At 36.0% G+C, this 144,179-nt stretch overlaps 1 pseudogene; it reads right to left on the reverse strand.

Annotated features, from left to right (window-relative positions):
• Nucleotides 1–130,637: 130,637 nt before the first annotated feature.
• On the reverse strand, nucleotides 130,638–134,084 carry LOC125410337 (small ubiquitin-related modifier 2 pseudogene; annotated as a pseudogene).
• Nucleotides 134,085–144,179: the final 10,095 nt, after the last annotated feature.

The following is a 144,179-nucleotide window of genomic DNA, read 5'->3' on the forward strand; positions in this document are numbered from 1 at the left end:
TTTATATCAATATATAAGAATTTATACCAATGTTAATTGCCTAGAAATAGTAGCCACAAGTATTCACTTCATTACTCACTATTATTATTAGTGTGAGCTCTAATTTTTTTCAGAGATCCCTGATCATACATAATTTTCCCCAACCCTAAACAAATTATAATAGACACCAAAATGATGTCCCTAACCCTGAGAAAAAACTTTGTTGGGAGAGGGGACATTGTCTTCTAGAATTACTTCTAGCTGTTGTGGGGGTGATGTACTTTCTAAGGGATCCTGTAAAAGTAAAATCATGGTTAAGTTCAAAGATTTCTGTCTGGTATAATTGCAAATAGTCTCTGAGTATTTGGTATGGTTTTTCTGAGGTTCCTATTTGGAGCTCTGGCAAGAACGTTGTAAAAAAGTGCATCATTTCTGCTAACCAAATTGAAACCATCTTGAGCATCTGATACCCAAAACAGGTCTGATAGTAGTGCTATCAGCTATAAGCATCATGAAGTCATACCGAACAGGTGGAATTCTTGTTGTGGGGCCCCATCTTATCTTCTGCCTGGAAACTTCAAAGATTACTACAGAAAAATTCATTGTTTATTGTGGAAACCTTAAACATTTTTTCTATAGACATACACACACACACACACACACACACTCTTACACACACACACACACACAGATATATATATATATATATATATACACACACATATACATATATAGTCAATGAAAGGTATGATAGAGACAAAAATGGGTATGAAGAAAAGTAAACTTTTTTCTAAATTCTTCTTTCTGTCCCATATCAGATGGCTCTTGACATGATATAGAAACTTATAAAAAATGCTTTGATTTAGAGAGGATATATATATATATATATATATATATATATATATATATATATATATATATATCCTCTCTCTATATATATATACACATATATATACACACAGGATATATGTGTATATATCCTCTCTCTCTATATATACACATATATATACACATGTATATGTTTTGACCACTTGTCCTTACAAATCATATTCCTTTTTCTTGATGATCCTTATTGGATAGTTACTTTAATTCTGTCAGCATCCAAATATCGTGGGTCTGTAGAATTTATGAAGATGAGTATTTTTTCTGTAAAGACAAACAGAACCCTGCCCCAATCCTGCATGATTTCCTTACCACCTGTAGGGTTGTCACCTTTGTGAATGAGCTGTTATTTATCTTTCTCAACAGATTTCTCTTTTTCAAAGCAAATCTTTATTAATTTTGATGATATCCATAGTTTTTCTTCTACTGTGAAAACAAGAACAAAACCTTGTCCCCAGCTTAGCACATCTCCTGGCTTCCATTGTGAGGTGAATACATCATTGAAATATACCAGCTAACTGAATTCAGAAGACTTTTCTATTATCCAATGTCTCTCTGCTGCTGTTGTTCCTTTCTCATTAGCGTTAAGAAAATTTAAGGTCAATAAAGCATTATATAATTTATTTCTGGGGGTATCTTCCATTCCTTTCTGTTTGTTTAATACATCCTTTATAGTTTGATTTGATCTTTCTATAACTGTCTGACTTGTAGTTGTGTGGTATACCTCTAATATGTTTTATATTATAATAAGCAAAACACTGTTTTATTTTCCTACAGATATATGATGGACCATTATATGTCTTTATTTGTGGAGGTATACCCATGATGCCCATAATTTCTAATAAATGTGCATCAGCCTTTAATGAGTTTAAAGCAGTTGCCCACTGAAGATCTGATAAGTATCAATATGAGTGATGTGCATTGTTGCCATGCAATAGAAAACTTTCTTTAAACCTTTGTTATTGACATGATGTTTCTTATGAAATTCTGAGGCCTTCAACATACTTCTAATCAGTAATGGATCAATTTCTGCATTACCTTGTGCTGGAGGACCTGGCAGACCCATATATGATTGGATATGTGTTATGTATATGGGACAAAGGCTATTCCTGATTATATCTTGAACCTGTATCTTTAGGGATAATTGCTATTAGTTTCTCCAAAAAAAAATAACACAAGCTCTTTGTCATGGTTCATTGTCTTCCCATAACATTTTTATTTCATCAGTAGTGAAAGGCACTATAATCTCTGCTTCCTCTATACCTGCTACTGACAAACTCTCAATTTAACTTTTATAATTAATTCAGAGAATTTTTATACATAAATTTTTAATTTGTTACTTGCTTTATGTAGTAAAAAGATTCATCCTAAGATATTATTGTCCCTGTGCATTAAAATTCCTATAGGAGAAATTCTGGAAGGCAATATCACTAGAATATTTGGATTCACCCTATCCACGTGTGCCTCCTGTAATTTCTCCTCAACAATCATCAGTTCCTTTTCTGCTTAAACTGGTAATTCTCTGGATTATTCAGTGTTTATCACCATCTAAGGTTTTGTTTAAATGAATTATTAGATCAGGTATTATCCCAACAGCCTGGTCATAAACTGGAAATATCTCCTAATAATCTTTGAATGTCATTAAGAGTCCACAACTAGTCTCTCCTAATTTGTGACTTTTGTGGTCTAATTTTCTTTAAACATATTTTATAACCCAGGTAATTGACAGACTCTCCTCTCTGTAAATTTAGGAGCAGTTTGTAATCCCCATTTTTGCAAATACTTTCTTTATTCTTCAAACATTATTTCTAAAGTATCTATGTTAGAATAAAATAGCAAAATGTCATCCATGTAATGGTAAATTATAGATTTAGGAAACTTTTTACATATCATTTCCAATAGCTGACTTACAAAGTATTGGCATAGGATGGGGCTATTAAGCATTCCCTGTGGAATTATGGTCTAATGTTATCTCCTAGTAGGCTGGGAATTATTATAAGTAGACACTGTGAAGGCAAATTTTTCTGTCCTTTCTTGTAAAGGTATAGTGAAGAAACATTCTTTTTAAATCAATAACTATAAAAGGCCATCTTTTTGGTAATAGAGAAGGCAGAGGAATTCCAGATTGCAGAGTCCCCATAAGTTGAATTATGTTTTTGACAGCTCTTAGATCTTTCACTATTCTACATTTATCAGATATATTTTGAACAACATATACAGGGGAATTCCAAGGACTGGTTGATTCTTCCATATGGTGAGCATCTAGTTGCTCCTGTACCAGATGTTCTAAAACCTGCAGTTTGTCTTCTGTTAATGACCATTGTTTAACCCAAATTGGTTTCTCAGTTAATCATTTTAAAGGTATGGCTGTTGGCAACTCTAAAGTTTTGATAGTTGCTTTGTGTTCTTGTACAGCCTGAACAGCTTGTGTCCTTTGTGTATAGTATTTTATAATATCCTTCCCAGAATTATGAGTTTCTTGGACTGCAGGAATATTAATCTGGGTATTCCATTGCTGCAGCAGGTCATAACCCATTAAATTCACTGTAATACTAGCCACAAATGGAGTCAGTTTTTCTTTCTTTCCTTCTGGCCCTATGTATTCAACCCATCTCATGATTTGTTTCACTTGAGATAGGGTTTCAATTCCTAGTAATTGAACATCTGCCTCTTGAAGAGGCCAATTTGGATGCCAGGATTCTGGAGTAATGATACTCAGGTCTGCAACCTCATCTATCAAACCCACAATTCTAATGCCATTTATATGTACTCTATGATTTGGTCTTTGACCATTATAGAAATCTGCCAGAATATACATTTCCTATTGCATATTTGAATTTTTGATTTATCCTTCATGTTTATTCCATCATGTAGAACAGTATGGTTTTTCTTTTTACAGAAGACTCTAGGTTTTTTAATTTTCCTGTTGAGACATGTACTTCTCAGTGACTGGGAATGACAGGGCCACTTTTTACTTGGGGTTCTGTAAGAGGCCCCTCTAAGGAGTTTCCCAATGCAGGTTGCCTTGTCTGTCTTTTGTTGATCTGCATTCATTGGTTCAATGTCAGTCTTTGCCTAAACTTCTACATATACCTGAAGTCTGAGTCCTCCTATTCTTTCCATTCCCAAAAGAGATATTATTCCTAGGAATTCCCTGTCTACAATCCCTTCTCAGATGTCCTATTCTACCATAATTAAAACATTTGGCATTTTGAGGTCTCCTCAATCCTTTGGACTTTACTTATCCTACCCAAGATTCAGTATTATAGTGAAATTCTCCATGTTCATTGTATGCAGGATCCATTAATCAATTGGTGCTTATTTAACCTTTAAAGACCCATGTATTTTTTGCATTCTAAGTTGGCAATTTAAAAAGTCAGAGATTCAATAAGTACTCATCTAGCATCTGGGTCTGTTACTCCCATTTGTCCAGCCTTAGTTAGTCTTTGTAAAAAGTTACCAAAGGTTGCTCTCTGGTTCTGGTTAACCCTGGTATATGATTCAATTCTTTTTCCTAGTTCTTGAATTCTGTCCCAAGCATTTAAAGCTGCTTTGCGGCATAGGGACAAAATTTGTTCATAGTAAAGAGCTTGAGCCTGTGGGTCAGTATAAGTGCCTGTTGTCTGAATTTTCTGTTCTGCCCGGTTCCTGCAGTCATTAAGTCCCAAAGAAATCACACAGAGGTCTATATTAATCATAAACTTATTGGTCCATTAGCTCAGACTTCTTATTAACCCTTATAACTTACATTAGTGCATTATTTTTATCTGTGTTAGCCACATGGCTCAGTACCTTTTTCAGTTGTGTAATCACATCTTGCTTCTTCTGTGTCTGGACAGGACTGCAGAGGGAGCTTCCCTCTTCCCAGAGTTCTCCTGTTCTCACTGACCCACCTCTACTTCCTGTCTTGTTGTCCCATCTATACTTCCTGCCTGACTATTGGTCAATGAGCATTTATTTAAAACCTAATTGACAGAATAGAGACAATTATCCCACACCACTTCCTCCTCTTAAACAAAAAAACAAGAACATACATAGTCCATTATTTTTGAATGTGGGTATAATTTTCCAGGCTACTTCCTGCTGGTTAGGGGGTGCTGGTAATCTTATGGGGACCTAAAGCGAATTTAGAATTATGATCAAATCCTGACTGGAGTATCCTGTGAGGCTTGATTATCTCAGACAGCAGTCTTGAATCTGTTCTGGATGTAGAACTCAGACATTGAGGCCATCTGTTCCTATTGGAGATTTCTCAGGTGGTCTTCCTTGATCATACCTGAGTTTTCTTAACTCAGAATGAATCCACAACTTCTCATTTCCTGTGGAAACAAAAGTAAAATCTCTTCTCCATAGTAACATACCTTTTGACTTCAATTTTGAAGCCAATGTATTTTCAAAATATCTATGTTGGGGTAATTCAGCAGCATCTATAAGCAAATATCTTTTAGCAGCTGTTGTTCCTTCCTCAGCATTCAAACAATTCAAAGAAAGCATAATAACATACAGTATCAAGATTCTCTGTGTATTTTCCATCTTTATGTGGCTTTATTTTAACTTCTATTTCTTTTATTTTTATTTGTACTTTTTGAGACAGTTTCTTTGTATATCTTTGGCTGTCCTGGAACTCGCTCTGTAGACCAGGGTGTCATTGAATGCACAGAGATCTGCCTGCCTCTGCTAGGAAGTGCTGGGATTAAAGGTGTGTGTTACCATATCTTGAACTCACAGATATCTGTCTACCTCTGCCTCCCAGGCATTGGGATTAAAGGTGTGTGCTACCACACCCAACTGCTCTCTTTTTTTAAAAGACTTTTTAACCTCTTTCTTTCCTCTCCCAAGCCTACATATATTTTTATCACACTATAAAACATTTAAAGGGTTTTTTTTCATCTTTGAATTTCTTTTTTACTGTATATCTCTTTTTCTGAACATGAGTCTTTAATTTGTTAGGCAATATGGAGAAGATTAAAGCCACAGATTTGATGGCTAGATCCAGCCCATTTCTTAGCTTTCTGAGATTCCAAACTTATGATTGAGGTACTGGTTGTAGCCATGTCTGTTTTTTCTGTCTGGTTGTCCTGCTTAATTGGCCAATCAGTGTTTATTTAAAACCTATTTGACTGAATATAGATAATTGTCCCGCACCAAAATGCCCTCACCAAGAATTTGATCTGGAAAGTCTCAAGTCATTTTGCTTTTCCCTGTTGTTCTAAATCTTTAGCATCTTCTCTGAAATAGCATTTAAACATCAGTTGAGGCCTGTTATCCAGGACAGCTGAAACTAACTGAAGCTGGTCATGTGGTATGGCTTTAATGCTAGAAGCCCATGTCTTTACAATCTCCCTAACAAATGCAGAATTCAAGCTGTACATTACAATTGCTTGCTTAATTTCTTTTACATCATTCATTCCTATAGGTCCATCTATCTTCTTTGGATCCTTTTGGGTCATTAGAACTTGATGGTTTGTCAGAGTAGATAACAGGGTAGGAAGCTAAAACCCTGGATAAGTCATCTCTGCCAGCTACTGGTGATATTGAATTCTGTCCTTGTGCCTTCTTTCCCTGTTCAACATCTCCAATAATTTCCTCACTCATTTCAAATCTTTTTACTATTGTCTTTTATAAAGCCTGAATCTACTGGCCTGTATATATTTCTAATAATTTTATTGAGGCACCTACTCTCTGGTCCATATTCTGCACATGTGAATCCAAGGTATGAAGTTTTTTCTTTAAAGATAACACCTCATCCTTGCAAATTATTTGGATAGCATGCATATTGCCATCCTGGGGAGATAATCTATCTGCTAACCTATTATAACTTTTCAACAAATTTTGGTGCTGAATTCAACAGTATGTACTCTTTCAAATAATTTGTCAGTATCCTTTGACATGGATTCATTTTTTTCTGTCAGATTATTAATCTTTTCCATACTATTAATTTTTACAGGTAACTTTTGATTTTTGATGGTATTAATCCAATCAGTTAACTGCTCATTATTAGTGTGTAAAGACTGTATCATTTCTAAAAGTGCTTCATTCTTGACTCTATTTTCAAACCACTTTCTTAAGGCTATAACATGAAGAAAAAAATTGAGTCCCAATATCCAATAAATATTGAATGTATCACAATAACCATATAAACCTTATAGAATATAATCCATAGTACTAGAACTCAAGATCCAGGAGTACAAATTGTAACTTGCATAAGCCATGCTGTGGCAGGGAACTTGGCAGGGAACATGGTAGTGAAGGGCAGTGGGTATGTGTGTGCTTGGGAAATTTCCAAGTCACCACACAAAGCTCTGCTGTGGTTGGGATTAAAAAAACACTGCTTGGTAGGTAAAAGCAACTCAAGCCTGTGGAAGTGAAAGTCTTTCTGGGCTGTAGACTGGTTAGACCATTAAACTGGTCTACCTGGTTTGTGTGGAGTCCATATCCACCTGGGGGTCAGATGAAGAAGGACACCTAAAAGAAATCCCACACTAGCTCAGAATTGAGTATAATAGAGGGTTACTTATTTAGGAGTAGACCCACAGATCACAATCCTCTGCTGGAACAGGGAACAGCAAACCGAATCCTGCAGCCAGAAAAGAGACCCAACTCATGCTTTACATCAGCATATATAGTATCCAAGGCTGCACCCAAGTGGGCAGGTAACTTAAAGGCTAGTGGTGGTAGGAATTCCTACAGCATATTTTTATTTCTATATCATTTCCCAGAAATAGTTGATTTCAGCTGTGTGATTTTTAATTCTAGGGACCTCCATTGCAGTGATTTATATGTCTGTTATTTTCTGCCAAAACAATTCTGGTTTTGATATTATTGGTCAAAATCAAATATCATGGTACTTGTATTCATGTTTTCAGGATTGCTTTGTTATTTGAATTGCTTAACTCAAAGTTTTATTATTGTTTTCTATTTCTGGGAAATATGTCACTGATTCTGTGATAGGGATCTCATTGAACCTATAGCTCTCTTTTGACAAAGGGATTGCTTTTATAATTGTACTTATAAAATCATAATATGAGTATGGGAATTCTTTCTATATTCTCATGGCATCAGATTACTTTGCTGTTTTAAAGATTTTCCTGTAGAAGCTTTTCACTTTGTTTTTTTGGGATTATTTTTAAATAATCCTAAATTTATTTTTGGCCAATTGCATTCAAACATAGTCTAGTTGATGTTTTCACCAGACTTTTATAACTAACTGCAGCAAAATGCCAATTCAATTCCAATGAAAATAAATTATAATTTTAAAACTATTAAAATTTCAGTCATGATTATCATTTTATATTTTCATATTTTCTACTATGTTCTGAATTTCACCGTATTATATTTTGGAAATGCAAGTGAAAATACTGATTATATAAGACTGAATTTTAGACAGTACTCCAAAAAGAGACACAAATATGGCAATCATCTTAATCTATATGACATGTAAATCAGGAACTAGATGAAATCATATAAAATATAAATTCAGATGTAAGTTTTAATAGGTTCAAATATTACAACTTCTGTGATGCAATGAGGCTATCTTGTAACTCTGACTTATCAAGGCAATGTTTTCACAGACTGACTTAGTTCACCCATTTCGTTCTTTCCACAACTCATATGTTTCTCAGTTCTATCATTAGTGTTTCAAAGAAGAATGCTTTTTCTTACTATCAGTCATACTCATGTAGTTATTGAAGAGGCACTTAGCCCTAGGTTCACAGTTTTCTGTAAAGTTCATAATATATTTGAGAGCTAAAAATAAGTCATAGCAAGACATAACTGCAGAAGAGATCTATATTAAAAGATATTGGTGACTTTAAAGCAGCAAATCTAGAAGACAAGAAGAGAATAGAAAATAACATGTGGAATCAGGAGTTCTCAACTCTTCACCACTCATCAATTTCCCCCATTTGGGCAATACTAGAGTACAGTTTTGAGGGAGTGGTTAGTGGTGTTGAAAAAAGTTTATCAGAGCAATTATTTTTCTTTCAATATAATGCAATGTTCAAAGCAAGAGTTTTAAAATTCTGCTTTATTCCACAAGAAATTCAAAATAGATTTAAAGAATAACATCCTCTGAGGTGGTATTTAAATCTGTTGTTGCTGCCTACATTTTATTTTACAGAATCTGAATGGCATTTCAGAAATGCAACTGGATCTAGAAAGCAGAAGATCGAGAAACAGGTTAGCAACAGCTAAAGTTCATTTTTTTTTCTAAAAATAGCTACTTGTATTTTTTTGAAATATACAAAAGGTGATTTAAGAGTTTTTTTTTTAAATAGTGAAAGATATGTCAAGCCCACATTGTAAACCAGGTTTAAACTCAGTGAAGTGATCTTTCATACATTATACAGTGGCAATTACCATGTAAATAGATTTTAAATAAAGCGATGTATCATTTAAAATCTCTGTGTTATATTAAGCAAGCATGAGGAAATGTTTGATACCTGTTTTATTTTAAATAAGTAACCCCTATCCACACAGAATGGATGGAGATAGAGACAGAGACCCACACTGGAGCACTGCACTGAGCTTCCAAGTTCCAGATGAAGAGCAGAAGAAGGGAAAACATGAGCAAGGAAGTCAGGACCACAAGGGTTGCGTCCACTCACAGAGATGGTGGGACTGATCTAATGGGAGCTCACCAAGGCCAGCAGGACTGGGAGTGAATGAGCATGTGATCAAAACGGACTCTCTGAATGTGGCTGACAATGAGGGCTGACTGAGAAGCCAATGATAATGGCACTGTGATTTGTCTCTACTGCAAGTACTGGCTTCTTGGGAGCCTGGTCTTTTTGGATGCACACTTTCCTAGATCTGGATGGAGGGGGGAGGTCCTTGGACTTCCCATATGGCAGGGCACCCTGACTTCTTTTAAGACTGGAGAGGGAGGGGGAGGTGTTATGTGGGGAGTGGGAGGAAAATGGGAGGAGGGGAGGCAGTGAAAATTTTTAGTAATAAAAATAAATTAGTAGCCCCTTTCCACACAGAATGACAATGATTGTGCTATATAATTTTAATTATATTTCTCATAATAAAGTATAGTAGGCTATATGATTATGCATTTCTCAACATTTTTAAGAAGCAATAATCCCTATTATAATCATAAGTATTATGTTTCTAATTTGAAAGAATTTTCCCTGCCAAAAATTGTAAATGAGAACCCACAGAGAATACATTTAATTCACTCTGTGATAAATGACCTACAATAATAAAAATTTGGATGAATGAGAATCAGATTTGTCTCCAAATGAGAGAAGTTTCTGAAACCATCATTGCCACAGCAGATTCAAAAGGAAAAGAGAAAGATTTAAAGAGGATTTTAAATTCCCCCACAAGAGATACTGGACTTAAGGCCTCTGAAGAATGGCTTAGCTATTTAAAGTGGTTGCTACCGATCCTGATAACTTCATAACTAACTTTGATCCCTATGCCCAGTACCTACAAGGTAAAAGTAGAGAACTAGATTCCCTCAAGTGGTCCTCTAACTTTCAAGTACCATGTCACATTAGCCCCCCACAATTAAATACATAAAATAAGTGTTTTAAAAGACGTTCAGTTTATAAACTAAAGCAGAGTCAGACACAGAGTCAGACTCTGAAGACTACAAAACCATGTGCCAAATGGATATCTGGAGACCAGATAAGAGCTGAGTAATTGATAGCCTATTATTCTGACCATCATTCAGGAAATTCTCGTTTCTACTTGAGTACACACGACTCTTGATCAATACTTCCATAAGTGGAAGGAAGTCCAGACAGGAAATAAATAGGTTTCTGAGAGCCCTGTGAGTTAATGATATTATAGAAGAGAGGATTCCCACATGTGCCCTGAAGATAACCAACTTGAGATTTACCGCTTTCATGCAATGCTCCTAATAGAGTATCAAACACAAGAATAACATATTAAAAGTATTCTATAGCACGTATTTCCCAAACTCAATGATTTATGACTAGTAAAGTAAAAGAAAGGAAGTCTATTATTTAAAAACCAAAGCACAATTCTCTTTAAGAGGTATTCAGCTATTTTATAATGTTGTCACTGTTGCATCCACCTTATCAATTTCTTCTGCTGTTCATTATATAAATTTCTAGTTGCATTCCTTTGTTTTCAGTGGTACTCTCTTACTCACCTTATGTAAGATCACTTTAATATAGACCTTTCAGCAAATATCATTTATTTAGCAAAATTTCTTAGTTCCTAATGGATACATCTTGCCATGAAAATCATGAAGTATTTCTCTGGTCTCATTGATTCTAATAATTTAATCTTTTCCCACAATTTCTCATTCTTCATTTAATTTATACAATTTATATATATATATATATATATATGTGTGTGTGTGTGTGTGTGTGTGTGTGTGTGTGTGTGTATTTCACAAATTTACAGACTCACAGAGATCCACTGGTCTTTGCCACACAAGTACTGGGATTCAAGGCATGTGCAAACACTGTCTGGCTTAATTTTCTTCATTAACAATTATCCTTCATGTACCAATTCACTTAAAATATGCATTGTCAATAAATTCAACATTCTAAATAGAGAATCATGGGTTACTTGTGAGGTATTCCTATCACTGCTGCATCCTTAGGGCTCTTGTGCTCTCCTGGTTTCCATGGTTTGTGGCTGTCATAGCTGGGTATGACAGTAGCTGCTTTCCTTCTTCCTCTAGATGTTGCCATGGTACTTTCTGATACTATGAAAGAGAGACCTAAGATAGCAGACTTTCAAGTTAGATCTAGTTCAGGGATCTCGGGGTCATGTTTCTTAAAGTGCATATTGTCCCAGCAATAAGGACTTGTCATCTACACTTGAGAGGCAATCGAGGATAATAGCAAAAGTCTATCATGCCTAGGGCTGAAAATCTAGGCAACTTCCCATAGCTAGTGAAGTCATGAATCTTGGAAGAAAATCTAAAACTTCCACTTTACTATACTGGTGTAATCCCTAATTATGTTCTAAATATTTGTTCTTATAGCAGAGTTAAGTATAGGCCTTACCCTTTATCAATAAAACTTCCATTTGCAATAGACAAAGATCATTCAAAAAAGCATAATCAATCAAGGAGCAGAATTGTGTAGACCAGGCCCAGCTGATCTTTCTGCAGCATAATCCCCACACCAAAGGCACATTCCATAAGGAACCATTCCATAAGGGGGAAAGGAAAAATTATAATAGCCAGAGGAATTTAGGAGTTTGCTAGGACATTTTGTCTCCTAAAATTGTCAGAAACTGCCATCATAAAGTCTCAACAACATAATTGTCTAAACAGGTACTGAACAAGAATGATACCAAGACACATGCAAACATGGACCAGGGAGAGCTCATGAGGTATCAACACTTCACAATTAACTGCAAGCAATTAAGTATATAGACTGAGCAGGTTGTAATTATGTATGTATATAATGAGTCTTTTCTTGGAAAACCAGCTCCTGAATGATGACACGGAGATGTTTAATTAAATATAAAAGCTTAGCCTCAGCTTAGACTTGCTCCCACCTAGCTCTTGAAACTTAAATTAACCTGTTTATATTAATCTACATTCTACCACAGACATGACTCATTACCTTTATTCAGTACTGTGCATCTTACTTCTTTTGGGACTGACTGGCAAATCTCCACCACCTCAGATTCTTTCCCAGAGTTCCCATCTCTGCCCAGAAGTCCCTCATATCCTCTTCTGCCTAGCTATTGGCCTTTCAGCTCTTTATTAATCTAATCTGGAGGTGCCTTAGGAAGTTAAAGAAGAATAGAGGCACATCTTCACACATTATACAAAAAGATTATCCCAAGATATTTAGGGATATATATGGTTATACATATACACATGTGGGGTACTGCTCACCTCCCCCACATGGCTCCCCGACAGTGCCTTAAAAATGGCACTGGCTCTTGGCCTCTCTAACAGCCACCTTGGAGTGGGCAACTCCTTGTTTGGCATCGGACCACAGCTCCTCTGTGGAATGACTCTGCGTCATACTCTGACGAGTGTCTGCAGTTGCCAGGGAGTCTATGAGCTATGCCCACATGACTTACAATCATTGGAGAACAGAGGCTTATAAGCTGCTGACACGGAGGGCTGGGGAAGAAGACGTTATTTTGTAATGGAGATTCTGCAATAAAGCTGCTTGCTGGAAGACTCTTGGTGTTGCGTCAGTCCTTGCTGGTCGAGGTCGGGAGTGACATTTGGTGCCGAAACCTGGGAACCTTCTCTTCTTCCCTGAGAGCCAGAACCAGCAGCGGGCAGGGAGTGATCACTGGTAAGTCCCAGGTAAGAAAGGGGACACTTTGCCTTGAGCGAAGATTATAATTTGCTCCTACCTGTAGGTAAAGGAGGAGCAGGATAAGTGCTGCGACTACAGCAGCAGGGAAAGCACTGTGATTATAGTGGCGGGTTATGGAACGCGAGCCTAGGAAATAAAAGTGAAACTAAGTCATCGGCTACTGCTCTGTATGGAGAGTGGATACTTGTTAGCCATTTGGGTGATTGTTTCATTTCTGTTTGTTTTGATCCTAGCACTTGTCTGTTATAGAGCCTGCATAGGGCAGAGCAACCAGAACATTAACATGGGAAATTCACCATCCCACCCCGTGTATACCTCTCTCAATGAGTTGTTGAGATCCAAAAATTTAAAACTTAAACAGAGCACGCTTGCTCAATTTTTTTCTGAAGTAGACGTTGCAGCCCCATGGTTCGCTATGTCCGGAGCCCTTACTGTCCCATCCTGGGACAAATTGGGTCATGATCTGGATTTTGCCTTTGAACAAGGCACCTTAAAAGGGGGAGTCCATCCTGTTTGGAAGTTGGTTAAAGAATGCTTAACAGATCAAAGATGCCGTTTGGCATTAGAGACCGGTAAAGTGGCCTTAGAAATCCTTCAAGGAGAGAGGTCTGAGGCAAATTTAGTCAGACAGACATCCGGGAGGGAAGGATATACCTCCGAGGAGGAGGAAGAGGATGATAAAGATAAGATATTGGATGAGAAATTCAAGCTTCAGTCAATGTATCCTTCCTTGCCTGAGATGGGGCAACTTCCCTCTGTCACTGCAGAGGGAGAGGCAGAGAGAGCCCTCTTGGCAGCCACTGCAGCCTTGAGACACCTTAAGTTAAAAGACAAAAAAAAAAGTTTTCCAATCCTTCCCCCAGTGACTCCTATTGCACCAGTGACTCCTACTGCACCACCTCCTTATGAGGGCGCGAATCCCGAGGGAAGAACCATGCCTCTCCCAAATAATTCTTTACAACATTCAGTTTGGAGGCAGGTTCGTGCAGAATTGATATCTTCAGGAACGGGCCCTAAGGTCCTTATGTTCTTTCCTGTATTCTTAGATCAGGCAGGAAATCAATTTCATGAGCCTCTAGATTTTAAAACTGTCAAGCAGATTGCTGATTCAGTCCGCACATATGGCGTTGCAGCAGCGTTTACTCTCACACAAGTAGAGAGCCTGACTCGCCATGCTATGACTCCCTGGGACTGACCCAATTTGGTCGGGGCTTGCATGGCACCAGGGAAATTTTTAGAGTGGAATGCCTATTTTACTGAATATGCCAATGTGCAGGAAATGCTTAATAAAATGAGGCCACCACCTCAGAATGCCTGGGGTCAACCATCCATATTTAAGACTGATAATGGCCCTGCCTATGTAGGAAATAAATTTACATCCTTTTGTCTAAAAATGGATGTTCAGCTAATTCATGGCCTCCCCTATAATCCTCAAGGTCAGGGCATAGTGGAACGGGCCCACCGATCTCTTAAAGAAATGCTTTTGAAACAGAAAGGGGAATTGCCATGTCACAACCGCCACGCAATAGGATTGCTATGGCGTTGTTTACTCTGAATTTTTTAAATGTGGACAAATCCACATGCTCACCTGCGGAAAGACATTCACATTTGGACTGGCCCATCTCAAGGCTCAGTCCTATGGAAAGATATATTGACTGGGGTGTGGAATGGCCCTGATCCTGTGCTAGCATGGGCACGGGGTGCAGTTTGTGTTTTTCCACAGACTCATCAAGATCCCATCTGGGTCCCAGAGTGATTGGTACGCAAGATCAATCAGCCTCCAAAAGACAATGACATTAATACTTATGATGAGCCTCCTGATGATACCCATGGTGATGATGGTGCCCCGATGCGGAATAATGTCTGCCTTTCCTAAACCCCTACCGGTATCCTTTTCATCCATTGTCTTTCCCTGTCTATTTACCACATCCACAATGGCAGAAATGCCTTATTTGCCTTTAGATAATGATGTGGTGCTTATAGAAGAGAATGGCAATTAGCTCAATTGGGATGCGAATGGAAGCTCCCAGGCTTATGCATTACCAGCATTCAATATCATAATTTTACTCATGCGGCTAATCTTTCCCGAGAATTGTCTTCTTATCTTCTAGGCAATGGGACTGAAGATTTTGAAAGAACATTGGAAAAGCTTCGAGAAGCTGTTGTTGTCATCAATTATACTTGAGTCGATTCCACCCTAGCGGAGAGCCTGTCTTCCTGGATTACCTCTGCCATTGGCTGCTTAAAAGAATGGGCTGGGGTGAGAGCAGCACTCTGTCTCCTTTTAGTAGTTTCCTTTGTTTGTCTGTGGTGCATATGCAATATTAGGTCCTCACAGCAACACAACACCGCCATTATGGTCAAATATTTGGGAAGCATAGTTTGCTGGCTTTTTTTGAAAATGCAAATTTTGTGTAAGTCTAATGACAACTTCAAACTAATTTCAAATACTGGTCCTCAAATAATTGCAATATTAATATATAAAATTCCTGTAGAAAATTCACCACACATTATAAATAAAATATTTTGAATGTATTACCAAAGAGCATGATGATATAATAAGTATTAAAGCACTAATTTTACTCTAGGACAGTGGGCATTTTCTCAATTGAGGCACAACTGAAATATAATAATCTCAAAAGTGAAATAAGTTAGGTCTCTTTAGAAAAAGATAACTGGTTCATTGTGCTTAAATTTTGATGTCTCTACCAGTATGTTCCTTGTATATATTGTGGTGCCATTCCTGTGCATTCCTGTAACAATGTATTTCTACTTATTTCTTTCTTAACTGATATCACACACAATGAACTGTATTTTCCATAAAGGCTATCAGTTGATAAGGAAAATGGTCAAAATATCCTTTTCACTTTTTTGTTTGAGTAGACAGCATGCAATTAATAAACAGATCTTGCCTTTACTTGATGTGCTTATGGGACATATAAAATAGGAACCTAATGAATACAGTAAAGAATACTAAAAACAACACTATTCAACTTTGAAATGATTCAAAAATCTAATTAGAATACATTTTTTCTATTTTATTCTTACTTAATTATTTATGGTTTGGGATTTCTTTCTATTTGAAAAACAGAAACCTGCATAAGTAATTCAGTTACACACTAAAATATGCTTCTTGCCTATTGCAGCATGCATAAGCAGTATTATCTCTTGAGTTTTTTAATGGACCACATAATGCTAAAATCTCTCTAGTGCTCTGATGAAAAGCCTTGTGAGAATTACACTTACTATATTAGTAAAATTATGACCTGTCATGCTTCTAGTTCTGTGTGCCATAATGCCTGTTAAAAACCTTGTTTTGTATGGTTGCAAGTAAATGTATGATAATTATCTATACAGGGCTTTTAAAAGTTTAGTTATCACTGAAAAAGGCATTACTATACCACTAAAAATAAATGTAATGTAAATAGGATTTTTCAGTTATTTTTCAGTAAGCCTGATAGATTTTAGATAACATATCTCTTTGCTTGGCTTAAACCTAAAATTCATAGAAAATATATGCTGTATAATTCATTTATTTCCAAGTCTCCATGTGTATACATTTATTTAGATGCAAATATACTCACAGAAACCGATTATCTTCCTAATTAGAGTGTGTGGTGAAGCCCAAGATCCATAACAAATAAAGATAACCCCTAATTCAATCTTTTCTCAGATCTAACTAGAAAATAAATTTTCCACATTCCACAGACCAATGTTATCATAAAAATCCAGTGACACAAGGAAATACAATATTTGGACATATGAGTTATTCAATTATTTTTGCTTCTTAATTCTTCATAAGGAACTCTCTTCTTCCAAATAAAATTAAAATCTATCTTCCATAGACAAAGGTAAATTTAAAAATTTCAAGTCAATTATTTTTTCCATTTTTTAATGTGAAGAAAAATTAAAAATGTGGGAAGCACCATTCCATGAGCTGTGAGGTGAGCAGTATAAAATGAAGTACAAGATTGTTATCACTACTGCTTCCACTTCCATACTTTCCCTGCCTTGAATGATTATATACCCTTGAAATGTAAGTGAAAATAAATACTTCTCTTCATTAACATTGTTCGTTATCAGGAAATTTGTAGCACCATTAAAAAACTGATATATAAAGTTAGTACCCAAAGTACAGTTGTTGATGTTATATGTGTTTCTTATATTTTTGAACATGTTCTTAAGAATGTGAAATACTTTTGAGCACTGGGATATAAACACCCTTAAGTACTTTAAGAAGAGTTTAATGGGTCATTCTGGTAGGAAGACAAGACTAATGAGAGAAAATGAACATTTAAGTCCAAGCTCATGAAGTTTCAGGCAAGACCAAATAACACTTGCACGAATGGGGTAAGGAACCATTTACACGACATTCTGGCAATGGATCTCACTGCTTTCCATCCATCTCCTAATAATTTGAAAAGGCTGAATTTAAAGGCATAAAAAGGAATCTGTTGGCATAAGAAATTTCAAGACCTGTTAGTATTCAGTGTGTTGCAGTTACCAGTGTCTATTCTCATCCTTATGTACAGTTGTAAGATAGAACAGGAAGTAAAAAGAAACATAAGGAGCACATACTTGGCAAATAAACTCAAACACAGGCAGGGAAGAAGAAAAGCTTTGAGTGGCATTTAAAAAAGATTTTCATGTGTATAATGATTGGAAATAGTTTTCTAGAGAATCTGGAGTTGGGTTAAGTAGAAGGAGGATATCCTTATGCTGTAAGAGGGAACAGAAATTATGAAAACTGGTAACTACTGACCAAACCTAATCATTTAGAAGAAATTACTAAAGAGGTTGTGGTGCGGGACAATTGTCTATATTGTATCCCATTTAGTGTCTTGAATGGGTTGCTATAGCAATTGCCAAATATTCATTTTATATATAATCTAGTCATTTTTCCATGAGATGTTGTTGCAGGATATTCAATCAAACTGTGAAACCCTGAATTTGCATTTGCTTTAATTAAATAAAATCAACCTTAGTTCAGGCACTGGAGACAATTAGTTGACTAAAATTAGCCACAGAGAATCTTGAGGAGCCAGGAATACCATAGAGAGATACACTTGAAGGAGAAGAATGGAATTAGGAGTTCTGCAATTCATTTTATTTTTTATTTTTGGTTTAGTTTTTCTGGTCTTTCATCAGAAAGGAAGGGCAGCTGGTTGCTTCTCAGCCTCTCTGATCTAGCAGGTTTTCACCCCATATCTGACTTCTGAGTCTTTGTTGGTATAGAGAAGATAGAGACTTAGTTTAAGCCTGCATATCGTGGCCATGGCAGAGTCAGGGCATGCAAGGTCATTCTCTCCAGGCCACAGACTGAGTGGCTAGTGGGGTGCAGACTATAGGGCTGTGGGACTTCAGACAATAATTAAATTATTTGTAGATTCAAGTACAGCCACTGAGCCAATAGAAAAAGAGCAGGATATTCAGTCTCTTGTCCATTAATCCATGGTATTATAAACAAACTCAGAGTTGAGTAAAAGATATGCTGTGATAATTTTATGATATGATTTCTTTTTTTCATTCAGAAATTCAACAGTTATAAATCTCTATTGTGTGAAAAGCAACATCTAAACAGTGACTAAAGCTACTTCATATGTAATGAGTTGCCATCATTATGAAAAATTGCTTCATAATAGCTTATTGAAACAAATAAACTCATGACAATGATAATTTCTCCACTTATTCAAAGATAATTTTATGAAGAAAAGAACAAGTCCTTAAGCTTGCTATGAGTTTTCTTCAACATTTATAAATATGTTATTACTCATTCTGTCATTATGTTATAATATATTGATATCTTCAGTTATTTTCCAGTAAAACAGATTAAGTTTCTAAAATGGAATAAATAAATAATTCTCAGCAAAGAAACTGTATTTCAAAAGGTAAAGTAAATTCTTATGAGCAGTGTATTTCTGAGGCCATTGGAAAAGGAATACCTGGTGTGCCCTTGCAACAGATACCAGTGTTGTAATTTACCTTCCAGGTGAATTTAGTTCCATGTTTTTCTTTCTTTTTTATCCACCTTCTGTATAATTGTTAAGCTGAATGCCATTGACCAAGTGTACAAAACTTTAAGCATGAAATATAAAGAAAGAAAGCTATAACAACATATTTATTGAAGTATGCAAGTAAATGTCAATGAAATCATACACAAGATGACTTTACCTTTCTCCTCTTCCAAAACCAGCCCAAATACTTACAATCAGGGAGAGAAGTCAAATATATTAAGAACAACTATCAACCTCTACATTGTGATGATCAAAACATTAAACTTGCCAAGATGTGCCACTGTCTTGATTCCCTAATTAGGACACGATACTATATATGTAGTATTGCTACCAAAAAATGGCAGCTTAATTACAAGAACAAGAACTCTAAAAACACAAAATTGAAAGAATTTTTACATATGTCAACATTAAGAAAGATGAAACTCTCAGAAACTGTTCAAATTATAACAGGAGCTGTAAGTGAACAATCACTGGAAGGAAGGGGAAAAGAGATAAAAAGAGAGAGTGAAGGTCTTGGAGTTGGCTCACTAGATAAAGTGCTTGTTATTCACATATAAGGACCTAAGTTGAGATCCTCAGAACTTATTTTAAAGGCAAGAAGTAGTGACATATGCGTGTAGTCCTAGCACTACTGGTAGAAACAGGTCAGTAGGAAAAGTCAGATCAGTGAATGTGACTGGTGATAGATATATTCTATTATTTTCCTGAGGTGCAAGTTCAGTGATAAACTCTGTCTCCAAAACCAAAGTGGAAAATGAAGATTATAACCACTGCTGACCTCTGACCACATACACATAATGTTAAAACATTCAACAATGTAATAATGATATAAAATACATCTTACTTAACCTAGCATTTACAAGTTACTTTCTCTCCTCTTTTTTAATTGAATATTGATTCTTCTCTCATATAATACATCCCAAGACAGTTTCTTCTACCTCTACTCTTCCAAATCCCCTGTCATTTACCTCTCCCCCAGATCTACTCCCCCCCAGTTTCCTCTTCAGAAAAGAGTAAGTATCCAAGAGACAACAACAAAAACAACAAAATAAGATATAATGAGATAAGGAAAATCCTCTCATATGCAGGCTGGACAAGGAAACCCAATTGGAGGAAGAGTCCTAAGATTAAGCAAGAGAGTCAGAGACCCATCTGATCCCACTGTTAGGAGTCTGACAAAAACACTAAGTTATCAGCCATAACACATATTCAGAAGACCTGCTGAAGACCTGTGCAAGCCCCATGATTGTCACTATAGTCTATGTGAGTTCATATAAAGCCTGCTTAATTGATCCAGTGGGCCATGTTCTCCAGTTCTTCATTCCCTCTGACTCCTAAAATCTTTCCTCCCTCTTTTCTCTGGGATTCCTCAAGCTCCTCGCAGAGAGATCCAATGAAGATCTACAATTTAAACTCTCCCTCTGCATGGTGTCTAGCTATGGGGCTCTGCACCCACTCCCATCTGCTGTGGGATAAGCTTTTCCAGTCAGTGCTAGACAAGGCCATTTATCAGTATAGCAGAATATCACTTCATTGATATTTTTTCTAGTCATTTTTCATTATACCCTGGGTCTCTAGAATATTCAGTCTCCAGTTCCTGGTCATCAAGGCAGTGTAGGGCAGGGGCTTTCTTTCTTGTAATGGGCCTTAAATTAAACCAGATATTGTTTGGCCACTCATACAAGTTCTAGACCACCATTGCCTCAGCACATCTTTTGGACAGAACAGATTGTACGTCAAGGGTTTGGGGGCTTTATTGGTGTTCCGGTTTTTCTTTCCTACTGAGTACCTTTCTGTACCAAAGTGACTAGAAAGTAGGGATGAAGGCTCCATTCAGGCACCAGGTTGACCTCCCTATGTTCAATGAGGTGTGTGATGTTACCCTCGACATTGGGACACACTGTTCATTCTTGAAGAGCAACCTTCTGTCTTAGTATCTGCCTGGATTATTATCTTTGTTGCAAGATTTGAAATATAAATTTTCTATGGAGTTTGAAGTAGTAAATATTTTAGAGTATGCTGGCCATACAAATTTTTCTTGCACCAGCTCATCTACAGTAACTTTGTAGTATAAAAGCTATTAAATACATAAACAAAAGAGTTTAGAAACAAATTTTATTTTGAAAACAGACATTCTATCACAATTTGCACAATGCTGTATGAAAATATTATACTTATACTCAAATTTTAGTGATGATCTATAATAGACTGAGCTTTACCGCAAAGTCTTCCTACATGACTGTCAATATTCCCAAACTCATCCAGTTAATCTTGTTTGTCCCTTTGTGACTCCCTATTCATGAATATGTCATGTCTCCTACATAAAATATAATTTATAGGATATTTTGGATTAGTAATAAAACTAAATACTATTAAACAATCAATCTCTTTACTTTTGTCTACACCAAGCAAAACTAGTATTTTTATACAGTACATACTGATTAAATTCTCTCTTTTATAATGATAGTGAAATTGATTGGTTTTAAATGTAAAAAATACATTTAAGTGTACTTTGTTCATTGACAACCACCAGTGTATTTTACTAAATAATTAAGATGTTGTAATCATGTAATGCTTGACAGATTCCCAAGTTTTCTCACATACAAGTTAGTGTGCTAGACATTGAAGGCAACATTGTTCAAAAAATATTTTGAAGTTGAAGCTCTAAGAAATTCAGAAATCTGCCCAAATCTCTAAATTATTAACTTGTCCTGTTGTTTGTTCTTTCTGCTGCAATATTGAATTCTATAGAATTCATTCTAGGGATTAAACATGACTAAATAGAATTTCAAAAGTTTATAATCTCTTAGAACTTGATAAAATCAGAAGTTAAACAAGAAAATGTTAAAGACCAAGAGGTTGAAATTGTTTAAGACCCAAAATATAGTTCTTCCTACACATTTGAAAAAACAAAACCAACAACAAAACGGCAAAATGCATAAAATTTACTCTCATGAAATCATGGTGTTCACTCTTGTGTTTTAATCATGATAAATTTCCGAATATAAAATAAATATTTCATTGTGTAAAAGAAAAGTATTTATTCTTTCTCTTGAAAGCAATACATTAATATACAAAACTGAATAAAAACTAGTGAAGAAAAAAAGATGCCCTGTTTTGGCAATAATAATTGAGATGTTGCTAAGAATATAAAGATAGCATGGAAATATTTTGTTTATGCTTTAACAAATAAAGCTTGCTGAAGATCACAGTGTAGAGCTAGCCACACAAATTGGCCATAGAGTCCAGGCCGAGGTGGCACACACCTTTAATCTAGCTCTGGCAAGACAGAGACAGATTGATCTCTGTGAGTTCAAGGCCACCCTGGGGTACACAAGATTGAATCAGTCTAAAAGAGAAATAGAGCCAAGCAGTAGTGGCTCACACCTTTAATCCCAGCAGTAGGGAAGTGGAGACAGGAAGTGATATAGCTGGGCAGAGAGAGATAAACCCAGAAGAGACAGGAGCTCAGGATTCAGTCAGGTTTCATACAGAAATCATTCAGTCTGAGAATTTCGTAGGGGTAAGAACTCGTGGCTGACTGCTCTGCTTGTCTGATCTTTTAGCATTAAACACTATATCTGACTCCAGATTTTTATTATTATTAAGATCAATTAGAATTCATGCATGCTATATTAACATAAGAACATAATTCTTTTTTGCTGGACAAAAGTATTATGGAAAGTAATACGATTTTTGATTGGGTTCAATAATGTACTTTTGTTTTCTGAATGTTATAATGATTTAACTCTCTTTAAAAAGATTACCACAAAGCAAATAAATAAATATATATCTCATGTTTCCCATAAGCTAATGTAATTCATTCCAATAAAGTGCATACTTAAAATTCATTAGGAAAAATCTCACATTTTGCATGGATAGTACTACTTAAGGAAATTGATCTATCTTTATTAAAATATTATCCCTAAAATTATTTATTTTACAGTTCTATATTTTAAATAATCATCATTCTTTTATCCTGAAAGTAGTGTTATTGTTATAAGAGTATCCTTTTTTACTGCTCATATTATTTAATTAGCCAACTGTTTATCTTGTGAAATAATCAAAAGTAGAAACTATTGATTAGAAGATATTTCAATAAACTGAAGTATTGATTCATTCTAATAATAAATCAGACAACTCCCTGTTTCCTTTTTTTCAACTTTCCTGCCAAGGTCTTTTTATAAACTTCAATATATTTCATTGTGTTCCTTTTCTGGTGATGTTGATTATTTTTGGCTCATTAGTAAGATACTGTGATTATTTTGCTAAAAATGCTTATTGGTTTGTGTAATTATTTATTGTATGTTCAAGTGTGTGTGCAGGTATTTTCAGAGGCCAAGATAGGGCATCAGATACTGTGGAAATGGAATTGCAGGCAGTTGTGAAAGGGTCTAATGTGGGCACTTAGAATAAAATTTGAGACAAATATAAGATGAGAATATGTTTTTAACTTCTGAGCTGTATCTCAACTCCCAATATATTATTTTTTGATTTGATGATTTTCTTAGGTCTCAGATGTGGGGTTTCCAGGTAAGTATGTTTATATAGTCACTTTTCCCCACATTTTTTGGGGATTAAGACTACTAGAGAAAGATATGTCCCAAGAAATATAACTAGGAAGTCAGAAAGTTTAGTTGGGTCCCTTGTTGGCTTCTTAGAAGTACATAGTTATTAAACAAAGGAAAAACAGACAAGGCTATTACTACATAAAGTGTGTTTTAACTGTTTTAAAAGTTGTTTTACAAAGTGGATATTTATTCAATGCCTTCCTGTAAAATACATAATGACTGTTTTACTTAAATGTTCTAGTATAACCAATGGTTTACAAAATATTTCTTTTGTATTTATTTACCTCTTGCAATGATAATCTATTGCTACTATATTTTATTTTCGTTTTCTTCTTTAGATTTACTTATTTTATGTTATGTCTATTAGTGTTTTGCTTATATGCATGTATGTGCACCAAATATGACCAGTATCAATGAAAGTAAACCTGTTTCAGATATCCTGGAAATAGTGTTATGAATTACGATTGTGAACCACAATATGTTGAAAAGAAAACAAATCTGGGTCTTCTACAAGATCAGCAAGTGCTTGTAACCACTGTGGCATCTGTCAAATTTCTGTTATGTTTCTTTATTAAATTCTGATTGAGTACAATGTATTAAATTCTTAAATAACTAATGAAAACATTATGCTAATGACAAAACTGGATCAAAACTGTGGATATGGGCCACAAGAACTACAGGTAGGCCACATGCCCAAACCTTAACAACTCCCTTAGTAACCCCTAGCTTTTTCAAATACCTCCCTCCTCCTCATGGCCATATACCAATGTCCAACTATGGCAGAGACCCCCTTCACAACCATAAGGCACTCCAGTTGTCAAAGGTCAAGTCCTCAAATCGATAGGAGACTGTCTACTGAAACAGAGGCCACATCAACCAGAAGACAAGAGAAGAAACAGAATCAAAATAATAAAAAAAGACTGAATTTAACAAAGACAAACTCATAAATCAAACCTAATCCTATAATCAACCCAAATGCAGATGCCTAGATGGCATCTTAAAAACTCAATCAAGAAAAGCCAAAGCAATACATAAATACCAGAGCCCAGTTATTCCACTATAGCAAATTTTGAATAGATCAACACAGCTGGAAAAGACCTCAAAGTCAACTTTATGAACATGCTAGATGTACAAAAAGAGGAAATGAATAAATGCTTTAAAGGAATTTAGGAAATGACACACAATAACCTGGAGGAAACGAATAAATTCCTTAAAGTAAAGAAAAAACAACAGTTATCATATCCACTTTTGCTACACTGTTTCTTTTTATAGGTGAATTGAGTCCATTGATATTAAGAAATATTAATGACCAGTGATTGTTAAATCTTATTATCTTTTCGATGGTAGTATTTGTTTGTTTCTCTTCTTTGTTTTTTTTTTTTTTGGTGTAAAGTTATCTGTTGCATGTGTTTTCAAGAGTGCAGCTATGCTCCTTGGGTTGGAGTTTTCCTTCTAGTACTTTCTGCAAGGCTGAGTTTATGGATAGACAGCGTTTAAATCTGGTTTGCCATGGAATATGCTTTTGTGGGTATAGTAGTCTGTTGCATTCATAATCTCTTAGTGTCTGGAGCACATCTGCTCATGACCTACTTGCTTCTAGGATTTCCACTGAGAAGTCGGGTGTAATTCTAGTAGATATGCCTTGCCTTTTGCCTTTGTAACTCTTAATATTCTTTATTTACTCTATAAGTTCCATGTTTTGATTATTACGTGGTGAAGGAATTTTTTTTTAGTCCAGTCTACTTGGTGTCCAGTAAGTGTCTTGCATCTTCATATGCATATCCTTCTTTAGGTTGGAAAAGTTTTCTTCTATATTTTGCTGAATATATTTTCTGTTACTTTGACCTGGAGTTCTTCTCCTTCTATCCCTATTATTCTTAGGATTGGTCTTTTCATGGTACCCCAGAGTTCCTAGATGTTTTGTGCAAAGAATTTGTTGGATTTAACATTGTTGTTCAGTGATGAATCTATTTACTCTATCACATCTCCAAAACCTTAATAATAAAAGTGTAATTAGTTATTTATTGTATCCACATGTGTGTGTCTGAGTATGACACTTAATGAGCAGCTCAACATCCTTAACCATCAGAAAAATATAAATGAAAAAAAATAACCCTGAGATACCATCTTATACCATTCTGAATGACTAAGATCAAAACCACTGATGGTAGCTTATGCTGGAGATGGTGCAAAGTAAAGGGAACATTCCTACATTGCTACTAGGGGTTGAAACTTGTGTAGCCACTTTGGAAATAAGTATGGTAGTTTCTCAAAATATTGGAAATCAATCTACCTCAAGACCTAGCAGTAACACCCTTGGGCATATATACCCAAAGACACTCAATCAAGGACATTGGCTCAACTATGTTTGTAGCAGAATTATTTGTATTAGCCAGGATGTTGAAAAAACCTAGACACCCCTCAACCAAAGAATGGATAATTCTGTGTAAATGTGGTACATTTACACAGCAGACTACTACTCAGTGATAAAAATTAATGACATTTTGAAACTTTCATGCAAATGGATGGAACTAGAAAAAACATCCTGAGTGAGGTAGCCCAGACCCAGAAAGACAAATATGCTATGTACTTACTCATAAGTGCATATTAGTTGTAAAGTAAAGGATAACCAGCCTATAGTCCCTACCCCAGAGGAGCTAGGTAACAAGGAGAACTCTAAGAGAAACATGCATGTATCCCCCAGAAAGTAAAAATAGACCAGATCTTCTGAGAATTTTTGGAGCAGTGAGGTGGGGAAAGAAGGAATGGCAGAAGTAGTGAAGGAGAGGAGATGGGAGGAAGCAAGAGAGCATGAGAGAATAGGATGGTTGAGATGAGAAAGGACAGAGAGGAAAAAAATGTCTTGATTGAGGGAGCCATTATGGCGTTACCAAGAAACCTGACACTAGGAAAATTCCTAAGGATTCACAAGAATGACCTCATGTGGGATTCCCTTCTTTATGCTGTGAATATGCTTTATTGCCATTGGTTAGAAAAGTAAATGCATTCATCCAATGGCTTAACAGAATAAAGGCTTGTAGAAAATCCAAACAGAGATGGAGATAGAGAGAGAAGGCAGAGTACGAGGAGACACCATGTAGCTGCCGAAGGAAACAGACACCCAGGAACCTTACTGATAAACCACAAAACTTGTGGTAAAATATAAAATAATACAAAAGGGTTAATTTAAGATGTAAGAGGTAGCTAGAAATATGTGTAAACTATTGGCCAAAAATTATTACAATTAATTAGTTTCTGTGTGATCATTTGGGTCTGAGCAGCCTCCTCCTACAGAATGATGTGCAAACAAGGGATGACTGCAACTGCATAAAATCTGAGAGAACTTGGAAAAAAATCTAGACACAAAAGAAAAGAGTTAAGCATGACTTTTTGGTAGCAGCATTTTCTTGAATGGGCTCTGTTTGCTAGAAGGAAGCAGAGGCACAATTCCTTTATGAGAAAGCTTCCTGAGTCAGCAGGAGCAGCAAAATCTTCATAGCTCCTTTAAGAAGGCTTTCTTGTTCCTACTAGTTCTATAAACAACTCTGGCTCTTTCAGGAGGCTGAGCACTTAAATGGGGTCTGTGAGCAACATGTTATAAGTTGCTTAATGGTGACACAGCCCACTGTGATTCTGGAACTGGCGCAATATGCATGGGTCTCAGAGGCAGTAAACAGGCCTCTGCTACATGGGACTGGGCAGAGCCAACAATCAGGGCCATGGAGTTGGTCCTAGCCATGTCTGCTTAACTTATTTTTTAAAAAAATGTTCCTTGTCAAAAAACCAATACACTCAAAATTAAAAAAAAAAGAAAAGATGTCTAAATGGGTCACATTTTAAAATAAATGTACATAGGTTTGGGAGAGATAAGAAAAAGTAAAGAGACAGTAAAAGTAATATAAGAGAATAGACAGTCATAGATTAAAGGAGTAAAGATAAAATAAATATTAAATTTATGGGAAAAAGTAATAGAGTAAGAAAAAATAAAGATGGACTATACAATGAGAGTCTAGATTATGTATATTATTGTGTTTAACTTTAATTTTTTTTACTAGAGAGAGATATTTGATTATTGGAGCTGCTAAGATAAGCTAACATATATACTTTAAAGATATCTTGACTTCATAATTTGGGTCTAAGCATATGTTGCTTTAGAAAAGAATTCTGCTTTTGTTTCCACAGAGGATGAGAACCTGAGGATTCCTGCCAAACTAATGTGGTTTGATGAACCAAGAACCTCAGAAAGGTCTCCATAAACCCCAAAATTACTTTAGCCAACATAAAGCTAGAAGCAGTTTGGAGAGAATTATGTCCAAATTTCCAAATATTATTTATAAATGTTTGTTTACATTTAATGGAGAATATGATATAGAGATGAATACTTTGAATTGGTCTGGATCTTGATTTAGATACAAATTGAAGGTCAATTTTGTTATATGTATATTTCTGCTCTTTATTAAGGTTTTATGTTTGTGCATCTCATTTAAAAATGTAATGTAAAATTAAAAAATACAGGTTAGTAGAGAGTCATGTATAATAGTCAAACTTGTAGTTTGTTAGGTTTCCTAGATGTACAAAGATATTGTTCTGAAGGATAGTTATTCTTCAAACATTTCAAAGACTAACAGAATATGGCATTGAAAATTTTTAAGAACTTAGGACTTTTCATGATAATGAGTCTCATTTGCTCCTGGCAGAACCAATTTACTTCAAGACGATGATGGGCATCAAAGAGGCTCCTTATGGAGTTTGTTAGCCATTTGGGCAAGAAACTGTTCTTGCCTGGACTGCTTGACGATATGCTGTATAAACTGGACATGCAGAGTCCAAAGGAAAATGACAACTGACGTTGCCTAAATAAGGTGAGACAGTCCTTCAGGGTTCCTGTTTGATAAAGAGTCTGCAAGACATTCTGCATGACACAGAAGAAAGAGACTGATAAACTACCAATATAGGCAAAACTGTCTTTGAAATTTCCTGCTTCTTGGAATAGTCTGCTGTATACTATGGGCCTGTAGGCTGAAGATGGATGCTGAAACATTACAGAGGAACTTTGGGTGACTGTACAGGTACCAAGATGTCGCTGTCAATTCTGAAGTTTTGGAAATGCTTACAAAGCATTTCCTGTTTACTTAGGTAATATTAATCCTTCTGGAGTCTTTGATGGAGTTGAAGAAAGATAATTATAAAACATAAACTATATATAAAACTTTAGATTCACAAAAATAGGATAGATGGAATATTTAACTTAATTTGTCAAATGTAAGTGTATTCAATAATGTAACAATAATTCTTGCCTTATAACTGTTTTGTTATATGTAATTTTACTATGTTAAAGTTAAAGCCTTCCCTTTTATTTAAACAGAAAATGGGAGGTATTTTGGGATTCCCCTCTGTATGCTATGAATATTTTCTGTTGCAATTGGTTAATAAAGAAACTGCTTTTTTCCAGTGGCTTAACAGAGTAAAGCCCAGTGGAAAATCTGAACAGCGATGCATAGAGAGAACAGGCAAAGTCGAGGAGACTCCATGTAACTGCCAAAGGAGGCAGATACCCAGGAACCTTACCAATAAACCACAAGTCTCATTGTAAACTGTAAAATAATATAAATAGGTTCATTTAAGATGTAATAGTTATTTAGAAATATGCTTACGCTATTGGCCAAAAAGTATTACAATTAATATATTTTCTGTGTGATTATTTTGGGTCTGGGTGGCTGGGAAATGAATGAAGAGTCTCTGCCTACAAAATAACCCAGCTAAGACCCTAAGAACTAGTGGAGAAATTTCCTTAACTACCCTTTCTCTGCAAGTATACTAATAACTACCTTAACATCATCATAGAACCTTCAACCAGTAAAATGGTGGAAGCAGATGTAGAGATCTATAGGGAAGTTCTGGGATGAGCTCACAAAGTCCAGTCAAAAAGAGGGAGGAACAATAATTTGAACAAAGGTGTCAAAATAATATTGTGTATATCCACGGAAGCAGCTTACCTAAGATAATGGAAGCTCACTCATCCTGGACTGACATCAGGGGAACCACCATAGGACTAAACTAGGCCCTTTGAATTTGGGTGACAGTTCTCTGGCTGGGAGAGTCTGTGTGGTCACTGGCAATGGGACCAGTATTTATCCCTACTGCTTGAACTGGCTTTTTGGAGTCCATGCTTTTTGGAGGGACACATTGTTCAGCCTAAATATAGGGGGGGAGTCTTGGCCCTGCCTCAAAATTATATGTCAGACCTTGTTGACTCCCCATGGGAAGCCTTAGCCTCTCTAAGTAGTGGAAGGGGGTGGGATGGGGGAAAGTGGAGGGAGCCAGAGGATGGGTAAGAGTGGGAAATGGGATTGGTATGTAAAGTGAGAAAAGATTATTTCTTAAAAAATAAATTAATTGATTAAAATCAAACAACAGTTTCAGGAAATGAATAAAAGTATTCAAGACCTGAAAATAGAAATAGAAGCAATAAACAAAACAAAAATGTAGGTAATTCTGGAAATAAAAAGTCTAATAAAAAGGAACTGCAGTCAAGCTTTACCAACAGAATACAAGAGACAGAAGAATCAAAGAAGTTAAAAATATAATAGAAGAATAGACATATCAGTAAATAGAATGCTAAATCTAAAAGTAAAATATCTTGACAAAAAACATCCAGGAACATTGGAACGTTATAAAAACACCAAAACAAAGAATAATAGGAAGGGAAGAAGGAGAAGAATTCAAGCACAAAGGTTCAAAATATATTATCAATAAATTCATAGAAGAAAATTTTAATAACCTGAAGGAGATGCCTGTAAAGGTTTAATAAACATACTGAGCACTAAATAGTTTGGGCCAGAAAAAAAAGCCCCTTTGCCAGATTGTAATCAAAGAACTAAAGATACAGAAAAAAATATTAAAAGTTGTAATAAAAAAGACCAAGTAGCATATAAAGTCAGACCCCTTAAAATTAAACAGGACTTCCAAAAAGAGACTCTTATAGTCAGTTAGGCATAAACAGATATCCTACAGACTTTAAAGATCATAGCTGCCATTCCAGATTAATTGACCCTCATAATCCCATAAACCAATAAACTCATGAGGAGTGATTCTATTAGAAAGTGTAGTTTGTTAGAGAGGGTGTGATCTTGTTGGAGGAAGTGTGTCACTGTGGGGGCAGGTTTTGTGGTTTTATATTCTGAGGATACTACCCAGAATGTCACTTTATTTCCTGTTGTCTGCAAAATGTAGCAGTCATAGCTTCAACATCACCTTTGCTTGCACAACATCATACTCTCGGCCATGGTGATAACTGACTGAACTTCTGAAACTGTAAGAATTCCTTTCTCAATTAAATGTTTTCTTTAAAAGTTGTGATGATCATGGTGTCTCAATAAAAATCTAAGATACCCATAGAGGGAGAAAATGAGATATTCCATGATAAAGTCAAATTTAAGCAATATCTATCTACAAATTCAGACCTACAGAAGGTGCTAGAATAAAAATGTTTAACTCAAGGTTAATTACACCCTTAAAAACACAGGAAATAATCACACACCACAAAATGAAAGGAATCTCCCCCCCACACACACACACATGTTCACCACCAACAACAAAAATATACAAGAATTAACACTCATTGGTCATTGATACATCTTAATATCAATGGATTTGATTCCCAATAAAATGATAAGTCTAATATAATAGATGAGACAACAGGATTCATCTTTCTGTTACATCCAAGTAACACAACTCAACATCAAAGATAGATACTATCTCATAGGAAATGGTTAGAAGAGATTTTCAAAGCAAACTAGTATAGTTATTCTAACATCTAAAAAATATATATATACTTCATCAAAAGGGAAAAGGATTAACAATTCATATTCATCAAAAGAATAATATATCAGGATTATGTTTCAGTTCTTAATATTTGTGCTCCAAACATAGCTATACCTACATATATGAAATAAAAATTACTAAAGCTTAAGTCATATGTTGATCCTTACACATTGATAGTGGGAGACTTTAATGCCATTCTCTCACCAAAAGACAGGTAATCCAGCCAAAAACTAAGCAGTGAAATACTGGATTTAATAGACATTATAAACCAAATGATCAATTCCCAGTTTTCTGAGAAACCACCATACCGATTTCCAGAGTGGTTGTACAAGTTTACATTCCCACCAGCAATGGAGGAGTCTTCCCCTTATTCTACATTCTCTCCAGTATAAACAATCATTGGTGATTTTGATCTTAGCCATTCTAACTGGTGTAAGATGGTATCTCAGAGTTGTTTTGGTTTGCATTTCCCTGATGGCAAAAGATGTTGAACAATTCCTTAGATTCTTCCGTTGAAAATTCTGTTTAGCTCTGTATCCTATTTTTAATTGGGTTATTTGGAATTTTGATGTCTAATTTCTGTAGTTCTTTATATATTTTGAAAATCAGTCCTTTGTCTGTTGAGGAAGATCTTTTCCCATTCTGTAGGCTGCTTTTTTGTCTTATTGAATGTATCCTTTTCTTTACAGAAGCTTCTCAGTTTCAGGAGGTCCCATTTATTTACTGTTGCTCTCAGTGTCTGTGCCATTGGGGTTATATTTAGGAAGCAGTCTCATATATCAATGCATTGAAGGCTACTTCCCACTTTCTCTTCTATCAGGTTTAGTGTGTTCAGATTTATATTGTGATCATTAATCCATTTGGACTTGAGTTTTGTGCATGGGGATAAATATGGATCTATTTTCATTCTTCTACGTGTTGACATCCAGTTATTCCAGCACCATTTGTTGAAGATGCTGTATGTTTTCCATTGTATAATTTTAGCTTCTTTGTCAAAAAAAATCAGATTTTCAAAGGTGTATGGATGAATATTCAAGTTTTCTATTCAGTTCCATTGGTCAACTTGTATGTTTTTATGCCACTACCAAGCTGTTTTTATTGCAATAGCTCTATAATAAAGTTTGATGTCAGGAATGGTGATGCTCCTTTACTGTGCATGATTGTCTTGGCTATCCTGTTTTGTTGTTTGTTTTTCCATATGAAATTGATTGTTTTTCTTCCAAGGTCTGTGAAGAATTGTATTGGGATTGTAGCATGAAGGTCTGGCTTGCTGAGGTATCTGTTCCTGCCCGGTACCCACAACCGGCAAGTCCCAGAGAATCAATCACACAGAGATCTCTATAAGTTATAAAGTTGATTGGCCCATTAAGTCATGCTACTTATTAGCACTTATAACTTATGTTAACCCATTATCCTTATCTACGTTAACCATATGGCTTGGTACCTTTTTCAGCTGTCAGCTCACATTTTGCTTCTTCAGTGATCTGCGCAAGAAGCTTCTTCCTCCCTAGCCTTCTCCTATTCTCATTGCCCCGCCTCTACTTCCTGTCTGGCTGACCCACCTCTACTTCCTACCTGTCCAATCAGCGTTTTATTAAAATACATGATTGACAGAATACAGACAAGTCTCCCACACCAGGGATTTTGATGGGGATTGCATTGAATCTTTGATTGCTTTTATTAGGACTGCCATTTTATTATGTTGATCCTACCTATCCAAGAGCATGGGAAATCTTTCCACTTTCTGGTATTTTCATCAGTTGCTTTCTTCAAAGACTTAAAAGTTCTTGTCAAACAGGTCTTTAACTTCTTTGGTTAGTCTGACCCCAAGATATGTTTTGTTATTTGTGGCTATTGTGAAGGGTGATGTTTCTCTGATTTCTTTCTCATTTTCTTTGTCATTTGTATATAGAAGGGCTACTGGTTTTTTTTGTTTGTTTGTTTTTAGTTGATCTTGTATCCTGACACATTACTGAATGTATTTGTCACCTGTAGGAGATCCCTAAGAGTTTTTGGGGGTCATTTATGTATAATATTATATCATCTGCAAATAGTGAATGTTTAAATCATTCCCTTCCAATTTGAATCCCTTTGATCTTCTTTTGTTGTTTTATTATTTGAGACAGAACTTCAAGAACTATGTTAAATGGATATTGAGAGAGAGGACAGCCTTTTCTTGTTCCTCATTTCAATGGTTTTGCTTTGAGTTTCTCTACATTTAATTTGATAGTTGCTGTTGGCTTGCTGTATATTTCTTTTATTATGTTTAGATAAGTCCAATGTATCCCTGATCTCTCCAAGACCTTTATCATTAAGGGGTATTGGATTTTTTTCAAATGCCTTTTCAACATCTAATGATATTTTTTTCTTTCAATTTATTTATACAGTGGATTACATTGATAGATCTTCATATGTTAGAACCATGCATGTATCTCTGGGATGAAGATGACTTGGTCATGGTGGATGATTTCTTAGATGTGTTTTAGATTTGGTTTGCTAGTACTTTATTGAGTATTTTTGCATCTATGTTCATGAGTGAGATTGGTTTGTAATTCTCTTTCATTGTTGAGTCTTTGTGTGAGAATAGGAGGGATCAGCTACAAGAGATGTGTGAAGGAAGAGTGTACAGGAAAAGATGACTGGAATTGAAGGACATTAGGGTGGTTGGAAACCTAGTGCAGTGGAAACTCCCTGGAGTCTACGAGGGTGATTCTAGAAAGGACTCCTATTAATGTGGGAAAAGAACACTGAACCATTAATCTTCTGTAGGTATGAATTCTAACGGTGTACCTGGGACACCAACCAAATCCAAAAACCTTGCAAGATGTGCTGGGGTAATGGTGACCAGATGACCTGAGCCCATATCAAACATGGCCTTGGTGTCTTGAAATGAGAGACTGGATAACTCATAAACCTAGGGTAAAAGCAAACCTGACAATCAAAAAATTATCAAAATAATTTCTATGTTCTGATATACTCAAAGATTAGTGCCTATTAAAATTATTTTCAGAGAGGCTTCCTCTGACAGCTGATTGTAGCAGATGCAAATACCCACAGCCAAACACTAGGCAGAGAGAGAAAGAGCCCAAGTTGGAGGTCTTCATTGGGTCCTTCCCCTCAGCTTAGAGAACTCTACAGAAGAGTGTGGGAGGATGAATTCTGCAAACCAGAGTGGTTAAGAACCCCAGGAGAATATAGCTCACTGTGTGAATTAACCAGGTCTCATGGGGGCTCACAGAGACTGAAGCACCAATCACAGAGTCTACACAGATCTGTGGTAGAGACTCTGCATATGTTATGTTTATTGACTTGGTGTTTGGGAGGGAATCCTGACAATGAGAGTGGGCATAAGAGTGGGAGTGTCTCTTACTGTTTTGTCTGCTCTTGGGACCCTTTTCCTCCTACTAGTTTGACTCTCCCAACCTTGATGTGAGGGTTTGTGTCTGTTTCTATTGTGTGTTATACTATGATGATGTCCCTGGAAGGCCTGCTCTCTTCTAGAGAGAGACAGACAGGGGTGTGAAGTTTATCTGGAAGAAAGAATATGTGCGGGGACTGTGAGGAGTGGAAGGAGGGGAAACCACTGTCCCAATGTATTATATAAGACAAAACTGAAAATTAAAAAAAAAACTGTGGCTCATATTGCTGAATGAAATGCTCTGAAAGTGGTGAAAACAAGCAAGGGATAAGCTGGAACTATAACGTGAAAGGCCCATTTAACTCGAGCTATGTATTAAAAATGAGTATGAAAATGATCAGGCATAATAAAACCAAAAATTATTTTTTTTACATATTAACTCTGCTTAAGCTAAAGTAGATCTTAACACCAGAGGTCATTAAACTAGGTCCTGTAAGCCAGCAGGCTGGTTTTATAACTAAAATGTTCTTAGACTTGTCACACATATTTATTTATATAGTATTCACCTGCCTTTGTACTGCAGATTGTGCAACAGCAGAGTTGCAAAGTTCAAAGACAAACCATGTTTCATTCAATCATAAAGTATTTACTATTTGACTATCTAACAAAAACATTGTTGGTCCCTATTCCTGCGTATTGTGTCAATGAGAATTCTGAAATTATATTTCATCTTCACTATTATCATAATTACCTTGGGCAAGGAAAGTTGATCATTACTCTTATGTAGCTGCAAGTTAACTATCACTTGTTAATGAAACTGACACTTTCATTTGTTATGTATATCATTGATAGTTGGATCCTTAGATTTCTTTCTGAAAAACTCAGTTTATTATGTTCACTTAGCAATGAAAAAGACATGTGTTTTAATTCATGTTAATGTATTAGAGCTTCATTTTAGGTTGAGTTAATTCTAGCAATGCTGATACAAAAAATGTTTTCCTTTGATCATATTTGTAATGGAGATGATCATTTTTAGTCTGATGTTACTTACTACTTCAGTTATTTGTCAGATGAATTTGTAGACTAAGACTAAGAAGTCTACAAATTCCCCACACCTAACAACCTTTTACATGTATTATAAAACCCAAGCATAAGACCAGACACAGTACTTCCCAACATTTTGTGAAAAATACATTTATGAAGCCAGGTCAGCAGGTAAAGTTGCTTGACATGCAAACTTGGAGACCTGAGTACATTTGATCTTCAGAATCTGAGTTAAAGCAGAGGATGTGAACCAATATCATGTTTGTCTTCTGTCTGCCACACACATATGGGTGCAAATGCACCCACAAATACATTACCTACTTACACAAAATAATCTGAGAACAATTTAAAAGGCATTCATGGAAGCATAATTTCTAATATAACAATGCAAGGTATTAGTGAATAAATAAGAATTCAGGACTTACCATACTGATAGCCTTCCAATTAAGCAATCTAAAACAAGGCATTCTTGATGGACAAGTTAAAGAAGCAATCACATTTAGATGTGAACACTGTTAACTATAAAAATGACATGATTATGATGATATGATCATTGATGCAATATTGGCATGACTTTTATGGGAAAAATCAAACACTTTCTGAATGTAGTTTAGCCCTACTCTACTAGATAGACCCCACAGCTGGCAATGTTAACAGGGCAATGAACTGGTGGCTAGATAAGACATAGGCCCTAGGGTAGTACCATTCTTCTGCTGAATGGACACAGTATTAAAATTACTTCTAATGACTTATTTCTATACTCATAGATCAATGCATTACTGAACTATAGCCAGAGAAGCTTCTTCTTAAATAGACGACAATTAGCACAGGTATCACAACCAGTCATCATGTAGAAAATAAGGGACTCTGCAGTGTTGAGCCCCAAATGGGTTATCTTTATCATGTACTTCCCCTAAAGGCTCAAAGATATTTAATAAAGAGGGCGTAGGAAAAATTGTAAGAGATGGAGGTAGTTGAAAATATCTAAGAATACAGAGTTTCTTAGACACAATGGAATATTGTACCTATGAACTCACAGCAGTTCAGGTATAAAAGAATATAAATGACATGAGCACATTCAAGACAGACAATATTCCAGTGTGGTGACTAAAAGATAGACACAAAGTCCTACCCCTAGCTGAGGAGCTATCAGCATTTGATTGTTGCTTAGCAAAGGAGAATTGACTTTCTTTAATCATTGATGTGACACTTGGTACTTTTATCACTGTCCAATGCAGGCACCATACCCATAACAGTTGAGCAACTCAAGTTGGACTCCATCCATTAAAAAAGAAAAACCTTGATGTTCAGTAGGTAGGAATGTTAGGGTAGAGAGAACAGATAAGTGAGGTATTGGGGTAGTGAGAGGGAATATGATTAAATTACATTGTAATATATTCTCAAATAAGGAATCAAAATATTATTTTTTAAAACAAGAAGCACTTTTTTTTTAGTTTTTGCTTTCACTTATGTTCCAAATGCATAGATTGTTTTGTATATCACATATCTACTAAGTAGAAAGCATTGGCCAACTTTGAATGAATGCACTAACAAAATGATGACACTATCTTAAATACTACTATTTTTATAATAATATGCTAAAGGATCATTTAGTGATAATTGACTAATTTACAAAATATACTCAAGAAAAAAGGAAAAAGCCCATAGTCAACATACTTTTTTTATCAACTGAACAATCCATAGCTTTATTTATGTATGTTTCTGTAAAATGACATCTTACTTAATAATTGGCTAACTCACTAACATTGAACTTGGGGACAATTGAATTGACTAACATTCATGCCAGAATGAATATTAGCAAGTACACATATTTTTCAAAAACAATATTATAGTTCTTAAAGCTTCTGAAGCCCAGACAATACTTTAACTCTGTGATTAGCAGCAGTTTTAAATACGAAGTCACCATCACAAAGAAGAACAATTAACATATATATATATATATATGTGTGTGTGTATACATATATATATATATACAATGCATTAAATTGACCATGAAAAGGTTAATTCTTTAATGTGAATTATATAGAAAAGAGAATACCATTTTGTTCAGCTTTGGCTGAATACATGAGTATTAAGTAATAGAAGATTCTTTACCACTCTGTGCATGTCCACAAAAAAAGTGCCAGAAATAATAATTTTGGTGCTATAAATAAATTTTAGCAAGTAGGAAAACTTGCAAACATTGAGTCCATGGATGAGAACAAACTGCATTTATAAATACATAGACATATATATAGTCACAGCCATAGAGAAATAAACAGACACAAGGAGAGATGTAGGAAGAGAGAGCTAGAGAGTGCCATAGACATAGACTGTAATGTATATAGATATAGACACATACATATATTTGAATTTACCAACTTGACCACAAATGACAGTATGTAATATGGGAAGCTTTTTAGAGCATTATAATATGAATCGAAATTATTCCAAATATTAAGAAGTCATATGTAAAGACTTATAAAACTTTAAGACTGCATATACATTGTCAAGAAACATGTTCTTAGAAATCAATCCTAAAACATTATTGGGGCATGGTGGCCCACACCTGTAAGACAAGCACTGAGGTAGCTGAAAAAGGAGGATGACTGAATGTTTGAGGTAAATGGGCTATAGGATGAGACGCTGTCTTAACTTCTTACCCACAAAACTAATCTGAAAATTAATTGTAGAAGCAAGTATTTGTAGAAGCATCGTCAATTGTGACATTGCTTATAATGGACTATTATTTATAGTGAACTATTGTCCCGGTGTTAAAAGAAAATAAAGTATATATAGTAAGGTGGTTAAAAAAAAGCCTGTATTAAGAAATGGATTACAGAAATTGCATTACAGTGGAAAAACTATTGCATAACCTTTTAGAACATACACACACATTTATTTATTTTATGTAGATTGAATAACTGAAATATAAAAGAGGTCTTTCTGCATCTTGTGCTGGCATTTGCTTTTAGATCCCTCCCCATCTGTCTTTGTCTTTCGCCAGGGTAGGGGTAGATTTGAGAGAAGGTCTTTCTGTCCTTGTAGCACAAACTGGAATCAAACTTATAAAAATCCTCCATTCTTAACCTCTCAAGTACTGGGATTAGGGGTATTATCTTTCCCCTTTACTGGAATTCATGGAATTACATTTATTTTTGTTTTATTCCTCCCACATTAAGGATATTCAGTGATTTGGGACACAATGTTGGAAAATTGAAATGTAGAAAAGGAGAGAAGTCAGATTCTTTTCTGACTTGGCTCCCATTTGAGCTTTGTCTCCAGGAACAGCAAAAGCTCCTGTGTTTCAAGTCTCCCTAGTCATTTAAGCCTCCCTAACCATTATTTTTCTTCTTGGAATCATTTCCAGCTCTTCCAGTGTATGGTGGCTCTAGTTTCTATTATAAGCTCTTGGTCCACAATAATGCTTATAATTTAAAGATTGTTTTATTTCTCTGCTTTCAATATTCAATTCAGAAGCCAAACTTATAAAACCTTGTAGGAAACATTCTTAATTTAAAAGTACCTAGAGAGGCTGAATATGTAGATTTGTGGCAGGAAATTTGAGTAATATGGAGAATTATCTGGCTTCTACCTCCACCACTGCCAAAAGCACAAGCCCTGAAAATGATCAGGACCATAAACATTTAATCACTGATGAGAGGGGTGAGAAGTGGCTCATAAGGCCTTACCTCTTCCTGAGAGACTATTGGCAATTTATAGCTGTTGTGGAAATATATTTTCTTTGGTCAACCTAAAAGTTACCTATATTCCAGTGAATAATCTCCCTACCCATGGAATCGTGCTACCCATATTTAGAGTCCTCTCAAATGAATTAACCTTAATCTCTCACAGTGAAGTCTAGATGCTTCTATCCTGTAAGTCTAGAGTCTATCAAGTCATATTTAAAAAAATAAAGTTAGGCTGTGCTGTGGTGGCACATGTCTTTAATCTGAGTACTTGGGAGGCAGTTCGAGGTGGAGCATGGTCTAAAAGAGCTAGTTTCAAGACCAATAGGGGCTGTTGCACAGAGAAAACTTGTCTCAAAGAAACAAAAAAAATAGAGAAAGGAAGGAAGGAAGGAAGGAAGGAAGGAAGGAAGGAAGGAAGGAAGGAAAGAAGGAAGGAAGGAATCATTACCACCAAATCAGTTTTATAAAATATACTTGAAGTAAGCCTACAAACCAAAGAATATGACAGACACTGTAATGGAAACTCAAGAAAGAATAAATATCACCAGAAGAGAAAATAACCAAGTGTCAATTATGAAAGAATCAAACATTATTAATTCAATAAACCATAAAGCCTCAACAAAAGAGAGAAAATTAACATAGACTCCTAAATAACCACAAAGCAACAAAGAAAATAACAAGAATTTGTACACACTTTTCAGTAATAATTCTGAATGTAAATTGTCTTAATTCTACAAATAAAATACAAAGACAAGCTGACTAAATTTGAAAATGTGACCCAACAATTCACCATCTGCACAAAAAAAATCACAGGCAAAAATTCACAGACTGAAAATGAGAGGTAGATGAGAATATTTTAAGCAAAAGTAGTATTAAACTAATCAAGAGTAGGTATATATACACTTCTATCTAACAAAAATAACTTTAAGATAAAACAATTCAGAAGACACATAGCCTTGACACAGATAAATAAGTCAGTTTATAAGAAATAACAGATGTAAATATATGAACAAAAATCAAAGCAAAAAAATGTAAAATTAACATTGCAGGACATAAAGAAAATGAAAGTCTCAATACAATGATGTGAAGTAACTATACTTCATTTTAATCAATCATTTGTGCCTTAAGACAAAAAATCATTATGAAATGAAATTGAATTGCAGGATAGGTCAAATAAACAAATGCATGTAGAATACAACAATCGGAAGGTAAAAATTGTGCATTTTACTTTAACAAATGATATTTTCATAGAAGACATCATATTATAGCCCATAGAACAATTCTTTAACAAGTACAAAACAAAATTCAGCAGTTAAAGCAATAAATCATGATAGAATAATGCTTGTGGAAGAAAAATTGATCACTAGAAATCCTGGACTACTAGGACTTAAATATTCCTGTAATCAAACTCAGACTGTAGTAGTAGAACTCTTGCTTACAATTGATGAGGCTGAAAGTTAAGCTGCCAGAACTGAAAAAAGAATCCTAGAATTGAAAGGGAATGGAAACTAAATATGGCTGAATCTATGAGATACAGCAAAAGTAGTTCTAAGAGAGATTTTAGTCATTAATGTCTGCATGCATTAAAAAAGAATTCAGAGAATCTCAATAAGTAACCTAATAATGAATTTTATAGCATTAGAAAAATGAAAATACTAGCTAAAAAGGATAGATGAAATAAAATCATTCGCATCACAATGAAAATGAATGAAATAGTGACCAAAAGAGTAAAACAATGGCCTGTATCTTTGAATGAAATAAAAGTAAATAAACTTGGCAAAACGTAGTCAAACTAACCAAAAGAAATATAGAAGGCCCAAGTCAATAAAATTGAATAAAAAATGCAATAATTAACAACATAGCAACTGAAATCTTAAACATAATTTGAAATGTTACATTCCCAAACAATAAAATATATTAGTGAAAAGGTTAAATTGTAGACACTTAATGTTTACCAAAATTGCACTCACAGGATATAAAATCCTAAATACATCAATAGCTAGCAATGAGATTGAAGAAGTTATAAATGCTCCCATATACCCCTACACACTCTCCTTATATATGCCCTCCTTATTCACTTATTATATATTCATGCCCTCTTTATTATATATATATATATATATATATATATATATATATATATATATACACACACACATTATCCATGATTATAAACTTTTCATATAATATCACTTGTATGAATGACTTAGGGATGACCATTTGGCACTCATCCAACAATTAGTGTGCTTTACACTGGCGAAGAACACCTCTCCAGCTTCCAGCTTTTCTCATTACCTATAGTTTGTTGTGTAGAATTGAGGTCTCATGGACTTTTTCCTGTTCACTTTGACACATTTTTTTGGTACTATCCTTGTTAGCTCACATTTGGGCAGCCGTTTTAAGAGAATTTATGGGTGTATACTCTGATGTTACTAGAAAACACAATCTCACAACAAATTTCCTGAGCCACTTGATCTTAGAATCTTTCAGGTTTTTCCTCCACAATATTCCCTTGAACCTTAGATGTAGGGGTGTTTTATGAGATGTATCCATTGGTACTGGGATCCACACCTATTTGTTTTGATTGGATGTGGTTTTCAGCAGAGGTATCCACCTGTTACTAAGAGAAATTTCCTTGATGAGGGGTGAGGATTAGACTTATCTGTGGACAAGTGTTTATAGATTATTGTAAGAGATTATGCTGGTTTACTAAATTAAAGTTTCAGAGGTGATTTCCAGTACCAGGTATGATTTCCCTTTTGTTGAATGAGTCTCAAATTATAATTAGAGAGATATTGATTACTGTCAAGGTATACATGTCATGAATATACCCCTAGGGTTATAGTGTTAAGGCCCACTTAATGAAATGGAACCCCTGTCTGACACTGCTTCGACAGTCAACAACCTCAGAGTGGATATGTCATGTTTTCTTAACCCATGTGTCACAACCCCTTTCAAGATCAAGAGATCCTTTCACAATTATTGCATATCATATATCATTCATATCAGATATTTGCATTATAAGTCATATAAGTAGCAAAATTATGGTTATGAAGTAGAAAGAAACATAATTTTATGGATGGGAGTCACCATAATATTAGGAATTCTATTAAAGGGTTGCAGCATTCGGAAGGTTGAAAAACACTGTACCAAGTTCTGTTCGTCTGCATACAGTACATAGCAATAAGTTGGCCTCTAATGGCATTCCTCCATGCCCATAGATTAGTGACTCACTAAGTTATCGTCATATAAGCTTACTCTTGCAAGATATAGGAACTAACATATAGATCCACAACTGGACATCGTGTAACTACTAAGAGATTTTGGAACACTCATTCTTTTTTTTTTTTGGATTGGCATTATTAGTATTTTTTTATTTTATTTTATTTTATTGATTTTTATTGAACTCTACATTTATCTCTGTTCCCCTCTGTTGCAAGGAGGATGGCCCGCTTGTTCAGCCCAGTCCCCAGGCTAGGCTAACCCTGAGATAAAGACACAAAAACTATTTTAATTAAATCACTGCTTTGCTCATTTCTCTAGTACTCTACTGGCTAATTCTTATATCTCAATTTAACCCATTTCTATTCATCTTTGTATCACTATGTGGCAGTGGCTTACTGGCTAAAATTCCTAGTGTCTATCCCTGGCGGATCCACGGTATCTCAATCTGACTCTGCCTTCTTCCTCCCAGCATACAGTTTTGTCTTCTCTCTCTACATAAGGAAGGTCTGACCTATCAGCCCAAGGCAGTTTCTTTATTCATTAATCAATACAGACAACACACAAAGGGGACTCCCACATCAACTACACTTTTCTGTTTAAATAAAAAGTAAGTTTTAATTTTAACATAGTAAAATTATTTATATCAGGTATCAAGCAATAATTACAGTTCCAATATTTCTTTATCTTTTATCATAACTAAGGACAACTATAACTATCTATCTAGTCTTCAAATCCATCAAAGATTCCAGAAGGATATAATATTACCTAAGTAAACAGGAAGTGCATTGTAAGCAACTTCCAAAAGCCTAGAATTGACAGAGAAATCTCGCTGCCTGAACAGTCACCCAAAGTTATTCTGTACCATTGGGGCATCCATCTTCAGCCTACATGCCCATAGCATCCAGCAGACTTTTCCATAAAGCTGGAAATTTCAAAGATAGTTCAGTCACTTTTTTCTGTGTCCTGCAGAATGAGAATGTCTCATAGACTCTTTCATGAAGCAGGAACCCTGAAAAACCATCTCACCTCTAAACAAGTTCAGCAATCAACTCTATGTGGGTACTTCATGTCCAGTGAAGCAGTTCAGGCAAGAGCAGTTTCTTGCCCAAATGGCTAAAAAGCCTCTTCGATGCCCATTTTTCTCTTGATGTAATTGATGCTGCCAGGAGAAGATGTGTCTCATTGTCATGAAAAGTCCTAAGTTATTAAAACTTTTTAAATGCCATATTCTGAAGGTCTCTGAAAGATTTGAAGAATACCTATCTAACTGAAATATCTCTATAGATCTAGAAAATCTAACTAACATGACTATAAGCTTGACTATTAAAGTTGACTCTCTATTAACCTATATTTTGTAATTATACATTACATTTTTAAATGAGCTACATAATCACAATACTTTAATTGAGATTAGAAATACATATACCTATAACAAAATTGACCTTAAATTTGTATCAATAAATAAAGATCTATATCAAATCAAATTTATTCATCTTTATAGCATATTCCCTTTTAAATGTAAACAAACAATTATAACAATATTTGAAAATATGGGCATAGTTCTGTCCATATTTCTTCCTGCTGTTTGGAGGAGCTGTCAATCAGGTATTTCATGGTGTATCCTGTGTGCTAGGTTCATCTCAGTCAGCAGGTGGACAAAGTAATTTTGGGGGCGTGATTTTGACAACTTTTTCAGGGATTTTGGTGTATCACACCATATTTGCCTAGAAGCAATTCATAGGTTCTCATCTTCTGTGAAGACAAAAGAAGAACCTCTTTTCCCAAGCAACATGTCTTTAGACCCAAATTCTGAAGTCAAGATGCCTTTATAACATTCATGCTGGTTTAGCTTAGCAGCCCATACAATGAAATATCTCTTTGTACTTAGCTCCTTCGCAGTCAGAAAATTGAAAGAAAACACAATAATATACATAATCCAGACTCTCCATGAATTTTCCATCTTTACCTGGCTTATTTGTTTTACTCCTTTTAATCTATGACTATTAGTGTTCTGTTTCTTTAAAGACTTTACCATTTTTTAAAGCATTGACTTTATTTTATGATTCTTTATACTCCTTTTCTTTTTTCTCCCAAGCCTACATATATTTATCCAATACTGAGACCCGTTTAGAGGTCATTTATGACTGAATCTTTCCTACTGTGTATCTGTAATTCTTTACTTGCCAGGAGTACTTCTTAAATGGCTAAGAGCTTCTTAAAAACTTAAGTTGCCTCATTGCTATGAGAAATATGGCAGTGCCTGCTTGCCCAATCCAGTCTAGCATGATAGAGCTGCTTGCACCTCTGAGCCATGCACACCACCCCACTTCCAGGCAAACAGCCAGTCCAAGTTGCCTTAAAGCAAGCCACAGCAATCTGCTCACAAATCCCATTCAAATACTTGGTCTACTGAAAGAGCCAGAATTCTCACTGTCAGCATAGCCCCAAAACCCAGCATTTTAAAATGGCACACTTTTTTTTTCTGCTGATGATACTGAGTCAGGAAAATCTTTCCTAAAGGAACTAAAGAATGCCAGCACCAAACAGCAATAAGCTGTGTTAAACTCTATATTTTTTTTCAAGAATTCCTTTTCCAGCTTTCTCAGATTTTACACGGATTTAGCTAGCCCCATGTTGGGCACTAATAGCTGCAAGGAGGAGGGCCCACATGTTCATCCTGGCCGCCAGGATAGCTTAGCCCTGAAATAACCACACAGACCCCTCCCTGATTCTCCCTTCCCCTTCAACCCTCCCCCAAGGTCCTCATACTCCCAATGTACTCAGGAGATCTTGTCTTTTTCTACTTCTCATGTAGATTAGATCTATGTCTGTCTTTCTTAGGATCCTCATCGTTGCCTAAATTCTCTGGGATTGTGATTTCTAGTCTGGTTTTCTTTGCTTTATGATTAAAAACTACTTATGAGTGAGTACATGGGATAATTGTATTTCTGGGTCTGGGTTACCTCACTCAAAATGATGTTTTCTAGCTCCATTCATTTTCCTACAAAATTCAAGGTGTCATTATTTTTTTCTGCTGTGTAGTACTCCATTGTGTAAATGCGTCACATATTTTTATCCATTCTTCGGTCAAGGGGCATTTAGGTTGTATCCATGTTCTGGCTATGACAAACAATACTGCTATGAACATAGTTGAGCACATGTCCTTGTGGCACGATTGAGCATCTTTTGGATATATACCCAAAAGTGGTATTATTGGGTATTGAGGAAGGTTGCTTCCTAATTATTTGAGAAATTGCCACACTGACATCCAAAGGGGCTATACTAGCTTGTATTCCCATCAGCAATTCAGAAGTGTTTCCTTTATCTCACATCCTCTCCAGCATAAGTTGTCATCAGTGGTTTTGATCTTGGTCATTCTTTCAGGTGCAATATGGAATCTCAGAGTTGTTTTGATTTTCCTTTCTCTGATGACTAAGGATGTTGAACATTTTCTTAAGTGATTTTCAGCCATTTTAAATTCCTCTGTTGAAAGTTCTCTGTTTAAGTCTGTACTCCATTTTTTATTGGATTATTTGTTCTTTTCATGACCAATTTCTTGAGTTCTTTGTATATTTTGGAGACCAGACCTCTGTCTGATGTGAGGGTAATGAAGATCTTTTTCTAGTCTGTAGGTTGTCGTTTTGTCTTATTGACCATGTCCTTTGCTTTACAGAAGCTTTTCACTTTCAGGAGGTCCCATTTATTTATCGTTTCTTTCAGTGTCTATGCTGCTGTGGTTATATTTAGGAAGTGGTCTCCTGTGCCAATGCATTCAAGTGTACTTCCCACTTCTATAAAGTTCAGTGTGGCTGGCATTATGTTGAGGTCCTTGACCTAGATATTAATTCACACACATTTGAACACCTGATTTTTGAAGTAAAAAAAATATCAAATGGAAAAAAGAAAGCATAATTAACAAATGGTGCTGGCAAAACTGATATCAACATGTAGAAAAATAAAAATAGACCCATATTTATCACCAGAAACACTCAGTCTTAAACAGGATATTCTCACCAAATCCCTGCCTTCAGGGTTGAGGGAACTATGCAAAAGAGGATAATGAAAGATTGCATGAGCCAGAAGGAATGGTGATTCCAGGGAAACACTGTCTTCCAGACAAAACAGGACTGATACACATATGATCTCACGGAGAATGTGGCAGCATGCACAGGGCCTGAACAATTTCAATCTAAAGAAAATTGTTTCAGTGCTTAGAGATGGAAATGAACATAGGTCACAAACCTAACCAAGAAGTTATCTCCAACTGATATAATACCCACTTGCAAATGGAAAAATAATTTTCTTCAATGGTGTCTGTGCTGGCTAGTCTTATGTAAACTTGACACAAGCTATAGCTATCTGAGAACAGGAAACCTCAATTATGAAAATGCCTCTATAATATTTAACTGATGGGAATTTTCATAGCTATTGATATGAAAAGGCACAGCCCACATTGGGTGGTTCTATACCTGGACAGGTGGTCCTGTGTCCTATAAGAAGAAATGCTGAGAAAGTGAAGTTAAGCAAGCCAGTATGCAGCACTACTTCAAGATATCTTTATCAGCTCCTGCCTCCAGTTTCCCTTTCTGCTTCAGTTCCTGTCTTGACTTCCTTTGATAATGAAGGGAACTGTGGAAGTGTAAGCCAAATTACTCCTTCTTCCCCTACTTGCATTATATTCATGATGTTTTATCACAGCTATAGAAACCATGAGACAGGTTATCAATGGGTAAAGTAACTGTATTTAAGGATAGACAAGATTTCCAGATGTATATAGCCAACACAAAATGCATTCAAAGATATTTTTGTAGACTTTGTCTTATATTGCTTTGTTTGAGCATTTGTTTGTATTATTCATCTTTTTGTTTAATATAGTTTCTTTGTGTTTTTTTAAGTTTTTTATATGTGTGTTTGTATTTTTCTTTTTAAAAGTACGATTTTTTTTGCTTGTTTTTCTATCTGTTTTATTTCCAAAGAGAAAAAGAAAGAACATGGAGAATGGTGGCTAGTTAGATTAAAAACTTTGGAAGAAGTTGGAGAGGGGATACTATGATAAGAATATATTGCATGAGTATTTTTAATTAAAAATGGAAAAAAGGAGACATGCAGTTGTTTGGGTAGGGAATTTGAATAGATCTTGGAGGATATGGGGAAGAAGGTGAATAGGATTAAAACATAGTGCATGAAATTCCAAAATAATTAATAAAATGTTAAAAATACACCGAATGAAATTTTTAAAGAATTGTCAACAAAAATACTTTGACAAAGATGTTGAATTTTTTTGCAAATGGATAAAAAATGTGATACTTTAAACTTATGTAATGCTTTAAATAAGTAATATATGTACTCATTTTGGTGCAACATTATTTTTCATAATTAGATGAATTTTTACAACTGTATAATACTATAACTTGTTTAAACATATTTTAGTATGTTACTTGACCTTTTTCCTTTGAAGCTTTTAATATTCTTTCTTTATTCTGTATGTTTTGATTATTATATGACGAGGGAACCCAAAGAATAACAAATATTGACCCACGTGGAAATTGGAAACAGAGAAGATCGCCTGAGAAAATTGGAAGCATGGGGGTAGGGGGAGAGGAGAGGGTTGTAGGGGAAAAGGAGGGAAGAAAGGAAGGGTTGAGGAGAACTCAAGGGAATGGGAGAGTCATGATGGAGAAAGGACAGCGATGAGAGCAAGAAAAGAGATATCTTGATTGAGGGAGTCATGACAAGGTTAGCAGAAACCTGGTTCTAGAGAAATTCTCAGGAATCCATAAAGATGACCCCACCTAAGACCCTAAACAATAGAGGAGAGGGGACCGAATCTTGACTTGCCCTGTAGTCAGACTGATGATTATCTTAAATGTCATCATAGAACCTTCATCCACCATCTGATAGAAACAGAGACCCACATTGGAGTTTTGGACTGAACTCCCAAAGTCCAGTTCAAGAGTGGAAGGAATGAGAATATAAGCAAAGAGGTAAAGACCATGACGGGTTCACCCACTGAAATAGTTTACCTGAGCTAATAGGAGCTTACCAACTCTAATAAATTAAAAAACAAAACAAAACAGTATATATATATATATATATATATATGTATGTATGTGTATATATATATATTAGTATCATTATGAAAATGGCATAAAATAAAATTTGTTGTTGCTTCCCACATCTGTAATTTTTATTTTATTAGATTTAAAAAAAAAAACACCAATCCAAGTTCCCACTCTCTCCTCTCCTCCAATTCCCTCCACACATGCTCCCACTCCCCCACACAAGCCTCAGAGAGGGTAAGGCACATTGCCTTGTGGAAGGTGCAGGCCCTCCCTACTGTATCTAGACTGAGCAAAGTATCCATCCAAAAAGAATAGGATCCCAAGATGTCTCCACATCTACTATGGTTAAAATTATAATAACATGATTTTCACTGAATGTGGATTATACTCTAACAATTAAAATATCCTTTTTGTCAAAAATGAATTTGATAGCTGGGGAAGAATATTTTATATGTATTCCTCCATAATATTATAGAAATGGTAATGGATTTAATTTACTTTGTAATTTTAAACAGATTTAAGTCATGACAATAAATCAATATGAATCTTAAATGTGTATATAAGAATCACTTTTCTCATTCTTTTCTGGTAATTGATTACATTCTTCAATTCCTTTTTGCCATTGTTTGTTTATGAGATCGTATTTTTATTACAACATTTATGCTTTCATTTTCCTCCCTCTAAACTTCCCCATATGCCCCTCTTGCTCTCCTTCAAATTCATAGTCTCTTTTCCATTCATTGTTTTTGCGTGCATACATGAATATATGTACAAATGGACTAAAAAACGAATAGTGAGTGAAAACCCAATTAACGTGCATTTGCATTGGTTGAATAACTGTACTTAAATGGAATCAGTTCCTGAAATCATCACAAACACAGGGGACTGTCATGATTTACCACCCTGAAATCTGTTTTATCAATAAATTTGAATAATACATTGATAGAATGTGTATTTATTTGCAGATTATTTAAGTTCCAATTGCATTTAAAGACAGGAATGTTCTTAATACCATGGTAGTGCTTGAAAATTTTGCTTGACAAAGAAAAACCAGGCTGCAATTCACATCCCCAATGAACCTAGAAAACAAAGAGGACCCTAAGAGAGACATACATGGATCTACATTAGAAGAAGTGAAAGACAAGGTCTCCTGAGTAATTTGGGAGCATGGTAATCATGAGAGACAGCACAAGAGGAGGGAGGAGGAAGGATGTGGAGAAGCAAAATATAAATAGCTCAATAAAACAATAAAAAAGAAAATAGTACTTGAAAACATTACAAGTCAAAGTCACAAATATTGACTTCACAGAATCTTCATATCTGAGACAGAAAATTGATATTGCTTTAACTTCCAGGTAAGTCACTATGGAAGCACATCAGGCATAACTATTTACAAATATCCATTTTCCATGCACTGCTACCTCTTTAAACTTGGGATTTTGAGCAAAAGCTAATGCCCTAAGCAGTGAGCATGACAATACAGTGAAGTAAACCAATAATCACAATTGTAGAATTATTTTAAAAAGACAAAATAAGTAGTATTTGTGACATGATATAAGGATTTATTTGTTGTACTATATTTTTTTTAACATCAAAAATCCGACAACCAAATGCATTGGCATTAATCTCAAAAGAGGTGATATATGATTACCTGAACACATATGGAGCATGACATCACATTTTAAACATAGTACCTCAGAAGTAACCTTGGAGACCATCCTAAAACAAGCTAGGATATTGCCTTTACTTAAGATGCTTTTGAGGAAGGTAGTGCTTTTTTTTTTTTTTTTTTTGGTCATGGAAACTTAAAGTAATATGACGGGATCTTCAATATTTATTGGTATGTTGTAAAGGAAGCAATAATTTTAGTCAATGCTACAACTGAAATTAGATGAAAGACAAATAGGTATAAACTTAGCAAAATAGATTTTGCTAAGCTCCAAAGACTCTCTTAAGAATGACATCTTGTCAACAGTGGAACAGATTGTGACAACAAGCACCATAATCAAAAACCAATGAAATATAAGGAAAGTTATAAATCAGTCATTACAAAGATGGGAAGACATTTTGAAATGTTGTAAAGCAGTTCAACCCTACAGCTAATACTATAATATATACATTATTATTCCGGTATCGGACTGTATTTGTCTTGCTCTAAATAATATTGGCAGTAAAATAAATGTTCATATTCTCATATTCCAAAATCTGTCTTATATTAATATATAGATTTTATACTGAGAACTAAAAAAAAGTTCAATAATACAATATTTGTCTGAAATGCCTAAGGTTCTGATTTCCATTTACAGCACCATAAAAGGCTTTCTGAAGTAGGAATTTACAAATTAGGTGTCAGTTTATTCAGTAAGACATTTACAGCATCTGAAGAATCATGAACAAATAATCAATGTAGTTAAAATTTTAGGCAACATCTAGTCTAATTACATTGTAGAGAACAAGAAATTTTTCTTTTATAAACAAAATATATCCTTTAGGGAAATTCTTTACTTTCTGATTTATACAGCAATTTGATGAGGGTAGGTATTATGTTATAGTTTATATATAGGGAAAGACAATTTATGAGAATCTAAATAATTGTAATAAAGTCACAAGCTAGATGATGACAAGGATAGAGATTCTGATTGGACAAACTGTTTTCCACTACGCAAGCATCATGAAATTAATGCAAGTTTTCTATAAAGGGACCAGAATATGTGGATGCAGGGGATTCTTAACAACAACAAAAACCCCAGACTGTGAAGCAGCCAACACTCTCTTTAACATTGTTTTTCTCAATAAATTATTTATAAGTTATATATATTTGATAAAATTCCAAATTTATACAAGTAAGAGGTAATATTTGAATTGAACAAAAACTGCATAAATGTTTCTTTAAATTTTCTTAGATGAGAAATATGTATATTAATAACATATTCCCTATTTCATATTTCTTACAGTCAGGCAATGCTTCCTAATTTATGACCCAAATTCCAGCTGCTCCAGTTTTTACCCTGTTCCCATATGTCCTGCCCTCTGTGGAAAAAGAAACAAACAGAAAAAAGCTTCTTGTACATTTCCTTTCATCTATATAATCATCACTAAATTATTGAAGTAAAGCTTTAGTCTTGCTTTCATATTCTGACACTGTCACCTATTCTGCTTAGATGTTTTTTATAAAAGTAATACCTTTATTTATTCTATTCTTTCAGTCTCTGAAAGGCAAAGTCATTTGAACCATTTTTAATTACACATGTGCCTTTCTTTCTCAAGAATATCATGATAGTAATCATTTTAAAATACTTCCAACTTTGTTGTATGACTGTATTTAAACAATGAGTAGAAACTTTAGTAAAATCCTTTACTATAACTGAAATGGACAGTTCATGGTATGGTTAAAAAAGTTTTTTACTATGTACAAGAGAGGGAAAATACTAAACACATCTGGAAGAGTCCCGAACAAGAGAAAGAAACAGATTGGACATGGCCAGGAACTGTGCAAAAGCAGAAAGAACAGCAGGGGCATCAAAGTGAGAGATGAAGATGCTAGCAAGAGATGGAAACAGATGGGAGGAGAGAGGAAGAGAGAGAGAGAGAGAGAGAGAGAGAGAGAGAGAGAGAGAGAGAGAGAGAGAGAGAGAGAGAATAGTGAGACTAACAAAGGCAAAGGGGAGAGGAAACCTTGCTATTATAAAGTGAACAAGCAGGTGTCTTGGAGGAGGGAAGACTGGGGAGAAGAGAAGGCCTAAGATGCTAGTGTGGACTACTGAAATATATAACAAATGTTTGTGAATAGGGATTGAGTGATTCTGGATGCTATCATGCTCTTTGATATACAACTATAGGTACATGTCAATGAAGCCATATGTTCCTTCTGCCAGAGGTAAGGGAAATAACTCTTTTTGGTTGATGGAAACAAGTTTTAGAAGTTCTTGAAAAATGCTGGCTTTTATCGAACCAACAGAAAGCCTCCTATAGTTCAGTTTGGCCATATTTCTGGATATTTGGACTGCATAAGACCCAACAATTTATAATATACCCTGTCGGTTGAAGTAACAATAAGCTCCCAGATACTATTTAATTTATTTACTGTTTCACCTCTTTGTGGTAAGATTATTCATCACACTATAAGAAGAAAATATGAAATAGTCACATATGCATATTTGTTTATTTTCTCATTTGTGTGCCTCATTTTTTCATATTCTACTAGTCACACTACATTTGACTTGATACTTTTATGGAAGTGAACTATAAAAAGGCCCACACACTAAGAAGGACAGATAACAGGGGGGCCTTTTTTTCAGGCTTGTCACCCCCAAATTCAAAGTGACAAATATGCATTAAATGTGATTCTATTAAATCTTTATTATATTTGAATATAGATTAGATTATTTACATTAGCCAATTTTCTGTGTCCTTCTCTCTCTGTCTACCCCATTTCTGTGTGTACTCTTCATTGCTTCATAAGCCTACTGTATTTCCCTGTCTTCTACAATCTACTAAGACATGATATTTTAATATTGACTTCTAAGTGCATTTGAGAATAATTATTCTACATCAGTGTTTTTCAAATACAAATCAGTTAAGTGTCTTATTCAATTGGACATCATGATGCAGTAGGGCTAGGACAAGTGTGGGATTCTTCATTTCTAAACGGTTCACATTTGAGACTGAAATTGATCTCCTAGACCACATTTTTGTGACACGAGGTGCTGGGTCATTGGTTTTCTACATATCCTGCATATTAGATTCACTTAGCAGGCTTTGTTTAATCCTAGTGTCTGGAACCCTGTCTCCAGAGATGTTCATTTAATTGTTCTGTGGTAAAGCCCAGGCATCACAGTTTTTGAAATCTCCCCTGATGATTATAGTGTGAAAGCAAGGCTGAAAATCACTACTCCAGGCTAAAATTAGGTCAGAAACTTGAGAAGCAGCAGAACAATGCTAGTTAATAAGAGTCCCCAGAGACTGAAAGCTGATTGTGTTATCTGTTTTAAAAAGGGGAAAGCTCTGTCCAGGAAGATTAGCTCCTCTGAGATGAGCTCTGTTCATGTTCCACAGGGAAACAGTAGATATGAATGGATGGAAAAGAACATCTGTTTCTTTGCTCAGTATCTATCTATTTATTATTTGCCTGAATAATATCCTAAGCTATCCCAGAAGGCCTTGTGACTCTTTTCATTTTGAGACTTTTTCTGGTCCCTCCCTATTTATCCTGAGTAAAATTTGCTCTACACTCCTAAATTAAGCACTCAGAGCTTTTAACATGAAGAAATACCAACAGGACTTAAATTTTTTGTAATATGAAATGGTAAGCTTAACAAACACAAGACTGACTAATTTGGTTACTTGCTGATTCAGCCCATCTATGTTGCTATATAAAAGACCTTGAGTTTGATGAGTTATCTATTTAGTAATGCTCGAGATTGAACCTAGGACAAAACACCTGCTATGTAGGCAGTATGCTATCTCTGACTCACATCACTATCCTCAAACTAAGTGATGTAAAGAGAACAGAGTTTTCTCACCATTCTGAAAGCTGGGGTGTCTAAGATCAAGGTGATGTCAAGTTTACTATTCATCCAAGGCCCGTCTCTCCCTTGATGCAATTTTCTGTTGTACATAAATACAACAATATATATATATATATATGTATATATATATATATATATATATCAGAAGAGTAGAAGTACTATTGTAGGCCTCAAGTAGTGTACTCCCAGTGCTTTTCATTGAGGAAAAATGAGAAAAATGAGACCTGATAACTTCTTCAGATGGCCCCAACTGTCAATGCTATCACAATGAAGGATGAGTATTGTGTGAATTTTGGAGTGAAGGGATAAGTTTATCCTAGTTGTTTTATATGCCTTATCTCTTCACTACTTTCTCAAATGCTACAATATAAGCATTATCTTGGTTTACTAGTGAGTAAACTGAAACTCTTGCAGGTTTAAAAGTAGGAAAATTCAAACAAGGAGCTGTTTCAGTCTGTAAAGGGGTTTTCTTGGTCAAATTGGTGACTAGAATTTGATCCTAAGATCCCAGGTAAAAAGCCAAATACAGGAGAGTTCATATGTAACACCAGAATTTCTTCAGAAAATGGGAGGCAAAAGCATGAGAATCACCAAGAGGTTCACTGGCTATCTATTCTGTAATAAAACATCAACAGAGGCATTGCCTAAATATCTATACAAATATGTGGAAAGGAGAGAACTAACTACTGAAAGTTGTCACATAACCTCCGCATGTACACTGTGACACACTTGCTCTTACACTCAAACACATATCATTCACACATCTAACATATATACAGATACATACAAACAATGTACCAAAAATCTATATTTATATATGATTTTAAGGTCTGACTTCTTATACTGAGTATTATGGTCCATTTTACTAATATTTAAGTGGTTTCTATTTGTTAATTATGAGTAAAGGTGGATATATTTTATATACTAAGTGAAAATTTGACTAATAGGGTATGATGATGATTCATAGGGAAGTGTCTAAAATAATTAGCTAGGTTTTATCTTGAGTGTTATAGTGATTTGGGTTTTGTTAAGTAAAGTTCAAGCACTGGATCAAATGTTTATGTTTAGGTAAAATTGGGAGAAGGTGACTTGCATTTCTTATGTTCAGACTTTGGAGTCTCAATTTGTCATATATAAATGAAGCTATCAGCTACTCAATAACATATTTAGACATGTATCTTAAATATAAGATAGAGGAATGTTGTTAGATTTTGTTGTATGATCGAGTATTATCCCTTTGTGAGTATGTACCATATCGTTAAATCTATTAAACTGCTGGCAGTAGACAATTAGGGTGATTCCATACCTGTCTTCTGTGACAATGTTTCAATGACTGTGAAAGTACAGATATTTCTTTGATCAAATAGATAATATTTCCTCTGGGTACACCCGATAGTGAGATTTTTATATCATATGGTATTTCTTGTATTTTGAGACACCTCTGTTGTTTTACATAGTGATTTAACTAATTTATGTTCATATCAAGTGAGATTTCTTTTTTCTGTATATTAACCAACATTCTTTCTGTCTTTATTTAATAATCATTTTAGTTAGTTCAGAATTTTATACATGTTTATGATGTATTTTGATGAAATCTATTTAACATTCCCTCTACTCCAATATGTCATTTATCTACCACAACCACTTTTCCTTCTATTTTCATGTTTTAAAAAACAAACAAAAAATGTGCAGTTCACTTAGTGCATTCTGTATATTCATGGTTGTAGGAAAAGTCACTGGAGCACGAGTAGTCTCACAAAGGCCTGATTTTTTGAAGAAAACCAAGTCTATCTTCCCCAGCAGCCACCGACTGCCAATAGCTCTTCAGCTAAGGGTGGAACTTCATGAGCTTTCTCCCTCCCCCCCCATCCATGCTGGGATTTGGACTGGCTTGGTCATGAGCAGGTTTTGTGTGTGCAGTAACAGTCACTGAGAGTTCATTTGTGCAACAATACCGTCAAGCCTAACAAATCCTGTTTCACTGCAGATGGCCACTAGCTCTAGATCTTACAGTCTTTCTGCACTCCTTGAGCATTGAGGGATACAGATGTACTATTTAAAGCTGAGCACTCTACAGCCTCTTATTCTTTGTACCAGTTGTAGGTCTCAGTATTAATGTCCATCTACTGTAAATAATCACTCTAGTAAATGTGAGATAATTATCTCACTATGATTTTAATTTGCATTCCCTGGATATTAGTAATATTGAATGTTTTTATATAAAAGTTGGCCATTTATTTGTATGTCTTCTTTTGAAAACTGTTTTTTCAGGTCTTCTCCACTCATTATTTCACTTATTTGTCATTCTGTTATTGAATTGTTTTGTTTTTTATATGTTTTAGACTTTTCACTCATCAAATATACAGTTTGCAAATACTGTATCTTACTGCATAGCTTAATTTCTTATGCAGTGCAAGCTTTTTATTTTGACATAATCCTATTTTTGGCTTCTTTTCTCAGATTTTGGGGTCATATCCTAAGTAAATTGCTCAGATTATGCCAGAAAGAATTTTACATGTTTTCTTTTACTAGTTTCATATTTTTGTATGTTATACTTAGGATTTTGATTAGTTTTGAGTTAATTTTTGCGTATTATGTGAACTAGGGCAATGTTTATTTTTTTAGAGTTTTCTACACGTAGAAATCCATTGTTTCTAACATCATTTGTTGGGAAGGATATATTTTTTCTCATTGTGTATTCTTGCTAATGTCGTTGAGAATCAATAGGCCACATGTGCCATGCATGAGCAATAATCACTTCATCCAGTAAATGAAGTCTCAGCCCCTTAATTTATAGTATTTTTTCCTAAGAAACACCTGCTTCCCTTCTCCACTTTTCTTGTTTAATCACTTTGTGTGTGTGTGTGTGTGTGTGTGTATGTGTGTGAGTGTGTGTGTGTATGTGTGTGTGTGTGTGTGTGTGTCTTTCTGTCCATGCACAATGTTACTAACATGGTTGAAATCAGTTAGTAAAATGTTTCCAACTTTATTCATTTTAACAAGAGGTTGATTTGGCTATTTGGAGTCTTTTTAAAATTTTATTACATGTATTTGTTTGTTTGGGTGCGTAGGTATGTGTACCACCATGTGCATATAGAAGTCAAAGAGACTACTTCCTTTTCTCCTTTTGGGATCTGGGAATTAGACTCACGTTTCCAGAATTACAGCAAATGTTTTTACCTGCTGAGTCATGTTCTCAGTCCTATTTACAAGCTCATGGTCCTATGTCAGTTTTATTATTTTTTCTCCTATTTATGTGAAGAATATTTTGAATTTTTTCACCTAGATTACACTAATTCTGTGGATTGCTTTAAGTTTTATAACCATTTAACATTATAATTACTTCAATCCAAGAACACAGAATGTTTTATTTCCTGCTTCAGTATTGTTCATTAGAATGTTATGATTTATTGCTACTGCTGCTATTATCAGAGATAGGACATAACTCTGCAACCCATGATGTTGACTCGAGTCTCTGTGTCACATCAGCTGTCCTTAAGCTCTCTATAATCCCATCTCAATCTCAGCCTTACCTAGAAGGTGGGACAGCAAGCAAGTGGTAGTAGTACACACAACACTGTTTTCCTTAGTTTTTAGAGTAGACAAATTTTCTCACTTTGATTATATTAATTCCAAAGACTATTTTCTTTTATTTGTTGCTATTACCAAGGGGATTTTTCTTGATTTCTTATTCTGATATCTCTGCTATTGTATAGTATCTATTTCGTGTATATCTGCACACATCTCAACTGTTTCTTCCTTCTTATAAATTTGACCTTAGTTTTCTTGACTTTTGTTTCTACTATCTGGCTCTGTAAAGTGCAGTGTTAGGTTATGTTTGATGTCTTTTTTTATGTAGACATTAACTTCTATAAAGTTCTCTGTTAGAACTGCTTTCACTGTATCATTTAAGTTTTAGCATTTTTGGCTTTCATGTGCAGGCATCTCAGAAAATGTTACCATTTTATTTATTCATTGTTCTAACGCTTTTTCAGAAATGTATGGATTGATTTCTATGCATTTGTGAATTTTCCAAAATTTCTTATGCCGTTTTGTCCCGATGTTATCAAAGAAGAAACTGTTTTGTGCTTTAATATATATTCTACTATGGAAAAACAATAGATGTCCAGTAAAACAAATGTACATTTTAACTGCTTTTAGCTGTATAATGTTGTGAGTTTTCATATATTCACAATGTCAGGCAACATCTACCACACCAGAACATGTTCTTCCCCTCAGAGAAAATCCCTTGACTCTTTAAATAGTTGTTCTGCATCAACCTGTTTCTCTTGCCCCTGGCAAATAATAATCTATTCCCTATCTCTATGGATTTTCTTATTATGAATATTTCATAAAATGAACTCATACAATATGTGTCTTTTTATTCTGTCTTCTTTGATTTTATATAAATTTAAAGGTTTATTCATACTTCAGCATATATCAGTACTTCATTCCTTTTTACAGTTGAATGACATTACATTATATAGCTAAATCACAGCTCCTTTATTGATTCATCTGTTGATAGGCATATGCGTTGGTTCTGAGTTTTGGATGATTTTGAATATGTCCGCTATGAACATTTGTGTACACATTTTTGTATGAACATTTGCTTCTAGTTCTCTTGGTTGTATGCCTGAGAGTTAAATTCCTGGGTCATATGGTAGCTCTATGCTTAACTTTTTGGAGAGCCCCCAGAACATTTTCTCAAGCAGCTGTGCCATTTTATAATCCCATCAGAAATTTATGTGCATCTCAGTTTCTCCATATGATTGCCAACATTCACTATTTGTCACTGTTTAAATTATAATGATCCTACTGACTTTGAAATGGTATCTTTTGTACTTTTGGTTTTCATTCCCTTAACAATTAATAAGATTGAGTATCTTTCCAAATATTTTTGTGTGACTTAACTTTATTTTTCTAGAGAAATGTCTATTTATATCATACATCCTTTCAAAATGTTCCCATGCCCTTTAAATTGCATTCTTGCTTACTGGCACAACAGAGTGTTCCAGTTTCACATAAAATTTCACCTGTCCCAGCCTATGAATTAGTAACTTCACCAAGAAACCTTAATTCCTTTCATTGTAGAAAACTTTATTTCAAAACAATAAGACCTAGTCAATATGCTTAGCACTACATTGATTAAAAAGTGTTTTCAATGATCAGAATTATAATTTTTAAATGTTATGTATCATTATCAAATGGAATTTCACAGTGCTTTTCTTCACTATTGTCTACTTTACACTGTACCTTTCTTCCTTTTCCACAATGATAACCTTTGTTCCTTATAACATCTGCATATTTACTTGTCTTCTTTATCCAAATGCAATCTTAAAACAGTAATTGATTTACTCTATCAATATCAATGTATATTTAAACATACTAAGTTCAAGAATTACTAATCTTATTTATATTCTTAGAATATACCGTCATTTGTGCAATTGGTATTTGGTGATGAATGATTTTATCTAATATCTTTTATATTCAATGCGTTTGTGTTTCCAATTTCACACTCTTATTTTTTGCATTTGAATTCAATTTTAACATTTGATTTCTCTTCAGCTTTTTAACTTGGTTTTTCTTTTTGTAAGCCTTTTTTTAACTTTAAAAGTAAGCTCTCACAAATATTCACAATGGTTAAATGAAGGACTCAAAATTGATACAAACATAATATCCATCATGCTATTTGGGAAACATATTTGTCACATGCATGTTGTGAAATTTTACATCCTACATGGGATTTTGAAAATTTTCTATCTAAACAGTAAAAATAGTACAAAATGCATAAATAGTTTGACTATAACCCATTTTATTTAATTCCTTTTATATTTTATTTTGTCCATATAGGTGTTTTGTCTATGTGCATTTGTGTGCAACACATGTATGCCTTTCAGTGCTCTCAAAGGTCAGAAGATGGTATCAACACCACGAAAACTGCAGTTACAGACAGCCTTTCATTGTCATATGGATGTTTGGGGGGTCAATTCTATGTCTTCTGCAAAAGCAGTTAGTGTTCTTAAACTGTTGTTGTTTCTAGACATGTAGACACATCTCTAGGCCATAGAAAAATGCTTTTGTAATGTGAAGCAGAGCCAGGTATGTGAGTTTGAAGCCAGCCTGGTCTACCCAGTGAGTTCCAAGCCAGCACAATTTCATGGGAAAACCATGTCTCAAAATCAAAACAAAGACAAAATTTTTAAAATGACAACAAGCAATGACTACAGAAGAGCCTTTCTTGACACTTTCTACATTTTCATCCTGTAATTCATTTTCTTTTCCTTTGCTTTGCTTTTTCAATTTCAATTAAAAATATAATCATGTCACTTCCCATCCTCCAGCTCCTACTTCCAATGCTCCCATGATCCCAATTCCTTTCAAACTGATGGCTTCGCTTTTCTTTGAATATTATTGTTATACACACACAAATATACATATAGCAACATACACACATATAAATGCATGAATATAGAAATACAGCCTGTTTAGCCTATTTAGTGCTGCTTGTGTGTATATGATATCAGGGATGACCACTTTTTCTCTCATGATTGTGTAAATCTTGCACTTTTAATCTTGTCTTCCAAATCTGAATCTTTATAACTTGGTTGGAAATGGTAAGAGTTTTATCTATAATAAAAAAGACCCATAGAAAATACAAAAAAAACCTGGTAAATCAATCTACATTTCAAAAACCACGAACTATGTTTTGAGATACCATATGCTTGTGAGTCTAAGTATTATCATGAAGCCCTACCATGGATCATGTGAATGTATGACATCTAATGGGGTTAACAGGCAAATCTAAGGTGGATGTTATTCACCATATTAACATTTCTTTTCCTTCTCCAAAGCTGCTATAGCCCTAAAGTCCTTGAACTGATTTCCCTGAAAATGTCTTACAGGAATATCTCTCCCTTTCCAGTTCTCCAAGCAGCAAGAGTCTTTGTGTTCATTTGGTTCATTAATAATCTCATTAGCCATTCATGCATGTGGATGAAGAAATCTTCTAGTGCAAGCAGATAAAATCAGATTTGTGTGTGTGTGTTTCACGTGATTTAACGGAAAGTATACTTACAAACCTAGAGCACCCTAAATCTGTCAGGTTTATTAATTAATTTGCCTGAAAATCTTAGCAATTAGTTTTAAAGACATTCAAACTCTCATTCCTCACTCAATAGTTTGTAAAACATAAATATTCCATCATCTTCCCTCAAATCATATCCAAAGAAGACTCATCCTGACATCATAGAAAATGCTCCAAAATGTAGAATGAAAACGGAAAGCATCACTGATGTTGTCAGGAAAGAAGGAGAGTCAAGAGTAAGGTAGAGAGACAGGAAATGATAAAATGAGGGAGGAGGAACAAAGCCAAGGAAGGATGGATAAAGCAAAGGAGGAGTCTGTTGTAACCAGTTGTCTCTTCACTTCCATCTCAACAAAAGTGGGTAGGAAAAAATGAAAAAAAAATTCCTGTGGGCATAATCTGTCAAAATTGTATTTTCAAAGGAAATTTCTAATTTGAAGTTGATTCCACCTAGCATTGGCAATGATATTCTTGCTTCAAATAAACAGTTTCCTTTTTAGACCAGACTCTTTTACTTCTTAATAACATAACTTATAGACAGAAACATCAGTTCAACAGTCAAAGACTTTTATTCAGAAAGAGAAGGACACAGTAATAGGAAGAGCAACCTTGTGTGTGAGGACCACTCTAAAGGTGTTTAAAGTGGAGACTTTATTGGCCATGAAATGTTAACTGTGAAGTTATGTCTAGGCTGAAATTAACTGGGTTCTCCCTCTCCCTCTCCCTCTTCTTCTCCGTCTCCTCCTTGTCCCTCCCTCTCTCTCTCTCTCTCTCTCTCTCTCTCTCTCTCTCTCTCTCTCTCTCTCTCTCTCTGGTGTGAATTTGGTTTTCAGTTGCATCAGAGAAAATTATGAATACCTTGGTAGTTGGAGCGATGTGTCATACGTGTTAACACCAGTTTCCTTTTGTTTTGTCTTTACTAGTTGATCTTCACAAGTAGAAAGTCATATAACCATCATTTAGTGGGACTTTTAGACAACTATGTGAATGTTTCAGTGTTTTTGTGGCTGCCTGTGGCTTTGGAAATCTGAGAATATATCCCAGAGGACAAAGGTTCTCCCTTCCTGATTAGACTGGGGGAAAGTGGTGGTTTACCTCATTAAAACACAAAATAAGTAGAGTGTACTTTTAATTAGGGGATGAGGCTAGTGTCTCTGACCCCTGACTTTCTTACAAACAACCCCTGCTCAAAACTCAGAGCACAAAGTAAATTTTATTAGCAGTACTGCCATTCTTCACCTGGAGCAGAATTACAATGTAGTTTCCAAAGTATAATATTGTGCGTTAAAAGGTTTGTATGTTATTTATAGAAATTCATTTGAAGGAGATAAAATTCTCTTATGGAAAAAGAAAACACGGGACCTGGACTGAGAAGCAGGTAGGCTAACTGCAGCTCTTCGCCCATCCCTCCTCTCTTCTTAATCCATTGCACCAGTCTTGTTCCCAGTTTTATACCAGACCATCTGCTGCAAACCCCTCTTACCCTCTATCATCGTCTACAGTGGATCACATGTGTGTGTTTTCTCCTACAAACTTCCTTCCCCATACTCATCGCTTTCTCGTAGCCCCATCTCCAACAGGTATGCCGTGGGAAATCAATGGACACTTCAGTCAGGGAAGCATGTATTCAAACTGTAGAGTTTCAGCTCTGGCTCTCCTGTCCTTCACTTTCAATCCCCAATGTCGTCCCCATCTCTGTAGCAGACTACTTGTGGCCTCCACTTCCTTTCTGTTCCCAACTCCAGATATGTGGACACACATATTTTGCCTTGCAAACTTCCTTCTCTCCCCTCCACTCCCAGTTCATCCCATTATCCCAGGAACCAACTTCAGTAGGCATTTTCTGGGAGCTTACCAGTCAAGCCTGTTAGAGAAGCAAGGGCCCTTGAAGAAGGTAGGTGAGCTTTAGAATGTCACTCTCCCTCCTATCCTATATATCACATTCCCCAGTCTCATCCTCCACCCTGCAGCAGGATGCTTGTTGTGGCCTCTCCTCACAATCTGGCCCCGTTCTCAGGACACTAAGCAGATTGTAGTGAAACACCCTGCTTTCCTTTCTCCTATGAACTGCCTCGGATCACCCACCAGGAATCCTCATTCTTTAGTGTCAGCCTCCAATACTTAGAAACACATTTTACCAGGAATGCCCAGTGGCCACACCTAGCAGAATCCCAGCAGAATTTTCTACCAGGCAACACACAACCACCACACACTCCTAAAAATCAGAGAGACAACAGAAAAAAAAAGGAATGCAACACCCACTCAACAAAGGCGAGAAGTAATATCCATACTGATAATTACAATTTTCCCAAACCCAGATGCCTAGACACCATCAAAACAAAAACACTTAAGCCAGAACAATATGTCTTCACTAGAGTTTAATCCACCCTACCACAGCAGGTCCTGAGAATCACATCATAGCTAAAATGCAGGAAAGATTCCTTAAAATAGCATTTATGGATGAGAGAGAAGTCATGAAAGACAAAGCTAGTAAAATTCTTTAAAGAATTCTTTGAAATCATAATGGTAGGAAATAAATAAAACTGCTCAATATCTGAATGTAGAACTAGAATATAGAAAAACCAAACTGAGGGATATGTGAAAATAAAAAAAATACGAACTAGAATAGGAACCTCAGAGACTAGCCTCACCAGCAGAATACAGAGATGGAAGAGAGAATTTTAGGCATTGAAGACTTGATAGAATAAATAGATATCTTGGTGGAAAAATACTATAGATATAAAATCTCCTGGCACAAAACATCCAATAAATCTGGGACACTAATAAAAATACCATATCTAAGAATAATAAGAATAGAGGAAGGAAAAGAAACCCAGGTAAAAAGCATGGACAATATTTTCCACAAAATCATAAAGCATACAAAACAAGGAAATAATATTAAAAGCTACAAAGTAAAATGATCAAATAGCATAGAAAGAATATTAGAATAAGCTCTAACTTCTTAATGGAGACTCTAAAAGCAAAAAGCACAGAGACAGATGATCTACAGACTATAAAACACTACAGCTGTCACCCCAGACTACTTTACCCAGCAAAACTTCGAATTCCAATAGATGAAGAAAGTAAGACTTTCCATAAAAATGTAGTAATCTCTATCCATAAATCCAACCTTAGGGGAAACAGTAACTTAAAGAAACTAAATATACTGATTAAAACACAACCTAATCCTGTGTTTTATCTCTCAGTGGCTAGAACTAATGTTTATGAAAAGAGGCCCTGTGTACTTTGTCCTCCATTAATAAAATCCATCCCTGTGTTCATTACAAATTCTTCATCTCTAGGCCCTAAACATGAGCAGTGTTTCCCAGTCAATAGAACTCATTTTCTTATGGAGACTTTCTTCTCAAAGTTTTACTGTGTTTAAATGTGCAAGAAAATTAAGCCACAGGATCAGATTCTCTAGGAGTTTTGATCCAGTTGGACTGACAAAGTCTGGCTTTATCAAATTTTCATTCTCACTTCTTCGTGGTTCATTTCCCTGTTGACCATGATACCTGTGGGGACACCCCTAATTTCATATTAGTGACTTCACAGTACACCTGAAAGCTCTACAGAAAAAGGAAGAAATACTGTTCAAAATAAGTAGAGAGCAAGAAATAAACTAATTCTAGGCTGAAATCCATAAAATGAGAACAAATGAAATAATACAAAGAATCAGTGGAAAAAAAGAGTTGTTTTTTTGAGAAAATCAACAAGATTGACAAGTCTTTATGCAAATTAACTAAAAAGGAGAAAGAATATTCAAATAAATGAAATAAGAATGAAAAGTCAGACCTGGCAACAAACAGACACCAAGGAAATCCAGAAAACCATAAGGACATGCTTTAAAATCTTCACAAAATTGGAAAGTATAAAGTGATAATTTTCTCAGTAGGCACCACTTCCCAAGGTTAAATCAAGATAAGATAAACAATTTAAAGAGACCTAAAATCCCTAGTGAAATAGAAGCAGTCATTAAAACTCTCCCAACCAAATAAAGCCCAGGGCCAGAAGATTTTTGTATAAAATTCTACCAGACTTCCCAAGAAGAGTTAATGCCAATTTTCTTAAAATATTCCTAAAAATGGAAAGAGAAGGAACACTGCCCAATTTATTTCATAAGGCCAGAGTTACCTTAATACCCAAATTACATAAAGACCCAAAAAAGCAACATAATTATAGATTAAATTCCCTTATTAACATAGATATAAAAATGCTCAATAAAAAATTTTCAAAATGTATTCAAGAACACTAAAAGGTCATCTACTTTGGTCAAATAAATCTCATTCCAGAGTTGTAGTAATGATTCAGCATACAAATATTAATAAACATAATCACTATAAAAACAAACTGAAAGGGGAAAAATGAGCATATCATTAGAATAAGAAAATGCAAGGACATCACAGGAAATTCCAAAGAATCAACTAACCTGGGCTCATAGTGGCTCACGTGGCTCACAGAGACTGAACTGACAACCAGGGTGCCTGCATGGAACTGACCTAGGCACTGTGAATATATGTGACAGTTGTGTAGTTTGGTTCTCCTGTGGGACTCCAAATGGTTGGAGCAGGGGCTGTCTCTGACTCTTTTTTTTTCCGTTAGACTTGTTTATTCAAGTATCCGAAAACACTCTTTCCACTTCCTCCCCTCCTCCCAATACCCTCACGCTCCCCCCACTCCCTCTCCTCCTCCCTCACCATTCCCAAGAGCAGTCAGGGTTTCCTGTCCTGTGGGGCATCCAAGTTCCTCACCCCACCCCCTCCCTCCAGGTCCAGGAAGGTGAGCAACCAAACAGACCAGGATCACAAAAAGCCAGTCCATGCAGATGAAACAAGACCCAGTGCCATTGTCAATGGCTTCTCAGTCTTCATTTGGACCTTGGGGGCTCAGTCAGCCCCCATGTCAGCCACATTCAGAGAATCCGGTTTGATCACATGCCTGTTCAGTGCCAGTCCAGCTGGCCTTGGTGAGCTCTCATTCGATCAATCCCCTTGTATCAGTGGGTGAACGCACCCTTCGCGGTCCTGACTTCCAGTGTTCCAATGTGGGTCTCCGTCTCTATTTCCATCCATAGTCGGATGAAGGCCCCCTCTGATTTTGCTTTCCTTGCTCACGATCTCCCTCCCTCTGGTTCTCATTTGGACCTAGGGAGTTAAGTCTGACTTTTGGAACCCTACTTCTCTTACTAGATTGCCTTACCTAGCTTTAATTTATGGGAAGGTGAAGCTTGATAAGCCATGTGTGTGTGTGTATATATATATATATATATATATATATATATATATATATATATTATTCATTCATTCATGGGAGACATGCCCTTTCCTAAACAGGAAGGGAGGGATTTGAGGGTTGGGAATGGAGTGGGTGAGGGCTAGGACTGGGAGGAGAGGAGGGAAGTGAAATTGCAGCTACAATATAAAATTTGTAAATTTAAAATGGGAAGGAGGAGACAAGACCTTAGGCAAAATCCAATACCCCTTTGTTATAAAAATCCTAAAGATTACAGATATGTGACATACCTACATATAATAAAGACAATTTAAATCAAGCCCATAGCCAACATCTACTTAAAGTGGAGAGAAACTCAAAGCAATTCCAATGAGATCAGAAACAAGACAAGACCATCCACTCTTTTCATGTCGATATAGTGCTTGAAATCTTAGCTACAACAACAGGAAATCTGAAGGTGATTAAGGGAATACAAACTGGAAGGGAAGAAGTCAAATTATCTTTATTTGAAAATATGATAGTATAGATATATGATCCTAAAAGTTTTACTGATAAACTTCTACAGCTCATAAACACTTTCAGAAAAATTTTGGATACAAAATTAACTCACTAAAAGCAGTAATCCTACAATATTTAAAGTATAAACAGACTGAGATAGAAATCAGGGAAGCATCACCTTTCACAATAACCTCAAATTGTATAAAAATATCTTTGGGTAACTATATTCAAGCAATTGAAAGACTTGTATGATTAAAAACTTTAAATCTTTGAAGAAAGAAATTGAGAAATATGTTAAAAGATCTCTCATGCCTATGGATCTGTAAGATTAACATACAAAAAAAATGGCCATCCTACCAAAAACAATCTACAGATTCAATATAATACCCCTCAAATTCCAACACAATTCCTCACTGGTCATGACCTCAGCATGGCTTCCAGTGACAGTACAGACCACAAATATCAACATGGCTCTCTGCTGCAGCATGGACCATGGACACCATCATAGTCCTCAGCAGTATCAGAGGCCAAGGACATCAATATGAACTCAAAGCAGCATGAGCCAAAGACACTAGCATGGTCTCTGGCAACAGCCCATGACAGCAGCATAATCCAAGTTCCTCAACCTGGAAAGCACAATTTTTCACTTCATATTGAAACCCCCAAAACACATGATAGCTAAAATAATCATGAACAATCAAAGAACTGCTAGAGGAGTCACCACCCTCCAACTTACACTGTACTACAGAGGCATAGGAATAAAATCAGCATGGTATTGCGACAAAAACATGCACATCAATAACCAAAACACACTTGAAGATGTAGACATAAATCCACATACCTGTGAAAATGTAATATTTTATAAAGAACCCCAAAAGAACATAGGCTGTTGTCAAGTCTGTAGATTGTTCTCCACAAACTGACATCAAGGTCCCATTGCCTAAGAAACATCTGCACAACTTATTGAATTCAGAGTTCAGTTGATGACTACATAGAGCCTTTATCCCTCCATTCTTGAGTCTTTAGTACAGGAAGTTACTCTGCATGCTTCCAATGAAGAATCCTAAACACCTATCCTCCCCCAAACCTATTGATCTACAATGATGTCCTGTCTACAAGATATGATAGGTGGCACAAATCTTATGAAAATAACCAAAAATGACTGATTTGACTTACAGTCGACTCCTCAAGATAGGACCTACACTCAAAGCTGCTAGGGTGAGAATATATAGATATATATAATCTCTCATTTTAGCCTAGAGGTCTTTTACTTATATATTATGACTTCCATTTTAGTGTTTTTATGAAATTCCTGTGAGTGTGCATGAATGTGTCTCTGTCGATTTCACTTGACTTTTCTTGGGCTGTTTTCTTACTTTGTGTGTTTTGTCTTGTTCTATTATATAAATTTGTTTTGTCTTATTTTATTTTTATCCTGTAGAATCCTGTTTGTTTTCTAATGAAAGAAAGAGCATAGATCTAGTTTTGAGGGGAGGTAGGGAGGAAGTAGGAGTAGCGAGAGGGGAAACTTAATCAGAATATATTATGTGAGGAAAAACTTGAATAAAAGGGAAAATTAAAAGAAAATATTGCAGAAAGATTCACATTCCATATGACAATCACATTGTTAATACTTTAGTTTGATATTTTTATTCACTTATCAGCATGCTTATTGAATGTCAAATGAAGAACCAGACACATAGTCTGTTTAGGAAAGGAAAGAGAAAGGTTATATTTAATGAATGCAGGGAAGCCAGATACATGATTTACACAGAAAAGAAATACAAGCTTTATTGAAAAGACAAAAAACAGGATTTTCACAGATGATCAGTTTATATGGGCTTATCATTGTACAAATCATTAAAGTCCTCACAATAGTGAGCTATTTACAAACTCTACAAAGCATATCTTTAGATATTAGAAGAAGAAAGCATCATCTCTGCTAGGTGGAGCTCCTCTTTCCTTCATTATGCAATACTTCTTAGAGACATTCTCAAACCCAGCTAATCAGATCTATCTACTTATAGATAACTATATCATAGTATTCTAGAACATAAACATTTCTCTTTTTTCCATTCCCCAGTTGAAAGGAATTTAGGATGCTACCAATTTTAAATATGAACAGTAAATTCTTTTATAGAATGCACTCACCTGACTCCCTAGAAAAGACATCAAAAACTGGAGTTGTGGGGGAAATTCTTTCTGAACAAATCAAACTCTGAAACTGCCAAATTAATTTATATACTGCTTAGATTTCAATAATATTTTGTCAACTTTTAAATAAATTACTCTCGAGTACATCTTTGAAATTCCAGAGGGCCAACTCCAGTAAAATTCTGAGGCATCTACTCTCACACATGATACTCTTCTGATTTTTATTTTCTTTTCCCATGGCTCATGCAACACATTTCTGGGACAGTACAGAGAATTCAGAGCTGTTCCCCCATTTCAGAATTCTTAACTTATTTACTTTTACAAACTGTATTATTCCATGTATCCTAACACATTCACAAGACAGGGGTTAAAGATAAGGGAATTTTTGAGAAATAATTTTTCTTCCTATCACAACTACATTGAGTACTGGGTGCTAAATTAATTGCCTTTCTTTAATTTCATACTGCTATCTCCTAATATCTCCTAATCTCTCAAAGTACAATGCAGTGATGTTTATACTCCATTTCACAGAAAAGCACCATTAAAACAAACACTATTTCATATATTCACTCTCCTAAGTATGGTGCTACTTTTCCCTTTTCCATTATTTCACAGCAAACTTCAATTCCATATTAGTAAGGGCTTTTTTTGCTTATTATAGCTAATTATGTCAGGTTTCAAGCTGTTCATTCTCCTATTTTTGAATGTGTACAAATGCCATTAACAACATAGTCATCAATGATCACTTTCTGGATATAAAAGGATGTGCCCAAAGTTAGGAAACGGTCATCCCATTTTATATTGATTGGTGATTGCCATGGTTCAGATATCACCTGAATTTCCCAAGAAGAAGCCTGACAGAATGACCCTTTGGCGTTCTTCATTTCAAAGGCCAGGATGCTGCCTTCTCTCTGTCACCTACAGACACTAGTGCCGGTAAGCATATAGACTGATATCATTGTATAATTCAGAAACCTGGAAAAATTGTCATACTTAAAATAATTCTTATTAGCAAGAAATTCCTGAAACACTTTCTGACTCCATTGGAAATAGATGTCATACATCACAAATAATTTAAGTTGCTAAGGAACTTTTATGTTAATAAAATTACTTAAAGATCCTGTGATCTTGCTGGGCAGTGGTGGCACATTCCTCCAATCCCAGCACTCAGGAAGCAGAGGCAGGTGGATCTATGAGGCTGTGTCCAGCCTGGTGTACAAAATTAGTTCCAGGACAGCCAGACTTATGCAGAGAAATCCTGCCTCAAAAGCAAACAACAAGACATCTGTGTTGGGAACCTACAATTTAACTTCAGAATTTCTCTTGTTATCTCAAGTTTTCCTGTTCTAATGAGTCTACATTTTTATTTCTGACAGATTTTATTTTCTATAATTGAGAGCCATTATTAAGAACATAATTGAAAATTGTTTTATTTATCTACATTTCATTCAAGAAAAGATGGTATATATGGATATAATTTGAACAAAATAAATAAATATCTGAAGAAAATCAAATCCAAAGAAAACTTTTATGGTTTATGAAATAAAATACTACACCTAATATATATTTTATTTTAATAAATAATCCTAAAATATTATATTTCATATATCAGTGCTTCACTAATGACTCAACAAATTATAATATTTCATTTTGTTTTGTTTTGTAATTTTATTAAATTATACAAGTTTCCATTTCTGCCCCTCCTCCCAACACCCTCCCACTCCTCCCACTCCCTCTCCTCCTCCCTCTCCATCCCTAAGAGCAGTCAGGGTTTCCTGCCCAGTGGAAAGTTCAAGTTCCTCCCGCCTCCCTCCAGGTCCAGGAAGGTGAGTGTCCAGACGGACTGGATCCGCAAAATCCAGTATATGCAGAGGAAACAAGTCCCAATGCCATTGGCAATGGCTTTTCAGAAAGACTCCGGCCAGCCACATTCAGAGAATCCGGCCAGAGAATCTGGTTGGATCACATCCTCGTTCAGTCCCAGTCCAACAGGCCTTGGTGAACTCTCACTATATCAGTCCCCTTGTATCAGTGAGTGATCACATCCCTTGAAGTCCTGATTTCCTTTTTCATTTTCTTCCTCCTTCTGCTCCTCATTTGGACCTTGGGGGGCTCAGTCCGGTGCTCCAATGTGGGTCTCCATCTGTATCGACATCCATCGTGGGATGAAGGTTCTCTCTGATCTTGCGGTCTTTGCTCACATTCTCTTTCCTTCTGCTTCTCGTTTGGACCTAGGGAGTTAAGTTCAGTGTTACGATGTGGGTCTCTGTCTCTATCTCTATCCATCGCCAGATGAAGGTTCTATGGTGATAAATAAATATTCATCATTATGGTTATGGGCCTAGGCCATTTCAGGCACCCTCTCTTCTGTTCCGAGAACAATCTGGGGATCTCCTTGGACCTGTGATCCCATTTATAATCAAGTCTCCTGTAAACCCTAAGATGACTCCTTAGTTGAAATATATTCTTCCCTGATCTCATATCCATCCTTCCTCCCTCCCCCCATCCCAGTCCACCTAGCTTTCCCCATTCCTCCCCTACTCCCTTCTCTCTAACCCTCTCCCCATCCAACAACCATCCCACCCCCTCCCATGCACCCGAGGTTACCTGGGACTCTTGTCTATTTCCAATCTCCAGGCAGATAGCTACATGATTTTCATCAGGTTCACCTTCTTATTTAGCTTCTCTAGGATCACGAATAATAGGCTCAAAGACCTTTAATTATGGTTAGAATCCACACATGAGTGAATACATACCATATTCCTCTTTTTGGGTCTGGCTTACTTCACTCAGTAGAGCGTTTTCTATGTCCATCCATTTGCATGCAAAATTCAAGATGTCATTGTTTTTAACCGCTGAGTAGAACTCTGATGTGTATATGTTCCACACCTTTATTAACCATTCTTCTATTGAGGGGCACCTAGGTTGTTTCCAGGTTCTGGCTATTACAAATAGTGCTGCTATGAACATAGTAGAACAAATGCTTTTGTAGTATGTTAGGGAATCTTTAGGGTATATTCCCAAGAGTGGAATTTCTGGGTCCTGAGGGAGGTTGACTCCCAGTTTCCTGAGAAACCGCCACACTGATTTCCACAGTGGCTGCACGAGTTTGCATTCCCACCAACAATGGATGAGTGTTCCCCTCATTCCACATTCTCTCCAGCATAGGCTATCGTTGGTGTTTTTGACTTTAGCTATTCTGACAGGTGTAAGATGGTATCTCAAAGTGGTTTTGATTTGCATTTCCCTGATTGCTAAGGAGGTTGAGCATGACTTTAAGTGTCTTCTGGCCATTCGAAGTTCATCTATTGTGAATTCTCTGTTAAGTTCAGTACCCCATTTTTTAATTGGGTTAATTAGAGTTTTAGTGCCTAGTTTCTTGAGTTCTTTGTATATTTTGGAGATCAGACCTTTGTCTGATGAGGGGTTGGTGAAGATCTTCTCCCAGTCAGAAGGCAGCCTTTTTGTCTTACTGACAGTGTCCTTTGCTTTACAGAAGCTTCTCAGTTTCAGTAGATCCCATTTATTCATTGTTTCTCTTATTGTCTGTGCTGCTGGGGTCCTACTTAGGAAGAGGCCTCCTGTGCCTAAATCTTGTAGACTACTTCCCACTTTCTCTTCTATCAGGTTCAAAGTGGACGGATTAATGTTGATGTCTTTAATCCATTTGGACTTGATTTTTGTGCATGGTGATAGATATGGATCTACTTTCATTTTTTTACAGGTTGACATCCAGTTATGCCAGCACCATTTGTTAAAGATGCTTTCCTTCTTCCATTGTATACCTTTAGCTCCCTTGTCGAAAATTAGGTGTTCATAAGTTTGTGGGTTAATATCTGGGTCTTCTATTCGATTCCATAGGTGGTTGTTGACTCCGGTCATTTTTTTTTTTTAGGTAGTAGAGTGTATGTGTTTTTCTTCTTTGATTTGTGCTTGTGAATGGTCGCTAGATGTTCGAGTTATTGTAGGCCGTGTTGGGAATGTTGGATTCCTTCGTTAGTGATTTTCCTTCTAATATTCTCTGTAAGGCTGGATTAGTAGCTACGTATTGTTTAAATTTGTTTTTATCCTGGAATATTTTGTTTTCTCCGTTGATAGTGAACAATAGCTTGGCTGGGTCTAGTAGTCTGGGTTTGCATCCATGGTCTCTTAGTTTCTGCAGTACCTCTATCCAGGATCTTCTTGCTTTCATGGTTTCCATAGAGAAGTCTGGTGTAAGCCTGATAGGTTTACCTTTATAAGTCACTTGACCTTTTTCCTTTGCAGCTCTTAATATTCTTTCTTTAATCTGTATGTTTTGTGTTTTGATTATTATATGGCGAGGGGACTTTTTTTTTTGATCCAGTCTATTCGGCGTTCTGTATGCTTCTTGAACCTTCATAGGAATATCGTTCTTTAGATTGGGAAAGTTTTCTTCTATAATTTTGTTGAATATATTTTCTGGACCTTTGATCTGAAATTCTTCTCCTTGTTCTACCCCTATTATTCTTATAATATTTTTAAATGCATTTCTAAACTTAGAAAATGGTTACACTCTATTCAAAAGCACCTTCTTAAATCTGAGTGAACAATGGACTGCTTTGAGTAATGTAAAGTTCCCAATGTCACACTGTGCCAAGATTTAAGTAAGGTATTTATACAAGAACAGTATTCATTTACTCCTTTTGGAATCTTACTCTAGGGTAAGCCATTAATCAGGCAATGAGTAAAAATGTTTTGAGGCTATTACATCACCAAGACCAAACTGTATGGAAAGGTCATGCAAAATGAAATTCACAAGAGGTGGAGCTAGAGTTAGGGATCCTTAAGGAATTAAGTGTGCAAATAAATAACTCAACCTATAATAAGCAAAGCCTTTTAAATTGAAGTCATGTGATGAAATATGCTATTAATTATATCTTTTCTGAGTCCTTCACTCTCAAAACAGGGAACAACCAAGATTGTGTTTTAAAACACTAAATTTTGGAATAGATTTATAGATAAAAATAAATGGTATATACATACTTGTATTCTGGCAGTCTGGCAGAAATATAAGAGGTTATGGTTAATTTGGGCTTAAAATGACATTGGCTGAGAAAATGTCTTAGCTGTTAATTAACTAGCTGCTCAAACAAGAGGGGCAAAATACCCAAGTGCCTTTGTAATTCTAGCATCAGAACACACAGAAAAGGGATCCCCAGAACAAACTGGCTGGTCAGATCAGCTATACTGTATATGTGACACTCTGGGATTAAATTAGAGACCATGCTGCCTGAAGAAAGGTAAATGACTGATAAAAGAAGATTCTTGATATCAGTATCAGTATTCTACAGGCACCTCACAAATATGCACATGCATCTTTACACATATTTGCACTCACGCATAGGCAAACACACATACGCACGAATGTACAACACATGCACATAATCAAGAGAATAAAAAATGTTAGTGATATCACCTCCACCTTAAGATATAGGGAGGTCAGTTCTTTCTGTGGCAACTTCTAGGCAATCAACTGTGTAAAAATAAAGCCAGATATCTTCTTCCCAGTCAATAGCTATCAGAAAATCATTGATGTGGACAATGAATACAATTTTGTATATTCTTTGAGAAGCAAATGGCCACAGAAATATCTTCTAATGATCCGGGTGAATCTGAAAAGATTGTGTGGTCTAAATATGCGGAAAGAATACAAGCAAGGTTTTGCCGTGAAGAGGGATATTTTGATCGAGGCATTACAAGTACACTTGCTTTTGAGTAAGGAACATTTTTGTTATAGACAAATAAGAAATGGAGAGAGGAAGCATAAGTCTATTCTCAGAGGCATTGAGGATGCCAATCTGAGTAGTCTCAACTTTAGTATTATAAAAAATGATAGAATAAGGATATTCCTGAACTTGCAGATGCTTCTGTGTCTTGGGTGTCATATCCATAATCTACAACTTTATGGTATTTCTAAAGATGATAATATTTACCAATATGATGTAAAAAGTCTTTAAACAAAGAAAATAGGAAGCCCAAACCCAAAGTAGCCAATATTCAGTGTCTTATTATGTCAGGTTTCCTGTAATATGAACAACACACCAAGAAAAATAAGAGTCTATAGAGCACATTAAATTTTGACCAAGAGAATGGAGGAAGACAAAGAAAAACTCCAAGTACATATTGCCAAGAGACACAGGCTGTCCTCCTTGAGAAATTCTACTTCTGAGTTCAGTCAAAAAATAGTCCTTTTTTCTTTTACTTCAAGTTACATTTAATGTGTCATGTGGGTTATGAACTTGACCACTGTCTTTCATCAAAGGATTTCTAAGCATCTCAAGACCACACTCACAAGTTATCTAAATACTCTTGTGAAGCTGGTCTCTAGCAGCATTATCATGGCCACTATACTGAGTAGTAATGTTAGCACTTAAATATTAAGTGATATTTTTATTTTTGGCTCAGAAATTCTTACTACTTTACAGGCCTGTATCAGCATATTTACGAAGCTAATTGCAATTATATAAAATTACAATAATAACTTGGGGAAATGTATGACATAGCATAAGAGATTCTCTCTTAGCTGCTTTGCTATAAAGAAAATGTGATACATTTACACAATGGAATACTACTCAGCAGTAAAAAACAATGACATCTGAAAATATGCATGCAAATAATGGAACTAGAAAAAAAACATCCTGAGTGAAGTAACCCAGAACCAGAAAGATGAGCACAGTATGTACTCACTCATAAGTGGATATTAGAAGTAAAGCAAAGGATAACAAACCTATAATCAATGACCCCAGACAAGCTAAATAACAAGGGGAACCCTAAGAAAAATATACATATATCCTTACTGGGAAAGGAAAATAGGCAAGATCTCCTGAGAAAATTTGGAGTATGGGGATAGGGGGAGAAGTGAAAGCAGAAGGGGAGGAGGAGGGGAGAAGAGGAGGTGGCAGAAGAACTTGAAGGAATGGGATGGCCAAGATGGGAAGACAGAGAGGGAGAACAAGGAAAGAGAAATATTGATTGAGGGAGTCATTATGGGGTTAGTAAGAAACCAAGCACTAGAGAAATTCCCAGGAATCCACAAGGATAGCCTCAACTAGGACCCTAAAGTGTCATGGAAAGGGTGCCTGAACTGGCCTTGCCCCGTAGTCAGATTGATGACTGTCTTAAATGCCATTGTGAAACCTTCATCCAGCAACTGACGGAAATAGATACAGAGATCACAGTGGAGCACTGGGCTTAGCTTCTAAAGTTCAGTCGAACAGAGGGAGGAGCAGAAATACAAGCAATGCAAGACTATGATGGCTTTACCCACTGAAACAACTTAATTGAACTAATGTGAGCCCACCAACTTCAGTCTGACAAAAATAAGAGTAACAAACAAAAACAAATAAAAGTCTTGAAGAGTAACGAAAAATGATCAGAACATTAAAAAAAAGATAGAAAGGTCATCTTTTGACATCTGTGGAAGTTTGAATATGAATGGCTTCCCTAGACTTGTGTGTGAATGCTTGGACCATAAAGAATGGCTCTATTAGCTTTTGTAGCCTTGTTGAAGTAGGTATAGACTTGTTGGTGGAAGTGTGTCACTAGAAGTTGACTTTGAGGTTTCAGATGCTCACACTATCTTCCTATTGCCTGTGGGACCATATGTAGAACTCTCAGCTACCTCTTCAGCATTGTCTGTATGCCTGACACCATGTTGCCCATCATGATGATAATGGAAAAAGTCTCTGATTTATAAGCCAGTCACAATTAAATGCTTTCCCTTATAAGAGTAGCCATGACATCATTTTACAGTAATAGAAACCCTAACTAAGGAAGAAGTTGCTGCCAAGAGAGGGGTATTGCTGTGATAGCCTTGACACAGCTTTCATTTGGATGAATGTGGACTTTGGGACGTTGGATTAGAAAAGCACTGAAGACTTTAAGTGAGGTCTTACAAGCAGTATCATGGAAGATAGTGGTGGTGACAGTGATTTGAAATGTGGGGGCCACACTCAAGAGGATTCAGAGGAAAAAATGTTAATTCTAGAGATCATTCTTGTGATATTTTTGGAAGAATGTGGTGACTATTTTTTGCCTTTGTCCAAAATATCTGCCTGAGGCTAACCTGAAGAGTTTTGGATTAATTGCAGTGACATAGAAATTCTCAGAAAAGCGTAAGATTAACTCTGTTGTGTCGTTATTAGTTGTAATTTTTATGCAGATCTAAAATGAAAAGGAATACTCTGAGGAAAGAAAAATACAAAATATATAATATGAGGAGAAATGTGGCACAATGAGGGTGAATGAAACTGAATATCTCTTCAAGGAGAAAAGGATAATAAAGAAAAGCCCAATCTTTTTAAAAAAAATTATTTATTTATTTATTTATTAAAAATTTCTACCTCTTCCCAGCCTCCCTTTTCCCTCCCCCTCCCCACTTCCCCCTCCCTTTCTAGTCTTAAGAGCAGTAGGGTTCCTGGCCCTGTGGGAAGTCCAAGGTCCTCCCCGCTCCATTCAAGTCTATAAAGGTGAGCATCCAACCAAACCAGGCTCCCACAAAGGCAGTCCGTGCAGAAGAATCAAAACCCAGTGCCATTGTCCTTGGCTTCTCAGTCAGCCTTCATTGCCAGTCATGTTCAGAGTTTCCATTTTGATCACATGCTCCATCACTCCCTGTCCAGCTGGCCTTGGTGAGCTCCCATTAGATCAGTCAGACCGTCTCAGTGGGTGGATGCACCCCTCGTGGTCCTGACTTCCTTGCTCATGTTCTCCCTCCTTCTGCTCCTCATTTGGACCTAGGGAGCTCAGTCCAGTGCTCCAATGTGGGTCTCTGTCTCTATTTCCATCCATCGCCAGATGAAGGTTCTATGGTGATATGCAAGATATTCATCAGTATGGCTATGAGACAAGGCCAGTTCAGGCACCCTCTCCTCTGCTGCCCAAGGAATAATCTGGGGACCTCTCCTTGGACCTGGGAACCCCTCTAGAGACAAGTCTCTTGCAAACCCTAAAATGGCTCCCTTAATTAAGATATTTACTTCCCTGCTCCTATATATATCCTTCCTCCATCCCACTCATCCCTTTCCCCCAAGCTATCCCCCATCCTCCCCTTCTCCCTTCTCACTAACCATCTCCCCTTACTTCCACCCCCTACCCCTGTGCACCCAAGTTTCCCTGGCAATCTTGTCTACTTCCAATATCCAGGAGGATAACTATATGATTTTCTTCAGGTTCACCTTCTTATTTAGCTTCTCAAGGATCACGAATTATAGGCTCAAAGACCTTTAATTATGGCTAGAATCCACTTATGAGTGAGTACATACCATATTCCTCTTTTTGGGTCTGGGTTACCTCATTCAGTAAAGCATTTTCTATAGAGTTTTATTCAGCGGTAAAAAAGCAATGACATTTTGAATTTTGCATACAAATGGATAGAAAAGCCCAATCTTAAATGAAATAAAGGGAGTGGTAGTCTCACTGCAAGACATCACACGGCTAAGCTCCAACTTGTGATAAGAAATTAAGGAACAGCTTATGTCCAGACATGGTGGTACATGCCTATAATTTTATCACTCAGGAGGCAGAGACAAGTAATCTCTAAGATAGAGTCCAGCTTGGTCTACAGATCGAGTTCCAGAACAGCCAAATTTAGGCATTGAAGGAAACCATTGAAAACAGAAAGCTGGTGAAAATGTAACTGAACACGGAGAATATTCCGGCCTCAACAAGCAGCAGAATTTTGCACCTTCAGCCATGTCCTCCTAGTTTTAGTGTCAAGGATAGAAGAAAGGAGTTTATCGAATCTAACTACATGACAAAGGAAAGCTGCTGAGACCAGGTGTGTGGCAGGTGTGTCCCTGGAATATAGTCTTCAGCAATGCAAGGTGAAAAGGAATGACTGACCAGAGTTAGGAAGGGATAATTTAATGATTCTCTGTAGTTGACTGATGTAGTCTCCACATTGCTAGATCAGGGCCCTTGTTATTTACTTTTGGGCTCTACATTCTTACTAAGTTGTTGGTTTCCATCAGGGGACTAATTAGTCCTGAGCAGCTGATGGTACTACAATCACAGTCCATTTTATCAGCGCCCCACAAGGAGGACCCACGATTGACTTCTCTAAAGTTACTATTAGAGAGGGGAATGGGAGCTCCAGGCCCCCACATTTAGTGAGTCGGTAGTTCTAGCAAAACCCCCGAGCAGCCTGGCTCTGGGTTCAGAGGCAAAGAAAGAAATTCTCCTTCAAAATGGGAACAGAGTCAAGGGAAGAGACACTTTGCCCCTGAACCTAGAGTCAAAGACATGTCCTCAGAGATCGAAACCAGGACCAAAAGAACATACTTAGTCCTTCGATTCAGAGAATGCCAAAGATACTCACTCTGGTCCCAAAAGTAGAGTCAAAAAGTGAAAAAGAACCAAAGAAAGAAATATTTTGGTCCGAGAATTAGAGCCATCTTTATCCCTGACACAAAACCAGCCAATCCCAGAACAGGGAAAATAAGACCAATCACTGAGCCCCTAGAGGTTTGGAATTCCCTCAGAAAGTTACTAGCAGTTGGGAATTTCCCCCTTATATCATAGGGCACAGCCAATCCCAAGCCTGGATTTCTGGAATTCTCCTCTCCCAACTCGGGTTAGCCAATCACATGCCCATAGGCATAACACTATGCTCCCTTTCCTCCCCTTTGGAATGGAAATGTATCTTCTGTGCCATTATATGTTGGAAGTACATGATCTGCACTTTTCAGTTTTATTTTATAGGAGGTGACAGTTAAATGATTACATGAATCTCAAAAGAGACTTTGAACTTTGACCTTTTCAACAAGTTTGAGACTATTATAGAATATGGAGACTTTTGAAATTGGTCTGAATGCATTTCTACATTATGATATGGCCACAAGGCTATGGGTGCCAGGGAGTGGAATGTTTTGATGGGAATAGGAGTAGCACCCATAGACTCAGGTGTGTGAATGCTTGGCCCATAGGGAGTGGCATATTAGGAGGTACTGCCTTTTTGGAGTAGGTGTAACCTTGCTAAAGGAAGTATGTCACTATGGGGGTGGGCTTTGAGTTCTCAGATGCTCAAACTAGACCTACTATCACATTCACTTCTATTGCTTGGTGTTCTGGATATAGAATTCTCAGCTCCTTCTCCAGCATCATGTTTACTTGGCACTGCCATGTCTGACCATGATTATAGTGAACTAAACCTCTGAAATTGTTAACTATCCTAAGAAAATGTTTTTCTTTATAAGAGTTGCCATAGTAATTGTGTCTCTTCATAGCAATAGAAGCCCTAACTTAGGCAATATCCAAAACCATGAAATGTACTTATGTTCCAATAAGATGCCTTAGCAGGTTAAGGCATCTTCCACCAAACCTGAGAACCTGAGTTTCATCCAAGGACTGACATGATGGAAGGAGACAACTAACTTCTGCAAGTTTTTCTGTGACTTTCACAAATGTGCAGTATCATGGGCTCATATTTGTGGGGCACACACTCCTGCATTTTCACGTGCACAGCACGCACACACACACACACACACACACACACATGCACACACACACACACACATACAAACACATACACATTAAAAGAAAGCCATAATAATGAGGAATCATAATTATAAAAGATTTTTTTAATACTTTAGAAATACATTTGTAAATATTGTGTTTTGGTACTCACCTCCACGTTCTTAAAATCTATTTTATATCCAAGGTATACTCTATTGAGGAAGATGATAGTTATGACTAATATTTATGAAACTTTAAATAATGCTTCAAAACAATAGGGGATAGGTTAAGTAACTTTGTATTTTATTACTCCTAACGTTTAATTATCCTGTGTAAGAAATTATTTTTCTCTCTTTGCATGGAGAGAGTAGGGCAATATTTTATACTGTAGCTCAGGATTGTTTTGAACTCATGAAAATTGTACTACCTCAGCCCCTTATGCATTGAAATTATAAACTTGAGCCATCAAGCTAGCTGAAAAGTTCTATTTTTATTCCCATTACCCAACTGAGGAAATTAATCATGGAGGAATAAAGGTTAGTCTAAAATCATGAGATTCTAAGTGATAGAAGCAAGGATTACACTCAGGCTGATGCTAAAGCTGACAGCATAGTGTGGTACTACCAGATGTTGTCAAATAACTATTATTTATAATATTTATAGTTGCAATGTTAGTTGGAGGTGAGAGTAAAAAGTCATGAGTAAATGTGTGCATCATTGCCTTTTTATACACATCAGATGACTTCAAGTTTAACCCCAATGTTGCGATTTATCAAGACATTATTTACTGCATTTCTTCATACCCACCTCTCAGCATGGGCATTAGTAACTTGCTGTGTGGTTGTTAATTTCAATCACTTTACATTAGGTCAAGCTGCCAAGTTCACCAGTGAGATGTAATGTGTCTGCAAAATAAATGCTGCTTTTGGAAAGATTTTCTGTCAATCATTATGTTCTTCACAGTGTTTTTAATGAGCCAACACGAGTCACAGAAAATTGCCCAGTCAGATTCATCAAGTAGATCCTTCCACATTTGTAACATAGTCAATTAATTCAAAACATTATTAGCCCAGTCAAGAATTACAGCTACAAATAATGATTGTTCCAAGTTAATATAGAAGAGCTGAAAAGTCGACTTCAAAAACTATTGCCAAAGGAAAGTTCTTCAAGTATTAGTAGTAAGCATGTAACCAAACTGAGAATGATTGCTGTCACAAACCAAAAACTTATTTCAAAAAGCCTATTAATAGACATTACTTTTGCTATTTCTTGTTGGAACAGGAGCTTAACCTATAGACAACATGGTTGACTTCTGCACATTTCCTAATAAAAATTTTATTATCTTTGAAGCTGTATTTGAATAATTGAAAAAAGTACCAAGAATGTCTTAGGTTACATATTTTAATACATGTCCTGAGGATAAGATTTGTTTTATTATCATTATTATTCATTTTGTATCCATCAGTGCACCATCAACAAAATACAGATACACAACTCAGGATACATATGCAGTGAAAGATATGGCTACAGTGGAATTCAGTTGTGAGTTTTACTGTGTTTTAAATAACAAATTTTAAGAATATATAAAAGACACTCAAATATTTGAAATCATCTAAAAATTGCTTATTTCATTGTTCCATTTACTTTTATGTTAGTGGTTTTATTGAGAAATAATTTATACACCATAAAGTTTAGCCATTCAAAGTGTATATTTCAGTAGCTTTTAGTATATTTACACAGTTGCACATCCATAACTACAATGAATTTGAGAGAATTTTTTTCACATCCAAAAGAAACAATATATTGGGCTGGGAGTGTTTCCTCAGTGGTTAAGCCCATTTATTGCTCTTTAAGAAGACCTGAGATTGATTTCTCTTCACCCACATGGCTACTCATAACCATCCATAACCTCAATTCCAGGGAATCTGACACCCTCTTTTGATCTCCAAGGATACGAGGCATGCACATGGTATAAATACATGCATGCAGACAAGATAACGAAATATAAAATGAATTCTTATATAACAAAAACATGGGGTAGTGAGATAGTTGAGAGGTTAAAAGCACTGGCAGCTCTTCCAGAGGTCCTGAGTTCAATTCCCAGTAACCATATGGTGGTTCACATTCTATAATGCAATCTGTTGTCCTCTTCTGGCCTGTAGGCATACATACAAGGGGAACACTGTAAACATGATAAATAAGTCTTAAAAAGAACAAACAAATCAATATATATCTTATATAAACAAACAAATAATTAAATAAAATGAGGAACCTTATATATATTAGCCTTAAATTCCTATTCTCTGACTCCTGGGAAACACTAATCTGTCTTGTTTTTACAAAATTGCTATTTAAAGATTTTCCAACAAATTGAATTAATATGTAGTTCTCTTTGTCTTCTTTAACTTAAAATAGTGTTTTCAAGTTTCATATTGTAGTGTACGTCACTAATCAGTTTTTATGGTTAAGTAGTATTCCAGTCTTAAAATAATGTCTGTAAGTCTGTTGATAGACACTTGCATTGCTTTGGCTATTTGGCCACATTGAGGAATGCTGTTTTTCTTTCAAGTTCAACACAGCATTATATTTATGATATATATGAATATTTCTGTGAACAGAAATTTTCGTTTCTTTTCAACATATCCTCAAACATGGAAATTCTTGGTCAGAAAAAAATCTAAATTTAAAATTCAATAAAGCTGTAGATTTCTCTCCCATTTTATATTTCTTCTATCAATTCTAGAAAATCCAGGTTTTTCCAATTCTCCAAGACTTTGATAAAAAAACAAAAAGCAAAAAAATCAGTTATACTAATTGTAGTGACGTGTATTACGTTAAAAATTCTATTTGCATTTTCTCGCTGAGTAATAACACTGATAACTTAGTCACTTTTTTACTGGGCTATCCTGAAAGTACAGATCATCAATTTATTATGGTATATATTATTTTACTATAATATCTAACAGTCTTCTCTCAAATATGCACTCCTATTTTGATGCTAATAAGACATTAATTTGATCTAGGTTTTTTTGGTACTTCTCTCTTAGCAAGATGTAATTATGTTCCACATTTTAATGTGCTGTACTTTCAAAATCATTACATTTAATTTCTAATTATTTTCCATGAGATGTCTTCTTTATTCATGTATTACTTATAAACATGTTGTTCTCAAGTAAATTGATATTTTTCTGTATGTGTGTGTGTGTGTGTGTGTGTGTGTGTGCACGTGTGTGTGTGTGTGTGTGTGTGTTTGTATACAGTTACCATATTTCAAGGAATTGCCATTTGAAATTTGGTGAGACAAATTCTTTTGTGCCCCAAGGTACAGACTTTTTTGGTGATTATATTTTACTTTCCAGGGGTGACTTTTTCCATCTATGCCAGTTAGAAAATTTTGGGTTGTTTTACTGTTCATTTTTTGATAACCTTGCTGATTTTCTTAGTTATATGAATTGCTGATAACAGGACAATTTTTTTAAAAAAAATTTTCTTCTCTTCTTTCTAGACTCTGTACAACACAAATTTTAGATTTCTGTTATTGTATTAAAGCCCTGTGCTATTTTTCCACTTTCTGATTTCCTGTTCTTTTCACAGTTGAAACAAATTCTGGATTGAGTAAATTCTAATCTGCCCTGTCCTTAAATTCACTGGATTTCTCCTCTGCCGTCACCAGTCAAACACTAAGCCCACTTATTGAACTTTTTTTTACATTTCAGCTTTATGATGTCGATTTGACTCCTTTTTATAGCTTCTATTTTTATGATGGTTGCTTTAGAAACCTTGTCAGATAATGCCAAGATATGATTCATCTTGGTGTTGTTATCAGATGATTGTCTTTTTTCTCATTCATGCTGCAATTTTCTTGGCTATTAACATGACAAAAGATTTCTTATTATATTGTAGACATTGTAGATATTATGAGACACTGAATCCTATTTAATCATCTCTTTTTAGAAAGTAATCACTATTTCAGTATAGCATAAGAACAGTGCACTGTACATCTTCTTTTCCCCACTGTACCTCACCAACACCATATGGTCACAAGTAATTAAAACTCTCATTTCATGTGTGGAGTGTATAGGTGTGACTTCTGCTTGGTCCTGTAGACATGATCTTGATGAAAGTAGGTCACAAATATATCCCCCTTATTTCCTGTGTGAGATATAAGCTCCGTTTTCCACTGGAACCTGCTGATACTACCCAAAGTAAAGGGAGAGAACAGGTTCACACCATTCTATGAGAAGACAGAAGATCACTCTTCACATATTTCAGTGATACCATAGAAAGAAAACTAAAAAGTAGCCCTACAGCCTATCATTCCATTCAGTTTTTTTGATGCTGGATGAAAACAAAATCTTAGCTCCCTGCTGCTGATTTTAAGGACTGGAGGATAAATGAAGTGGATACTGGTTGCAACTTGCACTACCTTGGATCAATTTTGTTAATCTTAGAAAAAGAAATGGCATAGGTCACTACTGGATCCTGCTACTGCCAGGGCACTACTGTGGATTTGGAAAGTTTCCAGATCATCTGTAACCATCAGACAGGGGTGGAAGGCTTGGTCCCTGATCAATCCTGCCAATGCTATCTTTTTTTTTTTTTAACAAAATTGACTTTAAATTTATATCCCCCTTTACATGTAAGGAAACATTTATAAACAATATTTGGGGAATTTCAATGTAGTTCTTGCCAAATTGCTTCCTGTTGTTTATTGAGTGAAATAATTTTTGGGGGTGTTCACAGTGATTATTTAAAGAGTTTTGATACATCAAACCACATTAGTCTGAAAGGATTCCACAGGATTTCATCCTATGTGAAACAAAAGAAGAACCTCTTTTGCAAAGCCACATATCCTTAGACCCATATTTTAAATTCAAGATATCTTTAAAATACATATGTTGGCTTAGCTTAACAGTCCATACAATGAAATGTCTCTTTGTACTTAGCTCATTCACAGTCAAAAAATTCAAGGAATACACAATGATATACATAATTCAGACTCTCCTCGAATTTTTCATCTTTACATGGCTTGTTTTTTTTTAAAGTAATTTTATTAAATTATAAAAGTTTCCATTTCCGCCCCACCTCCCAACACCCTCCCACTCCCCCCACTCCCTCTCCTCCTCCCTCTTCGTCCCTAAGGGCAGGGGGGGTGGGAGGGTTGTTGGAAGGGGAGACGGTTAGAGAGAAGGGAGTAGGGGAGGAATGGGCAAAGCTCGGTGGACCGGGATGTGGGGGAGGGAGGAAGGATGAATATGGGATCAGGGAAGAATATAGTTCAACTAAGGGAGTCATTTTTGGGATTACAGGAGACTTGATTATATATGGTATCCCAGGTCCAAGGAGAGATCCCCAGATTGTTCTCTGGACAGAGGAGAGGGTGCCTGAACAGGCCTTGGCCCATAACCATACTGATGAATATTTTGCTTATCACCATAGATCCTTCATCTGGAGACGGATGACGATACAGACGGAGACCCACATTGGAGCACCGGACTGAGCCCCCAAGGTCCAAATGAGGAGCAGAAGGACGAAGAAAATGAAAAAAGAAATAAGGACTGCGAGGGATGCTATCACCCACTGATACAAGGGAACGGATCTAATGAGAGCTTACCAACGCCAGTTGGACTGGGACTGAACGAGCACGTGATCCAACCAGATTTTCTGAATGTGGCCGGATTCTCTGAATGTGGCTAGCCCGGAGTCTTTCTGAAAAGCCATTGACAATGACACTGGGACTTGTTTCCTCTGCATATACTGGATTTTGGGGATCCAGTCTGTTTGGATTCTCACCTTCCTGGACCTGGAGGGAGGGGGAGGAGCTTGAACTGCCAATACTATCTTGGTAGGAGAACTAGAGCATGTCCTATTTCGAATGGGTGGAAAATGGAAGTTCAAATCTCTTATCCAACTCTAACCTCACACTGCAAGAAAATTCGAGGGCTGTGTCATTCTGCCAGGCGGCAGACAATTATTAGTCCCCATCTTGATTCCAGAAAGAGTGAAGCAAACCCTGTGCTATTCTGTATTTGATGTGGCAAAGAGATGTATGAAGATTAACATACCCATTATGCCACACTGATATACTTGGGTCCCTAAAGAAAAACTATTTTTTTTCCAGTTCATACTTGTTTGGTGATGGGAATACTGCCTCAAAAGGTATTTTTAAACTAGTAAGCCACCCTTTTTCTAGTCGCTTGGCATGGAGAAAGGAGTACTTTATTTTTAAGTTTTGTCTGTGCTTACTGATTCTAATTCTGAAACTTCATGTTTATGATGTATGGGAAGTAATAAAGATCCACAAAGTGGTCAAGATCCTGCTGTTCGTCAAACCTTAATATCCATAGACAATCTACTTTTCATATAGCTTTTATGGTATCCATTTTTTATATTTGTTCTATTATATCCAAGGATATGGGAACATATACTACCATAAATGTAAGTGACATGTCAAGTTGTATTATTGAATTTATTTTTTTCTTCTAGATAATATTTTTAAGTTTTCTTATAAATCAATTTGACAGTAAAGTGACTTTTTGTGTGAGTAAAAAATACAGAAGGTCAATGTTAGTAACAATTTCCGTGGAATATCTTCTAAAAATATCAAACATATATTTTTTATCCTTGTGTCTTTCAAATGCAAGGACATGTTTTAGTGATTGCAAATAATGGATACCATAGAACTTTTTTTAAAAAATGTATAATCATCTAAAAAGAGGAGTACATGATCTGAGAAACAGAAAATAAGCAAAAACTAGAAGTTCGATCAAGTAGTTAAATGAATAAATTTTGCTAGAAAGAGTGAAGAAATTGGCTTCTTGCAGGTGATTTTAAAGCAATAGCAAGCAAAACTATATTGTAAAACTATAAACATTTTTAAATTATGGGACTAAAGAGGTGGCTGAATGGTGAAGATCACTGGCTGTTCTTCGATAGGATACGGGTTTTATTCTCAGCACCCATGTGATCACTAACAACCAAATGTCTGTAAATCCAGTTCCTTGTGGCTCAACACCTTCTTCTGGCCTCTTCAGGCACTGCACACAGTGCACAGACATGCACGCAAGTAGAATACTCATACACATAAAATAAAAATAAATAACATCCCAAATACAAATTTCAAATTCAAATCAAAATGCTACAGAAAGCTCAGTTAAAAATAAAATCCAGTTCTGATTATATAGCTCAATGGGTAAAGAACTTCCTTTTCTAGCATGAGGACCTGAGTTTAGATTCCCACCATCCACATAAAAAAAGATAGGTGTCAATGTGAATTTAGAAGAGACTCATGAATTCCCACCCCTTGCTGAAATGCTATTGGCTATTGATAGTTTCTCAGGAAGGGGTAATCCATTTCATCCAGGGATGTCCTACAAGCACGCACATTCTAACAGCACTTAACAGAGTCAATGGTTACTTTAAAAGACAGTTGAGAGAGAAAGTATGTCATAAGAATAGTAATATTGGAAGGGATGAAGAAGGGTGGATTTAATCAAAATATGTTATATAAATCTATAGAATCATCAAATGGTGATTAAAAATTCAACAACAAAAATAGTAAGAAGAAAAACTAAAATCAGAGCAAATGGTTATCTTACAAGCTAATCAAACAAACAAACAAAAATACAATGGTGGATGCAGGTGCACATACTTTTAATCCCAGTACTAGGGAAGCCAAGACAGACGGATCCCCAGTCTACCCAAATTAATGAGTTGTAGCTTCAGTTGGAGGCATTGTTTCCAAAGTTAATTTGAAGAAAGTTAGAGGAAGACAGGCAGCATTGACCTCTGGACTCCACATATACATACACGCACATGTGCATAATAAGTAAATAAAGAAATCCACACATATAAATTAGAGGTTTTAAGGCTATTTCCCTAGATGATAGGAAGCAACACTTAAGCCATAGAAAATAGAAAATGTTGAACCAGTCTTTTATTTTTCTGTATTTCACAATAATGATAACTTTACTGGTTTTAGGACCCAAGATGATAACAACAGAATTGGTAAAGCTAGTACAGTTCGTCATGAAGCTCATCTAATATTTCCTGTCAAATCAATGGAGTATGTAACGATGCTAAATATCTAGAGAAAAACCTGAAAGTTGGTTCCTCCACATTTTTCCTCAGCGATCATTATTTTAAAAGCTAGCAAGAAAGAGCACGAAATCAAAATTGACATCAGGATTGTTTTTGTTTCCATAATTCAATAACCCAAGACAGATGCAGAAGAAGTGATTTTTCACGTTAAATTTGTCCTGGAGAATGTAGGCCAGTGTTAGAGCAACTGCTTCACATGAAGTAGACTCGGGTTTCTATCCCTAGCACCTCAAAAATTTGACTGTCTGGTGCTTTCTGGCATCTCAGTTATGTCAGTTTAGTTTTATAAAAGCATAGGATTGCTTAAGTAAAATATTAATTGGTATTTATGCATATATGTGTATACATATACATATATATGCACATTTGCATATATAGGATAATATATTTCTGAAATTATAGTACATTTCTGCAAGGAGTCTCCAGTACAGATGGAATAAATTCTAATTCCTAGCTTTTAACAAAGTAAATGGTATGTATACATGACTTTTAAAAACTCAATGATATATATACATATATGTACATATATACAGTGATTGAAGATAAATCAGCATTTATTTCATAAGAATAAATCTAAATCTTAGCTTTCTCATTTAAAAGTTTGTGTATGTGGTGGGGGAGTCATGTGCATGGCACATCACATTTGTGAAAATTAGAGGACAGCTTGCAGCAGTTGGTTCTCTCCTTCCATCATGTGCTTCCCAAGGATAGATAACAGGCTGCCATACTTGTCAGCAGGCACCTTTAGTTACTGAGCCATCTTGCTGGCCCTATTTTCATCCTCTTCATCGTCTAAGTTGTGAAGCACTTCGCCATCTATGTCTAAGACAAATGCATCATTTTTCCAAATCTATTTCTCTCTCTCTCTCTCTCTCTCTCTCTCTCTCTCTCTCTCTCTCTGTGTGTGTGTGTGTGTGTGTGTGTGTGTGTGTGTCCCCGGTTAGGAAAAAGGAAAGAGAGACTGAGAGACTGACACAACAGTACATAATTGTTCTGAAAAAATGTTGGGTCTCTTGATGAGTAAGATCTTATTAAAGCAGTTGATTAATAAGTTTGATAAGTTTTAATAAACATCAAGGCAAAAGTACTGTAAGAAAAGTTTTGTTCACTTTAACAATTATAGAAATAAAAAGAATGAGCATTAAGTTACAGCTTGCTGCAAGAAAAGCTGTATGGAAGCTGTGATTCTAAAAGGATACCCTCTGACTCACAAGAATCATCCCAGGCATACAAAGCAAGATGAGAAGGGAAAAAAAAACCTACCCAGGGAACAGATTAAGAAAGGAAATATGTTTAGTCATAGAGCAAAGAGGGAGGAGAGTATTAGAGACCCAGAGGAAGCAAGAGAAGCAATACAAATGGAAAGAAGGGATAAAAGTGCTGGAAGATGAGGACTGGTCTGAATTTGTTTGAAAGGCATTGAGAGGAGGTTAAGTGATTTGCTAAAGGTCCCCTACTGAGTCACTGGCACTGATGCTTCCAGTCCTCCTATTTTGGGTCTCCTCTTTAGTTCCTTGTCTCTACACCGAAATAGACGTTCTATGTGATTTTCTCTCATTGCAAATCTTTTATACTTTAACTCAGAAAGCCATGTTTAGAGAGTTGTGTAGGTGGCTGTTTTTAATGTTGAATTTTTCCCCCTTCTTTGGGAAAACTGCTGGTATAGAAAGCTTCCTTGAATCAGTTTTGAGACAAATAAAAGACAAATGTGTTATTCTACTGAGACTGTCAAAATGAAAGTTTACTTTGAAGTAGGATACTAGAATACATATGAGAGAATACTGGGTTTTGTCATAAAAACTGACATCTGAGCATTCTTTGTGCTGTCAGAGAGAATAACAACCTAACAGAGCCAAAGTCAGACTGAGGAAATGGATTTATTTTTCTCTAATCACTGACACAACATTGGCATGAAAAGGGCAAATGTTAGAGATACAGTAGCAATTCAGAATATGGAAAATAGAACAAAATCACAAAATAATTCAAACAAGTTTCAAAAATTCAAAATACAATCACCACTTGATTAGGAATATTTTATTAGTGTCTCTAGTTTTTAAAAACAAGCTATTGATTTCATTCTGCAATTTTTGATGTAAGACAGTTAGATTTAACAGAAATTTTCCTATCTTTAGAATACTGCTGCTTAGATTCATCCATCTGGAGTCTGATGTTTGAAATAGTTATTTCTAGAACTCTGTGGATACAAATCAAAACAATATAATACAAAAATCATTAAAAATGAAAACAAATTCATTTTTAGATTTTTTTTCTCTATATAATTAATTCTGCATCTAGTTCCTTATTTTATGGACTTGGATTTTTAACACTGTGTGGTACTCAAAGAAAAATAGCAAATGTAAAATAAAAAGAAAGATGAATATTATTTCTTAGTTGATAAATTTCCTACATTACCTATGTTTGTATTTCTTATACTTAAAAATATCAATTTAGGTGAAAACTTAATCATATTCAAAGGCTATAGGGATAAAACTCATTGACAAAGTTTGCATACTGTATGGAAAAACACTAAGGTCGATAGTTGGCAAATCAAGTCGAAACTTTTAGCCTTCAATGTAGAGATGCTAAATGTCAACATTGCAGAGTTAAAGACAGTCATCGTCACCATGTGGGTGCTGGGAATCAACCCTGGGTCCTCTACAAGAACAGGGACTTGTGCTCTTAACTTCTGTGCCAGCATTTTTCTAGACCCCTTAACAATAGATTTTTAAAAAAAAATCACAACATCAATCAATAAAATAAATAGTAAGCTTAATAGCTTGGTAGTGGCATTAGAAATATTCACTAAAATAATCCCATTTCACTCCACTACCTTACACTTGAACTCCCCAAAATGAACTTGAAATCTAAATGTTCTTCTAGAGCTTCCTTTAGGATTCTCTTCCCTTTAGAATTCAAGATTGCCTCAGTGAAGTTTCCTTTGGACTCAGATGTCACAGTACTGGTTTACTCCTTCTTCTTATTGAAAATTTTCAGGACATTCTTATATTTTTAAGTGAAAATGTTCAAATGAAGCTTTTGTGTTATTGCTATTAGTGGACCATGTCCTACAAGTCACAACATCCAGATGCTAGAGCTGTCTGAAGCTGGAAAGAGGCAAATATCTTGATTCCTTGATGACTCTGATATTCATTGATATCATGTCTTGGGTACATCAGCTATAGTCTAGTTTTTAGCTTACATTTATATATGCTGATATCTTTTTAAATAATCAGTGATGTGGTGTGGAAGGAAAAGTGAAAATCTCTTGAAAAATTTGAAAATTTAGTAGAAAGTGATAGATAAGATTATGGCTCTTAGTATCTTCATTAATAGAGTATAAAGAATAATGATGTAACCAATTGCTGTACTGCAAGTGAAAACCAGCTATATTGTTTGTAGATCTCAGATTTAGTTCAAAATGAAGATGGGGGACCACTTCTCAAATATTAAGAATTTGATGGTGGTAAAGGTACTACATTAAGCATAACTCAGAGTTTCTTGGACACCAGGCCCTCTACAATTGCTCAAGTTGCACATATATAGAGTAATCCTGCCCAAAGCTCCACTCCTTGCATGAGAAAATTAGAAATCAAAATATAAAATCTTGAAATCTTTGATTTGATGCCCATTTTATAGTTTGAAGATGTATAAAGTTTAAACATCATTTGAATAACAGCATACATTTTCCTTTCATCCTAGCATATGTCTTGAGCAGCCCAATAATATATTAGGAAAAGAAATCCACTGTAGGGAAGAAAAATGAAGGAATAACATAATACTGTTTATTAAATGCAGTATTTTTACAGTTTATATGTATGTTAATCATATATATATATATATATATATATATATATATATATATATTGCAAGAGATAACAAGATTCTAAAGATTATCTTGAGGTGGACCAATGAAAATGATTCAAAGGCCCTGATATTAATCAACACATCTATGAACACCTGATTTTTGACAAAGATGCTAAAATTATACAATGAAAAAACTAAAGCATCTTCCACAAGTGGTACTGGCATAACTGGATGTCAACATGTAGAAGATAGAAGAATGAAAATACACCATATCTATCTCCATGTACAAAATTCAAGCTCAAATGAATCAAAGACCTCAACATAAATCCAGCCCCACTGAACTTCATAGAAGAGAAATTGGGAAATAGCCTTGAATACATGGGCACAGGAGAACATTTCCTAAATATAACACCAGTAGTACACACTGAGAACAACAATTAATCAATGAGACCTCCTGCAACTGAGAAGCTTCTGTAAGGCAAAGGACACAATCTATATGATGAAATGGCAGCCAACTAAATGGAAAAAGATCTTCACCAAACCCATGTCAGACAGAGGACTGATCTTCAAAATATATAAAGAACTCATGAAACAAGACATCAGAATATCAACTAATCCAATGAAAAATTTGGGTACAGGTCTAAACAGAGACTTTTCAACAGAAGAATTTCAAATGACCAAACGACACTTAAGGGACTGCTTAACATCCTTAGTAATCAGGGATATGCACATTAAAGTGACTATGAGATACCATCTTACACAGTTAGAATGGCTAAGATAAAAAACACCAATGATAGCTTATGTTGGAGAGGATGTAGAGGAAGGGGAAGGCTCCTCCATTGCTGATGGGAGTGCAAACTTGGACAACTGCTTTGGAAATCAGTATGGTGATTTCTCAGAAAATTGTGAATGAATCTACTTTAAGACATACCAAAACCACTCTTAGACATCTATCCAAATAATACACACTCATATCACAATGACATTTCCTCAATTGTGTTCATAGTTGCATTAGTTGTAATAGCCAGAACTTGGAAACAATCTAAATTCCCGTCAACAGAAGAAGAGATAAAGAAAATGTGGTACATGTACACAATAGAGTAATACATAATGATAAAAAAAATGATATCTTGAAATTTGCTTGCAAATGATGGGACTAGAAAAAAACCATCTTGAGTGAGAGAACCCAGATCCAGAATGACAAACATGGTATGTACTCACTCATAAGTGGATATTAGATGTAAAGCAAAGGATTACCAGCATATAGTCCATGACCCTAGAGAAGCTAGGTGACAAGGAGAACCCTAAGAGTGGCATACATGGATGTCCATGTGAAGGGGAAATAGACAAGATCTCCTAAGAAAATTGGGGGGCATAGGGAGGGGAAGGGATAGTGCAAAGAGAGGGGCAAGAGAAAACGATAGGAGAACATGAGGGAACCAGATAGCCAAGATGTGGAAAGGTAAGAGAGGAAGAGTAAGAAAAGAGATATCTTCACTGAGGGAGCCATTTGGAGGCTAGAGAGAAACCTGGCACTAGGGAAATTCCCAGGAATCCATAAAGATGACCCCACTAAGACTCTAAGCAATAGTGGAGGGTGTACTTGACCTGGCCTTGCCTTGTACTCAGATTGATAACTACCTTCATTGTCATAACAGAAACTTCATCCAGCAGCTGAGAGAAGCAGATGCAGAGATCCATAGCTAGCATTGAACCGTGCTCCCAAAGTCCAATCAAAGAAAGGAAGGAGTGATAATATAAGCAATGGGGTCAAGACCATAATGTGAATACCCACAGAAACAGCTGACCTGAGCTAGTGGGAACTCACTGACTCCGGTCTGACAGCTGAGGAACCTGTATAGGACCAAAATGGGCCCATTGAATGTGGGTGACAGTTTGTAGCTGGGGCAGTCTGTGAGGTCACAGACAGTGGGATCAGGATTTATCCCTAGTGTTTAAGAACTGTTTTTTGGATCCCATTTTCTTTGGAGGGATATCTTACTAAGCCTAGGGATAGGATGTCAGGCCTTGGTCCTACCTCAAAGCAATATGTCAGAGTTTGTTGACTCGCCAATGAAAAGCCTTACCCTTTCTCAGGAGTGAATAGGGGATGGGGTGGGTGGAAGGTGGCTGGAGTGGGAGGAGAGGAGTGAGAGGAAACTGGGATTGCTTTGTAAAATGAAAAAAAGATTGTTTTAAAAAATAGAATACCATTTTTTATTTTTCCATTCATAAATTTACACTTCCTCCCCTCCTCCCAATCCCCTCCCGCTCCCCCACTAACCCACCTCTCTCCCCCTCCCTCCTTAAGAGAGATCAGGGAACCCTGCTCTGTGGGAAATCCAAGGCCCTCCCCTCTACATCCAGGCCTAGGAAGCTGTGCATCCATATAGACTAGGGTCCCAAAAGGCCAGAACATGCAGTAAAAACAAGTCCCAGTGCCTTTATCAATGGCTTCTCAGTCAACCCCCATTGTCAGCCACAATCAGAGAGTCCAGTTTGATCACATGCTCATTCAGTCCCAGTCCAGCTGGATTTGGTGAGCTCGCAATCGAACAGGCACACTGTCTCAGTGGATGGACTAGCCCCTCTCGGTCTTTACTTCCTTGTTCATCTTCTCCCTCCTTCTGCCCTTCAGTTGGACCTTGGGAGCCAAGTCCGTTGCTCTGATGAGGGTCTCTGTCTCTATCTCCATCCGTTGCCCGATGAAGATTCTATGGTGATATTTGAGATAATCATCAGTGTGATAGCGGGGCAAGGACAGTTCAGGAACCCTCTTGTCTACTGACCAAGGACCTAGCTGGGGACATCCCCAGGCTCACGAACACAGAAAAGTTGGATCAGGTGAACAGGTTCTCTCTAATGGAAAACATGTAGGAATCCAGAAGCTCAGCATGTTTATTATATACCATTGAAGAAGGAGGTGGGATTGGGGCATACATCTCAACAAGAAAGTGAGGTTATTACAAACGCATAGGCAAGAAGCCAGCTAGAGCTAATCTTGGTATGAACAATATCTGCAGGGGAGCAGTCTTCAGAACCATAAATATCCAAATATCTGGAGGGCGAAAGCTAAAATGGACATTGTTGCACACATTATTAATATCTGATCTAGGATCAGAGGAGATCAGAGGAGATGCCCTTTGAGCATCACAAGGCTTTGCTGCTCTCACAGGCTGAAGCATTAACATCTTAACGTGCCCAAGTCAAAAATGCATATTCATTACAGATTTTACTTTCTTCCTAGATCTGCCCCCATTCTTCTTTCTTAGATGTTTAGGACGGATCTTCAAGCTTCCTCCAGGGTTAGTGCACTGCAATGCTTGACACTAGACTATAATGATATTAAGAAGGAAGAAGATAATATCCAATATATGCCCACTATGTACAACAAAAGGAAAAGGGATGTTTTAATAGTTTAAAGGAATTGAAACCTCTAAGACCCTCAAGGGTCATTTTTGCAATATTAGCAGGAGAAACCAATATGAAGCCTTTTGCTTTTCTAGTATGTACTAATATAATTGGGCTACATCCATGCTATCATTATTGGAAGTCCAACACCCTGGAGGTGGATCTCAATTAATTCCCAATTATATTTGCTCTCATAATAAGGAGCTGCTCTACACGTATGTGTTGGTCATCTGTGTGACATATTAAATTCCATCTAAATCTCAGAGCTATAACCCACACTGAACAGTTGAACAGAGCCCATTAGAACTCCAAAAGATTAGAGCCTTGCTCTCCCAAAACAAAGGGACTCATAGTATAGGCAGGTATGGGACAAAGTGACCAAGCTGCTGAATGAAAAGGCATAGGTCCAGTTGGCTACTCCCCTGACAGGGCTTACTTGAATGCATACAATTACCAGAAACATCAGAAATATATCTGCTGGGTTGTTCAAAAGCTAGGCATCATTTAAATCCACAAAGAGTTTTTCCTTTTGCTACTTGCCTACATTGCTAGTGTGTGCCCCGTCCCTCAACAGGCCATAAGCTCCTTGGTGCCAAGGTCACCTCTGCACAGTTACAGACTCTTTTGAGTCCCGCTACTTGTGTGGGGCAATGGAACAGGCCAACTCACCAAGAACCCATTAGCTTCCCAGACAGTGTACCAAGTCTGACTGGCCATACACCACCCAGAAATCCATCACTGGGGTCCATAAATGCCCACTATTTTTTTTTCAAATGTAGCATGCAAATAGCTAAGCTGACAGTTAAGATGTGAATGCACTCAGATCCCACTGCCATATATCCAACCCTTGTTTTTGTTGCTTGATTGTTCTTCTCATATTTTTTGAGTAAGCAATTCATCACACACTTCTATGGAAACCAGAGGCATGCATACTGAACACAGCCCAAGAACTATTGAAGCTTCACTGCTCTATCCCACTTTCACTGCTTCCCTCAAATCTCACCCAAAGCACTGACATTTAACTACCTACCTCTAGATTCTATTTGTTCCCAAAATCTCTCTCAAAGTATTTACACATAACTGTCTCCAGATTCTACTTATCCAACATTGGATAATTCAAAAGGTTTCCCTTTATCCCTTTATTTCTTTCTGTGAAGTTATTTCCTTCCCTTTACTTCTTTATCCATAGAAGCATGTTTTTCACAGGCGTGCTCCCTCCTCTGACTGTGGGTTCTCCATTTGCAGTGTCCATAGTCTCTTTCCCTGTTGAAACACCACTTGCCATATTCTGCATGTCTCCGGGGACTGACCTAGCAGGGTGGTAAGGGAATGCAGAACAGACAGACAGACTCACAAACCCACAGGAAATCTGTAATCAGGTGGATTAGACTCTCTAATGGAGAAGCATTAGCATCCCATAAACTTGTTCTGCTTCTTAGGCACATTTGAATATAGAGGTGCAGTTATTACATACATCTGTACATTAAGCAGGGCTATTACATACAGATAAACAAGGAGGCAGGATTATTTATGCACCTGAACAAGAAGGTAGGCTTAGTTAATCTCAGCAAGAACAGCCTAAGGGAGCTAAACATTCAAATATCCTGGGGTAGGGGGACACCTAGAGTGGACATTCTTCACATAACTATCAGTATCTGCACTAAGATCTAAGGAAGGCTTTGCTATTCCTCTGAGCCTCACCCAGGGAATGCTTTGCCTCTCCATGAGTGTGAGGGAATTATTGGAGTTCAAGGCATGGTTATGTCAACAACACACCATTCACTCAGGACTTTACTTGTTCTTTATGTGATCCTTCTAATAAACTACCCTTATTAAAAACTACCATGTAAAATGTGATTTTTGTGGTATCCCTTACTGCTACAAACAATTAACTACTAAAAAAATATTTCGTTTCTTTTCTCCTAGAAGAACTATTCACAATGTCAGCTTATCCTTTGAACAAATTCTAAACACTTGGGTGCTTATTGTTTTTACAGTTTTCGGAAGCTATTATTATAATAAAATCTGTGGCCCTGAAAAGCAGTTTGAAATAAGTTCTTTTTCCAGGACAAACCTGTAGTGAATTCCATCTACTGATGTTTCCACTTGTTTTGTGATTTTCTTTCTGGTTTCTGAAATAATATTGTGACATGAGAAATTCTTCTGTATGCCACTACTGTACTTGTGCAACTCTCTTAAATCAAGTAGCAGTAACAGTAATTAAATAATAACAAAACTAAGGAAATAGTATCCCACAAAGAATCTCTGAATTTACTTCATTTCTACCCCCATCACTATACCACTTTTAAACAACCCCTAACAGATGTCCCTAACCCTGAAGACAAACTTTTGGGAGAGGGGGTGTTATTTTATAGAATTATTTCCAGCTGTCAAGGGACAATATTATTTCTATGGGATACTGGAAAAACTAAAATGATGGTTAAGTTTCAAGATTACTGGTTTAATTGCAGATAGTCTCTGGGTTTTTCTGAAGTTCTTGTTTGAGGAGGGGAGGAAGTGGAAATTTTTATAAACAAATAAATTAATTAATTAAAAAAAGATGCACCATGTCAGCTTGCCACGTTGTAATCATCTTGAGCAGTTTGTAACCTAAATTTGATCTTAAAGTGATGGTGTCAGAAAAATGACATCATATCAACCAGGTGGATTCATTGTTGTGAGACCCCCAACTTCTTTCTGGAAATTTCCAAGATTACTGTAGGAAAATTTATTGCTCTTTGTGGAAAAATCAGACATTATTCATACAGTCATATACTCAAGAAAATGTACCATAGAGACACAAATATGTATGGGGAGAAGTAAAATTTTGTGAAATCAGAGTTTTGATAATAGTCGTCCTATATTTTTTCTTCCTTCTGTCCCAGACCAGTTGGAACCTGATATGAGACAAAAACTCTGAATTTTTCTTTTAACAAGCTACTTGGATTGAGAGTAGGAGAGCCACCATGCAACTCCAAAGCCAACTTTGAATTTTAATAAATGACTACTACTATTATATACATGTTTAGGTATTGATATCTTACCCTGCAGAAGACATTGGTGTATTAACTCTGATTTCTCTTTGCTCGGTGAATCTTTCTGGATAGCTATCTTTCTTCTATAGGCATCTAGATATCCAAGTTCTCTCAACTTTTTGAAGATGACTATTATCCTGCAAAGATAAGAACAGAACCCTGTCCCAACCCTTATGAGGTTACCTTACCAACTTTAGGATTGTTACCTCTGTGGATGAGCTGTCATTTCTCTTTATCAAAAGAATCTTTATTAACTTTATCAAATTGAATTTTTATTAATTTTGATGGTATCCATAGCTTTTCTTCTCTTGTGGAAAGAAATAGTAAAACCCCTTCCCCAACATAGCACATCTCCTGGTTTCTATTCTGAGGTCAACACACTCTTGAAATACACTGACGGATTAACTCAGAGGTTTTTTTTTATTATTATTATTATCCAACTTCTCTCTGCAGCCACTGTTTCTTTCTCATTAGCATTAAGGAAACTTGAGGTTAAAAAAGCATTTTGAAATCTATTTCTGGTGGTATTTTTTATCCATTTTTGTTTCTTTAACATTTCATTTATAGTTCAATTTGATCTTTCAACTTTCTATAATGGTCTGACCTGTAGGATTGTGTGGTATACCTGCAACATGCTTTAAATTATAATAAGCAGAAAACTATTTTATTTTCTTAGGGACATGTGCTGGGAAATTTTTGTCTTTATTTATGAATATATATATATATATATCCACAATACAGACACACACACACACACATATATATATATATATATGAATATATATATATATATTACCCATGATGACCATAACGTCTAATAAATGAGTGATTGCCAAATCAGCCTTTTCCAAATTCATAGATAGCAGTTGCCTATTGAAAATCTGAATAGGTATCAATGGTATGGTGTACATATTTTAGTTTGCCAAATTCTATGAAATGGAACAAATCCATCTGCCAGATTTCATTTCTTTGAGTATCCTTTGGGTTATTTTCTGAAGGTATTGGTGTCTGGATATATAAAGAACAAGTAGGACATCTCCTTATAATCTCCTTAGCTTGTTGCCATGTAATAGAAAAGTCCTTTTTCAAACCTTAGCTATTAACAAGATTTTTTTATGAAATTCTGAGGCCTTAAGCACATTTCCAATCAATAATTGATCAATTTCTGCATTACCTTGTGCTAGAGAACCTCAAAGACATGTATGGGACCTGATGTGTGTTATGTATATGAGACAATGTTTATTCCTGTTTACATCTTGAACCTGAATAAATGATGAAGTTAATTCTGTATCATCTGGTATAAATTCAGTGGTTTCAATGTGCAAAACAACTCTTTCTGCATATTGAAATCAGTAAATATATTGAGAGGTTCTATAAAATTCCTTTGTACCATGAAAATAGTAAATAATTCTAACTTTTGAACAGAATCATAAGGACTTTTTCCTACCTTATTTAAATCTTCTGATTTGTATCCTGCATTTCCTGATTTACTTGCATCAGTATAATAGAATGTAGGAATTCCAGATATTGGTGTTTTCCATATAATATGATGAAGGATCCAGCTAATTCTCTTTATGAGTTGACTAAATTCTCCTTCTTTGTGCATATTCTTGTTATTATTTCCAAAAAATTGAATTATAACTTTAAGACATGGTGATCTGATAAGATACAAGGTGTTCTATTTTTACTGTACCTGTTGAGATTTGCTTTGTGACTGAGTATGTGGTCAGTTTTAGAGAAGGTTCCATGAGATGATGAAAAGAAGTTATATTCTTCTGTATTTGTGTGAAATGTGCTATAGATGTCATTTTAGTCTAATTCAGTCATAACATCTGTTACTTTCCTTATTTCTCTGTTAAGTTTCTGCAGGCAAACCTGTCCATTGGTAAGAATGGGGTATGAAAGTCTCCCACTATTAGTGTGTGTGGTTTGATGTGTGATTTAAGATTTAATAATATTTCTTTTACATATGTGGGTAGCCTTGTATTTAAAGCCTAAATGTTCATAGTTGAGACTTCATCTTGATGAATTTTTCCTGTGATGAATATAAAATATCCTTGTCCATCTCCTTTAATTAATTTCAATTTGAAGTCTATTTTGTTAGATGTTAGGATAGCTATAGCAACTTGCTTCTTAGGTTCATTTGATTGGAAAAACTTTTTCCAACCCTTTACTCTGAGGTAATGTCTGTCTTTGAAGTTGAAGTGTGTTTCTTGTATGTGGCAGAAGGTTGTCTCCTGTTTTTTTTTTATTCATTCTGCTAACCTGTGTCCTTTTATAGGTAATTTGAGTCCACTAATATTAAGGAATATTTAAGGTCAGTGATAATTAATTCCTGTTATTTTTATTGTTAATGTGTTTTTATTTCTCTTCTCTGGGAATTGTTGGTGTGGAATTATCTATTGCCTGAGTTTTCTTCAGTGTGGTTAACTTCCTTATGTTGTAAAATTTTCTGCTAGTACTTTGTGAAAGAGATGGATTTTTGGAAGGTATAATTTAAATCTAGTTTTTTCATGGAATATCTTACTCTGAGTATGATGATCAAAAGTTTTTCTGGTTTTATACCATTTCAAAGTAATTTCCAATAAAAAGAATAGGAAAATTGTCGAAAATTAAAAGCCACTAAAGGAAGTATTTGCACAATAGTTTCTACCACAAAAAAATGCAAGTAAGAAGATGAACCAAAATCTCTATGTATTAAACCCAAAATATAGCACTGTAGGAATGGAATTGCAGGAGACATAGTTGCTGTGATTTGTTATATACCCATCTACTAATAAGAGGTCCCTAGTTTTCTTTTGGAGCATCATTATTCAGCCCTCAGGTAGGGTTAAGCCTAGTCCTGGCTCTAAGAATCACACATGACCTAAATGTCGACAAGTACCATATTACATTCCATACGCTCCATCCCATAACTCAACATGGTTTACAATGGTGCCAATATTGGCTTCCTTATATTTATCATGGAAAGCTTTGTAAATTCCGACTTTGTGCCTTAAGTCATTCTCTTTCTTTATCTTGCCTATTTTTCTGCAGATAAACATGTCATAATTTTGTTTATAAAAAGAATAATCTTTGATTCTGCTCACAAATCTATAATGCTTCACTCCTTCATATTTGTGATTGAATTTCAATCACAAGTTTATGAAGATTGCAGAAAGCACCTACTTATGACAAATGGGGATGAGTAGCAGCTATAGTTTTATTCCTTTTTATTTATTTATTTATTTATTTATTTATTTATTTATTTATTTAGACTTGTTTATTCAAGTATCCGAAAACACTCTTTCCACTTCCTCCCCTCCTCCCAATACCCTCCCGCTCCCCCCACTCCCTCTCCTCCTCCCTCATCATTCCCAAGAGCAGTCAGGGTTTCCTGCCCTGTGGGAAATCCAAGTTCAGATCAATGATGACCTACTGAGAGTTTAATACAAAGCAGATCCTTTCACAGGACGCATTCTTTATACCATAGCAGGCTGTCTGAATAATAGCTTAATGTCCTTCTCCCTGTCTCTTTAATACTCATCTAATAAAGTAGTCTTTAAAAAATAGTAATAATAAAAATAAAAAAATAAAAAATGCTGTTTAGTCCTGCCCAAATAATGCTAAAATCTTTAATTAATTTTGCCTGAAACTTTGAGAAATGGTTTGTTTTGGCTGCATAAAATATCCATGTTCTAAAATTTCTGATAAAACCTGACTTAAAAGTTTCCACAAGAAAGAACAAGAAATACTGTCTGGAAAACCTAAATATGTAATACAATGATTATCTATATATTACTCTTATATTACTTACTAAAATTATTCCTAACATCCTGAAAACAATTTATATTATACTATCTCCTTCTTGATTGGCCTTCATGGGAAGAGGGCTACATGCAGTACCTCTCAACAGTCTTTCAACATTGAATGCTGTCTTAGAACCCAGTGGATGATTACACACACACACACACACACACACACACACACACATACACACTCATAATGTCAAGATGATGAATGCAGGAGGGTATATCTTTGGTTTAACATATGTAAGTTTAAGAGATTTCTTTTTCTTTCTGTTAATGATTTGTATTCTCCCATGTTTTAGTATTTTGATAAGGAAATAAATATAATTAAATTATCATAAAAAAAGTTTTTCTGGATATAGTAGTCTGGGCTGGCATCTGTGGTCTCAGTGTCAGTAAAATATCTGTCTAGAACCTTCTGACTTTCAGAGTTTCCATTGAGAAGTCAGGCGCAATTATGATAGGTCTGCTTTTATATGTTACTTGGACTTTTTTTGCAGCTCTTAATATTTTTCTTTTTTTCTGTATGTTTAGTGTTTCAATTATTATGTAGTGAGAGAACTTTCTTTTGGTCCAGTCTATTGGGTGATCTGTAAGTTTCTTGAATCTTCATAGGTATTTCCGTCTTTAGGTTGGGAAAATTTTCTTTTATGATTTTGTTGAATGTATTTTCTATACCTTTGAGTTGGTATTTTCCTTCTTCTATTCCTGTTATTCTCAGGTTTGGTCTTTTCATGATGTCCCAGATTTTCCTGAATGTCTTGTGTTATGACTTTGTTGGCTTTAATATTTTATTTGACCAATGAATCTATTTTCCCTTTTGAATCTTTAATGCCAGAGATTTTCTCCTCTATGTCTTGAATTATTTTGGTTATGCTTTCATCTGTAGTTCCTGTTTGCTTACTCAGATTTTCCATTTCCAGAATTGCCTTAGTTTGTGCTTTCTTTATTGCCTCTGATTCAATTTTCAACTCTTGAACTGCTTCCTACACCTGTCTGTGTATTTCTTCTTGACTTCCTGGGTTTGATTAAGATATTTATTGATTTATTCAAATTTTTCTTGTTTTTTTTCCTCCATTTATTTAAGAGAATTTTTTCCTCTTTAAAGGTCTCTGTCATTTTCATAAGTTATTTTAAGCTTATTTTCTTTTGCTTCTTCTGCACTGAAATGTTTAACTCTTGCTGCTATACAACCATTAGGTTCTGGTGGTGCCGTTTTCCTGTTTGTGTTTTTGAATATATTCTTGCACTAGCATCTACACATATCTTCCTCTGACTGGTGTAGTTGGTGCTTGGACTTTCAGGGGCTATTCTTTGTCCAGTTGCTGTAGCCAGTGTCTGTCTTTTGGGTACTGCTGATGCAGGGTTTGATGGTTGCTTTTGTTGTAGGATGGGACTTGTAGCTTTACAGGGTCCAACAGGGGCTGGATAGTCCTTCCCATGGGATTCTTGCCTGCTGACTGGCTACTGTGTCTGTAATGGGTAGGGGAGGGCCATAACATAGGATGTGCCCTGAGGCCTAGGACCTAGAGATGGTCTTCCAGCTGGAAGACCAGCCACTCACTTCTTTGTCCAATCAGTTCAGACAGTGTCTGTGCCTTCATGACCGCTGATGCCATCGTGGATGGTTTTGTTTTTGAGACAGAGTAGGACTTGAAGATTATAAGGTCAATGTGGGGGTATGGAGCAGCCTGCTCGTAGGAGTCTTGCTTGCTGACAGGCTAGTGGAACTCTTTTTCCAATTAGTGTAGGCAGTGGCTGTGTTTCTGGGGACACTGATTCCACAGTGAGTGGTTAGACTTATGGGGCAGAGTGGGATTTAGAAATTGCAGGGTCAAATGGGGGATTGGAGTGACCTTCCAGCAGTCACTTCTTCCTGCTAACTAGCTATTGGGGCTTCAATGTATAGGGAAGGGAAATATCAAATACTATTTTTATATGAAATATTCTAACAATTCAATGCAAAACTTAATTAATTTGATATTTATGTGCTGATAAATAAAGAGAAAAATAATGAAAATATTGTCTTTTTTAACCAAAATTAAGCAATTATTTTTTAATAATAGCAGAAAACTTAGAATGCAAAGTAAAAACCCTGTTATTCATACCGAAATAATCTCAAGTATAAGCTGGGGTGATTTAGGCATCATTAGCTATTGTATGAAATAAAGGTAATCACAGCGAAAAATGCATATATGTGTTAAAACTAAGACTACAAGGATGTTAGACAATATATATTCATTAATATTGATGTTTATGCGTTTGCATATTCAATCACAAAGGTTTTGTGTGTGATCTTCATATTTGGTTCCAGCTCACACTATAGGATACTGGGCTACAAAAGATTTTCAAGAGAAGAAGCAAAAATTTTTAGGGTAGATCATGGCTATCAGAAACACAGCTTCTGTATATTTTTCTACAGTTGTAACAAATACATTGTTTCTGTCTTCTAAGTTTACTACCTACTCATCAAAATACCTGCTATGATTTATCCAAGCAATATTTGTTCTTAATTATAGGAATATAATTAGCTATAAATAACAATAGGAAATATACAGTATAAAAGAATAAGATTCATCAGCTACCTTGCATCCAAATAAATGAGAATGTTTCCTGTTGAAGCCAACAGAACATTAGATCAAACTTTGCTTTACACATAAAGGTATGGTTCTTGCATTGTAAGAAGACTAGAAAGGTAGTTAAATACAAATCCATCCATTAGCTCATTCTTGATATCAAGGTTGCATTTTTTGTTGTTGTTGTTCCCTGATGTTATTTCCAACACATCTTCCATATATTTATTCATTAGAAATGCAAGGTGGTTGTGGAAGATCCAGGCCTGTAGTCCACACAAATCAGCATCCCTATCAGGCCCTCAAGGGCTTCTGAAAAAGTCTTAGTAAGTAACCTTTCCCTCAGGCTTTTAACATATCACTTGAGCAACAAAAATAGGATATCTTAGCACCTTGAATTGTTTTATGAAGATATAGTTGGTGTGGGTTTCCCCTGATTATGCTGTGAATACCATTGTTTAATAAAGAAACTGCCTTGGCCTGATAGGGTAGAATATATGTAGGTGGGAAAAACTAAAGTGAATGCTGGGAGAAAGAATGGCAGAGTCAGATTGAAGCCATGAAGCCTCTGCCAGAGACAGACATGCTGAAACTTTGCCTGTAAGCCACTGCCACGTGGCAATACACAGGTTAATGGAGATGGGTTAAATTAATATTTAAGAGTTAGCTAATAAGAAGTTAGAGCTAATGGACTCTATTAAATATTTGAATAATACAGTTTCTGTGTGATTATTTTGGGACTAAGTGACCAGGAACTAACTAGAGGCCTCCTTACTACATATAGTAAAGTTAGCAATGAAATGAGAATAAAATGAAGGTCATTGGTAGGTGCACAATAGTTTGTATCAGTGAGAGAGAACAGAAACACTAGAATGGTTAAATGTAAGTTAAAACAAAAGATGCTTGATAAGTAGCTCAAGCAATGGCCTGGAATTCTCTCCACATTATAAGAACACTGATAATGGAATATTGGTCAATCTTATAAATAAAATAGAAAGATACAAATGAAGATGTATGAGCAAGCAATGATCAAGATAGGAAACCGAAGACATTTTCACCTGAGATAACCAAGTAGTATAATAGAATCAGGGAAATGACTTCTCCTTTGGTAAATTATTGTAAGGAATCATTTTGAATGTAGATAAAACATCTATTCTAAATGGGCTTTCCTCCAGAACTCAGTCCTCAGAACAAATCTCTACAATGAAAGAAATTGCCAGACAGCCTTCCTTGTTCATTTCTAAACAGATCACAACTGTATCACATTCTCCTTCAATATCAGACTTACAATGGTGGAAACTTCTATGGAACAAAATTATACCTAGGATAAAAATAAGGATACATTATCATTTGTTCTAGAACTATCACCCTTTCTTCTGTTATATTTAAGTAAAAGAGATATAGAATATGATATCTATATCATATGACATCTTTATACAAAATCAATTGTATGAAGAAAAAATTTACTCAAGAGAATAGAAATCATTAGCTCAGATTCTCAAATTTCTTTCAAAACTTCTATGTTATTTAATCTGTTAGTAACGGTTTTTGTTTTATGTTTTTCCCCCATTTTATTGGTTGATAGATTTTAATCATGAACATGCATTTATGTATATGACAGTTATCTTGTAAAGTGACAAATACTTTGGTTGATGAGATGGTTCAGTGGGTTAAGGCATCTGAGACCAAGCCTAATAACCTGTGTTCAATTCCCAGAAGCCACAGAGTGGAATAATAGAATTGAATCCTGGAAGTTATCATCTGACCTTCATGCATTCTGTGACATATTAACACCCCCCCACACACACTCTCTCTCTTTAATTCCCAGCTGCCCAGACGCAACTACCACACAGAATCTACATTAATTACAACACTGTTCAGCCAATAGCTTAAGCATGTTTCTGGCTAACTCTTATATCTTAAACTAACCCATTTCTGTTCATCTGTGTATCGCCATGACACTGTGGCCTACTGGTAAAAGTTCTAGGCTTCTTTCTTCTTTGGTAGCTACGTGGTATCTCCCTGACTCCAACTTCTCTCTATATATATCTCTGTTCAGACTTCCCATCTAGCTTTATTCTGTCCTGCCACAGGACAAGGCAGCTTTCTTTATTAATTAATGGTAATAATACACATTCATAGCATATAGAGGGGAATTCCATATCACACAAACACAATAAAAAAATTCAGTAACATGGCAAAAATAACATTGAACAATATAAAACAAAATTTGTCTTATTTCTGAGATTTTTGAATTATATGATTGTACATAATTCATATTCTAGAAAAAGATGTATCAATTAGGGAGTAATTTCATTATCATATATAAATGCTGAATTGTAAGTGTTTTGAAGATAAAATATACTTTGATGGGCTGGAATAAGACTCAGTGTAGTGTAGGGTGCTTGCCTCAAAGTTGTAAGTCTCTGGTTCTATCCTCAACACTGCCAAAATTAATATTGATTAATTTCAGATCATTCCCTGGTATTTCACAATTTTTACAACTACATAATAATTACAACTAGTTCATTTATTGCCTATAATATGCTCTCAAAGTGGAGGTTTACCTTGTACCCAAATGATGGTTTTATTTTTATGACAATAATGATGCAACTAGAAGATTAATAAGAACTGAGAGTATTGCTCAAATTATACATGCCCCAGAGAGGAATAAAAATCTCCAAGGATCCATTTATATTAGCACTCCTGATAACAGGTCTCTTATTTTTTAGAGCCAGTATCTGGAATTGAACACAGCATTGTTAGAGTAAAACTTCTTAGTTAATTTATAGTCTAATTGTTTCATGGTATTATGAGTTCAATGCTTCAATGAATAGGATTGCAGCCAACTGCTTTTCAGAAACTATTTGCTCATAGAATTTCAAGCATTTATAGTAGAAGACTCTTATGAACTAGTTCGCGTTATAAGATTTTTTTCTTTTTTTATTTATTTATTAAAAATTTCCACTTCCTCGCCCCCTTCCTTTTCCCTCCTCCTCCCCACTTTCCCCTTTTTCTCTAGTCCTAAGAGCAGTCAGAGTTCCCTGCCTTGTGGGAAGTCCAAGGTCCTCCCTCCTCCATCCAGGTCTATAAAGGTGAGCATCCAAACAAACCAGGCTCTGACAAAGTAGTCTATGCAGTAGAATCAAAACCCAGTGCCATTGTCCTTGGCTTCTCAGTCAGCCTTCATTGCCAGCCACATTCGGAGTGTCCAGTTTGATCACATGCTCCATCAAAAGAAAATCATATAGTTATCCTCCTGGATATTGGAAGTAGACAAGATTGCCAGGCAAAACTTGGGTGCACGGGGGTGGGGGGTGGATGTAAGCGGAAATGGGTAGAGAAAATGGAGAAGGGGAGGATTCGGGAGAGCTTGGGGGAATGGGATGGGTGGGATGGAGGATGGGTGGATATGGGAGCAGGGAAGTAAATATATTATTAAGGGAGCCGCTTTAGGGTTTGCAAGAGACTTGAGTCTAGAGGGGTTCCCAGGTCCAAGGAGAGGTCCCCAGATTGTTCCTTGGGCAGCAGAGGAAAGGGTGCCTGAACTGGCCTTGTCCCATTGCCACACTGATGAATATCTTGCATATCACCATAGAACCTTCATCTGGCGATGGATGGAGATAGAGACAGAGACCCACATTGGAGCACTGGACTGAGCTCCTTAGGTCCAAATGAGGAGCAGAAGGAGGGAGCAAGGAAGTCAGGACCACGAGTGGTGCATCCACTCTCTGAGACGGTGGGACTGATCTTATGGAAGCTCACCAAGGCCAGCTGGACTGGTAGTGATGGAGCATTATAAGATTTTTAATGTTCATCAACTGGAAAGTGACTAGTATAAATTGATGATGTCATTCACCTTAATATTAGTAGTTATTGATTCTTAATTAATTTTGTCAATATAATAGAATATTTCACATTTACAACTATAATAGCTATTCTAATTTAAGCCAATTAATTTGTCTCCATTACTGATAAAAGGTAATAGTCTGCTGACGCTACTTATAATACCTGTTTCATAGACAAAGAAACAATAATAGAAAGAAATTGTATATTTTCAGATAAACATATTTCTCTGATTTTTATTACATTACTATTTCACTCAAGAAAAACAGTCTTAGGTATTAAGGTTAAAGCATTGAGAATTATTATCTTCATTTTTATATGAAGATACAAATATTACATTAATAAGAAGCTCAGATACGAAATTATATATTTCATTGTTTTGTACTACTTTTCAATAGTGACAATTCGTTTCCACAAAGCTCCCCTTAGAAACTTTATTTATTAAAGTGTTGTTTGAGAGGGTAGGGGTATAATCGGTAACATCAAAATAGATATTTTTCTATCTTGAGATAATTTGAGGTGGGACATCAAGTCAGTCAGATAATTTTTAGCTTATTTAGAGAATACATATATGTTTATATATTTATAAGTACATTCAGGGATGATAGGAAAGCAGCTTGCATCTCAGGAATGAAGGAAGCAGATGCCTTCTTTAGGGTGATCAGCTGCAATTCAAAGGCATTTGGAGCCTTGTTGGGTATTCTCTCTCTCTCTCTCTCTCTCTCTCTCTCTCTCTCTCACTCTCTCTCGCTCTCGCTCTGTGTGTGTGTGTGTGTGTGTGTGTGTGTTTGTGTGTGTATGTCTCAGTGTGTGTGTGTCTGTGTACCTGTGAGGTATATTTATGTATGCTTGTGTGCAGGTTGTGCAGGTTGTACAGGCATATGCGTCTGAATGTCAGAGGACATCCTTCAGTGTCAGGTCTCACTTTCACACTTTTTTGAGGCAAAACTTTTTATTTTGCTGCTGTTTATAGCAGACTATCTGCTTCACAGCTTCTAGGAAATATTCTGTTCCTGCCTCTAAATATTGTAGTGCTGATACTACAGAAGTATGCACTACTGTGTTTAGCTTTCTGTGGCTTCTGGGAATTCAATCTCAGGTCATCACACTTGATTCATAAGTCCTTTCCTTACTGAAATATCTCTTCAACTCGTGCCTTTATGCATCTATATAGCAAGGCTTTAATATTCTCTGGTGTAGGAATCTGCTATGGTAATGATTCATATACCCTTCATGCTAGTTACTTTTCTCTATATTCTTTTTTAAATTAATTTATTTATTTATTAGAAATTTCCACCTCTTCCCCGCCTCCCATTTCCCTCCCCCTCTCCACCTCCCCCTTCTCCCCTCTCCCTCCTCACCTCCCCCTCCCTTTCTAGTCTTAAGAGCAGTCAGGGTTCCCTGCCCTGTGGGAAGTCCAAGGTCCTCCTCCCTCCATACAGGTCTATAAAGGTGAGCATCCAAACAAACCAGGCTCCCACAAAGTCAGTCCATGCAGTAGAATAAAAACCCAGTGCCATTGTCCTTGGCTTCTCAGTCAGCCTTCATTGCCAGTCACGTTCAGAGTGTCCATTTTGATCACATGCTCTATCACTCCCAGTCCAGCTGGCCTTGGTGAGCTCCCATTAGATCTGTTCCACTGTCTCAGTGGGTGGATGCACCCCTCGTGGTCCTGACTTCCTTGCTCATGTTCTCCCTCCTTCTACTCCTCATTTGGACCTAGAAAGCTCAGTCCAGTGCTCCAATGTGGGTCTCTGTCTCTATCTCCATTCATTGCCAGATGAAGGTTCTATGGTGATATGCAATACGTCTCCTGTGAACTTCTTTATGAGCCATGACATGTTTTGTCACAGGCATTGCTACTTTCTCTTCTCATTTCTGAGTCCTGTCTCTCTCTCTTTCGGTCATAGAATCTCCAAGAGTAGTGATTTTCTATTTACATATAGTCATTATCTAACAAGATATACTTACACTTGAGACAGGTATGGTGGCACACACATGCAGTCCTAGCTACTTGAAAGATCATTCTTGGAAAATCACTAGCAGCCATTAGTAGCAGACTCAGTAAGTCTTTGTCTAAAAAGTGTATACTAGATCAAGCACTGTCTTTGGCTCTCTCTGTGCTGCTCTCAATCCTCAATAAGCTATAGCATGGATACTTGCTCAGCCTCCTCATAGAGGATCTGGTTAAAATAAATGTCCAGTGTTGACAGAATCCTCTCTATAAATATACATTGGCACACCATATTCAGTCTATTTTATATAATGAGTTGCAATTCCAGTTTTAGTGATGCAGTAAAATTTCAAAATAGTCATTCTGTCATTGTACATTTGTATGGAAATATGTCAACTTCACCCACAGGAAGTGGAATACAAATTCAGATGGCAAAAGATCAGGCCTATCTTACAAGCTTGACAAAAATAAAATTATTTGATTTATATTGGTATGTATATATTTGACTGGACACCATGAAATAGATATTTCACCTTATCTATGGCACATGTACTCATGTTTGTTGATTTCATGCTTCATTAATACTTAAACTTTCTAGTGTCATCTGTCCAGATTCGCAGAGAAAATGCTATTGAAGCATGCCTCCTTCTATTCAGGTGCAAACAAAATAGATGTAAAGATGAAAAAATAAAATCTATGAAAATATCTACTAGTGTTTCACCTTCTAGACAATAAGAGCAATTACCTTCAAAGTATGTGAGCACATTTTTCCTTTCTAAGAAAATTTAGTAAGTTTTCCTTTTAAGTCAAATTGGTACTTCAGTGAAAAAGCAAATCAAAAATGATAAAGGAATTTCAAAGAACTAATAATTTCATCTGCTGAACAGTTCAGTATGGATGAGTTTAAGTTTTTAGTATTAGTTTTTTCTAAAATTATTTCTGGTTTTGTATTCATGTTTTTGTTTGGATTTGAGGAGGTAGAATTTAACTGATTATTTTAATATGACCAACATCTCGAGTCTGGAGTATTATTTTCCAGAAACTCCTCTACCCCCACCCATAGAGTCTACTGAAAGGAGAAGTTAGATAACCCCAAGTTGGCAACAGATCTTGGTAATGTCTTACATGTATCGCTAGCTTTGGAGTTTGTACTGGTTGGTTTTATGCCAGCATTACACAAGTTATAATCTTCTGAGAGGAGAAAACCTCACTTGAGAAAATACTTCCATAAGATCAGATTGTAGGCACTCCTATAGAGCATTTTCTTAATTAGTGATGTATGAGGGAGGGCACTGGCCACTCTGGATGGGGGGAGGTCTGGAATGGTGGTTCTGGTTTCCTTAACAAAAAAGACTGAGCAAACCACAGAGAAGAAGCCAGTAAACAGGACTCTTCTATGGCCTCTGCATCAGCTCCTGTCTCCAGGTTCCTGCCCTGTTTAAGTTCTTGTCTTGATTTTTTTAGATAAAGAATAGTGATGTGATCATATAAGCCAAATAAACCCTTCCCTCCCCAAACTGCTTTCGTCATGACATTTCATTTGCAATAGTAACCCTTATATGGGATGCTTCTGTGCACAATAGATATGTATTGTTCCCATTGGTTAAAAATAAAAACTGTTTGGCCAATAGCCAGGCAGGATAGGGTTAGGAGGAACAGTCAAACTGAGGACTCAGATAAGGAGAGGTAGAGTGGGAGAAATTAGAGCAGTAACCCAACAAAAAAATATGTCCACAAATCAGTAAAAGCCATGGTCACCTGGCAATACATAGATTAGTAGAAATGGGTTAATTCAAATCTAATAGCTAATTAGTAATAAGCCTGAACTATATGCCAAGCAGTTCGTAATTAATATAAGTTACTGTGTGATTATTTTGGACCGTGTGGCAAGAACACAAAAGCTCCACCTCTGTTTACTTAACACTAACTGGGGCAGGGTTATGTATTATTCTTCCATGGTCTCACAGAGCCACTGAGGCCAGGAAGCAGGTGGCATGCTTGTGGGAATACCATGAGTTGTTACTGTATGAACCTATTAAAACAATTCCTTGGTTGTAGTGAAGACCACCCCCACACATAAGATGTTGGTGATGTCACATCTTTGGAAGATCTGTAAAGATCTGCATGCAGTTAATTAAATCAGGCAAAGCAATGGATATATATTACAGGGAGTAAAGCTGCAGAGGCAGATTCATCTAAGCCCTTTGACACTCGACACAGAACTACAGTGTTTTGTGCTTGTTCTGTTGGGTTCCAATCTTGCATTGGTCCAGAAGAAACTCTCTGTGTCCTATGCCTTCTTTTTGGCATGGTAACCACTATGTGTTAGAAGCGTGAAATTTGCTTTTTGAAGATGTGACATTGTTGTAGAAAGTATGACATGAATCAGGGTTTGAGAATATATATATAACCTCTCCCTACTTCCAGATTATTCTTTGATTCATGCTGCACTTGTGGATATAAGCTCTCAACTTCCTACTTCTGATGCCATGCTGGCCATGTGCAAACATACCACTCAGCCATTATGGATGCCTATCCCTAAGTAATTGTAAGACACATGAAATATCCACTTCCTTCTATTATTTTAGATATTTATAAATTCTATAAATTTTCTTGATTATTGTGTTTTTTCCTTAATGACTTGTATCATCAATTATTTCCTCTCTCATTCATGTATTAATATATTATCAAGAGTATTTCTCCTTCAGATTGTGAGTTGTATGAATTTTTGACGTAATCTTTTGATTAAGTTTGGGAATAATCCATTTATGCCATTTGGGGGCCCAAACTTGATGGGTAGTTGCTGCTGGGACACATTACTTTCATGGCAATTACAGTAGTGCATTTATCAGTCAGCATTCCAAAGCACATTTACATTCTATTTCTGTGGTATCTGCAACATTCTATTGTCATAGCAAGACATATGGCTAAGAACTAGACACTAGAGCAGGATATCATTGTGAGTTGTACATGAGAAAGAGCTGACGAACTCCATTTGGTTGAATAATAATCTTTTCTGCATTGTTCTATACTCAAGTAGTTTCCCTCTGAATGTAAAAAAAATACTCATTTCTTAAGTATACATGCAAGGAACTAATATGTAGAAGTAATAAATACCTAATGAAAGAACTAATATGTAGAAGTAATAAATACCTAATGACAATAGTGACACAATATATACACAGTTATGTATGTTTTCTCTTCTCCATCTTAAAGATGTATCTCAGTAAGTTTTGCTTGTCCATACCTAATTGTCTCAGTTAACTTAATAGAGCTGTTTTTATTACATAAAAAGGACACACACTCATTTATTTTAACAAACGTTCTATTGGTAGGCATTTGGTTTGTTTCTATTCTTTTGCTATTTTATTCAATGCTGCTAAGACTATCATTCACATATTTGTTCAGATATCTGTAGAAAGTATTCCTAGACTTCCTTGCTCATCTTCTCCCTCCTTCTGCTCCTCATTTGGACCTAGGGAGCTAAGTCCAGTGTTCCAATGTGAGTCTCTGTCTCTATCTCCATCCATTGCTGGATGAAGGTTCAATGGTGATATTCAAGATGTTCATCAGTGTGGCTATGGGACAAGGCCAGTTCAGACACCCTCTCCTCTACTGCCCAAGGACCTAGCTGGGGACATTCCCTTGGACACCTGGGAACCCCTGTAGAGCCAAGTCTCTTGCCAACCCTAAAATGGCTCCCTTAATTATGATACCTTCTTCCCTGCTCCCATATCCACCCTTCTTCCATCTTAATCATCCCATTCCCACAAGCTCTCCCCAATGCTCCCCTTCTCCATTCTTGTTCCCCCTCTCCCCGTTCCTCCACCCTACCCCCACCCCCTTGCTCCCAACTTTTGCCCAGCAATCTTGTTTACTTACAATTTCCAGGAAGATAAATACATATTTTTCTTTGGGTCCACCTTATTATTTAGCTTCTCTAGGATCACAAACTATAGGCTAGGCTCAATGTCCTTTGTTTATGGCTAGAATCCTCTAATGAGTGAGTACATACCATATACATCTTTTTGCGTCTGGGTTATCTCACTCAGTAAAGTGTTTTCTCTTTCCATCAAATTGTGTCCACCCACTGAGACGGTGGGACTGATCTAATGGGAGCTCACCAAGGCCAGCTTGACTGGGACTAATAGTGCATGTGATCAAACCGGAATTTCTGAATGTGGCTGGCAATGGGGACTGACTGAGAAGCCAACGATAATGGCACTGGGTTTTGATTCTACTGCATGTGCTGGCTTTTATGAAGTCTAGTCTGGATGCATACCTTCCAAGACCTGGATGAAGAGGGGAGGACCTTCGACTTCCCACAGTGCAGGGTACTCTGACTTCTCTTAGGACTGGAGAGGGAGGGGGCAGGGGGATTGGGGGGAGTGGGTTGGAAATGGAAGGAAGGAAGGAGGTGGAAATTTTTAATAAATAAAAAAAAGGTATTCCTAGAAAAGAAATTGCTAGTTTTAGCGGTTATTGTGTTTTAGTTACCTAGGTTTTTCAGTGAATTTTTCTTGCATAAATTTCAATTAAAAATACAGGAAGAATGTAAAGATATGCCTGATTACTTACAGTCTTACTCAGCCAAATGAGGTCATTTTATCTTTGCTATGCTTGTAAATTAGAAGAGACCTTTTGTAACTTCAATTTAAATTTTAATTCTTATGGGGAAAGATGCCAAATATTCATATGACAAACTGTGTGCCTGCTCTATATGTGGCAGACATCTCTGGACGGGAGTCTCCTTTCCCAGAAACTCCTTTACCCAAGCCCATAGAGTTTACTGAACAGGGGAAGCCAGATAACAGTATTTGCATTGTCTTATATGATCCATCAGAGTGGATCCTAGTTTCAACATATGAGGGCACATGAGGAAAAATAATGTGATTTTATATGACTCAATTAAATTGTAAAGAAAATCAACAGCTATTTCATAAGCTTAAACAATCTAGTGTCTAGAAAAAATGTAACACATGTATGAAAAACAGCAATTATTGATTCTGAAGCACCAGTCACTACCACACCTGATGAAGACAACCACCAAATGACTCTGTTTATCCAAAATGCCATAGTATCTTACAAATACCAGGGACAAATGAGCAGACAAATCTTTATTAACAATTATACCTTCTTCATGGAATTTATATAGTCAAAATCATAACACCAAGGAAAATGTGTGAAGTAGAGAGAGATGTAGCCTCTTCCTCTCCCATTTTTTTTGTTTCAAGGAAAAAGATACTTCATAAATAAAATAATGAACACTAACTATACATATTTATTTTACTATGACCCTCCTAGGTGACATTTATCTTCAAGAACATTTTATAGACATATTAAGATTTGTATTCATAACAACTTGGAATTACCCTTTGAGATACTAAATAAGTGCTGAAATCATGAACTCAAAAGACTGCTATGCTTAATCTTATAATAGAAGATACTGTAGTGGGTAAGAAAGTTAAACTATCACCAATTATGTTTAACCTTTAATGTAACAATTGAAAAACTTACCATGACTCACTGGTGGCTGATTAGAAGGTTGGTTTGTCAGTGACAGATAAGAAGTGTCTACTCTACCCAATATTAGAGGTGCAACATTCTAAATACTTTATAAATAGCTTCTGTGATTCTCTGGGCATTCATTTTTTTTAATTTATCAAAATATTGTTAGATTATTTCTTTAGATATCCTATCATTATTTTTACAGAATTATCTTTAAATGAGTGTTTTTGGTGACTGAGGCAATTCAACTAATCTAATTTAAATGAGAATCAAGGAATACATGCTCCTATTCAATTTTATAGTGTGAAAACAAGTGGAATTATGTGATTCCTCTGTGATCAGGGTATGCCTCTTTTGTTTGTATTCAAGGTCAATTCACCTATTTTTTTTTAAATCTCTGCCAGTTCTTATACAAGGAAAATATAAATTTTGAAATAAATATAAACAATACATAAATGTATACATTACTCTTAAGGAATTAGTAGCAGGGGCACAAAATATGTGTAACTGAATACCACCAACCAGTGTAGCAATGAAGATCCTTGAGTTACCCACTTTTGCACCGTCTGCCTCTTTCCAAATCTCAAGCACTGTAATCTAATAAATGGCTAAGCAAATCTCTGCTTTGTTTCTTTCAAATCAGTCAGAGAAAACTGACTCTACTTCAACTGGGTTTGCAACTACAAATACCAGTGACTTTTAATTTCAGTTCATTTAAACAGCTTCACTTTTTTCATATACTCCAACCTAGTAAATGGGACCTTTAAGACAGTAGATCTTAATTTTTACATGCTAATGAATTGATTAGATTTCCTGATATTTATGTAAACTTGATATTAATATCCAAACCTACTACAAAATTCATTTTCCAAGGTTAAATTGGATGCTGAGAAGAAGTTAACAGCTCTTAATTTTTTATATTCGCTTGTTTACAAATCTAGAGAGGTTTCCTGTTGCTTAGTGACATTAAGTCACAGACTTGTCTTAACTCATGCATTAGTCATCCTTCCAAGTGTACTGGCACAGCTATTTTGAAAAATTACAAATAATAGCTAAAATTTAAAATATAAAATTATAGTGCTGGTGAGAAGGCTCAATGACCAAGAATGCTGGCAATCTAATCAAAGGACCTGAGTTTAATCATCTGAACCTATATGGTGCAGCTTCCTACAGTGTTCTCGGACCTCCACATATGTACCATGACATATACACATAAATGAATATAATGAAAATAAAATGCAATGTATATGTAGTCATTATAGTAATTATAGATAAACTATACTTATGAAAATAGTACACACATGGTAAAATATCTAAATCTGTGCCATTTATGGAAAGAGTGAAGTAAACATACAATATGGAAGAAAATTGTAAATACTACCCTAATTACTTTTGAAATGTGATAAAACCAGGACAACATATTGGTGTGGGACGATGTTCTGTATTCTGTCAATTATAAACACTGATTGACTAGTAGCCAGGCAGGAAGTATAGGCAGGAGAACCAGAAAGGAAGTCGAGATGGGTCAATGAGAACAGGAGAATTTGGGGAAGATGGAAATCCTAGTCTGAAGTCCTGGCCCAGCCACAGAGTAAGCAAGATGTGACTGCCTCACTGAAAATGGTACCAAGCCCCATGGCTAACATAGGAAAGAGTAATGGGCTAATATAAGTTAGATGAGTTAATAAGTAGCCTGAGCTAATGGACCAATCAGTTTATAGCCAATGTAGACCTCTGTGTGATTTCTTTGGGACTTAACGACTGTGGGAATGAGGCAAGACAGAAATCCCAACAACAACATATAGAAGGAAGAGCTTGCTTGGCACACAATTCTAGAGGGAAAAAAATCTGGCATGACAGAGAGATATGACCACAGGCAACAGGTATGTCAGCAGGTCCAGAAAATGAAGGAATTGCATCTTGAATCACAAACACCAAGAGAGGAAGAAGACGGTGAGAGAATATAAAAAGAAAAATATCAATTTCCCATAGGCTATGCTATAAACAGATGTTAAAAATTTCAAATACATCTATCGGATCCTGTAAGCTACAAGTCCTACTCCATCTCCAAACACTCTTATCCCATGTGACCACAAAGGGACTCTAAAATACAGGCTGCAGATACATAGGAAGGTCCAAGAGGTAGGATGACCCAAAAACCCACCCAATCGATAAGACCCTGTAAGTTACAAGTCTCACTCTGTCCCCAAACCCTCCCATCTCCCACAACCTCAGAAGAACTCTGAAGCACAGACTGTTACTTCACAGAGTGGACCAAGAGAAAGAACAAAGAGAGTGGAACAAGAGAGTGGGCCAAGAGAGCAAGCAAAAAAAGACCTTAGTAACTCCCTGAGACACAGACAGCAACAGTCATAGCAGACCAAAAACAGTTCCCAAAGGCAAAGAATGCAGCTGCAAGAATTGGACCAAAAGGCACAGACACTGCAGACACCAATTAGAGGAAGAGGTGGGTAGGCACTAATGCAAGAATTCAACAACCTAAAAAGGTAATGGACAGATGTGTTTCAGACACTAAGAGACCATGGATGCAAACCCAGACTACTATACACACCAAATCTTTCGCTCACCATAGATTGAGAAAACAATATATCCCATGACAAAACAAGATTTAAACAATACCTATCCACAAATCCAGCTCTGCAAAAAGTACTAGAAGAAAATCTTCAACCCCAAAAATGCTAACTGCACCCAGAAAAAACACAGGTAACAGATAACCTCACACCAGCAAACCCCAAAGAAGGGATACACACAAACACTACCACCGAAAACTAGCAGAAATCAACAATCAGTCTTCATTAATATCTCTTAATATCAATTGTCTCAATTCAGCTATTAAAAGATACAGGCTAAGAGAATGGATACAAAAGCAGGATCCATCCTTCTGCTGTATACAAGAAACACCTCTCAACCTTCAAGGCATACATCACCTTAGAATAAAGCATTGGGAAAATATTTTCCAATCAAATGGACCTAAGAAACAAGTAGGTATAGCTATCCTAATATTTAGCAAAATAGACTTCAAACTAAAATCAATCAGAAGAGATGGAGAATGACACTTTATACAAATAACAGGAAAAATCCATCAAGACTACATCTCAGCCCTGAACAACTATGCCCCAAATACAAGAGCGCCAACATATGAAAAAGAAGCATTACTGAAGCTTAAATTGTACACCAACCCCACACACTAATAGTGGGAGACTACAACACCACATGGTCCACAATGGACAGTTCAACGTGACAGAAACTTAGGAGAAAAATAAGAGAAATAATAAATGTCATAATTCAAGTGGACTTAACAGATATCTACAGAACATTTCACTCCAAAACGAAAATATATACCTTCTTCTCTGCACCTCATGGAACCTCCTCTAAAACTAAGCACATACTCAGTAACAAAGGAAACCTCAATAGATATAAAAAACTGGATTGACCACCTGTGTCTTCTCCTATTACCATGGTTTAAGGATAGAATTTAACAGCAACACTAATTGCAGAAAGCCTACAAACTCATGGAAATAGAAAAGTGCTCAACTGAACTACCTCTGGATCAAAAAAGAAATAAAGATAGAAATGAAAGACTTCCTAGAATCCAATGAAAATGAAGGGACCATGTACCTAAACTTATGGGAAATTATGAAAGCAGTGCTAAGAGGAAAGTTCATAGCACTATGTGTTACATAAAGAAAGTGGAGAAATCTCATATTAGTGATTTAATAGCATGCCTGAAATTTCTAGTACAAAAAGAAACAGACTCAAGGAAATAGAAGCAGTCATCAAAAGTTTCCCAATCAAAAAAAGCCCAGGGTCTGATGGTTTCATTGCAGAATTCTACCAGAACTTCAAATAAGAGCTTATATCTATACTCCTCATTTTGTCCCACATTTTGATCAATTCAGAGTCATCCCAGAGATGCAACAATGGTTCAACACATGAAAATCTATCAATGTAATCTACCATATAAATAAACGGAAAGAAAAAATCATATGATCATCTCATTCAATGCTGAATAAGCATTTGATAAAACACCCCTTCATGATGAAGGTCTTGGAGAGACCAGGGATACAATAAACATATCTAAACATAATAAAAGCAATATACAGCAAGTCGAAAGACAATATCAAATTAAATGTAGAGAAACTCACAGCAATTCAACTAAAATCAAGAACAAGATAAGGCTGTCAACTCTCCATATGTATTCAACATAGTTCTTGAAGTTCTGGCTAGAGCAATAAGAAAACAAAAGCACATCAAGGGGGTTCAACTTGGAAAGGAAGAAGTCAAAATTTCACGATTTACAGATGATATGATACTATACATAAGAGACCCCAAAAACTCTATCAGGGATCTCCTACAGTAGATAAATACCTTCAGTAATGTGGCAGTGTACAAGGTCAACTCAAAAACATCAGCAGCCTGCCTATATGCAAATGATAAAGAAGCTGAGAAAGAAATCAGAGAAATATCACCCTTCACAATAGCCACAAATAACAAAATATTTTGAGGTAACACTATCTGAGGAAATGAAAGACCTGTTTGACAAGAACATTAAGTCTTTGAAACGAGAAAATGAAGAACATACCATAAAATGAAAAGATCTCCCATGCTCTTGGATAGGTAGGATCAACATAATGAAATATGCCAATCCTACGAAAAGCAATCTCTAGATTCAATGCAATCTCCATCAAAACCCCAACACAATTCTTCACAACTTTGAAAGAACAATACTCAACTTCATATGGAAAAACAAAAAACCCATGATAGACAAAACAATCCTGTACAATAGAGGAACTTCCAGAGGCATCACCATTCCTGATACAAAGATTTATTATAGAGCTACAGGAATGAAAACAGTATATTGTTGGTGTAAAAACAGACAGGTTGACCAATGGAATTGAACAGAAGACCTGGCTATCAATCCACACACTTGTGATCACCTAATTTTCTACAAAGAAACTATAATTATACATTGAAAATAATAAAGCATCTTCAACAAATGGTGCTGGCATAACTGGATGTCAACATGTAGAAGAATGAAATTAGATCCATGTCTTTCCCCATGCACAAGACTCAAGTACAAATGGGTTAAAAAAATAACAATACAAACCTGACTGCACTGGATCTGATAGAAGAGAAAGTGAGAATTAGCCTTGAACACATGGGCACAGGAGACCATGTCCTAAATGTAATACCATTAGCACAGATACTGAGAGCAACAATTAATAAATGGGTCCTCCTGAAGCTGAGAAGCTTCTGAAAGGTAAAGGACACAGTCAATATGACAAAATGACAGCCAACTGAATGGGAAAAGACCTTTACCAACACCACATCAATTAGAGAACTGATCTTCAAAATATATAAAGAACTCAAGAACTAGACATCAAAATAACAACTAATCCAATTAAATTTGGGGTACAGATATAAACAGAGAATTCTCAACAGAAGAATCTTAAATGGCCTAAAGATACTTAAGAGATTGCTCAACAATTTGCATCAGGGAAAAGCAAATGAAAATGACTTTGAGATACCATCTTATGCAATCAGAATGGCTAAGATAAAAAAATGTCAATGATAACTTATGCTGGAGAGGATGTGCAGTAAGGGGAAGACTCATCCATTGCTGGTGGGAGTGAAAACTTGGACAGTCCCTTTGGAAATCAATATGGCAGTGTCTCAGAAAATTAAAAATCAACCTGCCTCAGAACTCAGTAATACCACCATTGGGCATATACACAAAGGATGCTCACTTATAGTACAAGAACATTTGTTCAATTATGCTCATAGCAAAAGTATTTGTAATAGCCAGAACCTTGCAACAACCTAGATGCCCCTCAACCAAAGAATGGATAAACAAAATGTGGCACATCTACACAATGGAGTACTACTCAGTGGTAAGAAACAATGACTTCTTGAAATTTGCATTCAAATGGGTGGAACTAGAAAAAAACATTCTGAGTGAGGTTGCAGAGACCCAGAAAAATGAACGTGGTATGTACTCACTCATAACTGGATACTGGATATAAAGGAAAGGAAAAGAGCTTACAGTCTATGTCCATAGAGAAGCTAAATAATAAATTTCTGTATTTCCCTAACAGAAACATACATAGATCCCCTGGGAAAGGGAAATAGACATGATTTCCTGAGAAAAATTGGGTTCATAGCAGTGGACAGCGAGAAAGCTAGGAGGAGTGGAGGAAGGGAGGATGGAGGAAAACTTGAGGGAATTGGATAGTAGAGATGGGAAAAGGACAGAGCAAGGAAAAAGATATCTTGATTGAGGGAGCCATTATGGGTCCTGCAAGAAACCTGACACTAGAAAAATTCCCAGGAATCCACAAGGAGGACCCCGGATAAAACGCTAAGCAATTGAGGAGAGTATGCCTGAACTGGCCCTGTAGTCAGATTGATGACTATCTTAAATGTCACCATAGAACCTTCATCCAGCAACTGATGTAAACAGAGACAGAGACCCCTAGCAGAGCACTGGGATGCGTTCCCAATGTCCAATTGAAAATGGGAGGAGTTAGAATACAAGCAAAGATGTCAGGACCATGATGGGGACACCCATTGAAAGAGTTTACCTGAGCTAATGGGAGCTCACCAACTCCAGTTTGACAGTGAAGGAACCAGCATAGGACCAAACTAGACCCTCTGAATGTCGGTGACAGTTGTATTACTGGGGCAGATTGTGGGACCACTGACAGTGGCACCAGGCTTTATCCCTACTGCTTGTACTGCTTTTTGGCAACCTATTCTCTTTGGATGGATAAGTTACCCAGTCTAGATATAGTAGTGAGAGCCTTGAGCCTTCCTCATATCAATGTTCCTTACAATCTCTGAGGGGTAGATGGGGGTAGGGTTCGGGGTAAGGTGGAAGGAATGTGAGGAGGGGAGGGAGTGGGAACTAGGATGGGTATGTAAAATGCAAAAAGATAGTTTGTTTTCTTTTTAAAAAAATAAAATGAAAAAAGAAAAAAAGAATTTCAAATACAGCAATTAGCATTTATGAAAATTTTATATTGATAGCATATAATTTACAGATGAAGAAAACAACTGTTAAGATAAAAGACTTGTCTAATGTTAAATAATCATGAAGTGGTTGGGCTTGATTATGTAGTAATGGTTTCCAAGGAGCACAAAACTGTTTATTTCCCCTTTGTTGCTTATATTTTTTACATCCTAGGAAGGAACCTGTTTTCTAACCCAAGAATACAAAGATGTTTTTCTTTCCAAGAGGAAAGTTTTATAGCTTTCCGTTCTTATGCTTAGGTAGCTGATACATTTTGAGTTAGATTTTTATAAGGAGAGAATTATCAATTCAATTTTATTTTTTTGCAGATAGATAATATTGTTGTGCTAGACACTTTTTTTATTTTCAACCTGATATGACATAGAGTCACCAGAAAAAAAGAAAGCCCAGTTGGAGAATTATTTAGTTCAGATTGGCCTGACTGACTAATTAACATGGACACTCCCAGCACACTATGGACAGTACCATCCCTAAATAGGTGGATCTGGACTGTTTAAGAACGTTAACTGCTGAGTAAGAGCTAGTAAACAGCCTTCCTCAGTGACTTCTGCTTCAAGTTCCTTCTTAAATTCTTGTCCTGACCCAACTTCCTTCAATGGTGACTATGACCTAGAAGTACAAGGCAAATTAACCATTTCCTCTCCCAAGTTTCTTCTGGCAAGTGTGTTTTATCACAGCACAAGAAAGTCTCCTAGAACATCTGGTTAGATTTTTTTTTTTACATTCAAACAAAAATTTTAGCTGATAACAACTCTGGCTCATAACAACAGGCATATTTCTTTCATAAGTCTATGGGTCTTCATGGAAGTTCTGACCCTAGTTATTTTGTCTTATCTCTGCAATTAACTTGAGGCAGTTTTAACAGTATGATGTCTATGATGGGCTTTGCATGTATCTAACCATTGTCAAGTGAGTTCTAGTGTCCCTCAATTATAATGGCTCATCTCTGCATTCCTTCACATGTTTATTCAGCTTCAAAAAGACTAATATAGATTTCTTCATGTAACAAACTGAGGCTTCCAAAGAGCAAGTGAAGCCACACTTTGGTGATCAGGCACCTTTCAAACCTCTACTAATATCCTGTTTGCTAATATCTTGTTATTCACAGCTACGCACATTGAGAAGATCAGATTCAATGGATATTGGCACACCTCTACTACAATGCTAGTTATCAATCATGGGTAACATATAATCACACCATAATTTCTGGTGTTTCCTGTGCTTAATTCTAAAACTACCATAGTTATTCTCTGGCACCAGATTAAGAAATAATGTACTAAACGTAAAACTCTTCCTATCAATCCCAAATATAAATATCTGCCTGAGTCTCAACTATATCCTAGCACATAATATCTTAGTACAGTGTAGCAACTCAATCTGATATAGGCATGTAAATGCAACTAGAGAAAATGTAAAAAGAAGTAAAATTGGGCCTTAGTTTTCATATGCTAAGAAGTGACATTATTAACAAGATATTCATTATCTTTTTACTCCATGAGTTTAAAATGAAACAGAGATACTGGGTAATCCTGTGTGCTCAACATATTTTTGTAACTTTCACTGTTTTTTGGTTATGTTTTCTTAATTTTACTATACCTGCCTTAATATTTAAATGTCAGTCATTTGCACTCATTGAGCTGTATTCTATTAAACAATAGAATCTGATTTAAGAAGTAATTTTCCCCCAAATAATTTCTCCCTCAATGGGAGGGGGAATAAAAGGAAGTAAAGCAGGGGTGATTCTCAATATCTATCTCTCTATATATATGAAATTATAAAAAGAACTAAGCAACTATTTTTCTTAAACCAAACAACCATCTAAAGGTTTATATTCTATTTTATAAATGATCTAGAGCTCTGATGGCATTATGGATTTTTAATAATGAACTTCCTGGTTAGTAGACGCGGAAAATTATTTTTGAAAATTAGAAGTCATTTGAGACATTAACCCACTTGGTAAGATTTCTCTAAGTGTTCTCCCCAGTACAAATAAGATGGTTCCAAGAGGAAAATGTGAGTCAAGGCCCTGAATAGATAAGTGTGTCCTGACCCTTATTCACAATCTAAGCATGCACCAAGAATCAGCCTCAGAAGATTGATACAAATTTCAAATAAACAAAAATTATTCTAAAGGTACAATGTTCCAGAATGCCAAACTATCTGGATGCAGTAACTCAGCTTACATTGTACAGTCAAGTAAATTCATTCCTCAGGTGAAAGTTTTGAAAGTAATTATTTCATTTGTTACCATCCCTGATTTTTTTGTAGCACTATAAACTTTTCAAAGAATTTACATGTACATCATCTCATATTTGGTTTGTGATAGCCACTTAATATGAAATATGCTCTTATACACTTCCTTTTTCACATGTTATAACCTTTATTCTTTGGGATCTTCATAGACAGTTCAGTCTTTGTAACCAGTTCATTCCATAGCAGGTTATCAAGGATTCTCTATGGTGTAATGCTTTCAGAATTTTTAAAAAGTGAATGCCTCAGGCTATTCATCATTTCACAGCTATCTTAGATACATCCTGACACATAACTTAGAAAGATGTTCTCTTACATTTCTCAGGAACTATTGTCATTTAATATCTTACTTGCATCAGTCCCAATTGTACCTTACCCATATCAACAACTACGTATCAAAAAATATTAATGATAAAGAAATTGCTTTGAAGGTCCTATTCTGTAAGTTCAAAAGAATAATTCTTGTATTTGTAAGTTAGTTTTGAACTTTAAAACAGTTCTGTGTATTTTACCTCATTATATGCTCTCTGAGAGAAATAAAATGATAATAAAAATGTGATTTGCAGCACTTTTCTAGCCTGTGTAGACACCTCTCTGAGTAACTGACCTAGAAGAACTGAAGATAGTCTGAAGAGACATCTGTCTCTGAATCTGATAATTAGTTTATTGAAACAGTGAACCCCAAAGAAATGGAAATCCCTCAGGAATAATGTGCCGGGAGAAAAATAATAGGCTACAGACAAAGGCAGAACTTGTTTCCCGGGAAGAAATTTCATAACAGTTCTAATAACCTAATGGACCCTCTTACAGAATGACAGTGAAGCTGAGGCAAAGATGGGTCAGTGACAAATGGTGCTATACCTTACTTAGGACTGATTAAATGTACATATATTTGCTTCTCTTTTTAAACTTTAACATCACTTCAGATACCTACTGCATGACAGACTTAGAGGATTCACTAGAATGTTACTGTTTGTGACTCTTCCAAGTATGGCCACATGGAATAGATCTCCTTTTTCTGCTTTCTATTATTAATTTGACTCTTTCAAATTGCTTAATTAGTATTGGTGCTCAAACCCAGTTTTGAGCACTGGCTGTAACCACACATTCAATGGATTTGAGCTTCATAAAATTTTTTGATAATCTTATTTATATCAGCAGTATTGCTTCAGGGATTCTGCCACAAGGCTAAGTAGATGATTTGATTTTTAAGAAAAGCATATAATTAATCTCTTCTTTTAAAAGGTACTGAATATCTACTTATCTTACACTATATTTTGTAGTTGAAATCCCAGAAAATAGGAACAGCATGAATCACTTTAAAAATATTTATTGTGTAGGGCATACCTTAGTGTCTGCTTATATATGCAAAATATAGGCCTACTCCAAAACCTAAATTAAAATCCATGAAAGCAGAATGAAGAACCCAGAGCTCTCTATCACCTGGAAGGTTGCTGAAGACCTTCAAATACTAAGAACTCTTGTCTTAAAATAAAGGTGATTTTCCTAGGATTCCAGCTGCTACTTCGACTAAAGTTCTATACCTTTAGAAACTCTGGGAACTCTTTAAGGCAATTAGCATACCATTAAAAAGTAATTCAAATTTAAGGAAGAGAACAATGGCATCTAAATTTTCATCAAAACATACTTCTGGGCTGTGCCCTATACTTGATGCTTAAAAAAACTATAAAATCGATACAATTTCATAATAAATATTCTATCTGTAATGATGAATTCTGTCAGTCATAGAAAAATAAATGTAGAGCTTAATTAGAAAATAGATTTCTTTTTGAATGGGGCGTGAAAGCTGGATAAAATGCATTTCTGTCTGCTTTGGAAGGTACTATTTATGATATGCCATTGTTATAATTTGAAAAGTATTATTCACAAAGAAGGCAGAATTTATTTCAACAGGTTTGACTGTAAGAAGACCAAGACATAAAAGCTGAATGTACGAAAGGTAAGCCACAGATGATTGAGTTTGAAAATGATCGCATGTCTTTAAAGTTAGCTAAAGAGTTATAGTCAAATCCTGATCTGCCTCTCTGAAAAGGAAAAAAAAAGAAGGTAGACTAGGGAGTCTTCACAATAGAGGACATTTCACTTGATATAAACTTTAGTAAGACTGTTTCCTATTCCATAGTGTTTGTCTTATCTTACTTCTTCAAGTTCTATATTACTATATTTGTAGAATACTGAAGCCATCAAGATGATATTGAGTTAGATTCATTGTCTTAATGTCTTCCATTCTACAAAGCGACAATCACCCAATGTCTATTTCACCCTTAAATAGAAAGAAATTTGTGCTGGGCATTCTCAAAGGGTATTTCAAAACGTACCTGTACATACATCTTGTCAGATTGGGTCAGTTTTTATTAGCTAATATCATTAAGAAGCAAATGTTTAAATCAAGGAGAAACAACTGTACCAAATCAGAATAGAAGTTAAAATTTGATTCATTTGCAGATAACTCGTAGGACAACACACAAATCTCAGAAGCTTACAACCATGTCTTCTTACAAAGAAAAAATGTTTAGGTATCCAATAAGTTTGACCTCATTAAAGACTTGGATGGCTATTAGTTGATACTGCCTATTGTCATTTAAGATAGAGTCCTCAATTTAGTTCACATATCCTCATCACTGAGAAAGTCGGTCTGACTATACACTTTTTAAAAATAGAAAATGTGCATGGGCATTATACCTGAATGTATGCTTATGAGCCATGTGTATGTAGTGCCCACACAACACAGTGTCCACTAAATGTTGTTGTCTAGGCCTCTGCAACTAGAGCCACAGACTTTTGTTAGGCAACATGTTGGTACTGGCAACTGAATCTGGTTGTTCCACAAGAAGTGCTCTTAATCACTGAACCGTCTCTCCAACATCATAGTTTGGATATATTCATACATGAATGACTGAATGGATAAGATGAAAAAGAACACAAGTGGAAATGTGTGAGGGCTCTTGGAGCCTAATCTCAGTACTGGTACACAATCACTTTCAGCTGCCTATGAAGCTGTAAAGCAGTACAGACTCAAGGCATGAGAATAAACTATGCAATTAGTAAGAGGAACTGAGGAAATAAATATAAGAATTAATGAACTGTGTGAATAAATGAAAGAATTAATGCAGAAATTATATAACACAAAAGGTTCCAAGTTGCCAGTCAACAAATGGACGAATGAGTTAAACAACTCGGAAATGAAGAAACAGAAATATACAAAAATTTTTAAAAAGTGTTTATCATCTTTAGCCTGTAGAGAAATGAAAACGAAAACCACTTTGAGATTCACTTTCTCCCCAGTCACAATGGTTTCATCAAGTTAGCAAATGAAAACAGATACTGGAGAGAATGTAGTAAAAACGGACCCACTACCAGTAGGAGGGTTAGCTGGTGTAATCACTGCTCCAATCTGTGGGAAACTTCTCAAAGAAAGAAAAAATAAAAAGTGCGGTGCTCCAATGCGGGTCTCCGTCTGTATCGCCATCCATCGCCAGATGAAGGATCTATGGTGATAAGCAAAATATTCATCAGTATGGTTATGGGCGAAGGCCGGTTCAGGCACCCTCTCCTCTGTCCAGAGAACAATCTGGGGATCTCTCCTTGGACCTGGGATCCCATATATAATCAAGTTTCCTATAAACCCTAAAATGACTCCCTTAGTTGAAATATATTCTTCCCTGATCCCATATTCATCCTTCCTCCCTTCCCCCAATCCCGGTCAACCGAAGGAATGTTAAGGAGATAACATGAGGAAGGTTAAGGGAGATAAATAAGACACATATGGCATGAAGGCAGAAAAGGATTACTGAGGATGACAGCATATAAACTGATCAGAAGGATTCGGAAGAAGCAAGGGGAGAAAGACTAATAAAAACATGTATGAATAGACCATAATAAAATCTATTACTTTGTTTGCTAATTTTACAAAAAGAAGACAAATGTGCTAAAATTTCTCACTGTATAAGATACTGAGTTCTTTCTTTTTTTAAAACAAGAAGTTTATGCAAACAACAAGACGCTTGACTTGAAGGGAAAACTATCTAGGATCATTTTGTTTAAGAGTAATTTATCCCTACTTAAAGACAGATTGCCCTACATGTAACAGCTACGTACAAAAAAAGTTATAAAATTGGCCTTGGTTTTACAATGATAAATGAAAAACATTAAAATTCTCCAATCGAACAAGGTATGCAAGGATTTTGTGGTTGGGTTCTTTTGTTAAAACATTGAGAGCAAAATAACTTCCTGGAATATAAAGATAAGAGCTGAACAAGCATGTCACTAATGGAGGAGGGGGTATTTTCACAGAACCAGTGCTTTCCCCTGACCACCTCCATCTGATTGCAATCAAAACAGAACATTGGCCATTTAGTTTAAAAAGGAAAAAGAAAAAAGGAAAAAGCACAATATGTTTGTGCACATACACCAGTTACTTTATGTACAATAAAGAAATGGGGACAGGGAAATGAAAGAATAGAGAAAACTATACTGTAGTAGTCAGGATGTGGTGGAACCAAATTGCGGCTTTCTAATTGCGAATGTATTCTTGGTCTATAACAAAATTCTGGAGTAAAGTAGCAGGTTCCCTTTTTAGTAGACACCTCCTGTCTGCTGCTGGAACACATCAATCGTATCTTCATCCTCCATTTCCAACTGTGCAGGTGTGTCTGTTTCATTGATTGGCTGTCCATCAAACCGGAATCTGATCTGCCTCATTGATAAACCCTGTCGTTCACAATAGGCTTTCATTAATTTACTAAGTGGTGTATGCCTCTTAATTTTAAACTGTACCACAGAGCCATCCTGCCCCGCCAACTTCAAATTAATATGGTTGATGTTCTCGGTCTTGACTCCTTCCTTGGGTTTCTTGTCGGCCAAGGTGAATGCCAGAGTCTACTCAGCTGCCGCTTCACAAAAGAGGCACCAGGTCCGCACTGAAGGAGCACACAGGCAGCACCAGGAGCCAAGATACTGAATTCTTATCCTTTATGAATAAAATAGAATATTACATGACATAGATGATAAGCATATGATCTGACAGCAAATGTTAAGCTTGGAAAACCTATTAAAGTATTAATTGCTATCCCAGAAGGAATGGAAAGGAGTACTTTAAATTTGCATTTCAAGTGAATCTCCAGATACTGCTGATAAGGGATTAAGGGAGCATATTCTGATAAGAGCCATTATTGGGTGAATTTGGAGTTAATAAAAAGTTTTTGAGATTACAACACAATAGATGGGCTAGTAAAACTAAGAAACTCCCTGAAAGTTGACAGGCCATGTTCTGTTGATACTCATGGGGGACCTACACTTTCCTAAACAGAGAAAGAGGAAGAGTAGATTGGGATTGGGAACAGAGGAGGGTGTGTTGTGGCAAGGGCCTGAGGGGAGTGGAGGGAGGGGAAATTGCAAAGGACCAGGATGTAAAAACAAACAAAAAACCAAACAAACCAGAGTAAACAGGCTAGTCAGAGATCTTTTCCAAAATTCTATTAATACCCTGATTACCAGCAAACAAAAGAGGTAAGAGCCAGTGTGCCTTAGTTGTTAAAAGTCATTCACAAAATGCTACACTGGCAGTACATTTTAACAGTATCAATTTATTCGAGTGTTAAATAAAAGAAGAATTTGAACTATCCATTACATTTTAAGTAAGTGAAAGTACCAACTTACAATAGCAAATCAACTGTAAGTTGAGGAACAAAAGTGTTGAGATCTGATAGACTATGTGAATGTTCCCTGTTTATGCTTTTATTTCTGCTATACATTCCAAAATGTTAAGGTATTATTCTGAAAAAGAGGAAATCAAATGAAGCAATGAATAAATAAAAACTTAATTTTGGAGAGAGCTGAAAAAACTATTAAAGTAGTTGAGGTGGGAAGGATTGTTGAACTAGACCAGAAAAGAATGTAAAGTATAGAATATTGAGAAACAGGTGAGATTTAGCTCAAAGAGATACCATTCATCTTAAGTTATTATCACACAAGTGAAAAGCACCTTAAAGCTTAATCTTAAGAAATAATGCAGAGGCTGGAAAGTTGGCTCAGTGGCCCGAATGAGGGTTGCTCTTGCAGAAGACCCATGTCCATTGGTGGCTTACAACCATTTGTAATTCCAGGAACAAAGGGATCGACACTTCTGATCTCCTCAGGCACCAGGCATGTACGTGCTACACACACACACACACACACACACACACACACACACACATATGCATATTATATATTTGCATATAAATATATATGCAAACAGAACACTCACACCGAAAATTAAATTAACAAAGAGGAATGCTATTTGTAAAAATGCTCACAGAAATTTGAGCATTTTTTTGAAAAGTTAATCAGTATTTTCAGAATCTGATCTTTGGAGATATCTTATAAAAACAGCAAGAACAATGACAAAAAGATAAAAACACATAAAGTAAATATGAACTCATTTAATGTCAACATTATTAGTATCTTAACACATATTTTAGAATTGAAAGTAATCTAATAAAAAAGGAACAAAAAGGGAAAGGTGTGTTTTAAGTATTAAAACATTTGTACTTTTATCATAAAAAATAGGTGTATGGAGACATATTCCACTTATCATATAAATTGCACATTTTGGGCATATTCCATGTCAGCCATTTCCTTTTGTGATGTTTTTGAGTTAGAGATGGAGGCAAGATGATGTGAGTCTACAAACTAAGTTTCTGGGTCCACGTTTGTTCTGGCCTAGCTAGTGATTTTCAATAACCTTGGGGCCTCAACACCTGTATCTGTGACTCAACAACATTTAACCAGGTGATCTAGCTCTGATCAACCATCAAGCTAATTTCATTTAGCTATTTTATTTTATTTAAAAAAATCTTTAAAACATTCATCTATTTTGCATGTATATGTGTATAGTGTGTGTTTCTTTAAATATGTGTAGACACATATGTGTGCTCGTGCATGTACACATATGTACAAGTGCATGTGGAGACCTGAGGTTAATGTCAAGTCTTCTTTCTTGTCTCTCCACATTTTTCATTGAAATGGTGTTCCTCAACTGAACATAGAGATATCTATAATGCTAATTTGCTCTGGAGATGCTTTGTCTCTCCATTCCAAGGCTGAAATTATAGGTGAGCTGCAACATTTGCCTATCATTTCATTGGTACCCAGTAACCAAGATGTGACCCAAGCAGTAACTGCTTTAACCACAGAGCAATCTTCCCAAGCTATTTATTTTTAAAGTTTTCTTACTTAGTACCCTATTCTTAATTTTAAATGGAAAAAGAAACATTTAATAACTAAATTAAAATTTTTACATTTAATTTTGGTCTCTATATATGTATTGCCTATGCTAATATCTGTTTAATTAGAATGTCTGTTTTATTTTTATTTTATTTTATTTTATTTTGTTTTGTTTTGAGAGCCTCTCACTCTGCAGCTCAGGCTGACCTGTAACTCACTGTGTAGACCAGGCTAGCCTTAAACTCACAGAGATCTGCCTGCTTCTGCCTCCTGTATGCTTGAATTAAGATAGGCACCACCAAGTTCAATCATTTAATTATTTAAAGAATATTAGAGCCCATTTAATAACTTATAACCATTAAATGACAATAATCTAATTGTAAATATACTTTAATTTGCATTAATTTAATGTTCAACAAGTTTGTGGTTTGTCTTAATTTGGTCTGTAAAATCATAGGACTCCATTAACATCATTAAATTCTTAGACTACAAAAACAATTGGAAGAAAATTGGTAAATTGGAAAATTTACTTCCAATTTGGCTGAAATAAGATGGATATTATAACTTCACACTGAGGTTATTTTTATATTTTTATTTATTATTTTAGTGTTGTCCCTATGAAATTTCTCACCTTCATTATCATCCCCTCCTACCTACAGTGAAAATGACTTCTAAAACCCTGGAGGATTAAGAGACTATTTTATTCATAGTGGTTATCACACCATCATAGCTTTGTATTAGTCTATTTACATGATAATCAAATAAAAAAGCTCCAGAAGAACATCTATAAAGGTATTCAGTGACTTTGTATAAATCTATGAAACCTTGTTAAGTCGAACTAGGGAGAAGTGTTGGAAGTTATTGAAAGAGGATGTATCTAGAAAAAGACCTAACAATTGAAAAATACACACGCACACACACACACACACACACACACGGAGAGAGAGAGAGAGAGAGAGAGAGAGAGAGAGAGAGAGAGAGAGAGAGAGAGAATTTCTTATCTGTCAGAATAAAAAAAAGAATTTTTTAAAGGAAGGCTCAAGGTGAAAGGAAGATATGTAAATAAAAGGAACAAATGGAATCTAGTCAAGTTTCTTGAGTATTTTTTCCCTTTGATTTGACAGTACAGGTCTTCAGATAAATGCAGAATCTCTCTTACAGTATAAAGATAATGTTACTTTTGATTAGACTTTTCATAAAAGCTACTTTTCTTTCTATTTGACCTCAGCAATAAAGATTTGACAAAATGGTTAGATTAAGCTGTAGGGTTAAGCTTCTGATGTCTAGACAACTTGGAATCCAATTCAAATAGAAATCAAAGCCTTCAGCTGGGTGAGAAATTCAGGAAACTGGTTCTATCAAGTAAAATGAAGATTGTGGACTCATTTAAGTGCACTTCCACTTAAAGAATGACGCACTACCTGCTTTTAACATAGATATTCCACAGTATAACATTTTGATTCACTGCATGCAACAGGGATCTAAATATGAAACAGAACTAGAAATTTGATAGGAGCAATCTTTTTTTCTGGTTTTTGTTGCATAACCCAATTAAATTTAACAAAAAATATTGCACATCTTTCTGTGTAGGTTTGATTGATTGGGTTGGAGCCAAGAAGGCACCAAGATCTCCCTGAGAAACTTGCTTGTACTATGATGTTATACTAATGTTAACAACAGCTGGGGCATTCAGCTTCCTGATAAACACAGTCCACGCACATGCATTGTGAAACTTCTCTTATGGGGCTGGGGAGATGGTTCAGACGCTAAAGATGATTGTGCTCCCATCTCTGGAACGCATAAGGAACAAAAAGAGAATTGACTTTTGCAAGTTGTTTACTAACTTTCACACATGTGCATGGTATATGTGCCCTGCTCCCAAATAAACAAATAATTATATAAAAAATAAACACCCAATTTTACACACTTGAGAAAGAACAGAACTTTTTTGACAACAGTCTCTGTTTAGCCTCCTCTATTTTTTTTAAAATAAATTTAATGACAGAAACTTTTAAAGTCTGAGATCACTGAAAGTAATAGAAAAAAAAATGTTTATTGTGGATCTACTGTATCCTAAACACCATAGTAAGCATTTTGCTTGCTTACTTCTTCTGTCTTCTCAGCATTCTGTCACCATATTCATTTGGCAAAAGTTACTGAGTATTAGAAAAATGAATTTCCTCTATTATCCTTAGTGAGTTGATGAACCTAATATATAGACAATTTTCCTTTCTAAAAATATCTGTCCTGTTTTCCCTCTCTCTCTCTCTCTCTCTCTCTCTCTCTCTCTCTCTCTCTCTCTCTCTCATACACACACAAACACACACACTCCACGTACATGGGAGAGAGAGAGAGAAAGAGGGAGAGAGAGAGAGAGAGAGAGAGAGAGAGAGAGAAAGAGAGAGAGAGAGGAAGGGAGGATGGGAGGGGAGGAGACGGAGAGGGAGATAGTTGTTACTGAGTTGGCTAAATCGTGTTACATTGGCCATTCTATGACACAATAATTGGGAGGTAGTTCTTTTTTAATTATTTTATTACTTAAGAAAATTACCAATTTAAATTCCCACTTTCTCATCTCCTCCCACTCCCTCCCATCTCTCCCCCTTCCCCCCTCCAATCCTAAGAGAGGACAAGGTACCCTGCCCAGGAGAGATATGAGAACAAGAAAAGAGATATCTTGATTGAGGGAGCCAATATGGGGTTAGCAAGAAACCTGGCTCTAGAAAAATTCCCAGGAATCCACAAGGATGACCCCAACTAGGACCCTAAGCAATAGGGGAAAGTGAGCCTGAACTGGCCTTGCCCTGTAGTCAGATGAATGATTATCTTAAATATCACTATAGAACCTTCATCCAACAACAGGTAGAAACAGAGGCAGAGAACCACATTGGAGCACTGGACTGAGTTCCCAAGGTGAAGTTGAAGAGTGGAGGGAGAAAATTTTTGTATCTTAATGGCAGATAGTGAATGGAAAGGAGATTCTAACAGTAAACATTTCCTTGGTTCCTACTGTGCCCCAAGCCTACCTTATATGCTCACAAAGTTGACATATATATATATATATATATATATATATATATGTGTGTGTGTGTGTGTGTGTGTGTGTGTGTGTGTGTGTCATATAATAAATATAAATATAAAATACATATATTTTAGATCATAGGTAATATTTTAAATCTCTAGGATCTCTTTTCTTTGAAGTTGAGATAGGTATGGGGAAAGAAAATGGTCAAAATAGATAATCCAAACATATTGCAAGGCTGATATGTTTTTCAAACATTTTAGTATCCTTCTTTCTACACATTGCATGTACTACCTAATAAATCCTTTTCTTTATATTGTAAGGATTTTTATCATAACTAAATTGCAAAGGCATATAGTATTTTTCTCCTTAACTCTGATTCAATTGAGTATTTCTAAATTATCTTTATCTCAGTATTGGAATGATAGGAATGAATTTACCAAATAAACTATCTGCCGCCGTATTTTTTCTGGGTCTGGATTACTTCACTCAGGATGATTTTTTTTAAAGTTCCATCCATTTGCCTGCAAATTTTATGAGGTAATTGTTTTTACAGCTGAGTTGTATAAATGTACCAGATTTTCCTTATCCATTCTTTTGAGGGACATATGTAGGCTGCCATTTTTTCTTATTGGCTGTATCCTTTGTAATATAGAAGCTTTTCAGTTTTATGAGGTCCTATTTATTAATTGTTGATCTCAGTGTCTGTGATACTGGTGTTCTACTCAGGAACTTGTCTCCTATTCCAATGCATTCGAGAGTATTTATCACTTTCTCTTTTATCAGATTCAGTGTATCTGGATCAATGTTGAGGCATTTGGTCCACTTGGATGTGAGTTTTGTGCATGGGGCTAGATATGAATCTATTTGCCTTCTTCTACATACCTACGTCTAGTTATGCCAGTATCATATATTAAAGATGCTGTCTTTTTCTCATTGTATAATTTTGACTTCTTTGTCAAAATCAGGTGTTCATAGGTGTGTGAATTTATGTCAGTGTCTTTTATTTTATTTCATTGATCCAAGTGTCTGTTTTTTATGCCAATAGCAAGCTGGTTTTATTACTATGGCTTGATAGTACAGCTTAAAGTCAGAGAAGGTACCTTATTGCTCTAACTAGAACTTAAGTACTATATTGAATAGACAGGAAGAGAGTAGATAGCTTCGTCTTGTTCCTGACTTTAGAGGAATTGCTTTGAGTTTTTCTCCTTTCAATTTGATGTTTACTTTTGATTTCCTGAATATTGCTTTTATTATATTTAGGTGTATTCATTGTATCCCTGATCTCTCCAAGTCCTTCATCATGAAAAAGTGTTGGATTTTATCAAAGTCTTTTTCAGTGTCTAATGAGATGATCAATTGGGTTTTTGTTTCAGTTTGTTTACATGATGCATTATATTGCCAGATTTTCATATGACGAATCATGCCTATATCTCTGGGATGAAGCCAGTTGATGATGGTGGATGACCTTTTTGATATGTTCTTGGATTCAGTTTGCCAGCTTTTTATTGAGTGTTTTTGTGACAATGTTCATGATGGAAATTGGTCTGTAATTTTCATTCCTTATTGAGTCTATATGTGGTTTGGCTATCAAGGTAAATGAAGTCTCATAAAAAGAATTTGGCAATGCTCATCCTGTTTCTATTGTGCAGAACAATTTGAAGAGTATTGGTAGTAGATCACTGAAAGTCTGGTAGAGTTTTGTGCTGAAAATATCCGGCCGTGGACTTTGCTTGACTGTGGAGATGTTTTAAATGACTGCTTCTATTTTCTAAGGAATTATAGGTACATTTAAATTGTTTATCTGGTGTTGATTTTATTTTGGTATGTGATACTTATCAAGAAAATCATTTTTTTTAGATTTTTCAATTTTTTGGAGTACAAGTTTTTGAAGTATGACCTAATGATTCTCTCTGGATTTCCTAATGTCTGTTATTATGTCCCTCTTTTTATTTCTGATTTATTAATTTGGATATCCTCTCTCTGGCTTTTGGTTAGTTTGGATAAAGGTTTGTCTATCTTGATTTTTCTCAAAGAACCAACTCTTTGGTTCCTTTTTTCTTCATATTGTTCTCTTTGTTTCAGTTTTATTGATTTCATCCCTGAGTTTGATTATTTCCTGTTGCCTACTCCTCCTTGGTGAGTTAGCTTCTTTTTGTTCTAGATCTTTCAGGAGTGCTATTAAGTCACTATTGTGAGATTTTTTCATATTATTTATGAAAGCACTTAGTGCTACGAAATTTCTGTTAGCATTGTCTGCATAGTTTCCCAGAAATTTAGGTATCTTGTACATTCATTTTCATTGAATTCTTGCAAGTCTTTAATGTCTTTCATATTTCTTCTTTGATTCATCAGTAATTCGGGTGAAAGTTATTCAGTTTCCAAAATTTTATAGGATTTCTGTAGTTTGTGTTGTTGTTGAACTCTAATTAACCCATAGAGATCCGATAAGATACAGGATGTTTTTCAGCTTTTTATCTGTTGAGATTTACTTTATGACCTAGTTTGTGGTTAATTTTAGCAAAGGGGCTGGGCGGTGGTGGCACATACTGTTTATACCATCATTCAGGAGGCAGTGAAAGGAGTATTTCTGAGAGTTTGAGACCAGCCTAGTCTACAAGAGCTAGTTCCTAGACAGGCTCCAAAGCTACAGATTAATGTTGTCTTGAAACCCCCTACAACCCCCCCCCCAGTAAAAAGGTTCCATTATGTGTTGAGAAGAAGGAATATTATTTTGTGTTTTGGTGAAATGTTCTGTAGAGGTTTGTTAAGTCCAACTGAGTCATAACATCTGCTAATTCCCTTATTTCTCTGTTCAGTGTCTAGAAAACCTGTTCATTGGTAATAATGGGGTACTGATGTCTCCACCTATTAATATGTGAGGTTTGATGTGTGATTTAAGCTTTTGTAATGTTTCTTTTACAAATGTTGGTGTCATATTTGGGGCATAGATGTTCAGAGTTGAGATTTAATCTTAATGGATTTTTCCTTTGATGAATATGAAATGCCCTTCCCTGTTTCTTGTTTAATTTCAATTTGAAGTCTATTTTATTAGATATTAGGATAGCTACACCACCTTGCTTTTTATGTCTCTTTGATTGAAAATCTTTTTCCAATCTTTTACTCTGAGGTAATGTCTGACTTTGAAGTTAAGGTGTGTTTCAGATATGCAGGCGTATGATGGATTCTGTTTTCTTATCCATTTTTTACCCTGTGTCTTATTATTGCCAAATTGAATCCATTGATATTAATAGATATTAGTGAACAGTAACTGTTAATTCCTGGTACTGTTTGGTTCTGATGCTGGTGGTGGTAGAAGTGTGTGTGTGTGTGTGTGTGTGTGTGTGTGTGTGTGTGTGTTCCTTCTATGGGTTTTGCTGGTATTAGATTTTCTATTGCCTGTAATTTCATGGGTGCAGTTAACTTTCTTAGTTTGTAGTTTTTCTTCTAGTTCTTTCTGCAGGGCTGGATTTGTGGATAGGTATTGTTTAAAGATGGTTTTATCGTGAAATATCTTGGTTTTTTTTTTCATCTATGTTGATTGAAAGTTTCTCTAAGTATCATTTCCTGGGATGGTGCCCATGGTCTTTTAGTGTCCGTAAAAGTCCCTTGATAAGCCTGGTGTTATTCTAATAGGTCTGACTTTATATTCTACTTGTTCTTTTCCTTTTGTAGCTCTTAATATTCTTTCTTTATTCTGAATGTTTAGTGTTTCAGTTATTATGTGTTGAGGGAAATTATTTTTGTTTCAGTCTATTTGGTGTTCTGTAAGCTTCTTGTATTTTGATAGGCATGTCCTTCTTTAGGTTGGGAGTTTTCTTCCATGATTTTGTTGAATATATTTTCTGGGCCTTTGATACAGAATTTTTCATATTCTATTCATATTACTATTAGGTTTGTTCTTTTCATGATGTCCCAGATTTCTGGGATGTTTTGTACTAGAAATGTCTTGGATATAAACTCCCTTTGACCACTGAATCTATTTCCTCTATTATATCTTCAACACTTAAGATTATTCCTTCCATCTCTTGTATTATGTTGGTGGTGATTGTATTTGTAGTTACTGTTCACTTACTCAGATTTTACATATCCAGAATTTTCTTGGTTTTGTTTACTTTATTGCTTCTATTTCAATTTTCAATTCTTGAACTGTTTCCTTCACCTGTTTCATTGTTTTGTTTTGTCTTTTTTCTTGGCTTTTTTCACTTTCTTGAATAGCTTTATTCATTTCTTCTAATTTTTGTCTTCAATTTCTTTAAGAAAAATTTTCATTTCCTCTTCAAGGTCCTCTATCATATTCATAAAGTTTTTTGTTTGCTTTTCTTTTCTTTTCTTCTCTCTCTCTCTTTTTTTTTTTTTTTTTTTTTGGTTTTCGGGACATGGTTTCTTTGTAGCTTTGGAGCATGTCTTGGAACTAGTCCTTGTAGACCAGTCTGGTTTCAAATTTACAGAGATCTGCCTGCCTATGCCTTCCGAGTGCAGGGAATAAAGGCATGCACCACCACTACCTGGCTCACAAAGTTATTTTTAATGTGGTTTTCCTGCGTTTAGCTGCATTAGAAAGTTCTGGTCTTGCTATCGTAGGGTTACTGGGTTCTGGTCATGCCATATTGCCCTTTTTGTTATTGAAAATACTCATACACTGACATTTACACGTCTAAACTTGGGATGATTATAGGTCTTGGTGTTGATTCTTGTGTTGGTATTTTTTTGGATGGGTGTTTTGTTCCTTTATTATCTGTTTCCATTTTTGTCTTCTTTTGCCTGAATGTTCAAGGGTTTTGGTTACTGGTAGATCTTCACGTCCAGTAGGGTGTCTCATCAGCAGTTTGTGGGGGTTTGAATGCCTAGATCCATATTTTCCTGTTAACCCAACTGTTATTGACTGCATGGAGTCTGCTAGAGTAGCCAGGGAAGAGCTGGTCACAGAGAGGATGATGAGATGGGTGGGGTGAGATAGCAGAATGGGTCTTGGGGGAACGGAATCCAGGGGATGGCAGCAATGGTGCTCTGTCCTGCAGGCAGATCTCTCTCACCTGCTGGCTGACTGGTGGGGACTGCACCAGAGCAGTGGAATTCCATTAAAGGTGGGGCAGGGTTCAGGCAACTTGCTGGTGCTGAGATGGGAGGGGAGGGGCATGAGATTGTTAGCTTCCGCACTTTTCTGTGGATACCCAGGACTAATCCAGGAGCGGGCTTTCCTGAACTAGGGCCAGGAGAATGGACGATTGTCCTAAGGGTTTAAGCAGACAAAGACACAAGAGACCTGCTTGCTTGCCAGAGAGTAAAAAAGCCGTTGTTTATTAGACTCAGGTCGGGTATATATACCAGGAGGCAAGAGGGTTCAAAAGGGCATGGCCCCCTCCCATCAGGAGCAGTAGAATAGATTGATACATTCCCAGAGCCTCAGGCAGGATCAGCTAAGGGGGAGGCAGGCTTGGGAGGCGTGTAGGGCCCGCAGCTGCAACCTTGTTTACAGGTGAAATTACCATAACAAAAACAGCCTTGTTCTTTCTAAGCTACCCTCAAGCCAGTGCAGAATCTCCAGGGGCCAGAGGTCAAACAGCCCTGCGAAATGCCAAGAAAGAAAAAGGAAAAAGACCTGGGTACCTACATGAGATGTTCCCTAGAGATTAGGTTCTGAAGGTTGGAGCAGCTCAGCTGGGAGGGCAAATCAGTCACTTTTTCTTCCAAGTAGTGTGGACTGTGCCTGTACTTATGGAGTCTGCCAGAGTTGCAAGAAAGGGCTGGCCATGGGGAAGATTATGAGCTGGGTGGAGTTGAGTGACAGAGTGGGTCTTGGAGAAACAGAATCTAGTGGATGGCCATGGTGGTGGTGGAGCCTGTAGGCAAGTCTTTCACCTGCTGCCTGGCTGATGGGATTTGCCGAAAAATCTATACTCTTATACCATCCCCATATTCACACATCTTCAGTCTTTTCTCCTTTACTTACGTTTGCTATACAACTCTCCCACTATTTACAATTACTTAGTTTTATCTAAAGTGGAATCAACAAAATAAACAGTCATCAGATAGTTGTGATCTGTTAGGTCTTCTTGAAAACCGTGTTATTGGTATTGTGCTAGTCATGTCCACTAGCATCATAATAACTGATTACACAACTGTCACAACCAGAATTTATTTGATTAGGCATTGTAAGAATCATTAGGGTTTTATTTTTCGCTGTTGAATGGCTTAAGAATAAATTTTAATTTAACCTGCCTAAGACTAATGGCATCCCACAATATGTTAATGCATTATTTTAAGTTATTTTAGATAGCAGTGAATGTGGGACAGCACTAAAATGGCACGATTATGTAGATTAATAATACAAATTAATCAAGGTTTTTGTTTTATCTTTGGTTTTAATTGAATTCCTATTAATCTAGAAACAGGCATTTTGTAGATTGTTTAAGTGATTTGAAATTTATGGTCTATTTGAAGGAGTATGTAAGAAAGGTAGTTCATGAGTATCCTGCGACATAGGTATGTTGTGACCTATCTATAGGATTTTATTATAAGGAATGATTTTTGTTGCAATGGGAATAAATTCTTTCAAATATGGAGATATTGTATATTTTAATTAAAAATTGATTTGCTTTTTATATCTCTATGAAAACATTCACATCAGTTTTATCACTGTTTTATTTCTTGCATTAAAACATTCTGTATAAATTCTGTGAGAAAAATGACTTACTGAGTATATATATATGTATATATATATAGCAGTTGAAGACTGTGCTTTTCCAGTCTTCATATAAAATCAGTTGTTGCCAATTTTTGTGCCTTGAAAAGTTGCAAATTTTCTAAAGAAAACAGAAATTCTAAGATCTATTATTTTGTTCTATGAAGGAAAGTATCTCTAATAAGTCAGATCCACGTTGTAAAGATCCCATAATTTTAACAGAATTTGCGGGTTAAGTTCCTTCCTAATTACCTGGACCAGTTCTCTCTTTTAATATATCTGAATTAGAGGTAAGCACAATTCACACACACACACACACACACACACACACACACACAGAGAGAGAGAGAGAGAGAGAGAGAGAGAGAGAGAGAGAGAATTTCAAGCCTCCACGTTCTGTGAATGTGGATCTTTTACTTATTTTACTTATATCTCTCCTGAGACATACCAAATAATGTTTGACTAATTGTTCTAGGGGCACTATCACAAATAAGTGAATTAAATGAGATACACCTAGGAGGACAATGATGGACCACATCAATGGAGATGTTTCTTTGAGTTTCCTTCTTCCTTATCTTAGCAGATTGAGGATAATTTACAAATTTCATCCATGCAACCTGCTATGGAAGAGAACTTCTCAGCTGGTGTTTCACTAGTTTTTACCTCAAAACCTTTATACCTTCATAGTAACCCTCTCCCATTTGGATCCTAGACATCTTTCTGAGGATGAAATAGCCTAACTCTTTCTCTTTTATCTATGTTACTAAAATAATTTAGGCTCTATTTTTATAGGTTCTTGGCTTCGTTATATGGTAATAAACATCTTAGTCTGATATTATCATTTTGAATTTGTAGATTGAGCTTTTGTGCAATATCCAATAAATCATTCATAATTCCTCTGCCAAGGACATTTTATCATATGTTTTCTTGCAAGAGTTCTGCGGTTTCAGGTAACACATAGTCTTTCATTGATTTTGAGTTGAATTTCTGATTTTTTTTTTGTTTTGTTTTTCAAGACAGGGTTT

This window comes from Myodes glareolus, chromosome X (assembly GCF_982192425.1).
Source record: "Myodes glareolus chromosome X, mMyoGla1.1, whole genome shotgun sequence".
NCBI classification, from domain to species: domain Eukaryota; kingdom Metazoa; phylum Chordata; class Mammalia; order Rodentia; family Cricetidae; genus Myodes; species Myodes glareolus.